The following is a 114,686-nucleotide window of genomic DNA, read 5'->3' on the forward strand; positions in this document are numbered from 1 at the left end:
CATAGGTGATGTCAAAGTATTATTTGGTTTGGGGTATAACACCATGTGTAAAATTATACTTGCTGGTATGTTCTTCTGAAAACTTTTCTTGCTTTTTATTCTACTACTGCAGAGTAGTTTTTTTTTTGTTCGAGATACTTATCAGTTCTAAAAGAAAAAACTGTCCAGCGCGTTTGGTTTCTAGCACTGGGACCGAGCAAAGGCTGCAACAGCCTCGGTGAAAACAGTTTATCGGGCTTGGTAGGCCCTGAACATGTTCTACGCTAATTAGAAATAGGAGTCGACAATGTACAACTTAACACACTTGTGACCTGCGGGATGTTCACTTGAGGGTTTTTTGATGTAATAGATGTTAAATTTGCATCGGGGATAAAGAATATTAATTTTGGTTTTTACCCATACACCAATGTGTGTTAGCACTGTATACTCAGTACTTTCCCGATGGCATGAAAAAATGGTCATCTGACTTTTACTAAAATAGGGCCAGTTTTTCGGGGAGGTGTAGGGTCATATTATTCAAGATTGAGGATCAGACGTTTGCAAATTGACAGACAACAAAAGGGTGTTTTTATTTGGATTGAGAATAACCGATCCACGGGCCTCGATATGAAGGGCGCCCTCAACCGGTACAAGTCAACAGGAGTTTCTGGAGAACAAGGCTTCTGCGTCAACACATCGAGGCTAGAGGCAAAAACAGAGGGGGGGGGGGGGGGCATCCTATTGGAGAACTACTGTCAGAAGAGTGAAGAAAAGCCTACATAGAAAAACAATTAGTGAAAAGTTTGAGATGATGGGTAAAAAAAAGAAAGTGGACAATTCAGGGAAATAAACAGCTTTTGCTTTATCTGATTGTACATGACGAAAAATAGGAAACATTATAGAGGGCGCTCAACACGGTGCCCGCTTGTAGCAGCCACATGAACAAGTATCTGTGCCAAGTTTAGTACCTCCGTTTCCAGAAAGAATGGGGGGGGGGGGGTAACGTTTGAGGGAAGGGACCCTAACAATAAAGTCGAATCTCACGATCACTTTGAAACATTAATTTGTAAGGTGTTGGAAGAGTACGGGGCACTTTGCGCTACAAGGTCGTTCTTGCGGGGAGGCCTACGACGATGTGCATGAAACAAACACCCAGCCGCGTCTAATACCAATGGTGCATAATTCAATTCCATTAATTAAGTACTTATACGGGGTGGGCGGGGTAACGATTGTTTTGTGTTTCAGACGTCACTCATAATGGATGAAAGATCAAACAAAATGAACTTTAGGTTTGGGACAAATTTGCACTTCTAATCCTAATGGGTAGGTATAAATATGAGACCCAGATAATGCAAACGAAATACAACAAGCAGCAGGGGAATGGGTTAATATTGTACGTAACCGTCAACTATGTCAATATTTCAACACTAGTCCATTAATTGCAATCAAACAAAACCGTCCATCATATTCCTGAAACCCATTTCGATCAAAACCAATCAGGCAGGAACGTTTAACAATGATGAATAATCTTATGACTGACTGACTTGTCGAATTGAGTAAGCAACAGAGAGCTTCGTTTCAACCACAATAGATCATTTAGTTGCAGAAAGGCGTTGACGAGTACCACTTTAGGTGTAGGTCGGCAAACCCTGGCAAAACTGTGGGTGCGTTCGTTTAGCACAGGACAAGTGTGTGCAGATAATTACCCACGTTCGTCCTGGTAAAAAAAAAACGCCAAGCAACGTGGTCGACCCAGGGAAGCTAAACGAACGCACCCTGTGAGTGAGGGAACTGATGTGTGGTTGCAACGCCCCTATGGTACGTTGTCAGCACGTAAGCTTATGTCAGTATTTGCTTGGTTAATTTTAGCATGTGTATGCTCAATATTAATTAATTTTGGTGATTTGATTTCATCTACACCATTGACAATAAAATAATAATTGACTGTAATATACATAAGGTATGCCGGCAGAATGTTGCCCTGTCCCCTCCACACCATGCCACTGGAACCCGAGTTGATTGACACCCCCTCTAGGACATGTGGAATGGTCCAGCTTAGGGACGGTGTGGTTAAGACAAGGGAAATATCAATTAAATGCCAACATAATATGCCATTGCAGGGGTTTAATAACGTGTTTGAAGCCAGACGTCAACTTCCAAAACGTTGCGCGCCATTCCTCACTCTATGTGGGAGTTTATACATAATACTTACCTTGTCACTCGTCAAAATAGGAAATTAAAATAATAAGTGCCACCTTTTTTGTTCTTAGCCATTATTTTGTTTGATTACATGCTTAACTTCATGATTCTGCTTACCGCGAAATGTTGTGCTTATAGTGCCTTATTTAAACCACACACTTTTATGGGCTTTAAGCGTGGAATTTTACGGTAAGCAGAGCCATGATATTGGGCCCCGATCTATTATGCCCTTCCTGTGATATTGACCAATCACAGCTGCGGTTGCACAACCCAAAATCTAACAAGAGACTCCATTGGAGATGCTCAAGTGTCACGTGAGTGGTGGGCGGGGTTTCAAGATTATACCTTTTGTGAGAATGACACCTCGGTAACTTTAACACTCAATAAGTTTCACAAGACACAGACACAAATTTCGTGTTTTTTTTTATTCATTTCAATTTACAAATTCTAAAATGTCGTTGTACCTTTTATGACCATTAAATGTCTCTGAATTACAGATACGCAAGGTTGGCTCATAAACCAACAAGTTGCAGTAAATCGTTGCGTAGACTCTTACAATGTGTTTATTCCTAACGTGCCAAATTGTACACTAAAGAAAAATACATCTGAAAATCGTGATTTAGTTTTAAAGGCAGTGGAAACTATTGTTAATTACTCAAAATAATTATCATCCTCAAACCTTTCTTGATACGAGTAATGTGGATAGGTTGGTGGTATAAAACATTGTGAGAAACAGCTCCCTCTGAAGTGACGTAGTTTTCGAGAAAGAAGTAATTTTCCACGAATTTGATTTCGAGACCTCAAGTTTAGAATTTGAGGTCTCGAAATCAAGCATCAGAAAGCACACAACTTCGTGTGACAAGGGTGTTTTTTCTTTCATTATTATCTCGCAAATTCGACGACCGATTGAGCTCAAACTTTCACAGGCTTGTTATTTTATGCATATTATGTTGAGATACACCAAGTAAGAAGACTGGTCTTTGACAATTACCAATAGTGTCCACTGTCTTTAACTGCCCCCATAAGTAAATAACAACCCATTTAAAAAAAGACTGGAAGGGCTCTTTTCTAAATCAAAATATCATTCAACACCAGATTTTTACTAATTAATAAATTTATTTATTTATTGCAACACCTTTGCAATTAATGAAAAGGGTCAGCATTTAATGCACATCTACATCGATTCAAATTACCTTGATTTACATAAAACAAAAAACAACAAAACAACAACTAATGAACAGATGAATGAACAGAATGAACAGAAGTAGATCCCAGAGTGCGCTTTTTATCATTAACTGCAAATTTCAATCTAAAAGTGCAACTATGGCACCTTTATATTCATGTGAAAATATGTCAAACTTGGTAAATAGTGTTTTATTATTCGAAGTCATAATTTTGACAATTCCGAGAAAAATTGCAATTTATACATTGTTCTTGCAATCATATTGACGCGCAAAGTATCGCCTGATAGACTTATCTAGTATGCAGTAAGTTAATTGATTAACTTGATTAAATGGTTAACTACAGGTTAACTGAATAGTTAGCTAGGGAGTTGTACCTGTATTTATACTTTTGGCAATTATTTACATAGAATGCAACATCATTATTCGACTGTGTGCAACAGAGGGCGCTATGCAAAGTCAATCGTGGACACTATACACAATGATTTACGGACAGTCGGGTTTTGGCGGGAAAATCCAGCACCCTGTCAGCCGTAAAAAAGTGCTCTATAAATAAATGCTGCAATGAAAGCTTGGATTTTAATTTGCTGATTTGTGTTTCACGATCCGTGATTGCGTCATAAAAATTCCACCAGGCTCCAATTGTGTTTTTTTTTTACTTGATTGATAGAACAACCAAGTCTTCTCTTGATTGAAATAACAAATCACTATTCATTAAAGGCAGTGGACACTATTGGTAATTACTCAAAATTATTATTAGCACATAACCTTACTTAAAAACGAGTAATGGGGAGAGGTTGATAGTGAAAAACATTGTGAGAAGCGGCCCTCTGACGTGATGTAGATTTCGTAAGAGAAGTATTTTTCCACGAATTCGATTTCGAGACATCAGATTTAGAATTTAAGGTCTCGAAATCAAGCATCTGAAAGCACATAACTACGTGTGACTGGGTTTTTTCTCATTTTTTTCATTGATATCTCGCAACATCGACGACCGATTAAGCTCAAATTTCCACAGGTTTGTAGTATTTTATGCATATGTTGAGATACACCAAGAAGACTGGTCTTTGACAATTACCAATAGTGTCCACTGTCTTTAAGGTTCCATGGTTGGAAAATGTTTTTTTAAATTACTCATCACTATTGAAAACCATAGTGGTATCTTTACAATTCTTATGGCAAAACCGTCTGGGCTGTCGGCATGCCCTAAGAACGTAAAAGCCTGCAATATCCGGGGTGTGGAATCTATTGCTTTCGAAAACACCACAAAGACTGTTGTTGTGACCTAAACTTGTCACAATTTCCCGTTCATTACAAGCCCGTGTTTTAATGATAAAGGAGGCATGATGACTATCCTATAAATCCTTGTTCGCATCATTACCTTATGCGTAACTATTTTCATTAAACTGAAGAATTTGTGAACCATTCTGATGCGTCTTGATACATTTTGTAGATGAAGTTTTTTGCCATGAAATTAATCCTTGCTGAGTGTGAATTATAGTTTTAACCCTGAAGAAGTTTCAGCTTCATAAGTCGTCAAGTTTTTGAGAGAAAAAACGTGAAAACCACAGAGCAATGTTTTCAGGAAAGTTGCGTAAATCTGTTGTACATGCTTATATAATTTTACTCTTTTCTCAAAAAAAACATACAGCACCCCCAGCAAGCAATTTTAATAGAATCTTTCTATCTTCATTGTCTTTAAACCGTGTAAATTGAATGTAGGTGCGGAGGTTTTTGTTTTGTGTCGTACAAAAGTACCCAAACCCTTTAAAATGTGAGCTCCGTCCATCTTTCCATGCACCCTTCGGGTGAACTCGTTCTCTCAATCTTGGTTTCCGTGAGATAGAGGTTAGGAACAACATGACAGACTGCCGACTACAAACACACACTGTTTTCTTGCTGCCGGTAAGAAAGGTGTGACAATAATCACATACTCCGACAGAAGATTGTTGTCTTTCTCAGTTTTTAAACTTATGACGTGTTTAAGGATGACGTTTCAGAAGTCACGTTGGGGTACGGCTCTGTGTATGGTAACTTACATACATGCATGCTGCAACATGACATGTCAATGTTATACATTGTCGTGACGTAATCCAAAATGGTGTCCATGTAGATGACCAATGACGGCAAAAATATACCATTTTTTGTCAAGCACATAATGATTATCCACGGTTTCTTTTCTGAAATGCACCATTCTTTTTTAATAAAGATCCTTGTCAAGATCAAGAAAAAGTTAAAACGTATAAATAACAATATCAAACATTTCCAGTTGCGTCTTTACTCGAGTCTTCCGCAGACTCGTCATCAATGCTTTTCTCAGGGGATCTTTTCAATATTTTCTCGATGGCGGCATTCAATGCTTCTAGCTTCACAGGGCATTTGAGCTCCTCTATTCTCAACCGTTGAGGGCCATCTTCTTCGATTGTCCGAGGTGTGCCCTCGTGCGGTGACCTGCCCTGGGTCGTGTCCTCGTCCACCTCCCTTATCTCGGCGAACGTGACCGGCTGCGTGCGGTACCTCGCGTCGGTTCGAGGCCGTCTGGCGTGACGTGAGCGCGGCAGGGGCTGCGGCCATTCCGTGGTGACATGGAATTTACCCAGAGGTTCCCCGTAAGGTGATTTGGGTTTCATCAGATCGTTCAGGTCGTCCTCCTTGTCTAACAGAGGCTCCATGGCGGTCGCCATTTTACCAAATTGCGTTCCTTTGATAAAAAGCTGAGCTTCAACAGACTATCACGAGATCATACAACACCAGCATGACAACGAGTGACGTCAATTCTATTGACCCTAGTGAGAAAAGCAGAAAAAAAATAAAAGTTGCTTAAAATTCGATGAACTACTTGAGCTTCACGCTAAGAAAGTAAAAAATAAAAAAAAAACAAACAAACACGCTACAAGATTTGTTTTCAAAGCTTCGGGTCGCATAAACAAGGCCAGTCTGCTTTCCACAGATACTCGATTTAGAAAGCATAAATTATGTATATAAACAACTAGGAGAAGGAAGGCCGAGTTACTCGACGAGAAGATGTTACATTTTCAATTCCGAAATATAAAAAATAAAATAAAAACAATTTTGAGGGTTTCGCGTGTAGCCACTTCAGCCTGTTGATAACGCACTCGATATCTCGACCCCGTGACCGAGGTTGCAAAGGAACTACGGCCGCTAGCGCAGTATTTACATCGGCACTATACCTCATCCTTTAATCCAAGCCCTCGGGGGAAATAATTGCTCTGCACGAATTTCGTGTAAATGTCAGGTGCAAATGTAATGACTTGTTGATTACCCCCTGGAAATGTTCCAGGAAATTGCTCTATACAAAACGGCGTGAATATAAGCATTGATTAAAGCAAGATCTTTTTGAAGTTTCCTTTTCCTGTTAATCCAAAGGGGATTAGTGGTATATCTCTTGGGATTTATTAACATCATCATCACACGTTTGGATTACTTATCATCAACATATCATGCACTCAAATAAGCTCGAGGGCTAGGGTGCAATGAGCAGTATTAGCGGATACAGGCCGAAGTATGAACTGTAATCTCAAACATATTTCAAAACACTTCTAACTGTTTTAATCGTTACGTTGTTTTTTTCTCGTTTTTTTTTAGGCAATACACTTTAACCAAAAATTTAACAAAACCAAAAACAAGCAAACAAACGAACGAACGCCCAGATGTGCCACGCTAGACCGGTGCCATGCTAAAGGCCGAACTTGTAAACAGGGCGTATCCTTGGCTAGGTGACATTTCGCAATTTGCACAATTTATAATTATGTAAAATACAACAACTTGGTAACAATCATGAGTCTCTTCTTTCCTTTTTTTACTTCATTAAAAGACATAGAGTTTAGCACAATGGTGCAGAAAGATAAATTTTGTGAAAGTCAATAATATGTGGCGCCAATATGTGGCACCAACTGCGATACAACCTGGCGGTTTCTGTTTTCTGATCCTACACACAATAATTACCCAGCCACTTTGGTTCCATCTGCAACTCTGCTTTATACTCAATTTATCATTTGTTTAAAATACACTTTATGGCTGATAATGCGTATGACGTTCCTTTAAAATGGCGGGTTTGTTAAAAGCCTGCTAACTCTATAACCTTTAGGATTACACGTCTCATCTAAAAAGTGACGCCACAAAGTACCACGTATCACAACAGGTGTAAGGACAATGAGCGTTTCAATCATATCTAAGTCAACGTTCATCGCTCTGTACCAACTGTTCCCCACAGCATTCTAGTATAATAGCCCAGTGCTTCAAAGGTCAATATACATTTTTATTTAACGCACTTATGACATTTCAAGAGAAGTCACTATTTTCACACAGTGCCGTCTGAGTACTTTTGGAAGTGTACCCGCAGCCAAAACACTTCAACGAACATCTGAAAGACTTGGGTTTTCGTTTTATAAACTTCTAATAGAAACCACCAGCTGGGTCCAGCAACATGAAACTGCTTAAAAGCACCGAATAGGTTTGGCGATCGTCAAACACCAGTATTCTCACCTGGTGTATCCCAACATATATACATAAAACAACAAACCTGTGAAAATTTGGGCTTTATTGGTCATCGACTTTGCATTACTTTGTGTGCTTTCAGATGTATACTAAAAGGCTTTTGTTATTTTGGTGAGAATTTATAATCTATTAAAAAAAAAAACTACGTTACTTCCAGAGTGTTTTGTTTCTCACAATGTTTTACAGCTCTCCATTGCTTGTTACCAAGTAAGCTTTTATGCTAACAATTATTTCGAGACCAACTAATGTTCAGTGCCTTTAACTTCTTACAGTCACTTAGCAAAGCCTGCTACGTGGTGACGTGATGGAGGGCTTAGCAACGGGGTAAAATTCAACTACGGAGTCTTTATTCTAAACCAATTGATTCTACATCAAGCACCTGCGTGTGGCGAGAAATAACTTACTCATAGTACGTGGTCGTTAACAAACAATGTGTCAACGCAAGGTTGATGTAATAATAGAAAGAAAACAGCAATTACCGTGGTTGACATTCATGCTAAAGGGGACGAGTAGTCGATTTCGTTCAAACATTAATAAAGGCATATCATTGGATTTCACAAAGAGTTAGGCCAAGATACTCGTCCTAACTCAGTTTTTAATAACCCATTAAGAGTCCTTATAGGAGTAGTCCTAAGTTAGGAATATCGTTGTGGGCACGTTTGGCAATTACTCAAAAAATTAGCAGAACAACTTACTTGGTAACAAGCAATGGAGAGCTGTTGATAGTATAAACATTGTGAGAAACTGCTCCCTCTGAAGCAACGTAGTTTTTGAGAAAGGGGTAATTTCTAACCAAAATAGTTGAAATAGTTTCTCAGGCATCAAAGGTTTTTTTTCGGTTTTTTTTCTTGCAAGTTCGACAACCAACTGAGCAAAACATGTGCACTTTTGGGTTTGTTATTTATTGCACTAGTTTAAAGGCAGTGGACACTGTTGGTAATTGCTAAAAATAGTGATTAGCAATATAAAACCTTACTTGGTAATGAGTAATGGGGAGAGGTTGATAGTATAAAACATTGGGAGAAACGGTTCCCTCTGAAGTAACGTAGTTTTCGAGAAAGAACTAATTTTCCGCGAATTATATTTTGAGACCTCAGATTTAGAATTTGAGGTCTCGAAATAAAGCATCTGAAAGCACAACTTCGTGTGACAAGGGTGGTGTTTTTCCATTATTATCACACATCTTCGACCACCGATTGACCGATCATATGTTGATATACACCAAGTGAGAAGACTGATCTTTGACAATTACCAATAGTATCAAATGTCTTTAAATGAGAGTACACTTCTTTGACAATTATTCAGGGGATAAATAGTAATGGTAGATAAAAAAAATTTTTAAAAATGTACAATTATATGTATCTTTACTGCCTTTACTGTACAATTATATGTATCTTTATCTGCAATGTCTTACAATAACATCGTTAGTTCCTCGTACTTTCTTTTGGATATAAACAAATGCCATCATTCCGACCCTGGACGATAATATTTCACCAACCGTCCCCCGTCGAACACATAATTGTGTAAATATGTATCTGAAGAACAAGAACTCATAAAATTTATTGAATAAATTCCTCTGTCTTAACCCAAGGCCAATCTTGACACATTTGTTGATACATCCTCCTGATCTTATTATAGACAATGTAGTCGCCAGATGTAATCTACAGATCCTCATGGGCATTTAGACCAACTACGCTCCTCCTGACGGGAACAGTTTTCCTCCCAACTCAAAAGGAACTGTGCCAGCGTAGACCGAAGCTTCGGGGTTAGACAGAAGGGTATTAAAGTTACACTAATTTGATTAATGCATAAAACCCCTGGGCCGGGGTCCTTAACAACGTTGGTGAACACATAAGCTGGTTTAGCTGGAGGGTGGAGGAAGGTGGGTCAACTCGAAATCCAGAATGCTTTGGTTTCTTTATTAGATAGAGTGACTCTAAATCGGTCCCCTGTATAAGCAGGTTACTGTTCAATCTAGAGGTATGGCGGTGAAATGTAGGCATTGAATGGATTGCAGTTAATTTCCTTTCCACTCCGATTTATTGGGCCAGTTTGGACTGAACTCAGTAAACAACTTTTTGTAACGGTCCACCATCATCTTTAGACGGTGCTAGCCCGTGTAATTAACTTGGAGCAACTGGGTCCAGTTGCCGTGAATAACCCGATGTCATCAACTACTTAAGATTTCCCTTAACAAGAACAGCTAAGACATTAAAGGGGAGGTATCCGTTTGGTACACTCCTAAAATTAATGGCAATAAAAACAGTTGGTTTGATGCCTATACAGCAGCTTTCGATGGTATTAAGCATTTTTAGAAACATTTTATATTCGATTTAATGTGGTTATGTAAAAAGGTGTCAGTTAGTATATTCCAACATTTTAATCTGAGCAGTAACGCTTCTCAAATTGTGTATTTCTGTATAGGGCTTATTCTTCTTGTGTAGACGTTATTCGCTATGGTTTTTTGGCGATATCTCAAAAACGTGCACGACCACCCTTTGAAACGATGTTTACACCGGTTAGTTTTATGGTATATGTCTATGTTCAGATTAAACATTGTCGACCGATTTCCAAAACCCGAATGTATGCACACTCCCTTTAAGGAAAGCTAAGACACTAACAATCTGTATAAGAAAATGTTGTAGTTCAGTAATTTGAATACTGAACCTTGTAGTGTGGAGTTAAATAATTGTAGAGTTAAATAATTGAAGTTGTATAAACAAACGTTAACACAATATAATTTAACTTAAACACAACAAATTGGTTCAGGAAAAATATTGGCATGAAGTAAACACACTAAGTTAACCACCTCACGGTGACTGTTGAATTATGGATTCTTCTTAGTTCGTGAAATATTCATCTTACTCACTCGATAGTTTGAGAGAGAAATATGAAATTACAAACAACTTTGTTTGTCTGTATGGAGGAGGGAGGGGATGTAATACTCCAAATCTGAACTGTAGGTTTTCTTTTATAGTTTAGGTATAATAGTTAAGAGTTCATATGTAGTCGTGTATGGTAATGTTTGAGGGACACTTCTCATATATTGTATATGCTGTCCAAATGTGGCCTTCTTGTTTCAGTGAATAAAATAATTATATGCCATTTTCTTTTACAACAGACTGTCACCTTATGGTCGCTGGCCTCCTTGTTTTAGTGAGTGATCATGTGCCCTATTGTGCCTTAAAGACACTGGACACTATTGGTATTTGTCAAAGACCAGTCTTCTCACTTGGTTTATCTCAACATAAAATAACAAACCTGTGCAAACTTGAGCTCAATTGGTCGTCGAAGTTGCGAGACAATAATGAAAAATAAATCGCCCTGGTCACACGAAGTTGTGTGCTTTCTCAGATCTGTGGTCTCGAAATCAAATTCGTGGAAAATTACATCTTTCTCGAAAACAACGTCACATCAGAGGGAGCCGTTTCTCACAATGTTTTATTCTATCAACCTCTCCCCATTACTCTTTACCAAGTGAGGTTTTATGGAATAATTATTTTGAGGAATTACCAATAGTGTCCACTGCTTTTAAGTGTCGGGCTTTCACGAGGAAACAGATACACGGTTTTTATTTCATATATTTAATTCTGGTTGTGAAGCCAAATGACTCTCAGAAAAGCAAACTTAATCACTTTACTAGCAAGCGCTAAAAACCCAATGGAGGGAAACAATGAAGAAAGTTTCATTTTTAGATGTGTGAGGAAGACCTAAGAGAATTATTCAAGGAAAATCCCACGCAGTCAGGCAGGGACACAACCCAATCCACATTATACTGCCCGGCGGGATTTGAACCAGGGTTGTCGAGGTAGAATGCAAGGCAAGATACCACTAAGTCAACCTGACTGTTGTTATAGGCATAATAAAAGATTTCGTGTAGTGCATGCAGTGTTGGTAATTCTACAGAGAAGAGCAAGTTTCTCTTTTTTGTTTGCCGTCTATCAAGATGAAATCCCCGGTGCCAATGAGCGAGATCACCCACAGACATTCCCCCGTAACGAGACAGTCACCTATGGTGGCCTCCTGGCTCCACTGAGTGAAATATGTGCCACTATATATTTTACAAGTGTCTGGCTTGCATAAGGAAACATATTACACTCAGGAGGGTTGATGAGCTCATTTGCATTTGAGTCACGTGGCGACTAGACTGCAATCATTCATCGAACCACACAGACGGGAGGGTACAGACCGGATGGCGCTATAATGAAAGGACTACTGCATGTCTAATTGTCTATCCTCATTTTGCGTACAAACTTGAATTAATTGCAATGCCACGTGCTTGCACCTTTCGGCGTAAACAAAATGATTGTGTACACAAGCATTGTAGGACCATGGTTGAAGTTCTTCTCTGAACGTCAACGAGAGTCACAAGAACCAAGAGAGGCATTCATAAGAAAACAAGTGAGGTTTCCGTTGAATGTCAGTCAAACATTATATTTTTACTTAAATCTTTAGACATTTACACAAAGAATACAAGTTGAACAGGGGATGTCAAGAATATACAACAAGGTAAAAACTATCATCGAAAGATGTGTACAACCAGACCCCTGCTGCAACCTTTATGCAAATTAAGACACAAATGAATATCCTGTAATTTGTTTTAATTTTTTATCTGGAACATTTCTTTACTTGTTTGGTCAGGATGGGATTTTTAAAACGGCAAAATGTCTGACGGAAAGTTGACCAAGACTACGTCATTGAGAATATCCATTTTGCAAAATCATTTACGTTTTTTCAAAACCATGATCACAAGTTGCGTTCATAGAGCATTTTATTAGTAATCCCCATCCCCAGCATGTGCAAGAACCAGACAACTTACATGACCGTAAAGTACCTTTTCCGTATTACTTGGCCCGTGGTTACTTGGCCCGTGGTTAAAGGAACACGTTGCCTTGGATAGGACGAGTTGGTCTATAAAAAGCGTTTGAAACCGTTTGTTATGAAATGCATATGGTTGGACAGATGTTTTAAAAGTAGAATATAATGATCCACACAAGTATCACTCAAAATTGCACGGTTTTCATTTTACGTCGCGAACTAACACGGTCGGCCATTTATGGGAGTCAAATTTTTGAATCCCATAAATGGCCGACCGTGTTTGTCGACGAGGTAAAACCAAAAACCACGCAATTTAGAGGCATATTTGTGTGGATCATTATATTCTACTTTTACAACATCTTTCTAACCATACCAATTTTATAACAAACGGTTACAGAACGCTTTTCAAAGACCAACTCGACCGATCCAAGGCAACGTGTTCCTTTAAACGTCGAGCACGATAACAAACTAGCCCAATCAAGTCAAGTGTGATTGGGACAATTCAATTTAAAAGTTTAATTAATAATCCTGTGAATGGACATAAAACAAATCGTGTGTTTACATAGATCAGATCATCATTCTTAAAGTCCTAATATTAATTGCAATTGAACGCTCTATATAAAAGAGCCACTTCTTAAACAAGGCTTAACTGTATCCAGAGGCAAAGCTCGAGTGTGGGGAGGTTTAAAGGTGGATTGGAACTTAAAGTCTTTTAAGAAAATTGGATTTGGTTTTCAATCTTTCAGTGAGTCTTTCATCAGTGAACCTAATGGCCTATACATGTTTCCCTGTTGGGCCTAAATGCTGTCTATAGATTCACGCTGGGGGGTGGGGGCAAAGAAGATCGTGACGTCATCATCAAGGCGATACCAGCCAAAAGGTTCGGGGTGTGGGCTGAATGCATTTTTAACTATAAAGATCAGTAGGCCTACAACCTTGTGTAAAGCGTCATTATGACCAAGGCGCCGGGAAGAAGGGAAATTAATAACGAAAAACATTTACAGATGCTTGGTGATTGAAAGCAGTGATGTATATATATAAGATCAAAGGGGGAGAAAGAACAACTCCTTTCTCTTTGATACGACTAAGAGTACATTAAAGAGAGATTCGCACACTAAACAAAGAAATTGATAAACACTATTATAGAGTCAGTCATTGCCGAACAAAATGTGTTTCAAGCACGCGTTTGAAAATGTCAAGAGATTATGTATAGCTCGAGTGGTAAGGAGTTGTAGAGGTTGGGAGCAGAGACTAAAAAGGCACGATCGCCACATGATATTGTTGCCTTAAGAGAGTTATAGAAGCCGTTTGTTTCTCAATCGAAGATTGCAACTTGGGAGATAACTTGCAAGAAAGGCAATATTATGAGATCGCTTGAACGCAGCACCCCTACGATGCTGCACAAAATTCAATTCTCTATGAGCGTCACTGCATGGCCTCGCGCTGCATGCTTTTCTGTGTTCAAAATGCTGCACTAATTCTTCAGAATTGCTTGGAATGCGCCTGACAAGATGTGCACGTGTGTGAGGTCGATACTCGAGTCACGTTCTATACTCTTCGGTCATCCGATTATCATTGGCACTTGGATGTCTAAAAGTGAGAAAATTATTGTGTCAACGCTGGAGTAAAATTTCAATATCTTCTTACGTTTTAAAGGCATTGGACACTATTGGTAATTACCGGGTACTAAACATATTTATCAGCATACAAACAAATTGGAAACGAGTAATGGAGAGCTGTTGATGGTATAACACATTGTGAGCAACGCCCCCCCCCCCCTGAAGTAACGTACGTTTTTAGAAAGAGGTATTTTCTTACTCGAACATAAAACGACTTCAGGGCTGAAGCCCTTTTTAGCTATCTGTAAGCACACACAATGTGCACCAGGTTTGTTACTTCTTTAATTATTCATTTGCAACTACGATGACCAAAAGTAAAAACACAAATTTAAGAGAGAAGCATTAACGAACTTTCCATAACTGACTCAAAATAGCACAAATCGAGTTACCTTAGAAATGTGATGAATTTGACTGTGGGTAAAAGTACAGTCTTTGCACCAATTGCAAAACAGAAATGCAAACCTTGTGAAATTTTTGCTGGTAATCAGTTCCTGTGATTTGAAAATCAGAATTCTTTAACAGATTAACAGGAATGTTAAAAAGAATCGATTGCAAAATAATTTCAAAGTGTTAAACAAAACTGAACATGTCTCACTCAGCTCAACAACCTTTGCACACATTGTTTATGGAATGGATTGGCCTAATTTAACACTGACGGCCTTCGTACGACTATCATTACAATTCGGTGACACCCTTTTGTGACGTCAGAAGGGCAGCATCGATCGCAGTTTCACATAAAGCTGATTTGCTGCGCGGCATTAAAGGCCCGCATTACCAACACCTTTTCGCTGTGTTTCACTCGTGGGAAAATCCATACAGTCTAGGACAGAAATTCAGTTCCTGATGGATTCATGAACGTGTTTCAAGCCACTAAAGGTTGCACTGTGGTTAAAAACATTGGGCACGTTTGGTATTTACTCAAAATAAATGTCAGCATAAAAACTTACGTGTAATGAGCAACTATTAGCCTTTTTGAGGTTTTGTTGGGTTTAAATAGGCAGATTTTATACCCAAATCGAACTGTGCAATTGTATTGTGTCCACCATATCTCAAAATGGCTTGGAGAGCTGTTTTTTTTTGGTTTTTTTTTGGGGGGAAGGGTAATTTCTCAGTGTCCAGTGCCTTTAAACCATGTGGTTATGTAGGCACCTGCTTTCGTGTGTGGCTGTGTACCCTATAGTCATCATGTTTCACCATATACACTGCTAGGTAACTCATTTAACGTCTGCTTAGCAATTAGACAGACAGGTGAACTGCCGATGCAGGTTAGAAATAATCAGTCAGACTCTGTACTATGTTCCATATCAAAGGCATGGTACTTATACTTTTGGTATTTTGTGAAAGACCAGTACCCTCACTTGGTGTGAACATGTGCACATTCGGGCTCATACATGGTGATCAAAGAAAACAATTAAATTTATTGTTCAATCATTTTCATGCATTTTTATATATAACAACATAAAAAATAAACTGGCAGCACAAAGCTGATTAATTGGGCAATACAATCAGGGGATTAAAGGAACACGTTGCCTTGGATCGGACGAGTTGGTCAATAAAAAGCATTTTGTAACCGTTTTTTATAAAATGCATATGTTGGAAAGATGTTTTAAAAGTAGAATACAATGATCCACACAAATTTGCCTTGAAATTGCGTGGTTCTCCTTTTACTGTGCGAACTAACACGGTCGGCCATTTATGGGAGTCATAAATTTGACTCCCATAAATGGCCGACCGTGTTAGTCGACGAGGTAAAAGGAAAACGGTGCAACTTCGAGGCATGTTTGTGTGAATCATTGTATTTTACTACATCTTACTACCCGTGTGCATTTTATAACAAACGCTTTTCAAAGACCAACTCGACCGATCCAAGGCAACGTGTTCCTTTAATGTATAAAAATTGTGTGTTTTCATATGACTGAGAAAAGACTTCATGCCTGAAGCCCTGATGGTTAACCGCTTCAAAGGGAAGTTATACGTTTTGTAAGGTACTCTAACTTAAAAGTAATGTCAATAAAAACTTGAGGTTATAGAAGCCTACAACAGCTTTCGATAGTGAAAAGCATTTTGAGAAACATTTCACTTCCAAGTAATGTGGTTACGTAAAATGATATCAGTTGTCATGCCCCCAAAAATTGAATCCGAGAAGCGTTACCGTATTCCGTAGACTTGACTCAAGTCCCAATCCCGTGCCACCCCCAGGAAACTACTGTTTTTGTGATGCTCTGCATTCCCCGACCCGCTGTCCATTCTCGGGACCACATTTTTACGGCGAGCGCGCACTCTGTCTTGTTCACTACGGGTTATTTCGTAGTAAGTTAGGGTGATGGCTTTAGGGACCTCTCACATGAGAATGGGACTTGAATAAAGTCTACGTATACCGTAACGCTCTTTAGATTGTATATTGCTATTGGGGATTATTTTTCTACGTGGACACTGCTTTTCGGCGATATCAAAAAACACCACATTTTGAAGAAAGAAAAAAAACATTTCACGGGTTAGTTTTAGTTTCATTGCATGTACATCTACATTCATATAGAATTAAAACAATCGAACGGTAAACAAAGGTACACTTTGCCTTTAAAGGAACATTACAGAAATGGTTTTGCTAGCAAAAAAGTTGCTGGCAGTGTAAGCACTTTATGTAATCCACCATATGCATAAACTGACAAACCTGTAGAAGTTCGAGATCGATCGGCCATCTGGGTCACGAGAGAATAGTCAAAAACCGATTACAACTGTTGCATTGCATCGATGCCAAAACAAAAAATGAATAAAACGCTCACTAAGCGACAAACTCCAAACGCGAAATTAGATCATTTATTTCTCATCAAATATTAAATTTCAGACAGAAATATTTCAAGAGATGTTTTCAACTATCATCATCATTAGACCGTGTAAGTTTTATGTAAATCTGTGATCTTCACGTTTTCTGTTTCTTATTGATTCGGTAACGTTCCTTTAAGGTTAAGTGTGAGCTGAATACGTTTCCTGTTCTACGCCTCGGCCCCGACTCGTGCAACCAACGGTAGACGTCTCAGGCGAGATCTAACAAACCGTATTGCGTCCGTCTCCAACCCTTGCATTATTATTTTGCATCCCCATTGCAAGTTAATTCAGTTCTGCCATTTTTGTAAGCCCATATTCAGTCAATAATTTAATAACTGCAACATTTTACCACTGTATCATGCAAAATATTTCGAGCTATCATTTATAGGATAGTGTTTCAGATAACCAAGAAACTAATATTACTGTGTATACTATTACAACAAATTATATTTCATGTGGATTTTTTCTACGCTTGTTAATTTGAACCCACTGTTTGTTTCAATCGATTACGCTTTGTGCAATCCATTTATATTTCCCTTTAAATAAATGCGTTTTGTTATACTTTGTTTCTCTAAACACTGGGTAAAGATCCGGTTTGGACATATATCATAAAGCTAATGCCGTACCCTCCACAGACTAACCGTAATTTATACTTTAATGCTAAGCTACGAGGGAGTAACTGATAGTGGCATGGACAACTTCAAGGTGTAATTGAATCACGTGCCACTTTCGTGCTCTTCAGTGAAAACTCATGCACTGTTTTAGTCAAACGTTACCCGTTCAATTGAGATAAACATTGAAGTAGCCTTATTACAAGTCGCCAATCTGGTTTTCTTTACCAATCATATTTTGGGGGGATCGAGGAAACTGAAGTTGCTTTGTGAAGTTGTGTTTAGGTGCAACAAATAATTTCAAATGATTTCATAACTCTACCTTATGCGGAATTATAAAGACTGGATTAATCAACAAGGATATTATTTCGTACAAAGTCTCCGGAAAACTGTTTAGTGCAGGGATAAAGACAAAATAATGCTCCAAAGGAGAAAGTGTGACTCTGTGTACATTCATTTGTTCTGTAAACAATGAAATTTGTCTGTACACTGTAAACAATACTGTCCGGATGTGTATTAAGTCCACATAGTGTTTCAAGTCCCTACAGTGGAACTCTTTTGTTGTCAGGTCCACACATCGTATGTAGCGTTAAAGGAGTTTGATACCTGGCTGTATTGTCATCACATAGTCAAATAAAGTTAGCGAAATTACTCCAGATCTTATGGTAACAGATTAACATAATATAATTTGTATATGGCCAGAGTGCCTGTATTAGTATTTTAAATTGGTTCTTGTAAGATAACAAGTTTTTATGTTGAGATGGCCAAACCGCGCCCCAAAATTTAAGCTTTTGCCAATGGCATAATTCCATACTCACAGTGAATGAAGATGTATGTTATAAACTGTAGAAATTTAAGCCTCATTCAGTTATCAAGTTTTTGAGAAAACAGGTGAACATCACATATTCAGGGACAGTCGCGTTAATTACGTCTAATAAAACATTTGGTGTGAAATTGATTTAACTATTTCTTAAAAAAAAAACAGCAACCCAGCAAGTATAATTTCAAGACAAGCTGTATATTATCGTCACCTTGAAACAGTGTTTAAGTTTAATTCAAATCTGTGGACGTTTTTGTTTTGTGTCTTACAAAAAGTACCCAGACCCTTTAAAACACACTCAGTGCAAACATTGGCTGAAAGGGTAGTGTTTCCCCACAAGTTGATGTCAATACACGTTTCTTAGAATCTCGATAGCTCGAACAAATAAATACAGCGCGTGTGGAGTGTTAACAAATAAATTTCAAACATGACTTAAAGGTAGACGACCAAACCGTGCAGAACAATGACCGCATAGGCCTCGTTTATAGTATTATAGCATAATAATTTTAATGTATGTGTGAAGCTCTTCCTTTCATAGTTTTTTTTTTAGAACAACAAACAAATTCCCATAATAAAATTATCCAAGGGCAACCTCGTTCCCAGGTTATGGAAAAGCAGTTTGTTGTTTTTTATTGGGCTTAAAATGGTTGCAGTTCTGATCGCCATAGCAACGGGTGGAGAAAATTGCTTGATTAATTGTATGCAAGGATACATCAATTGTTCGTACGTGGATATTTCCATAGTATTTCATGCTCAGAAAGACACTATGATTTACAAAGATTCTACACTTGTTATCATAATTTATGTGTCAAATAAATAAACCAAAAGGGGAACTGACTGGGTAAATTTTAAATGATTTGGGAATGAATGAACTAAGACAAAGTTACTGAAGCGGGATTTGAACCAAATACCTCCGGATTAACGTGCTCTTTGTTCAACCCCGAATCAATTATTTATGTTGTATGGTCATAGGTTATTTGTAATGCTGAGTTATGGACCAAATTATCAAAAAATATACAATAAAAGTCATGTGAAAGTTTCAGCTGAACACGTCTGATTGTTGAGAAAACAACAACACAACTGTTTGGTATTTTCATCAAAACGTTGAATCCATCCACATTTAGCGAGGTGACAGCGGGTACCAACCGCATCTCTGGCCGCAGTACTGATAAACGGACACCACGGAAATTTGAATCTCTGTGGCAAACTTTGACGAGTCAAAGGCCTATAGCTCCTTTTGGTTTACATCTATATCAACTGGCCACTTTAGACTAAATATGATGCTTACTACAATCATAATCATTTTATAACTTGAATCCGAAAAATGGTTTCAGTTCTCAGGCATCTGGAAGAGTGGAATCCCTATGCAACAAGGGCGTTTTATCATTGATGCTATAAATAGTTTTCACATGTTTATTTTTTTATGCATATATTGGGATACACTAAGAATGTTGGTCTTTAGTAATTACCATAATTATACTTTGCTAAAGTAGTTATGATCTATTATTGGTTATATCTAACAGATTCCCGGATTAATGTTCCTCTTCAGGTATGTTTGTCTTAGGTTTTTTTAAGTATAACTATCGTCAACAATAACACCATTGTTCACGTCTGAATCAGGCTACAATTAATGATGTACATTGCACTAATATTTTGATTCCAAAAAGTGGCATAATTAAACACAATTATGCGTCACTGTATAACTAAAAATGAAAGTCATTGTGTATAGATCTAGATGAAAAGAACCAAAGTTTGCAAACATCCACTCTCTTCCACATCGACTCCTACCCCCCTTTAAATCTCTTCATACATTACCTTTAATCATATTGTTATGAAACTATCTGTCATGTCACTTTTAAAGAAAATCAAACTGAGAAAAGTTACTTATTCAAGGAAATTAACTCACACTCCAAATTATTAGCAAATATTGATAGCAGCACGTACGCGTGATTCAAAAATCCCTCGTCTCACATTCGCGTCTTTATATAAAACAAATTACTAAAATGGTAAATATTATTCCAACCTGATTCGTATAAAAAAAAAATACGCGTCTTATTAGCTTCTTGATTCCTCGGGTTATATGGAAAGTAAACACGAGTTACTAGACCTCCAATGACGTAGCCTTAAACAGCCAGCTTTACTTTACCCCAAATGTCAAGGGACATGGCGAATAAGACGATGCCTCTGAATTAATCTACGCACCTCGTTTGAAAGGGCAAGGGACAGTCACTTGTGCTGTGTACGTGCAACGAGAACTCCAGTAGATAGAAAGTCGTCTAGGAGTCAATTCGCAGCCAATTTTCTGTGTTACTTTGGAGTGATTTTATTATTATAGTGTTCTGCTTGATGTGTTTAAGCTTGAATCTGTATACTGCAGCTTTTTTTTCTCCTTTTTTCTGCCTTACTTCAAGGATACTCTTTATGATATGATTTCCAAAGGCCGTGTTGTACGTTGTCACTTTCCGGTGTATTAAGTTACAACTTCAACACAGACAAGTCTGTAATTTTGTTATATTATCATGTAGTGACTCGGGCGATATGATTTTAAAGACGATGAATAGTTCAGTAGTTTTAATTATATAACAAAGCTAAAAGAGTATTAATATTTTGTTTAATAGATGGGAAATTGCCTTGGTTTAACCTTTATACAACAATGTGTGTCAGCACTGTATATTTTCAGTACTTTCCAGAGGTCTGTGAATTGAATAATAATAATATTTTGTTTCAATCTGAAAGCTCATTCATTACAAAGTCCATACCTTCCCTAGCCCCAAAACACAACCCTGTTTCCTTTGAAATATTGTCAAAGATGGGGATATGGCATAAAGTTGCCTAAAGCATTTCGACTGCTGCCATATATAACTGTGTTATTGTCTTTATTTATTCATTATTTCATACTCTGCCCCTAGTCATCTTTTTATACATAAATAATTATCATAATTAGCATTTCTTCAATCGGGTGATTCAGCTCAATGCATCATACTATTGAGGGAGGAACCATTACATAAAATCACCTTACAAAGCAAGCAATTTTTTTTGTGGACGATAAACTTAAATAAATGACATGCAATAAATTATCATCGGCTACAACATTGTGTAATGTTGGATCCAATTTTGTTGTTTTCCTCTATCGGTCTTGCCTGTTGAGAGAGCGTTACGTCATTAGTTTAAAGGCACAGGAAACCTGTGGTAATTATAAAATACCAGTTTTCTAACTTAGTGATCCCAACATAAGCATAAAATAACAAATTCGTGAAAATTTGGACTCAATTGATGATTGAAGTTGCAAGAGAATTGTGAACGAAAAACACCCTTGTTGCACAAATTTGTTTGCTTTCAGATGCCTAAAAAGGCTCCAAGCCTGAATTTTTCTAATAATTATTTGAGTGATAAATTACCTTTATCTCAAAAGCTACGTTCCTTCAGAGGGATGCCGTTTCTCACAGTGTTTTATACTGTCAACATCTCTCCATTACTCGTTACCAAGTAAGTTTTTATGCTAACAATTATTTTGAGCAAATTACCAATAGTGTCCAGTGCCTTTAAAGGGTATTGAATTTCTCTTGCCTCATCATCAGTTTGTTGAGTACACGGGGAGCAAACGAAGTTCAAGATGTGGACCTACCGGTCATCCGTTATCTCTAGCTCTGGAGTCTGTTATGGTTTCTTGTGTACGTAGGTCGCTTCCCGGAGTTATTTGACAACATCAAATGTTCGGTTCAACTTCACCATGCGTTATGACAATACATCATCTGCGTAAGGCACTTGCTGAGCGATTGGGAGGAGATATCGATTATGCGTGGATGACGATGAAGAACGGGGATGGAGCGAATAGTGGCGTATGATTTCAGCGCCCCGGGTGCCCCATTCGAAATCTGGACACTAACAACTCGATGGTAGTATCCGAAAACAACCGGTTATAAACAGAGCTCCAGCTGGTCATTATTAACCGTTTAAACACCCCACGTGACGCGCTCTCCACCAATAGGAATAGCGAAACTGTCTGAGGTATTTATGAATATATAATTAAAAACATGTTGTTTTTTATTTCCACACATGCAATTTTTATCTACACACATACAATTTGTATCTTTATAAAAAACAAAAGTAAATGTCATTATTTAATTACAAATCCGCAACTATTCTTTCATTTCATTCGCTCTGGTTGTGCGTGCAGAAAACAAATCTCAGAAAAGCGAAAACCCCTGTCTAGCCAATAACAGAGAAAACAAAACCAGGAAATTGCAGAGAACTATTTCAGGCAAAACACACGTAGTCAAATAAGAACTGAAAACCCAATGTACTCAAAGTGCCCTCGGTGTGGTCCGAACCGGGGTCCTAGATGTGGAATGCAAGCTATGGCAAGGAAAGATACCACTATACGCCAACCGATAACACGATTCTATTTCTTCCTCCATGATACAACCATAACTCCCCAAAATGAGATACACATTGTCTTTCCCTTTATGAACGCAGTGTATGCATGTCTGAATAGACTTGTGGACAAGTCGTTAAATGTCTGTCGCGGTGATAGCGTTTCAACTTTCCCCGCGATTCCCGCGGTATTCTACTACTGCTGTCACGACTAGATGGTGGAATGGTGAGTAGAAGTCGGCAACCAGCAGTTCGCGATCTCGTCATACACCGCCACATTTCGACTATCTCACCGCGTGGGACAATTAACGACTTGTCCACAAGTCTAATGTCTGGAAAGCTCAATAATAAACACAATGATTTCAAGGTGATAGTCATTTGGTTCGACGCCATTGAACTTTTAGCACGAAAAATTTTTCATACAGTGGCGATCTTCAAATAATGTATAAACAATGGATTGTGCACTTGGGCGTTATGTTATTTATAGGTCAATACTTTGTGTTCACGACTGGCGCTTGTTGCTTTTGTGTTGTGGTATCTCGACCTTCTGCAGCATCGAGAGAGCCTTGATGCAAGGCGAAGGTCTATAATCAAAGGCACTGGAAACGTTTGGTATTGTCAAAGACCGGTACTATCACTTGGTGTACCGTACCCCAACATTATGCATGAAATAATAAATCATTTTGGGCTCAATTGGTCATCGAAGTTGCAAGAGAATAATTTAAGAAAAACACCCTTGTTGCACAAATATGGGTGCTTTCAGATGCATAATCAAAAAGGCTTCAGACCTGAAGTTGTTTATTATTTGAGTGAAAAAATTACATCTTTCTAAAAACTACGTTACTTTATAGAGGGAGCAGTTTCTCACAATGTTTTAAACTATCAATAGTTCTCCATTGCACGTTACCAACTTAGCTTGTATGCTCATTAATTTGAGTAATTACCAGTAGAGTGTATTGCCTTTACAGCAATACTGATGACCATGAATACATTAGGAGTTTTCTGAGCCGCGGTGCTTTTAGTTTCGTAGAAAATTAATCTATGCGGCACATTAGTATAATTACATTTTTATTGAGGATGACCACAAAGATACATGTGTTTCCATCGAGGTTTTATGGTTTTTAAAAGCCTATGCGTAAAAACGAATAAACTTATCATTTTCCCCTCGTTAATAATGTTCTTCTTTGTTGTTGTTGTTGTTGTTGTTGTTGTTTTTTTTTGGGGGGGGGGGATTGCCAATTCGAATAAAAAAATACTTATAGCGGTACGGATTCCTATCACATGGCAGTGTTGCAAACAGAAATGTTGAATAGCAAAAATGATATCAAAGACGAACAATGTTTGTCTCGGGGACAAAGAATATTAATTTTGGTTTTACCTATGTCACTTGATAACGCACAAATACAGACACAAAAGTAGTCTTTGAGATTAAAAATATGTCTTTAATGTTGTGTTTTATAGTTCATGTATTGCACCTTACAATTAACACGAAGTACCTTTCACATAATAATGGTAAGAAACAGAACAAAGAAACGAGCAAACACCCCAGAAGCAACAAACAGACACGATAATAAGTAATTTAGGTATACAGTATGAGTGACAGGTCAACTTGCATAATACTATGTGCACACTGTAATTACAATGCAGGACATGGGGGTGCATTTAATATTCATTGGTTTAACCGACCTCCATATTTTCATAAAATATAGCAGACAAATTTGATAGAGTGTATTCCCATTAAGCAAATTAAATATACCTGGTAATTTTTTTTTTATTATCATCTTTGTTCTACGTATTTTTGTTTTAAGAAGCAAGCTGATTACGACCCTGCTGTAATACACAAAGGGTGTTTTCTATTCGAGTTGACCAAAATTACATTTTTAGTTTAGATCTCTGAAATCTTGGTTTGTGTAAAATGCCTAATAGTGACAATAAAAAAAACTACTTTTACAGAGTCTATACACTTTAAAGAGACAACACTAAATGTTAAATGTAAAGGTAAAGTCTTGCAGGCAAGGTATACCTTTGGCTTTCTCAACTGCTCAATTGTTTTAATGATATGAATGTTAGATACTATCAAACTCACGTGTGAAATATTTGCGTGTAGCGTTTTTCATAAACGCCGAAAATCTGGAGCGGTTATTTTATGTCAACACAGGAAGAATAATCCGTAATTTGAACAAACAATCTGAGAAACGTTTCTCGGATTGAATATTCTTTCCTTAGAAGGGAATCTTTTCTCAAAATGTTTACCAACAGCTGCAGTGCTTCTTACCAAGTAAGACTTTACGGTCATTAATTTGTGGAATAATTACCAACCCTCCCTTTAATTAGTTTAGCAGCGCTTCCGTTTTGTTTCATCCCTGCATGCTGCACAGTATAATGATAGACGCCATGTCAACGGGATCAGTACTGTAAGATGCTATACTCTAAAGTTCCATACACATTTCTATCATCGAGATAGTTCATCAACTCTCAGTGCTTTCTACTCAAGACAAGAGCGAGAGAGAGAGAGATGGGGGGGGAGAGAGAGAGCGAGCCAAGGAGTTTCTAAGAACCTATACGTGACATCTTCACAGCAATAAGGCGCTCAGAAATCCCCCCGTCTGTGTTGTTAAACAATCTCAACTCGGCCCTGCGTGTCTTGACTCGTGAAGGAATGTCTACAATAAGTCACAGATAAAAAATGGCAGAGTAGCAGTCTAATGTTTATCTTCGGTGTAAGGATAACGAAGATTAGTGGAGGTCGGTGCGGACATTATTTTTAGTTTTCGGTTTCGATATTTGATATGTTTAATAAAGAGAACATTCATGACAAATTGTGATTGATATTTCAATATGGAAAATGAGAGTTGAGTTCACTGTTAAAAGCTCCCTCATTATCAATATCATACAAGAATCAATCCTGCAGAGAAATGGGTCCAAATATGAACGTCAAACAAAATATTTTTAAAGAACCGATTTTGCCGTTTCTTATTTTGATCGCCATCATCGAAATAAACCAAATTATGAGCGTGCAACTTTTTGTTAATGTTTGGTTCTTTTGTCCGGTAAAAACATGACCTGTGAGTTTGATGGCTCTTTTAAAATGGTTCCGTTGTGTGTTTATCAAGCTGGGGATGGAAGGTTATTTTACTCTTCCATAAACCAGTCAATGCAGGCCCTACTGTTTGTTCCTTTAAGATAGGCATGCTTATTTTTCCAATGATTGATCTTTTTCATAATTTTCACATACACTGCAGTATCTTTCTCATAATATTTAAATATTTGAGTGAGAAATTACCTCTTTCTCTAAAAATACGTTACTTCAGAGGGAGCCGTTTCTCACAATGATTTATACTTATCAACAGCTCTCCGTTGTTCGTTTACAAAGCTAGTTTTCATGCTAATACTTTGAGTGACATTACCAAACGCGTCACTAGGGTGGATTTCGCAAAGACTTAAGACTAGTTTTATCTCGACTAAGGTCGACTTACTCGTCCTAACTTATACTAGCCTTAAGTTTTGAATAACCCCTAAAGAGTTTTTAGGACTATCTTTGAGAAATCGACCCAGTGCCTTTAAAGCCATTGGACACTTTCGGGAAACAGTATTGTCCAAGGCCCACACTTTGTGTACCACAACTTATATATAAAAAATAACAAACCTGTGAAAATTTAGGCTCAATCGGTCATCAGAGTCGGGAGAAAATAACGGGAAAACCCACCCTTGTTTCCCCACGTTTCACCGTGTCATGACATGTGTTTAAAATAAATCCGTAATTCTCTCTATCGAGAATTAATATTGTTTTAATGATTTCTCAAAAAGTAAAGCATTTCATGGAATAATATTTCAAGATAAGTCTTTCACCATTACCTTCTGTAAACACTGTGAATTATTTGTAAATCTGAGAACTTTTAATTTTTTGTCTGTACCGTAAGTGTATAATGGCTTTAATATGTGTCTGTGTAAGTGTTGGCCTCAATGCGATCCATCCACAAGGATGTCAGGTTGAAGACATGGGGAGAATTCACACCACAAAGTGCATTAATCACGTGCATCAATCATACACAGTCATCTACCCAGTGCTAAATACCAAGGGAGTAGCGAGCATGGGCACAGCGTTAAAATGGCCGGGGTGATGTGACGAATGATGGGGGGAAACGTACATTATGGTTGGATCTACCCATGCACGGTCACCTCCGCCTTATACCAATAATGGGTTATATCATAAAATTGCTCAGAAGACAAAAACTGCCCAGCAAATTCTAAGCAAATTGTGGTAACTGCGAATAAGTATAGAGGGGAACCATTTGAACTGATACATTACTCATGTTACCCTTCATAACATATAGTAAATGAACATGATTTAAATATGTATCAAGTTATATGAATCAAGTAATAAACCAAAAGGAAACTTAATGTGGAAATGTTAATTAATTTAGTGTTGAACACCGACAAATTGACTAGAGCGGGATTTGAGCCAACGACCACAGGATAAACGTACCGGCACTCTACCACAGGCCTATCCAGCCCACTCCCGACAGTTACCCTATTTTGTTTCAATATTTTTTGTTCAGGGTGCCAGTCAAAAGCGAATAATATAATATAGGGCCCCAAATTTAAACCAGTTAACTGTTTGGGCGTACCCTGGCCAAAGTACACGACACTATACAACGAAGAAATGCACACCCATTGTGTCCCTCAAATATTTTAACCTAGTTTTGGCGCTGCAAGTGCACGTGAATGGATATTTTCGCCGAAATGTGTACTTGTGAGTTTATATGATGTTGAAACTAAGCTATCTTGTTGAGTCCAAGTCTCGAATGTAAATTAGCGAAGATATGAACACCATTAGACTATGGATTGAAAATGTCGAGTGTCAACTCAAAGCCCTATTTTAAAGGCAGTGGACACTGTTGGTAATTACTCAAAATAATTATTAGCATAAAACCTTTCTTGGTGACGAGTAATGGGGAGAGGTTGATGGTATAAAGCATTGTGAGAAACGGCACCCTCTGAAGTGCTACAGTATTCGAGAAAGAAGTAATTTTCCACGAATTTGATTTCGAGACCTCAGATTTAGAACTTGAGGTCCCGAAATCAACCATCTAAACGCACACAACTTCGTGTGATAAGGGTGGTTTTTTCTTTCATTATTATCTCGCAAGTTCGATGACCGATTGAGCTCAAATTTTCACAGGTTTGTTATTTTATGCTTATGTTGAGATACACCAACTGTGAAGGCTAGTCTTTGACAATTCCCAATAGTGTCCACTGCTTTTAAGCATAAGATTAAAAAGACTGGCGCCTATTAAAGGCACTGAACACACACCTTGGTACTTGTCAAAGACAGTATTCTTACTTGGTGTATCCCAGCAATTGTATAAAATAACAAATCTGTAAAAGTTTGGACTCAATTTTTCATCGAAGTTGCACGGGAATAGTGGAATAAGAACCACCCTTGTGTGCTTTCAGATGCCTAAAAAGGTTTCAGGCCTGAAGTCTTTTTGAGTGTGAAATTCCCTCTTCTAAAAAATATTGGATACGTTACTTCAGAGGGAGCCGGTTCCCACAATGTTTTATACTATCAACAGTTCTACATTGCTCATTACCAAATATGTTTGTATACTAACATTTATTTTGAGTAATTACCAAAATCTAATGGCCAGTTCCTTTAAGCATAAGAAATAAAAAGACTGGCGCCTAAGTGTTGCTCACTACGCAGTACATCTTCTCATTGCACTTTGTAGCTAATCAGCCTGCCACCAGACCACACAACACATAGCAGACTAAGTAAACACTTTTCAGGCATGACTTAAAATCACATCATAGACTAGACTGGAGTAGGGCTTAAACAGGGACGGGCACCAATTCAAAACTCGTGATTATATTTTTTTTCCGGAAATAAAATGTTAGAGTCGCTCTCTTTACGTCTAGGCCTAATTGAAGCACGCACCAATCAGTCGTTCACCGAACTGTGTTTTATGCCACACAGTACGTAAAAGCCTCTAAAAACGCCTCCAACAAAAACCCAAAAAAATGGTCTGCAAATAAAATAATTTCAAGCCAAATAATATTAAGATTTTTGTTTCACTGGGGTGGTAAATCTTTCATGGGGTTTAAAACAAGACGTTCACATTTTTTAAATCATTAATATTTTTCTTGATGTGACATCCTCTTTAAGGTTAACAAGCAAGGGGCAGAATGTTTCAGGATCCAAATACAGTAAAGACACTCTCAATATTTTCGGGTCAGAATTTATCCATATTCCAGGTCCAATGGGTCACGCTGACCTTTTCAGAATCAGAATGACATGGAGAGTGGTCAACATATATATGCGTCAGTTTGAGCTATTTCCGGGTCATTTTTGACACATCCCCCGGGTCATACTGACACAGAAAATGTATCAGGCTCCACGTGACCCGGGTCCGGGTCAAAATGTGACCCTGGACTTTTAAGAGTGTCGCGGCTAACAAAACAAGCAGACTTTGAACTTTACCCCTCTCTTAAAAAGAATCACGTATCACTGTTGTCTTTGTCGCTGATAATGAACATCCGTCATGAACTGGAACCACGTGCTCATATCTCGCATTTCAAACCAGAGAGGAGATTTACAACCAGCGAGCGATGAAGAAGGGAAACAAACTCTGAACATCCAGATTTCTCAAATTACTGTCCAAATTGAATCAAATCGCCTGAGTGTATTGTGTTACCACAAATTTATAATGAAACCAAACTTGGCATTTCTAGGGCACTCTTCTCTATCTGTGAAATTATATCATTGTGTTTCTGACGTCACTATATGGGACCCAATTTCACGGCTCTGTTTTACCGCGGAATTCTACGCTTAACATTCATGGGCTTTACGAGGCAACTTTAAGCGCTAGATTTGCGCAGTAAGCGGAGCCCTGACTTTGGGCCTGGGACTCGGGTGATGTACAACTCAGGGCCCAATTCATAGAGCTGCTGAAGGACACAAAATAGCTAAGCACAATAGCATTTTGCTTACCAGAATAAGATTACCAGTCAAACTACATGTCATAATAAATGTACAGTTTGTGAATGGTATCTGCTCATTTCTGCTTAGCAGAACATTTTTAAGCAATGTTTCCTGAAATTGAGCTTTCTGATATTGAGCCTTGGGCAAAAACTGATATGGCCGCTGTGCAGCTGATTTTGTTCTTCTTTTTACAAAACTAGTCTAACGAATAAATGTCTTTCAGTCCGATTCCACGCACTGGCACTGGTGGTGATGGTGGGGTGGGGGGGGGGGGGGGCTCGTACCACTATGATTGTGTAAAGTGGCCTACAGAGTAACAAACTAAACGAGGAAATAAGATCCAGGTGCACTTCAAAGAATCGTACTTGCAATGGGCATTAAAGGTTGACGATACCAACAATGTATTGTACATTTTGAATAGTTTATACCAATCATTGTGCCTATTGTTATTCATAATATATTATAAATTAATGCACAGCCCAAGCGACAAGGGTGCCGGTTGACTATGAAGTAGTGGACAGTGACCACCTATCCCCTCCAAAAGTTTCACTGTCTTTTTCAATGCAGCTGTGTTTATTTATTTATTTGTTGATAACATATCCGACAGAATAATTATCGCCAGTAACTGGATGAACAGAAAACAAGAAAAAATAAAGTACAATTTTTAGATGTGGGAGAAAAACCCCATTGAGGTGAGAACACACGCAATCGGGTAGGGACTGAAACCCAATTTGCATTCGAGTCTCAGGTGGCACTTGAACCGGGGTCCACAGAGGTGAGATGCAGGGAAAGAAACCATTGAGCCAACCTGGTCCACAGACAACTACACCAACCCATTATCAAAGGCAACAGCAAATACAATCTTGGTAGAAATTACCAAATATCCATTCCCCGTATAGCTGACACACATCATGGAGGAGATCAATGGAAACTATGTCGCAATGTCAAACGCATGACTGAAGCCATTCAAGTCAATCAAAAGCCAAACCTGTTTAGTTTTACTCCGTCAAAACGAAAAAAAAGAAAAAAGAAATTCTGGTTTTAAATTATGCAGTGCGTCTGCACAATCCTTTTAATTACTAATACTAACATTATTAAAATAATTAGTACATGTTTCTGCTCATGCAACAAAGTATATCTCATACCAGTGAGCTTATAACACTGTAGCTCGAGATATTTCTACCTCAATGGCCTGAGGAAACCTTCAAACAAAAGCGATTGCTGTGTGAACCAGAAAACCCCCAGAAACTAAATTCTAAGGGATGTGAAGGGATTCATAGAAACCATTATTACAGAATAATACAATTATTAATGCAAATTAAGTTATCTTTTATAGAGATATCAGACTTTGACTGTTCATAAAATAATAAATGCAAAGTCTACAAGAACATCAATGAACGTTACACGACCATAAACTATAGCATGACGGCAAATAATCAATAAATACACAACACACTGGCTCACCTTGGCAGTTCCTCTATCGTTGTTACTGCTGGGAAAACTCACGTACTGTCAACTACACAAAAGCAGAGCAGAACTAGTATAGCATGAGAATCCAGTTTACTTCACACTTGGCACGTAGACATCCCATTGAAGAAATAACAGAAAACTAGAACCAGTCAACGTTGAAGCAGGAATTGATGACAGTCACCAACGCGAAATAACGCCCATGAAAAATCAGCACGTTTAATTTCGGTCGATGTTTTTTACTAACTAGCGTGGAGTCGGCGGCCGAGTTCTGTTTTTCAATGTTTTCGGTACAGTGTGTTGACGAAAGATGATGCGAAATGACCTGGTATAGTGCCTAATGCCGTGTGAGATCGCGACAAAAAACAAATTAGGTGGCACGTTGTGATGATGATGGCATAGCGATTATGATATCGTTAGATGGCGACTACATGTATTCATCAGTGCGCGCCAAAAGAGGCAAAACAAAAAGTGAATGTCGTCTGCGCACAAACGGATCCGCGCCTTGAGATGCGCATCCGCCTTACCAATGGTACGAACATCGTCGCCTCTTATTTATTTATTTTTCTGTTATAAAAAATAATGTGTGAAGGGTGCCACTGTCAACAGCAATTTTGTTTCCGTATTTCAAAGGAGTTTGTCAGAATTCCAGCTGGAAACAATTACAAAGCAATTTGCCCAGGTGGCCTCGTCAATTCACAACATAAATTAAAGTTTAATATTGTATAAAGTGTGGCCCAAACGCCACATCTAGACACAGTTATCAGTATAGTGTGTGGAATGAGGTGGTACTAGCCAGACCAAATATTAATAATTAATTGATATAGAGTTGATCGCTATTACACAGCTTTGTCACATGCATTAATCATTCACTGTCAGCAGTCTGAGATGAGCGAGTTCATTAAATCCTGGCGCATAGAAAGCAAATGTTACGTTTAAATAAACCGAGGCGAACATTTTTTAAATTAAATCTTAGGAAGTAACATTCATCAAAACAGCGGGACTGTGACATATTGCACATACAATAATAGTTAGTAGCCAAATAACGTTTCGACCCTAACAGAGACTTGCTCGAATGCTAAACTGGATATTATAAAAGCAAACATTGTACACGTAGGCCTACGTCAGATGTATTGATAATGATGAACCTACAGGCTGGTGTGTATTCTGCTTAAAGTTTTCTTTTAAATTTGGATAATTTTTTATCCTTCAGCGATCAGCCCACATGACTCCCATCTCTACATTTTGGCTTACCTAAGATCTTAAACCAAAACTACCATTAAAGGCAGTGGACACTATTGGTAATTGTCAAAGACTAGCCTTCACAGTCGGTGAATCTCAACATAAGCAAAGAATAACAAACCTGTGAAAATTTTGAGCTCAAACGGTCATCGAACTTGCGAGATAATAATGAAAGAAAAAAACACCCTTGTCACACGAAGTTGTGTGCGTTTAGATGGTTGATTTCGGGACCTCAAGTTCTAAATCTGAGGTCTCGAAATCAAATTCGTGGAAAATTACTTCTTTCTCGAAAACTGTAGCACTTCAGAGGGTGCCGTTTCTCACAATGTTTTATACCATCAACCTCTCCCCATTGCTAGTCACCAAGAAAGGTTTTATGCTAGGAATTATTTTGAGTAATTACCAACAGTGTCCACTGACTTTAAATGCACTGGACACTATTGATAATTTAAAAAAAAAATCATTTAATGTATTGTTAGTATACTTGGTAATGAGCAATGGGGCTGATGATAGTATAATGTAAAAACAAAGGTAACTTTTAACTTAAATAATAAGTATTTTGGGCCAAAAGCTTTCTTAGGCATCTGAAAGCACACCAAAGTTATGCAAACTTCATTGACCAAATGAGTCAAAAGGTTTGTGCAATATATGTTGGATTGGGAACACCAAGTGAGAATGTTCTTTAAAAATTACCAAAAAGGGTGTTAGATACAGGTCTAAGTTGTGTTTTGGAAGACTAGTAGCCGTGTCTGAATGGGCTACTACTGCTATGACTATACGGCTGTATCGTAACGTCATCATGCGTTTTATTTGCACTTCTTAATCTGCTTGTGAAGTCAAAGACTCTTAAAAAAGGAACTTCATTGTATAGACCTTATGCACATGACGTCATTTCAGTAGGGTGCCCTCACCTAGAGGTCAAAAGGAGGTTGTTCATTGGCCAATCCTGTGCGCCGCGCTTACAAATCTGTGCGTTTCGATGGTTTCGTCACCGTTTTTCCACTAAGATGGCCGCTGGATGACGTCAATGCATAAGGTCTATAGCCAATAACCCAAATGGAGAGAAGACAAGACAAGAAGTTTCTGCTTCTTATGTGAGAGAGGAAAACCCCAGAGATTATTATTCTGGGAAAAATCCACGCAAGCATGAATGGGCTTGAAAACCCAATACACGATGGTGCCCCTGGCGTGATTGGTACCGGGGTCTAGAGGTGGCAGGTGAGGAAAGATACCATTGCGCCAACCCGACCACCACAATATTCGGCCCCTTGTACGGTCGGCCATATTGCATAAAAGTAGAGCCTCGAATATGGGACAGCAGTGAATAGAAGTTTTGTACAACTATGTATTGCCACGGTTTTATTGTAAATGGCAATTTCATCCAAACAGATTAATATTACACAACATAACACAAAAGAATTAAGCATAACAGTTGAGGCTACGCGCACGTGGCGGACGTGCGACTTATGATGATGTCCGACCTTGCAACACACTGATGCAACATCAAATCATTTTTTTAATCAATAATCCCAACCAAACCAGCTGTATGTGTTTGAACAACAATATTTTCAGGTTGAATGGAGTTTAGGGTGTGTCCACCCTCTTCTTTTCTTCGTCCAGCATTTTATAGTTGTCGGCCTAATTCTTTTGAAATTAGCCTTTGCTTTTTAGCCCAAGTAAACACAAACAAATCACGAAACATTGTTAACAAACTGAAACAGGTCTACGGAATTTACAAGATGATTGTCACAAACGGTGGTGAAAAAAACTGATGAGTATTTGCCCAATGTCGGAAACAAGCATAATGCCAACGCCGATCAAAGCGATGTAATGCCAGTGTGGGGCAAACGTTGCCGACCAGAAACCACAGCATTGGCCCTATGATTATGAGTACTATCTGGGTAGTGTTTAACACTTTTTTTGAGTCCTGACTATAACGGCTTGTACTTTCGCAAAATACACCCGCCCCAACCTGTCGGAGTGACCTTGGTATGGCACTCTTTAACTGTTGTTGTGACAGAAAACAAACGTCTTCAGGAGGAAAGCCTATAGTCTCGAGAGTGATATTTTTAAAATATAACCATGGAGGAAAATAGAATAATATTACCAACTTTCTACATTTCCAAAATATTGAAGGGCGCCCTCTGTTGAAAAAGCGGGCCATTTTTACTAATGTTGAAGGGTGCCCTTTGTTGAAAATGCGGATTTTTTTCAAATACTGAAGGGCGCCCTCTATTGAAAAGCAGATTTTTTGCAGGGCGCCCTCTCATAGAAAAGCAGAACAATTTTACAAAATGTTGAAGGGCGCCCTCTCGATGTCAAGATCAGGACTTTACAAAATGGCAGCCGCCATGTACCGGCATTTGATGTGTGGTCGATGCTTTCATCGCCACAGTTTCATGGTTTTACCGACATCATCATTCCTTGGAAATGTGTCGAGCAGAAAGGCGAGTCATTATGGGTCTATTGTGTCAACTTCCCTACCAGATGTCGATTCAGAAATAGAACGTACGCATGTTTGTTTTATTAATTTTTTTATTTACTAAAAACTCAAGCAAGATGAGTCTCTACGGCTACGGTGTACCTAGCATTTTAAACTTAAAAAAAATAAACAAAGCTAGTTAATTTCTTAACAACAAGGGCCGGGGCAAGGCAGGCAAGGCAAGCAACAACATACACTGACTCACTGATGAATTACAATCTACATACTTTAAGACAATCGGAGTTGACCGATGGACTGAACTGAATGGTCTAAAAACTAACTAAATAAACATAAATCTGGAGCAGAGCCAATCTTCTATCTTGCCTAATTTTGTTGATATTATTGAAACAATAAAATAAAAACTGTCTTAACTAACATGAGTTTAAATAAGTTGAGCGGATGAATCTATACTATATATTACTAACCATGCTAGCTAGCTAATTAAGGCATAAGATTTTCCACCATGTTCATTCCTAAAAAAAATTCCATACAAAGATTGCTCGGTATTAAAGTGCAACTGTAAGTGTAATCCTGTACTGTATATCCTGTTTTGTTGTATGTAGACAGTTTGTATGCAAAAGTTTGTATTTCTCCTTTCTTACAGGAGTATCTAAGCACTCTATGCGGGGTAAAGCCATGCGTTTAATGCAGGACAAACTTAGACGACGAGAGCCAGTAAGTTTGTGAACATTGATAACAATAAATATAAGATTACACTTAAAGCTGGACCTGTCAGCATATTCAGTTTCTGACCAATAATTGAGAAAGTAGAGACTGTTTGTGCAATTTATGTTTTGCTTACTGTTGTATGGCTTCTGACTGGCCCCTCAAACAAATATATCGACACGATAAGGAGACCCCCAACATAGGGCTAGATAGCTCTGTTGGTAGAGCCCCGGCAACTTAATTCGGAGGCAACTATTCAAATTCTGCTTTATAGTTAATTTTTCTTTGTTTAACCATGGTTTAACACCAAAACAGTTTATAGATGGTGTATATCGGAGAGTTCTTTCACATTTCTTAGTCTAGATTAGCAAAGGTCTTGGGTTCGAATCCACCTGAGTATTATGCCTGTGACAGAATTTGGAGAAGTTACCGAGGATACAGTGTTAACACACATTAATGTATGGGTTATAAGCCTTGAATTACATGATCCCTTTTCTTTGTAATGAAGTTACCGCAACCAAGAGAGTCAAGAATGCAAGAAGACCAGGACTGGAGCAATGTGTATCCCACTGCTGCACCCTTCAAGTGGTCAGCAGTCCCTCTACCAATCAGGATGGGCTACCCAGTCAAGAGAGGAATCCCACCTCATAAATACGGCAATGCTGAACTACTCAAGGTAAAAGGACTGAGTAAAGTCTACATGATGTGATGTTGTCTGCAAAAAATAGTTGACGGAGATCGGAGAATGTCTATCACTGAGGCACCTTCTGCTTGGTGTGTGATTAATTCGATATTCCGACAAAAAATAAAGAGGTGTTGTAAACTGTCAAAGACCAGTCTTCTCACTTGGTGTATCTCAACATATGCATAAAATAACAAACCTGTGAAAATTTGAGCTTGATCGGTCGTCGGAGTTGCGAGATAACTATGAAAGAAAAAAACACCCTTGTCACACGAAGTTGTGTGCTTTCAGATGCTTGATTTCGAGACCTCAAATTTTAAATCTGAGGTCTTTAAATCAAATTCGTGGAAAATTACTTCTTTCTCAAAAGCTATGTTACCTCAACCTCTCCCCATTACTCGCTACCAACTAAGGTTTTATGGCAATACTTATTTCGAGTAATTACCAATAGTGTACACTGCCTTTAAAGGATGTTTGATATAAATGCCAAAAAAAAAAGATAATGGTCTGACGTTTACGACCCTAGCAGAGTCTTTCTCGAAAGCTAAATGACAACACAACACACATAGACAGGTGTACTGATGTAACACTAACAGAAGCAGTCAAGTGGAAATACTCCTGTAGAGAGAGAGAGAGAGAGTCGGAAAGCACACAGCAAAAGGCCAGGGGTTTGAGGGAAGAAGATGACCACAAGAAGATGGCAACACAAAGGACATGTAGGTCTTGTCGGACAGATCTTGTGTGGCATTTGTTTTAGTTCGGTAGCAAACATGTACACTTACAATCGCCAATGAACGAAATATTTTCTTTGGGCTAGCACATTATCCCTATGCAAAACTCTAACCCTAGATTTCATTTCTTTGTTTGCTAGATTCCCAACTTTCTACATTTGACACCACCTGCGATCAAGAAACACTGTGCAGAACTTAAAGGTTTGTTACTTCAGCAACATCTTCAAAGAAAAAGTTGTACTTTTGTTTACTGCCATTTCTTTGTGTATCTCGCAGTGTCTAAGTTTGGGTTTGGATTCGGATATATAAGAGCCAATCGAGGAGAGAGGAGAGACAATGCACAATGGTGTTTATGCTTCTGGTAGATGTAGTGTCTCAAGACAAAACCTGAACAATCTTGGGTGCTTTAGCTCATAGTTTTGTTGAATACTTGGTGAGGATGTCTGACAATAGAAACTTGTAATATTGAATCGTTTTCTTTTATGTTTTTTTTTCAAATGCTCTCAAACGTACTCACGTACTAACCTCATATTTAGTCATATTTTTGGGGGTTCATTTATACCCAAGTTGCATAAATTCATCTTTAAAAAAAAACATAGTAGAGTTTTTTTGAAATAATAATAGATAAATGCTTTGGTGTTCTTAGAATTGTGCACCGAGTGGCCAGAGGGTCTTGAGACCCATGCAGATTGTCAGAGACATTTCCCTGTCGAGGTCGAGACGTCGGATTATGTATTCAGCGGACTGTCTCTTAGACATCCTGATGCAAGAGTTGTCACATTGAAGGTAAGGAAAGCCTGGAATTACATCTCTGAAAGGGCAAGGCCATTTTTATTTTGCAAAGGGCACTTCCCTTGAAGGGGCACCAAGGCCAAGAGCAAGGGCAACGATACTACGTAAATAAATTTAAATAACAAATAAGCATAGGGTATGTGTTGCTTCTAGCGTTTGTTGTCTGGACTTACCAGTCCTTCTGAATCTGTTATTTTGGCGATTGGATATCAAAGGATTTGGGACTCGAAGGGGTTAACTTAACTTAGCTTAATTGCATTTATAAAGCGCTTTAACACTGTTTCAAAGCGCTGTACAGTCAAAGAAACATTAAAATGCAGATTAAAAACCATAGCAAAAAAAGCAATATGATTTAAAAAATACACAGCAGTTTAAAAAAAAATTCTTAAAGGACAACACAAAGCCAGGCTCAGACCGGTTTTATTTCTTCCTTAGAATTGAGATAATCAAATAATTTCATTCTTTGTAGGTTAAACTGGCAGACTTGCCGTTAGACAAACACGCTCGCTGGAAGTTGATACAACTAGCTGGAACAAAATACAACAAGAAGACCAAAACACTGACGTTGGTGACAGATAGGTGAGTACAAAGACCAATTTTTTACAAGGTTCAACAAGTCAAAGAAAACCCACCATATTCAGCAGCTTTAATAGGGGCGTCGGCATCATTCTTGTTTTTCAAAGATCATCAGATGAAATTACTTAGGATGATTTTTTGAAGGTCAAACTTCAAATCTCATTTGTTAAAAAAAAATTGTGCATTTCAGAAATGATGTGTATGTTAAAATGAGATGTGCAAAGCTCTCACAAGACCTATGTCAGTTGTCAGGTAATTGCTTCACTTTGGGCAAAATACACAGATCTAAGGTTGGAACTTTTAACAACCAAAACTTTTTTAAGTCTGTCCCTAACATTAATCTCCACTTGTCTTTTTTCTCCTTAAAAATAGATGTCCAGTTAAGAAGCAGAACTACGACTATGCAATGTACCTGTTCACTGTTTTATTCCATGAAGCTTGGGTAAGCAGTGCATTCAATCAGCTTTTAGGAAGACTTATGTATGGAGAAAAGGAAAGCATCCAAGATACGTCACATAATTGGAATCTCCTTGTCACATGTTTTGTTTTGTTATAGCTTCAACCCTCCTACTATCTGACCATTCAATATCATCCATTATGGATTTGAATGGTAAACAAATGTATGCCACCCTACAATATGATAACATTTGAATGCATGTGGGGAATACAAAGTTCAAGGTTAACCCTCCTACTGTCTGACTACTCAATATCATGAACTGTGTGGTAATGAATTGATAGATAAACTTTGCCAGCCTGTATTATGAAACCATGGGGTTAATACACTATACAGTACACAGTCAACCCTCCTACTGTCTGACCCTTCAATATCGTCCAGTGGTTTTGAATGAAAAATAAACTATGCCAGCCTGCAATGTGATATCATGTGGTGAATGCATCTACACAGTACACAGTCAACCCTCCTACTGTTTGACCATTCAATATCGTCCACAGTGGTTTTGAATTATAGATAAACTATGTCAGCCTGCAATACAATATCATGTGGAGAATGCATCTACACAGTACACAGTCAACCCTCCTACTGTTTGACCATTCAATATCGTCCACAGTGGTTTTGAATTATAGATAAACTATGCCAGCCTGCAATACAATATCATGTGGAGAATGCATCTACACAGTACACAGTCAACCCTCCTACTGTTTGACCATTCAATATCGTCCACAGTGGTTTTGAATTATAGATAAACTATGCCAGCCTGCAATACAATATCATGTGGAGAATGCATCTACACAGTACACAGTCAACCCTCCTACTGTTTGACCATTCAATATCGTCCACAGCGGTTTTGAATTATAGATTAACTATGCCAGCCTGCAATACAATATCTTGTGGAGAATGCATCTACACAGTACACAGTCAACCCTCCTACTGTTTGACCATTCAATATCGTCCACAGTGGTTTTGAATTATAGATAAACTATGCCAGCCTGCAATACAATATCATGTGGAGAATGCATCTACACAGTACAGACATCTACATGTACAGTGAACAATGAGTGCTGTGCATAGTTGTGCCACGCTACACAACCTACCTGTGCAGTTGATTGATTTCAATTGGATTTTCAGTTTGCGGGAATTATGTTTAATGAATCCAAGGACAATCCTGTTAATTTGTATTAGTAATATCTTGAATTTGATTGGTTGACTGCAGATAACAGAGCCATGGGAGACTGATATTACAGAGGACGACATGGAGGAATATGTCTGGGATCTCAGCCAATCACGACGCTCGGCCATTACCACTCTTGCAAGAATAGAGAATAAGGTATGTTTATGTGTATGTATAGTTAACAGCTGGCACACATGTCTGCTCGTCAGCAATTTTTACTTCACAGTTTTTTTTTCACAGCGAATGTTTCGCAGAAGTTGAGCACAGTTCAACAGTTGCGCATTAGCTTACGTACATGTCTGCTCATCAGCATGACTTTCGTCGGCACAGGGCTGTTTTCGCAGCAAATCTTTTGCCATAGTTGAGCATAGCTCAACTGTTGCCGAATATTCGTTGCGAATTTGTGGTGTCAAAATCCATACCACATTCACATTCACAGGAAGCATGAACGAGGCGGTAACTACAATGTAGTTTCCAGCTTTTAATCATCTTTTCTCTTTTTTTTTTTGACAGAATAATTTGGCTGGAGACGTAAGCCCAGAGGAAGAACTAAAGTACCTGAAATCACCGGAGATCTCAAGGTATCGAGATGCTGTGACCACTCTCAAGAACACCAAGGAGACTCACAATACCCTCGAGGAATACAAAGCATCTGTTATGAACTTATTCAAGATGACTCAAGAAGTCAACGTGGACACAGCATCGTGATTACAGACACCAAAACAACGGTTTTGTCGGCCATAATACTTGTTTTGATTTTTACAATGATGATGAATGACACAATTTGCATATGACATCGCAAGCTCGTATAGCGCCCTCGTTGAGTGTAAAGGAAAAATACTCTTTGGCGAACTTTTGAACTGTTTGACCTCATCAAAGGCAGCCTATGTAAAAGCTATCTGAACGCGTCGTTTGGTCTTACTCAATCGTATAGCTTTAGCCTATGTAAAGGCTGTCTAAACTCATCCATAAAAAAATCTTAAAACGGGTTTTGTCTTACTTGATCGTGTAGCTTTGTCCTTAAAATGCCTTAAATGCGAAGAGCACTTCCTTAGTATGATCCAAGTGCGGCAATTCTGCTCATAGTACGTCCTCATTGTAAGGACGGGATAATCACCCATTTTGACCCCAGAGCAGCACACAATGAACTACAATGGCAAACAATGGTGAAATTGTTGTACTCTTTTCGGAAAACCTACAGCACCTTCATTATGGTTAAACTTTGCAAGTTTAATGTAGTTCTGTGAACCTTGGTATTGTCTGTCCTACAAGAAGTACCAAAACCTTATAAGAAAAGACAAGAAATCGAAAGGTAGACTTTTCAATTTGATAAAGCGGATAACACACAAAGTTTGTAATCTAAATTGATTTGTTTGTTAGGCTAAGGTCAATCCTCAGCTCTATAGACGATGTGACCTAAGTTTACATTCAAACCGCCCTCTGTTGAAAAAACACTGTATACGTCATGTTTCGCCGGGCAAAAAGACACGTAGTCATGGTAAGATTGCATACACTTTCTAGCTGGCTGCCAAAACATAAAGGTTTTGGCCGGCGGTATGCGCGCAAATCATGTTATGGTTTTCGTGTGTCGTCAGAGGTCACATCGTCTATACAGCCATAACCGGTCAGAATTTTAGTAGCATACAATGTAGGCAGGATAAAACATTGACAATAAAAATACAATAATATAAACTTGTATGCTCATTGCATGGTTTTATTTTGTTGTCAACTATAATTATCAATAAGTTGTTAGTAATACCTGATAAATCAATAAGAGTATTTCAATAATCAATAACAAATATCCAATAATGGAAACCCCTACCCTCTTCTAGTTTGTCATGCTTTATTTCATGCACTTAAATTCCGCGAGTCGAGTTTAAGTTAGATATTGTACTCTTTTTTGTTTTCAACGAAAGCTCTTCCTTCACCCCCCTGGCCCACCCCTACTTCCCACTCCAGGGGAAACCAAACTCTTCAAAGGGATGTTTGACTCAGGATAGTTGATGAGAATTACATCTCTGGAAGTCTTCAACTTTTTCATGTGCCGACTGGTCGCAAGTGACCAGTTTAAAATTCCTTCAGAAAATAGTTGTAGAACGAAAAATTGAAATTGCAAGACCAGAAAGGTGACTCTTGAGGGTGCTACAATGGGTGCGTTCGATTAGCGACCCTGCGGTGCTCACTCGAGTGAGCCCCCGACAAGAGCTAATGGAACGATCACTCACCCTCTCGTGGTGACGTCATGCACCTGGGGCCAGCCCACAAGTGACCCACTCCACAAGCAGGGCACTTGGGGCTGACCCGGGTGAGCCCCTGGAATGACGTCAAAGCTATTCAAACATAACGGGTGCAGACCGGGGTTGACCCAGGGAAGCTAATTGAATGCACCCATTGTGACCTGTTTTGGGGTTGGTTGCCATTTGCAAAACAGAACAGAAAAAACATTTAATGTGTTCATATAATCACTTTATCACCAAAATAAATTGTGCATGAAAGGGTTAGTACAGGGTTAGTACAGGGTTAATCCCAACTTCAAAAGACAATAGTTCCAAGAAAATGTTAACACAATTATTTATTCTCTAGCTGGGAATAGACTTTCAATTAAAACACTGATGACCCAAAATCATCATCATATTCCAAAAGTTATCTGACTTTGTGGGAATGGGTACTGCAGGCCTGAATAAGAACTGCTTGGATTAACAAGTCGCGAGTAGTCTACAAACTTCAATGATTCCCAGGGTGGCATACTATCAATACGCTTGAAATGGCCAAACACAGTATGTTTTGTTTCATTTGTATTTTGCAAAAAGTTTCACTTCAGAACAAAGTGATTTCTTTGCATATCACCAATGTATCGCAAAGCGTTGTACGCTTGATACTGTTTTTATGGTTTTGCTCAAAGGGGAAAAAAGGGCAAAGTCTGCCTCATCCAGTCGTGGTCTCTTAACATCGTTGATAAAAATAATGGAAATGCAGCAATGGCTATTTGATTATCATGCTAATAAATGTAAACCTATATTAGAGAAATGTTTTGGCACAGCAAGTTGGTCAAAGCTCAACTAGCACTAGGTTAATACTATTATGTTACTGCATCTCGAATAAAGGATTTCATTGCAATAACAAACACTAAATATATTGTCTTGTAAAACTAACAAAAATCAAGTAATAAAGTCAGTCAAATTTGGTTTTTATTTGACAGACACTAAGAGAAATAACACCTCAAAAGCAAAATCACAAACTTCAGTTTAACAAAAGAGGAATGTTTTCACGTTCATGTTTGATGACCTTCAAGAAAAGTCAAATCTGAGATGTTCATTTTTTTTCTGGAATGATTATAATTAAAGTTGACTACTTAGAAAAATATACGGTAAAGCATAATTCATCACAAAATATATATTGATCATTAATCAGCTGCATTGATTAACAGTGAAATAATCAATCATTTGTTGCCGACATTCTGTCTGCCCAATGAGAAACATTACACCCCCCCCCCCCGAAAAAAAATAAATAAAAAAAATTGGATAAAACAAAAAAGATGTTGGCAAAATAAGGCATCTCAAAATATTTCAAATTTACGTCGTTTCTACCAGGACATTGAAGCTGTGATTGGATGCGTTAAGGGAACAATCTCATTGGGTCGCTCTATTGTTTACAGAGCTCATATATGCAGCTAGGTCAAAGGTTTGAGGTGACAAATTGTTTTGGGTTAATCGACAGGTGAATATTCACCTTTAAATAAAGTGATATTTTTTTCTCTGAATGGAATGTATCATTTAGGTAAATTTTCTCCTTTTTTACTCACATGGAGATAATAAGTGAAAAGTTCATGGCTTTTGTTATTTAGTCTTTTAATATTTTAGTTGAAAACAAAGAAAAATTTACTAAATCAGGGTTTGAACCTAAGACCTCTTGTTCAACGTGCCGGCTATCTACCAACTGAGCTATCAAGCTATCATGTTGGCTGTCTCCATATAGTGTGGATAGCTTTGTTCGGGAGTGCCAGTCAGAAGCCATTCAATGTCTAAATGCTGTATAGTCAGGATCACACCAAAGTTTATGATACAACCTGATAACTGCAGCAGAGAAATCGCATTATGGGGATGTAAACTTGTATTTCCTCTTTTTCTGATGATAGAAAATAAAACATTCCGCAGACAAACCTTTTACTTATATAGTGCTATATGAAATGAAAATTGGAAACAAAACAAACAATTAAAAGGTAAGTCCCTTATCCCACATTGAATCTGAATTACTTTTCTTCAGAAAACAACATAATTAGGCAAACCTTTGCTTCAAGGTAACTAAAAAAGCTTGAAAGAAGAGTTTGCAGAAACGCCTTGGTCGAATCTCTTAGAGCCATTGGACACTTTCGGTACAGAAAAAGAAGATTAAAAGTTCACAGATTTACAATTAACTTGCAGGGTTTACAGAAGTTAATGGCGAAAGACTCCTCTTGAAACATTGTTCCATGAAATGCTTTATTTTTTGAGAAAACATTAAAACAATATCAATTCTCAATATCGAGAATTACGGATTTATTTTAAAAACATGTCGTGACACGGCGAAAAGTGCGGAAACAAGGGTGGGTTTTCCCGTTATTTTCTCCCGACTCCCATGACCGATTGAGCCTAAATTTTCACAGGTTTGTTATTTTATGTATAAGTTGTGATATACTAAGTGTGGGCCTTGGACAATACTGTTTACCGAAAGTGTCCAATGGCTTTAAAAAAAGTGGAGGCTTATAACATGTCATGTAGTGATCATTATTAGGGGGGGGGGGGACTATTATGAGAGAAGTCAACTCGATTTTGTTGACGAAAAGAAAAAAATGAATTAACCAAACTCCCGAGAGGACCCTTGTCCTAAAATGTAGACTAGCTCTAAAGAAATAGTCCTTGAACCTAACGCTTCTTCTCTCCAACGTCATTACAAGTAAGAACTTAGAAATAGCGGTTGCATACTGCTTACCAAACAAAAGGATCTATGGTATAAATAAAGACGAAAAAAAAAGTAAGTGGCCTGACGTTTTGACCGAAGCAGTTTGGAGTTTTTCTCCAAGTAAAAAAAAAAAAAATAAAATAAAAGAACAATAACGTCAAAACAATATAATAAAAAATAAATAAGGCACCCAACTTTGATCAGCATCACTTTTTTTTCCCCATCCGACCCTGCCATCTCACTTTCTTCTTCCCTTTGTTCCGACCTCCCTTGGTGTTTCTTGGTTGCTCTGCAACAGGTAGGATTTTATCCTCATCGGCCGCCTCTTCCTCCTCGAGTGCGATGTCTGCTTCCAACGCCTCGTCTGAAAAGACAATGGTTCAAAGATAATAAAACTACAAAAACAATCACTAACCCTTTCTAAGTTTTTTTCTTTTGCTAATTATTTTTAGTCATAATTTCAAAGTCAACAATACTACAATATTTTAATAATGATAATAATAATATAAATAGAACTTAAAAAGCGCCTTACATCTAAAACATTAGGCCTTATCCAAACGCCCTTGAATTAAATTATAGAGGATTAAACACATTTTCAAATGAACTAAATTTACAAGATAAGAGGAGTACTATGTTAATATGAAATAAACTTAGGTACACAGCTGAAGAAAAATGAAAACAGCGAAACGTTCACATACACTTTTGAATGTTTAGAAAACTAGCAAAGTATAGAACAGAAACACATTACAACAAGGTTTTAAAATTTGTACTTAAAATATAAAGGCATGTTGGAAGAAAAGTTCACAGTTAACATTTTTATGAAAACAAGAAAAAATAAATTGTTGCAAACTGCTAACAATCAAAATGACCTGGGCAATAAAAGATAAACAATATCGTCAATGCCTTCATGTCATGACCCTTGCAAAGTCTTTCTCAAACGTTAAATCACAACACAAAACAAACATACAAGTATATCATTCAATCAAAAATTTGTCACAACACAGCTTGACATTCTTTGTCCCACAGTGTGCACGAAAAAACCTTAAAAAACATAAGTTTACACAAAAGCAATCATATAGGTATTACAATAATAGAGGCAGTCAGGTGAAAAAGGAGGGAACAGAAAGGAGCAATTAAAATGCAGTCAGAATAAGCAGGAGAAGAACAAAGAATAGCAAAATTGAGTGGGGCACCAGCCATAATGTGCAAACTGAATGTAACTTTGGCTGGTAACCTGTTTTTTTGCTAAGCAAAACTACTCTATGCTTAGCAAGTTTTTGTGCCTACAGGCTTAAAGAAAATGGGCCCAGGAATTTGCTTTACTATAAATAATAGTAAAAATAAAGACTTGTAATATGCGCACATATCCACCCTGCTGGGTGTCAAGTCGCATTAAATCCTGAAACATAACAAAAGAAAACATTTGATAACCACTGCTTACCTGCTGTTATTATAATTCCCTCGTTTTCCTCTGCTGCCCTCAGTGATTCCTGTGTGCGTTTCTTGTATCTTTTTTCAGCTTTGGAGAACTCTTTCGTCAGCAATGCCATTCCATGTCGCAGCTCCTGCAGTTGTTCAAACGCTCGCTTCTTCTGAAGCTCCGCCATTTTGTTTTTGAGATCCGTTAGAAGTCTGTTGAGACTCTGTAATGCAGGGTGAATTTAAAAAATAAAAGGTCAAAATAATCGAGGAGTTTATCAGAAACAAAAATGAAAGTTTCAGACCATCTTCAGTGAAAATTTCTGCATGCAACAGCAAGACAAAGAAAGAACGATACGATACATTCAATGCTAATCACATTGTAATCTCTTCTATTTTCCTCCCGTTCAACTTACAGTAACCAAACAGAGACTTGATTCAAAAAGTCAAAATAGTCTGGCTCCTTGTTAGTTTATTGAGAATCAGTAGTTATTGTTGCACTTGAACGAAGGGAACAAGACAAAGATAAAGCTCCATTACTACTACCACTAATACCTCTTCGAAGTACTGCAGGTCTGTATGTACGACTGCTGGTTCTGTAGCTCCAGCTTGAAGGGAGGGGAATTTGAGCTCAGCCAATAAACCCTCCGCCTCTGCAATGGAGAAAAATTAAAGAATAAAATGAGTATCAAAATGGAATATTTATAAGCAATATGTAATACTGATAACAACAAATGCATCACTCATTTTGGTTTGTAAAACATACTTTGAAAGTCCTACCATCCTAAGATAGGCCTATCAACTGGTACACTGCTGTTCAGAGTAGAAAGTAAAGTTCCTAGTTCTACACCAAGTAATAATAATAATGCATTTATAATGCGCCATCTATCTAGTGTACAAGACCCTATTCCGAGGCGCAGAACAAAAAACAAAACATAAATACAAAAGAAAAATATAGAATTCATTAACAATTTACATTGAAGTACACGCGGAAAGAATACAAATTATATAACCATGCAGAGGTTTAACTATACAAGAAATACACAAAATACAAGAATCATGTAAAAACAAGCACATTTTAACTCAAATACATACACACATGTAGACAAATGAATTTTAAAGAGTGACACCTCGCAGGGCTTGAAAGGAAGCCCTACAAACTAAAGAAACGTACTCGCCACATTATCTTACAAGGCCTTACAACGCAGACCAAATTAAAACAGTGGCTGTAATATCAAAAATAGTAACCAGTTCTTTTATACTTGTAGAGCATTTTTCGATAACGGTATCAATGCGCTTTACATGAGTCATTGGGACAATAACATTCCTTTAATCTTTCTCAGCTCCTTGGGGACTGTACAGCCCGAGCTGCTGAACGCTCAGAAGGCTTGTTCAGGGTAGAAAGTGAAGTTCCTATAATGTGTACACCATTTATACGCAGAAAGAATACAAATGGAATAACTGTGTACATGTTTATCTATATACAAGAAATACATATAAAATAAATTTAATACAAGACTATAAAAAAAAAGCACACATAAACTCAAATACATGGAGAAAATAAATTTCCACAGAGACAACTGGCAAGGCTTTAAAGGGAGCCCTACAAAGTAAAAAAACCTACTTGTAACCTGGACTCAGTTTCATAAAGCTGTTTAGCAGAAAAATACTGCTTGACAAATTTCTTTGCTAAGCACAAAATTGAGTGGGGCAACAGTCACAACAATGTAAACTTAGTGTACTTTTGGCTGGTTACCCATTTCTGTTAAGCAGTACTTTTCACTGCTTAGCAAGTTTTTGTGCTTACAGGCGATATGAAAATGGGCCCAGATCTCAACGATCTACACCACATATAAAATTAAAACAAAGGTCGTACTTGCGAGTAAAGGATAAACCTCCTCCGTGAGCATCACACCGTACTTAAGAAAGTGACTGTATGTTTCTTGATGAAGAAGGCTTGCCTCGTGCTCCTCTTTAGTGGGGAAGTCTGCCGAGGCGTCAGCATCCACCTCAGGGGAAATCTCTTCTTTTGGCTCTGGAGTTGATCTTCCATCTGTAAATGGTAAAAAAATCAATAATGACATATGATTTCTTACAAAATGAAAATCCATGGCTACTTGAAATTGTGCTTTTCAAACACAACAAACTTGGATTTTGTTCAGAAAACTCGGAAAGTACCGAGTATACAATTGTGACAAAAGATTTCCGGCCAAATGAAAACCCATGGCTACTTGAATTGTGCTTTTCAAATATGACAAACTTATTTTTTTTCAACATAACTCGAAAGTACTGAGTATACAGTCCTTAATACACATCCGTGCAATGGTAAAAAATAATTACATAACATACTTGTTCAACGAAATAACCACGTAATTTACTCAGCAAAATATCAAACTAATATTTTTGAGCCCACTTACCTTTCAAGTCATCATGTTCTCGTTCGTCCAACATCTCAGCTTGAGCACCAAACTCGGGTTTTGTCTCCGCAACCCTCCTCAGGCTTACGTTACAGATTGTGCACAGCGCTGGGCTAACTCGTAGCGCGCTGAACTCAATAAGTTGTTTCGAGACCCACTCTTTGGCTTTTTCCTCTTGTCCAGACTGAACCGCATCTACTATCTTGATCTTACACCAGCCGCGTTGTCTCAAGATGGAGGCGAGAAGCAGCAATTTGCGCCGCCTGAAGAAGGAGACGATGATCTTACTGGCTTTTTCCTTCTGTAGTTTCTCCTGATCCCGCTGTACCTTGGCTGCTTCCTCTACAGACACCTCTAAGCCCATCCCCAGATCTTCCTGGAGTGCTGCCTCAGAGGACCCATCTTCTCCCCTCTCAACCCTCTTACCCTCAAGAACAAAGACTGTTGGATCTTCATCAGGAAGTGAAGCAAAGTATACATTCTCAAAAACCTGGATATTGATCTTCTTGAAATCTAAACCTACAGCTCCACGAGGTGGCATACTTGTAGACCACACACATTCTCTCAGATACTCTTTTTCTCGTGCTTCTAACAGCTCTTCTAAAACACAAAGTGCATCACGACGGCTCTGGGCTGCCTGGATGCTTCGTAAAGCAGTAGCAACTCTCTCTGGGTGATGTTCTGATGGGGCAATCGCCTGAAGAGCACAACGAATGTCCCAGGCTACCTGAATGGGTAGCGCTAACCCAGCATTACACAGCATCACCAGAACGAGAACTAGAGTACGTTCAGCCTCGCCAGACATGATGAAGTCGAGATAAGTGAAGGCATCACCCAAGGTGTTCACATATCTACCGTACTTTCCTGACCCACAAATCAGGTCAACCAAAGCCCTTACATGGTAAATGGGCAGCCTGTTGAACGAGGCGACACTGTTAACAGCATTGTACATGACATGCCCCTGGCGTGGGCAACAAAGGGCATCCAAAAATGTAGCCTGTGAAAGGTAACTGGCTGGAATAGCAATGGAGCAGTGATTGCATTTGGCCCCGATGGCCAAAACCATTGTTATATTTGCCTCTATCATTGCGACTGTGTTACTTATTGACGGCATGATGGGGTCGACAGCTTTATAAGCAATTGTCCCAAAGAATCCAAAGATGGCCTTCAACGACTCCCGAGCGTCACGTTTAGAGTAAAGAAAATCAAGAGAATCCAAGTGACGTCTCTTGTAGCTCATGTGTCTTCCTCTGCGATCACGAGGGTTGATCGGATGCATTCCCATCGGGAAATATTTTACACCTCCTTTGTTTTGCCATTTCACATAGTCGCTCTCTTCTTGAACCACCCAGTCATCCATGACCTTTGTTCCCCCGCCGATCAGTTGGTAGACTCCAAGACACATGCGGTACAAGTCAGTATCTGCTCTTTTGTGCAAGGCGTCAACCCTCTTCCGTTCCTCTTCAGTGAATGCCTTCATCTGCTTTTTAATCACCGGACGTTGAACCAGATTGAGAAATTCCGGCAATAATTTGAAAGAATCCCCGATGATTCTCGGGTGACCGTGCTCTGGAAAGAACACCTCATATAGATCGTGGCACAGCTTGAATCTTGACCGGTCTCGCTGTTGGATCTCGGTTGTGAGCCTCTCCGCAGACGGGAATTTGGAAAGTCTGGACGCCTTCTCCATGATGTCCTCAATTTCAATGGAATAGACAAGGCACTTGACGAGATCTAAGAGTTTATGGTGTGTGTACGGCTCGTGGAGCTTAACACACATTCCGCGTGGCTTTGTGCATGGCAACCCAATGATGTATTTCTGACACTGTCTGAGTTTCTTCCGCTCTACATGCAAGATATTCCGCATCCATCTCACCCAATCCAAGGCTCGTGGAATGAGGCAGTGCTTGGCGATGACCTCGTGAGCTCTGACGGGATCCACGTCTCCTGTTTTTGACAGCAGCTTCTTCCCGAGATAGGCTTCGATTCTGGCTCCCTCACAGCTTTGGATATGAAGCTGTCCGTCCACCCCAGGTACAAGGCCGAAGAATTCCTGACATCGAAGTCTCTGTCTCTCCTCTTCTGCCGTCTTGCATTCAAAAAGAGCGCAGATAAGTTGAAGGAGATTCTGTAGAGGAGTGAAGAGTCGACTCTTAACTTGGAACGCGTTAGGCGGATCTAGCTCCAAAATGAAACTGACGCATGCACATTCCCCGGCAGTGTGTGACACTTTGTTGAAATACAGTTGTGCCCCGCGAACCTTTCCCACGTCCTTCTTGAGGTGACCCAGAACAAGTTGCGTCTCTGCTCTCCTAACAGACTCAACCTTACATCTAAGATACAGCTCGTCTGCCTTAGTCAGGAGGTTGATAACAGCTTTGTTTCGCTCATCGGTTTCTGGCTCCAACAGGAGCTTCTTAGCCTGACCCAGTCGACAGTCAGCAACAAACTCTGGATAGTCTGAAGACTCCAGGATGCTACAGGCTTCCTCAAGCTTGCCCTACAATAACAAAGGACAATGTGGAAAACAAATTAATACAACAAGGCCTTCAGCAAGATCATTAACAAAAACTTCGCCACAGAAACACAAAATTGAGTAGAGATGTTTCTTTTAATGATTTCAAATATGAATGATTTCAGTTAATTTCACATGTAAAAGCTACAAAGCTGAGTGTTTATAAAGAGTATAAATAAGGTGTACATGCACAGGATGTTACACTCAACCACTGAAAGTTAACATGGACAGCTTATCAACTCCTTTTCAAACTGAAACTCATCCGAAGTGAACAAGAACTTTTACTTTCCTAATCAACCTCACCTGCTCTTTCAGCATCTTTGCGGCTTCCAATTCACGGCCGGCTTCCTTCAGCATTGTCACAGCCTCATCGAATCGACCTCTTTTACGCAGGAAATCAACTCTCTGCTCAAACTGACCCAAGTGATCCAGTGCGTCCAGCATCTGACCAACATTTCCCTGCCTGTGGTGGTAGTCTGCCGACTTGTAGATCATTTCATCTAAGGAGTGCGTCGCCCTAAAAATGTACAAGAAGGATTTACATAAAAGCAATGGACACGTTCTGTAATTATTGTCATAGACCAGTCTTCTCACTTGGTGTATCTCAACATATGCACAAAATAACAAACCTTTGAAAATTTCAACTCAATTGGTCGAAGTTGCAAGATAATAATGGAAGAAAAAACACCCTTGTCACACTGCTTTCGTGTGCTTTCAGATGCTTGATTTTGAGATCTCAAAATCTGCTACAGTCTAACATTCGGTGGTTCCATTGAAGTCAACATTTATTTCATACAACTCTTCTCAAAATATAAAGTTTACAAAATATTACATAAATAAGCAAAATAATATGCAGAGAAGATGGAGGAAAACTAGTTTATGTATGTAAACCAAACTAAAGTGAGTATGAGGCTGTCTGATAAAGTCAAGGCTTGTAGAAGACGGCCTAGTCAGACAAACTACACACAAGGGGATAAGAAAGACAGGTAACAAGAAAACATTTGGGCAATTCCAGGGTCAGTCGCATTACACTTTTCTGTGTCATTTCTTGATCTCGGTGCTAGAAGCTCTATGTGAGATATTCTTTCCACTAAGTTTATAGACTGGTTTGTACTTGACACCCAAGGCTTTGAATTGATATTAGAAATGTTTAGGGCTTTGTACTCTGGATGTTATACATGTAACATTGTTAAAAGCAGTATTATAGTCCCATTACACAAAAAGGACATGGTAAAAAACACACTAGTCACACTTAAAAAGTTTCCTCAAACTATACAACTTTTGAAAGTTTTACTACATGTAACACACAAGTCTTATACATGAGTCTCCAACAGGATACTTGGCCAGCAGCTTGTAGGTACATGTATACATGGCAAAACCATGGTCAGTTGCATTACAGTCAGTCGCATTACAGTTTTTCCAGTCAATTTAGCCAATCCTACATACAGAGCCCATATCGAGTCCTTATTTGGCAAAATTGGGTTCATTTCTTTGTCAACCACTTAAATAAGATGATTTCATATGTTAGCTATAACTTCTTAGTGGAAGGAAAGTTGTAAAATAAATTTTATTTTGTTTTACCCTGGTGGCTTGATATGTTTCGGCTTGGTTGATCCCAGTTTTAAGTGCTCCTGCTTTAGGACTTTGTAGCGATCGACAACATCTAGTGCCTTGGAATGGAAGCCTTTGCTGCACAGAAGGTCCAAGGCCTTGGCGTAGTCACCCATCAGTTCTAGACAACGGCAGGCATCGCTAATACGGTTCAGACGCTTCTCATAAACCTTGGCTGCATTGGAGAACTTTAAAAGGAGTAACACAAATAAATATTTTAAAAAGTAGGAGTTTCTTTTAAGAAATAGCATGCTCTTAGAAACTATGTATGCATTCTCTTTTAATAGAAGTTGACATGCTTTGAGATAGTCTGTAAGCTTTGAGGAAGTTGACAAGTCCTTAGAAAATTGCAAAATTTGAGGAAGTTGAGGAAGTTGGCATAACCTTTGTAGACTTTGCATGCTTTGAAGAAGTTGACATATTCTTGGGAAGTTGACATGCTTTGAAGAAGTTGACATATTCTTGGGAAGTTGGCATGCTCTGAAGAAGTTGACATATTCTTGGGAAGTTGGCATGCTTTAGAAAAAGTTGACATATTCTTGGGAAGTTGCATGCTTTGAAGAAGTTGACATATTCTTGGGAAGTTGGCATGCTCTGAAGAAGTTGACATATTCTTGGGAAGTTGGCATGCTTTGAAGAAGTTGACATATTCTTGGGAAGTTGGCATGCTCTGAAGAAGTTGACATATTCTTGGGAAGTTGGCATGCTTTAAAGAAGTTGACATATTCTTGGGAAGTTGGCATGCTTTGAAGAAGTTGACATATTCTTGGGAAGTTGGCATGCTTTGAAGAAGTTGACATATTCTTGGGAAGTTGCCTGCTTTGAAGAAGTTGACATATTCTTGGGAAGTTGACATGCTTTGAAGAAGTTGACATATTCTTGGGAAGTTGGCATGCTTTGAAGAAGTTGACATATTCTTGGGAAGTTGGCATGCTTTGAAGAAGTTGACATATTCTTGGGAAGTTGGCATGCTTTGAAGAAGTTCACATGCTTCGAGAAAGTCTGATTAGGACAAGTCCCAGTAAAACTGAGACATAGATTAAACTTTAAAAATGTTGTTACCATTGCTAGTGATTAACTATTATAACTTTACAAATTAAATTCTACACAAAGTTTATATCTTTTTTATGTCAAAAAATCATGCCTCGTGCCAAAGGCTTTGTGTAAGAACCATGGCACTACATGTAGTTAAAGCAATAAGCATCTGCCTACTAAAAAGCCTCAAATCACATTATAAAATTAGGATATCAATGAAAACCCAAAAATATTAGTCCAAACATACCTCTCCAAGCTTCTCCAAGAGCTTGGCCAGGAGTCCAAACTCCTTGGCATTGTACAGACAGTTGACTGCCATCTTATGGCTGTCACATTGCAGAAAGAGGGTAGCAGACACCAAGAACTCCTCTCGCATCTTGTGGGGGACTTCACGCAGACGTTCGGCTTCGATGGCTTGGTGGTGTGCCCGGGCAAGAAACTCTTTCTTTTCTGCTCATGGACAGAAAGAGGGATTCGGTTACTAAACTTAGAAAGTTTGATAACAATTCAAAGTTTGTGGAACGAAACGAAACATTTTCTTTGATAGAATTATCCCAAAGACATTTTGTCCCATTCCCATGCGCAATGTAAACCTTCCTATGATGACTAATGAATGGCAGAAAAACGATCAAACTTTCACTTTGAGTTTTTTTTGGCACAATAATTGCTTTACGCCCTTTCTTTGGTAAATTTTCTTCAAACTAAATGACGAAACGCTTACCGTCATTAGCGCGCTGGTAGCACTTGGCAGCAACGAGCCAGAGCTTGTTCTTAAGGAAGTAGTCTCCACGCTTGATCCACTCCGCGTTCGTTGACTGCTCAACAAACATGGCGTCCAACTCTACAAATGGTAATAATGATAATAAAATTGGTAGTAAATCAGCATCGATATAGCTCTTTATGCATTACAGATAATAATAAATAATAGTTATAATACTAAAAATTGATATAGCGCAAAATCAATCGAAAACAATGCTCCATGGCGCTTACAGAGAAACATTTTAAAACAAAATCCCTGTAGAAAAACACAAAGTCATTATACAATAAGGTATAAAAATAAGTTTAAAATCAGCAAAAAATTACAAGCGAAAAATGACAAGCAATTATTAGATACTGTATACACAATATACAGTAGAATATCAATGGAAATATACAATCGATCCCTCGATGTACTTCAAAACAGTTAACAAAAACAAAGATACACTAAAGACAACAGACCAGCTGTATACAAATATTTAACATATAAAACACTTTCAACGACTAGGAAAAACACAGGACTTCAAAATAAGCAGGCCCCCAGCCGCATAAGTTAAAAAACATGGCAATAGTTATAAATACAAGGCAATCTTATAAAATACATGACACAATAATATACCAAATGACCAGAAAAAGTTACAAAGCAAGAAATTCAATATACACATGAGTCGATTTAAAACTACTTGACATAAAAATTAGCATTTTACATGAAACTAAGTTCATAAACACATCAGTAATGACTTAAAACAAAAGATAAGCTGTATACAATTTAAAACAAGTATTATATCATTTTTTATTCTTACAACTTACCACTGACGCCCGCTTTGTTCACAATCTCAGGCTGAATCACTTTAACCAATGACAAGCACCGAAAATACTCGAACATGGGTTTTCTTTTGACTTCATCTTCGTCAAAGATCCAAACGTTGACCCTTGCCCTCGTAATGGCCGTGTATAAATACTTCAGCTCAGAGTTCAGTACCTGTGAGAGAAGAATCACCAAATCAGGAAACTGTTCGTGATGAAGAATCTGTTCTTCTTGATGTTAAGTTTGTCAGTAAGAGGATGGGCAACCATTATTTATGATTGAAAAAAAGAACACAAAATATGGAAAGTTAGACAAATTAATATTTGTACCAACAAATTAAAGGAAGGCCTAAAGAAAATATTGATTATGACATGTGCAATAAACTTGTAATAATTGTAAAAAGAATTACTGTGGAGAATCATTAACACAAAATAACTTGCTTTTCTTTCAAAATGTTTTCTCCGATTACACAGTTTACAGACTTAGGGCCTTTCTCAAACCACGGCTTGGGCTCCAGCTCAGGCTTACGCTCCGCATGCTGCTTAGGCTCCGCATGCTGTGTACGCAGCTTGCATTTAACCTGCATTTTGGAGCAGCGCATATTGCAGGGATATCAGCACGCGGAGCCTGAGCCGGAGCCCAAGCCGTGATTTGAGAAAGGCCCCTAGTATTCAGATTAAGTATGGGAGATCTTGCACAGAATCTTCTTTACAATTTTGAAATTTAAACTCAGTAGTACAATTTGGCCTGTATCAATACATAACTCTGTAAGAATACAATTTTATGATTTTGCTGAGACAAAGTAATTTTCGTAGTTTTATGAACAGTAAAATGACAGCAGTGAAATACAAGCAAATGTAAATATCATAATAAAACATATCAGAAAAAAATTAAATAAAGCAGTCACATCATAAAAGCATCAAGTACAAATTAAAATATAAATCTTCAAAATTTCATCAACAAAGTACCCGGTAGATACGTTTTGATGCCTTCTTACACCTAGAAACCTCTAAACAAGCAGAACAAAGCATAAATCAAGAAGTAAATTACAGGGTGCGTTCAGACACGGTACTAAAGTTGGTTTAACTCATGGTTCAACTCGATCGAGTTCAACTCAGTGTGTCTGAACGGATCTAAAGTTAGTCCGAATTGAGTTTAACCCACAAAAGATAAACTGTCCAGGGAGGGGGTGTATCTTCGGGTTTATCTTTTAAAACTGTGTGTGGACAGAATAAAGAAGACCACATCGGGTTTAACTCACAACAGGCGACCCATTGACCTCCGTAATCATTACGTAAACACACGGGGACCAATGAACAGGACAATAAATAGGATGTTAGAGTAATGGGGTCACGTTTTCTTTGACCTGTTAAAATCAAAGAAAAACCAGATCGGGTTTAACTCAGTGCTGTCTAAATGCAAAGGGGTTTTATTTTTACGATCACCCCCTGCTGCTCGTTGAAGTTAAACCGGTTCGGGTCTAACTTAGTACGCTCTCTGAACATACCCACAGAAAGAAAAATTGCCTGGAAATGCAATAAAATTTAAAGACAAAATAATAACAATGGACACTTTGAAAACACGGGTATCTGCCGCAAGTGGCACTCATGGCACTGCTCTGCAAAATAACCACCAAGAACAACAAAGGAGGTAGCATCACATAAGTAGAAAATATAGTTAACAAATGCTTCTTTAAACAGATAGAATTTTAAACTGTTCTTGAATATGACAAGTGAATTTGACAGTTTCACAGTTTCAGGTAGGAAGCTCCAAAAGCGATTCTAAAAGAAAATAATGCATTGAAAAAAGCCCTGCATTGTTAGGGTATTAGAAACACACACCTTGTAATTGTCTGGGTTGAATTTGGGAGGGCGGGATCAAGATAAAAATATTGCATTGATAAGAAGCTAGAAATACACACACCTTATGCTCGTCTGGGTGGAACCTCAGAAGACGGGGTCCAGATGAACAAACGCATCAGTATAATGTTAAAAATGCCCTTCTGTTCATCAGGAAAAATTTCAGAGGGCGGCGGGGTCAAGATGAAAAGAATAAATTGATAAGAAGTTAGAAATACACAGACCTTATGATCGTCTGGGTTGAACTTTAGAGGGCGTGGTCGAGAGGATGAGCTAAGATTATCCAGATCAATAGTCCGCAAGGCTTCAGACGGCTCATCTGGCAGGTTCTGATGATCTGCAATCAGGTCGTTCAGGTACTCGGTGATCACTCGCCATTCTTTGTCCGCCTGTTTGAAAAGAATTGATCATGTAAAAGTCATCAATGTTTTGTTTGCGTTTAGAAGAGCAAGATTTACCGATATTTTCCAAGTTGTTTTCACCTCAATAAGAGTGTTCTTAACATGTTAATAGTCAGCAATATGTATACAAATGTGAATTTTTAGCAAAATAGCACGATTAGATGCATATACAACTTCGTAGTTGCAAAATAAGATGAAAATACTCAAGACACAATACTTGGTGTAACTTTTAAAACATTTTTATAACACTTTTAAAAAAAACACTTTGAAAAGAGAAAATCATCTCCCACTACCAATCTCTCATTGGTATTGCCAAGTTTCAAAATGATTTTCATTTCAGCAGCTTTTAGACAACAGTTTACTGTGTTAATTTTGATGACAACTATTTTACTGTTTTAAGATTAACAGGGCCCAATAGAGATGGCAGTTGGAAAACTGATAAGGCTACCCATGCTAAATAAACTAATAAATAAAACAATTCAACTTGATTGCTCCCCCACTGTCTTCTTACCGGGGAATCTTTGAAGAAGTTGTAGAGAAGAACGTCGTCAAACTCTAATCCCTTAGCTTCAAAGATGGTCATGACTAGTCCTACTTGTAGTTCAGCGGGTAACTTCTCAATTGCATCCTCATTAGCAACCAAGATCACCTACGGAAAGTCAAAATTCAAGAAACAAAATAATGCATAAATGTGGTAACTCAAAACTTCAACCTAATCTTCAAAAGGGATGGTATAGCATTGGTAATTACTCCAAAACTAAATGACCACAAAAACTTACTTGGTAAGAAACGCAGCAGCTATTGATGATACTTATAACATTTTGAGAAACAATTACCTTCAAAGGAATGTGTTGTTTAGTAGAGGGATTCAAAAGCATTCCAATTTGAGAAACGTTACTGTCCGAAAAATTTCTCAATTTGTCTATTCCAATTTTGAATTATTCTTCCTGCCTGGACTAAACCACTCTGGATTTTTAGCAATATCTCAAAAATGCTACCATCTTTTGAAATCAAATTTACACGATAGTTTTGTTGTACATATATGTATCTACATTTATAAAGGATTAACATAATTGAACAGTCCCTAACACCAAAGGTATACTTTGTATTAAATTAGAAACACTTGTTTAGAATATTAGGACTGAAAGGAAGGATTTGAACAAACAATTTGTCATCTATTTTTTGTCTGCGTACTAAATTTTATACACTATCTCCGTACTCTGTACACAAAATACAGATTTCCAGTAATTTTATTGTAAATTCAGCCACAAATTTATTTCAAGAAATAATTTTGTCAAGAGAAAAAATTAAAACGAACCATCACACATCGGGGATTCCCTATCACTTAAGAAAAAGGTGTGTGTTTCCTTAAAGTGCTAAGAAATTTCCTCATGAAACAGTGAGGAGGATTTCTCATCTTACCTGATGGGCACCGAATTCTATTTCTGATGTTTTCCTCTTGTTTCCGCAGAGCAGCATTGCTAGATCACTGAAGCTGCAGGATTCCAGCAGGACTGGGGAGGGTCCGTTAAACAGTCCCTGGTCCCGCTCCAATCGATCGAAGGAATTAGGGAAGAAGTGGGTCATGAGATCAACGATACTGGATGCCAGGTTTAGGATTCCTAAGGATAAAACAATAAAAATGGTTAGGTATCATCTCAAACGCCAAATGGTAGGAACATTCTGATTGGATAAGTATTCATGTTTGTTGCTTTGTTATTTAGCCTTTGAGAAAGACTCTGCTGGGGTTGGCACTTTAGGCCATTACCTACATGTATTTTGTTTGCATTTATACCAAAGGTCCTTTTGGTTGGTAAGCAGTTTACAACAGCTAATTTAATGTTCTTTATTCCCGATGCAAACTTCCATCTGTTAAATTGTTGCGGTACCTGCTGCTAACAAAATAGGATTTGAATTGCCTCTAGCTACAGAGCACTCTCGGTGGTCTAGTTGGTAAGACACTGTTTTAGAATTGCAAAGGTCGTGGGTTTGAATCCCACCCGAGTAATATGCCTGTGATTTTGTTCACAGAGCTCAGGAAAGTACCGAGTATACAGTGCTAACACACATCAGTGTATATGGGTAAAACCAAAAGTTAATATTCTTTATCCCCGATGCAAATTTCCATCTATTTATTTGATTTTCTTGTATATTTATTGAGGTACAAATGAGATTGGTCATCTACTAGATAAAACACCTAAGAACCATCAAAATATTCTCCAAGTGGCATGTCTGTCTAGATGCAGTATTGTAAAGTTTCCCTGTTTAAATGTGGATGAATTAAGCATTGAATATAACAATGCCTCTTACCAGCATGTGACCGGTAGTTGTGAGTTAGCTGATAAACTCTCTTCGGAACGGACACTGCCGAGTGTTTCCCAAGGGCCTTGACCGATTTACTGGCGTAGTGAAAGAGGGATTTCAGATCATCAAATCGGAAGGAAACCCCTCGCATGATGCTCTGAGCAGTGTCTCCTATGGGTAACGAAACAACAACAATATTTTCAAATCAAAAACAGGATGCTTTAAGTTGAAGTTGACACAGGTACAATTCAATTCAATACAACATTTATTTCCAATATTGTCCAAAACATAGAGAAGTGAAGAAAACTAATTAAGCAAACATAAAAGAAAGCAGTCATTATGTGACCAGGCACTTTAAGTGACTGCCCCCTCTTAAGTTAACTAATGGTTGACTTAGCAGCAGCCCACCTGCTGAGGGTCTTATTTCCCAGGGTATGGTCAGTGTGGTCAGCCCCAGCTCTACCCCAGGTATAGTGTAGCTATTGTGCAACTAAGTCATTCCATTGCAAGTTATCATCGTGTGAACAAGTCATTTTCCAAGAGTCTCAGAGCTATTCCAGTTTTCAGAGTTATTCCCATCCTTGTTATGTAAGTACCAAATCTTTCTTTGTTTCTTATTACTGCTAGACTACAATCCATATTTGTGTTTATTATTATTGCCATTTCTAAGGAGATTCCTTGTATTTTAAGTGAATTGGATAAGTTTCCTTTGTCTATACAATTGTAGTTCTTTGCACTTGTTGTTACTTTTGTTTTAGTTTGGAAGCACTAATTAAGCCAGTGTTTTGCCCAAACTTGTCCTTTTTTGATTGTCTTTACTCTGTTTATATTTGAAACAGTTGAGGATAATGTTTCCTTGGATTAATTTACCTTGCTATATGGAGGAAGGAAAAGAGTTCTTTTACAAGTTTCCTTGGGAAATAGTTTGGTTTATTATAATTAACTTTACATTTCATTGAAGATGGAGTGTATAGTTATTTGTTGTTTTAGACTCTTCCATGTCCATACTTTTATTGTTCATGTCACAGAGAAGTTTAAACTAGTTGTATGGATTTCATTTCATTATTGGTTTTTCTTGTTATTTGATTTACCTAGTTCATTGCAAAGTTCTTGCTAGGATAACTTTGATTGAGTCACTTTTGATAATTGTTATTGTTCCTTATTTTGCTCATTTTGCCATTAAGGTCTTTCAGTTATGATTAAGTTATTGTTTCTTTTGTACATTAGATTTCTGTGTTTCTATTCCATGAAACTTCAGAGATTTACAGTTCTTGTGTAAGGTTCTAGCATAGACCCCACATGAGATTCCTAGTGCTGTATGCTATGGGTTGTTTATTGCAGAGATGTAGAGATTAAGTAATTGAGTACACCAGCTGTGGAATGTCTTAGGAACTTCCAAGGTTCATGGCTGTGTGTTTGGTTTATTGACATAGGTTTAGCTACATCACACAACTCTGTGCTGTGTGTGTGAGGGCATGGTATAGCTAATTGCTATGTGATCACTGCACAGGTGGCTTACATCCAGAACCACTATCTAGATTGTTTATGTTACAGCCATGTTGCTAGCTCATTAGTATGTATTTGTCTTTCTGGACAGCAGTGTCTATTGTGTATAGCAGTGTTAAAACTTAGTTTTCTTTAGTGGACTCTAGAGTTTTCGTGAATATTTAATAAGGTGGACTGAGGAACTATTTTATCTTTGGCTAAAGGGTATAATACTAAATGTGTTTCTCTATTGTAAAAGTTTATCCTCTTAAGCTTGAGACATTTTCTCTTTGCCATAGAACTTAATGTTTCAGGTTTACTTTGGTTATTTTGATTTAATGTTTGTATTTTAGACATTTCTATTGTATAATCTTATGTTTGCTTATAATCTTTTTTCTTTTCTGTTCTTTTGTAGACTTACGCATCAACCCTTTTTTTTGTTTTAATCTTTTGTGCTTGTGAATAAAATACTTGTATAAAGAACCAATCTTGTCGGGTCACAGGCGTCGTAGACAGGATACAAGTAAGCAAGCACAAAAAAAGGGTTGGTGGTGTGACGCAACAAGGATGGAGACGCTGCAAGATCAAGTGAAGATGTTGACAGCGACGCTGGAGGAGCTGAAGTTAGCGAAGGCCGTGACACCCAAGATTGTTGTCATGCCACGGGACCGAGGAACGAAGCTGTCCGGAAAGCCAACAAGTGACAGAGATCCGGAAGTCCGTGAGTGGGCGGAAGACATGCTCCGTTTGACAAAGGACATGTCTGATGAAGAGGGCGCCCAGATAGTCCTGGATCATCTCGCCGGCAGTGCCCGAGCTGAGGTACGTCTCTGCCCCCCTTTGGTGAGAAGTACCCCCACACGCATCATAGAGCACATTATGCTGACATATGCATGCCACGAGACGCCATCCACACGGTGGGAGGAGTTCTACGGCAGACGTCAGCGTAGAGGGGAGAGCATCCAAGAATTCTCCCTCAATCTCCTGAAGTTACTCCGTAAGGTGGAGACCGCCACTTCAGAGGACAGCCCCCTACTGGAGAACAAAAACGCCATCTTGATAGAGAGATTTTCATCAGGGCTGGCAGATGCGTCTCTACGGCGTGAGGTGAGACGGTACACGCAAGAGAAGGAGGACATAGAATTTGCCGACCTCCGGAACACTGTTCTGTCGTGGGAGAGCACCCCACCACCACCTGTTGCAGAGGCCCGCGCAACTAGGGCGAAGACGGACGAGGTAGACAGCAGCCTCCAGAAGCAGCTGGACCATCAGGCAACTCAGCTGAAGGCCACTCAGGATGCCTTGAGCCAGCTTTGCGGACAGGTGTCACTACTCCTGTCCCGCCAGAAGACCCCCAGCCCCATGGCAGTCAACAGAGGCCCGCGGACCTGCTATAACTGTGGCGAAGTAGGCCACATCGCCAGATTTTGTCGCAGACCCAGAAGAGACCCGAGAGGAACACCCCCTGCAGCAACCCACACTTCCCACCATACCTGGACTGAGGCCATGCCCTTCAACCCGCCCCAACCAAGAGATTCCCCAAACGCCTACCCTCCACAGTAAAGAGCCAGGCGCTGGAGGGAGAGAGAGCTGGCTCAGCGAATTGGAGCAGAGAGGAAGTCTTTGGTAGAGCGGTGACGAAGAGCCCGGAAGTGATTGTTGAGGTGATGGGTCGGCAGGTCCGGTTCATCATCGATACAGGAAGTGAAGTCACCATTCTACCAGAGACTACTTTTAAGCAGTTGACACCCCAGCAGCCCAGAGTTCAGGATGTTTCGAACTGGCTGCGAGTCCAGGCTGCCAATGGAACGGAGCTGCCGTATGTCGGATACACTGAGCTCGACATGGACGTCTGCGGAGTCAAACTTGGCGGTGTTGGTGTACTCATATCGAAGGAGTCTGGAAAGATGGACCCACCTACTGGTCTTCTTGGCTGCAACGTGATAAGTGAGGTGAGGGCAGCACTGGAGGAGAAGCACGGGAGGAACTACCTAAAGACAGCACAGGGGAACGTAAACCACTGTTGGGCCGAGGCGCTACTAGCGTTCGAGCTAGGTGAACAACAGTCACCCAAGCTAGAATTTGCCAGGTTAAAGGGGAGAAAGCCGATCTGCATGCCAGCCCGTAGCAGCATGGTCATAACTTGTACGACACGACAACTTCGACATAGCCCGGCGGTTCTGATCCAGGCCGTACAGGGAAACCATGGCAACCTCCCAAGAAATGTGGCAGTCATAGACACTTGTTCCATCCCCATCAACGGATCCGTGTCAGCAAAGATGGTGAACCTAGGCGAAGAGGATGTGTGGCTACAGCCTAGGAGCAGGATTGGCATCGTTTCCCCCATTCGAGTGCTTAAATCCAGTACTGATGCGACCCCGGCGACAAGCAACGGTATCCATCTAGATGTGACAGAAGTAGAGTCCAATCGTCTTTCCACAACGGAGCCACCGATGCAAGAACACCTGCCCTTCGAAATCGACCTGGAAGATACAGAACTAAACAGTGACGAACAGCGGAAGCTGATGGAGCTCTTGGGTAGATACAAAGATGTTTTCTCCCAAGGAGCAGATGACCTGGGGTTCACTACAACCGTTACCCACAAGATCCCCGTGACCACTGACCAACCTGTCCGTGTGCCCCACAGAAGAGTACCCCCACACCAGATGGCAGATGTTAAGGCTCATCTACAACAATTGCTGGACCAGAAGATTATTAGACCCTCTACCAGCCCGTATGCTGCACCTATTGTCATCGTGCGCAAGAAGGATGGTAGCATACGCCTCTGCGTAGACTATCGGGCACTAAACGAACAGACCAGGAAGGACGCTTACCCCATCCCAAGAATTGACGAGGCCCTGGATTCCCTAGGTGGTGCGAGAATGTTCTCCTCATTGGATCTCGTGCAGGGGTACCACCAGGTAGCTGTTGCCGAAGAGGACATCCCAAAGACAGCCTTCCGTGCAGGCACCGGTGGTCTCTACGAATATGCTCGCATGCCATTCGGACTCAGTAACAGCCCAGCGACTTTCCAGAGGCTGATGGAGGTTGTTCTTGGAGATCTAAATTATGGGAGTCTTCTTCTATATCTCGACGACATCCTGGTGTTTTCCAGCTCCTTCCAGGAACACCTAGCGAGACTGGAGGTAGTGTTCAAACGACTTAGACAGCATGGCCTGAAGCTGAAACCCAAGAAGTGCTACTTTTTCCGAAAGGAGTGCAAGTATTTGGGCCATGTTGTCTCTGCGAAAGGTATCGCTACTGATCCTGCCAAGACCGCAGCCATTGGTGGATGGAAGCAACCCCAAACAGAGAAGCAACTGCGAGCTTTCCTCGGAATTGCTGGCTACTACCGGAAGTTTGTGAAACGGTTTAGTCAAATTGCAGCACCTCTCCATGCACTTCTCACTAAACATGGGTGTAAGAAGGGAGCTGCCTGGAGACGTCCTTCGTCAGGTCAACAGCAGGATTTTCAACAAAGGTGGAACGTAGACTGCACCAAGGCCTTCGAGGAGCTGAAAGCGCGACTGACGTCCCCTCCTATCCTGGGTTATCCTGATTTCAGCCTGCCTTTCATCGTCGAGACTGATGCCTCCTTTGATGGTTTGGGAGCTGTCTTGTCCCAAGAGCAGAAGCACGGCAAGGTGGTTCTCTGCTATGCCAGTAGAAGTCTCCGTCCACCCGAAAAGAATATGTCGAACTACAGTTCGATGAAGCTGGAGTTGCTTGGTCTCAAATGGGCCATAACGGAGAAGTTTCGGGACTATCTTCTGGGAGGAGAGTTTACGGTTTATACGGACAACAACCCCTTGTCCTATCTTAAATCGGCCAAGCTTGCTGCAGCGGAGATGAGATGGGTGAGCCAGCTTGCCCAATTTAACTTCAACATCAAGTATCGTTCTGGCAGGTCCAACGCGAACGCTGATGCTCTAAGTCGCCAGACAGCTCATGCCGAAGAGACCCTGCCAGAGGTAACCCACTCTACATCACTACAGGAGATTTCTGACGCAGCACCCAAGGTAAACCGAGTAAGCGTCCGCTCAGCCATTGCTGTAGAGGCTACCCCAGCAACGACTACCCTCCCAGGGTACACTCCTGAAGAATTGGCCAGACTGCAGAGTGAGGACCCAGTTATCTCCAGACTTTTTGTGTTCTGGAAGCATGGAGCCAAACCAGACTTGACCCAACTGAGACGAGAGACGACAGCCACGAGAAATCTCATACGGAAATGGGATAGAATCCGAGAGAAGGATGGTGTTTTCTATCTTCATTCCCAAGATCCGTTGGAAGGTGATCGTACTCAGTTAATTCTGCCCACCAAGCTACAGCCAGTGGCACTAACGGCTCTTCACAACCAAGCTGGACACCAGGGACAGGAGCGCACCCTTGCATTGGTAAGACAGAGGTTCTACTGGCCAGGCATTGCTGCAGACGTAGAGAGGTGGTGTAAGAAGTGTGAGCGATGTACTGTTGCAAAGGCACCAGTTCCAAACATCAGACCCACCATGGGAACCCTTCTTGCTGAACATCCCCTTGACGTCCTTGCGATCGACTTCACTCTGATGGAGAAATCTTCAGATGGCAAAGAAAACGTTCTGGTCATGACTGATGTTTTCAGCAAATTCTCCATCGCGGTACCTTGCCGGGACCAGAAGGCATCAACCGTCGCGAAGGTACTTGCCAAGGAATGGTTTCAAAAGTACGGTGTACCAAGGAGAATTCACAGCGACCAAGGGAGGAACTTCGAGTCGGCGCTGGTGAGAGACCTTTGCTCTGTGTATGGGATTACCAAAAGCCGGACCACTGCCTACCACCCGCAAGGAAATGGGCAGTGCGAACGTTTCAACCGGACACTTCATAATCTCCTTCGTACCCTACCCTCAGAGCAGAAGAAGCGGTGGGCTGAGCACCTGCAAGAGCTGGTTTTCATGTATAACTGTACGCCACATTCATCCACGGGTTTGTCACCATTCTTTGTGTACATGGGCCGAGAGCCAACCCTACCGATTGATCTGATGTTTGGCTTAGCAGAGACGGTGACCACTTCACCACCAGATCTAGACGCGTGGGTGAAACAACACCAACAGAAGTTGAAAGATGCTGCTGCATTGGCCAGAGGAAAGATGCAACAGAAGGCAGAGAGTAGGTCTAAACGCAATGACGTCAGGGTTAACGACAGGGGAATACCCATCGGGACAAGAGTTCTTCTTCGAAGTCACCCCCTTGGAAGGAACAAGATCGCCGACCACTGGAAGGCAACCCCCTATGTTGTTGTTTCTCAACCTCAGCAGAATGTTTATGAAATTCAACTGGCTGACGGCACTGGGCCACTGAAGCGCGTTACAAGGACGGAGATCCTTAACACTAAAGAAGTTGTCCCCAGCGAGGAAGACCAACAAGAGGAAGCGACCCCCATGTCATCAGTTGTCAATTCAGCGATGCCTGAAACCAAAGACCAGGACGACAACACGACCAGCTTGGACGGGTCCACTCTTGTAATGAAGATTACCTACCCTGTGTCCCAACCCCCAAACCCAGTACTTAGTTCATCTTCGCCTGTGTTAAACATTCAGCCCCAAGGAACGGACATAGCAGCGGAGCCTGCAGTGGATGCAGTCTCCTTCGATTCTCCTTCGGAACCTAAGACGTCAAAGGCTGATATTCATCCTGAGAGTACGCACATAGCAGCAGAGCCTGCTATGGTAGCAGTCTCCGTCGATCCAGTCGTATCCAACGTCGATCCAGTCGTATCCAACGTCGATCCAGTAGTATCTAACGTCGATCCCATCGTTAACACCGCAGATGACACTCAACAGTCTACTTCGACTCCAGACGAACCTGTGAGCAAGCCGTTGAGGCAATCCACTCGCCAAGGAGCCGGTAAACACTCCAATCCTTTCAACCTTCCCAGGACCACCAGTCATCGACTTAAGTCTACTTCATGTATATCAGCAAACTCTACTCTTCGGAGCGATCGTTTAGAGGGATGGATCGATGGTTTTCTACAACAGGCGGTTACTCTTACTACTCCACTCCAGACGTCAGAGCTATGAAGACGGCTATTAGAACTCTTCCTCTTAGGGACTGTAGTTTTGCTATGTATTTTATTAATTTTTGGTTTTGCATTATTCGGCACTTCTGGTGAATGGAATCCATTAATCAGGAGTAGTATCCAAATTTGTTTAAAAGTTTCCTTGTGAAACATTTTTTCTTTTGGACTTTGTTTTTGCTTTTCATTTATGCGCAAAAATGCACAAATTGGCGTTGTACCGCAAAATGGTAGTTTCATATCAACTCAGTTTTTAAAAGGTTGTTGTTGAGTTTCAAGATTAATATTTTGCGTTTTTTTGTCATTTTACTGTTAAATATTGGTGTGGAACCCAATAGGTTAGCAGAGGAGATTGTGACCAGGCACTTTAAGTGACTGCCCCCTCTTAAGTTAACTAATGGTTGACTTAGCAGCAGCCCACCTGCTGAGGGTCTTATTTCCCAGGGTATGGTCAGTGTGGTCAGCCCCAGCTCTACCCCAGGTATAGTGTAGCTATTGTGCAACTAAGTCATTCCATTGCAAGTTATCATCGTGTGAACAAGTCATTTTCCAAGAGTCTCAGAGCTATTCCAGTTTTCAGAGTTATTCCCATCCTTGTTATGTAAGTACCAAATCTTTCTTTGTTTCTTATTACTGCTAGACTACAATCCATATTTGTGTTTATTATTATTGCCATTTCTAAGGAGATTCCTTGTATTTTAAGTGAATTGGATAAGTTTCCTTTGTCTATACAATTGTAGTTCTTTGCACTTGTTGTTACTTTTGTTTTAGTTTGGAAGCACTAATTAAGCCAGTGTTTTGCCCAAACTTGTCCTTTTTTGATTGTCTTTACTCTGTTTATATTTGAAACAGTTGAGGATAATGTTTCCTTGGATTAATTTACCTTGCTATATGGAGGAAGGAAAAGAGTTCTTTTACAAGTTTCCTTGGGAAATAGTTTGGTTTATTATAATTAACTTTACATTTCATTGAAGATGGAGTGTATAGTTATTTGTTGTTTTAGACTCTTCCATGTCCATACTTTTATTGTTCATGTCACAGAGAAGTTTAAACTAGTTGTATGGATTTCATTTCATTATTGGTTTTTCTTGTTATTTGATTTACCTAGTTCATTGCAAAGTTCTTGCTAGGATAACTTTGATTGAGTCACTTTTGATAATTGTTATTGTTCCTTATTTTGCTCATTTTGCCATTAAGGTCTTTCAGTTATGATTAAGTTATTGTTTCTTTTGTACATTAGATTTCTGTGTTTCTATTCCATGAAACTTCAGAGATTTACAGTTCTTGTGTAAGGTTCTAGCATAGACCCCACATGAGATTCCTAGTGCTGTATGCTATGGGTTGTGTATTGCAGAGATGTAGAGATTAAGTAATTGAGTACACCAGCTGTGGAATGTCTTAGGAACTTCCAAGGTTCATGGCTGTGTGTTTGGTTTATTGACATAGGTTTAGCTACATCACACAACTCTGTGCTGTGTGTGTGAGGGCATGGTATAGCTAATTGCTATGTGATCACTGCACAGGTGGCTTACATCCAGAACCACTATCTAGATTGTTTATGTTACAGCCATGTTGCTAGCTCATTAGTATGTATTTGTCTTTCTGGACAGCAGTGTCTATTGTGTATAGCAGTGTTAAAACTTAGTTTTCTTTAGTGGACTCTAGAGTTTTCGTGAATATTTAATAAGGTGGACTGAGGAACTATTTTATCTTTGGCTAAAGGGTATAATAATAAATGTGTTTCTCTATTGTAAAAGTTTATCCTCTTAAGCTTGAGACATTTTCTCTTTGCCATAGAACTTAATGTTTCAGGTTTACTTTGGTTATTTTGATTTAATGTTTGTATTTTAGACATTTCTATTGTATAATCTTATGTTTGCTTATAATCTTTTTTCTTTTCTGTTCTTTTGTAGACTTACGCATCAACCCTTTTTTTTTGTTTTAATCTTTTGTGCTTGTGAATAAAATACTTGTATAAAGAACCAATCTTGTCGGGTCACAATTATATGAAAACTGGAATACGAAACAATCACATAGGAGGGGGGGGACAAAAATGAAAGGCTTGTGGCAATGTACAAACAACATACCAGAATAATGGTTGAATTAGTTAAATAAAAGAAGGGACATATCAAATTCATTAAAAACAATCAAAAATCTTACTAGAGTAGAAGGTAAGTAAAATGCACCTCCTATACAGTGCTTAAAGACACTGGACACTATTGTTATGTACTAAAAATAATTGTTAGCATAAAAACTTACTTGGTAGCGAGCAATGGAGAGCTGTTGATAGTAAGCTTGGGCGATATCGATTTATTTTATTCACGATATATCGCCGACAATACATCGCGATATTCGATATAATCGCGATTAATGAAATTTGACATCATCAGTCTTAAAACTCCAAGTGAAAGTTGTAGAAGAGACATTCCTAGTATAAGAGAGGTGTTCTAATGACATATTCTTCTGGTTTTACTCCAAATCTATGGGGTATCAGCTAGCAAATACATCGCGATATTTAATCGTTAATCGATATATCGCAATTATCGCAATATATCGCGATATATCGCGATATATCGCGATATATCGATATTTCGATTAAAACCAAATCCATCCGATATCGAAATCGTGTCTAAATTAATATCGCGATATTTGATAATATTGTGATATCGCCCAAGCTTAGTTGATAGTATAGAACAGAAACGGCTCCCTCTGAAGTAACGTAGTTTTTTAGAAAGAAGTTATTTCTCACTGAAATATATTTGAATTGAATTCGTGACCTCAGCTGAGGTCTCATATTTAAGGCATCTGAAGGCACACAACTTGTGCGACAAGGTTGTTTTTTCTTCAATTATTCTCTCGCAACCTCGACGACCAATTGAGTCCACATTTTCACAATTTTTTTATTTCTTGCATAATGTTAAGAATACTGGTTTGACAACTACCAAAGATGTCCAGTGCCTTTAATACACACTGGTTTTGTACGTTGGTAAAACCAAATAATTTGATAACGTCACTGTAAAAACACCTGGATCCCTTTTATTGGAGTTTGTGGTCCAACAAGAACCCACCCACACACACAAATGAGAAATAGGAGAGAGCGGTTTTATACATACCTGTCAGAAACAGTGCATTGGGGTCATGTGAGCATCGAATGAACAGCGATAACTCGGCTTGAGTGAAGTCCTGAGTTTCATCCACGTAGATTTCATGGATGACCCAGTCCATGGTCTTGATGTCTCGGAGACGGCTGTAAAGATGAAACACCAGGTCACCTTCATCAAAGTAGCTCTTCTGGTTCTTCTCGTGCTACATGGAAAACAATAGAATAGAAACCTTTTGTATTTTTGCAAAAAAAAAGTTAATGGCCTGCAGCCGATTTCATGAAACGCTAGGATTAATCCTATCTTGAGTTAGGACGAGTAACCCCTCCTAACTTAGGATGGGTTCAATGCATCCTAAGGTCTATGGATACGGAACTTAACTCGTCCTAAGTCCCAAGATTAATCCTAAGTTAGAAATAGTTTGGTAAAATTGACGGCTGATGTTTTAACCCGAGAAGAGTCTCTCTCAATATGCTCAAGGCTAAATGACAACACAACAGACATGAGCAGTAGGCCTGGGCGAATAATTCGTATATACGGTTAATGGCAAATAGGTTTTTCTATCCGTAACCGCGAATGCCTTTTTTTCTTAACCGGATATCCGCAAGGGGCGCGAATACCTATTAATAAACCGGATAGTCCTGTAATTACAACCAAGTAACCGGATATTCCTATTATTTGCGATCATCGGGGCAACAACTGATAGGAATGTTTTGTCTGAATCCTTATGAAACTTCTATTAAGACAGCATAAAACAACATAAATTAAGTATTTATCTATGCTCACCTCCGTGAAGAGTTAAAACAATGACATTTCTGACGTAATTTGTTCAAAGATTACAAAAGTTTTCCTTCACGTACAGTCAATCGAAAAAAAAGAAAAACAAATCGCAATATTTAAATTAGATCCGGTTATTTTTATGATTGAACCGAGTCACACTGTCTAAAACTTATATCAATCCGCCCATAAGATCTCATTCACAAACGAACAGCGCCCTCTAGCCCTCTTTTTTTTTTCTTTTTAATAGCACGCTCTAACGGCGGGAAAAAAATATTCAAATATCCAGTTGATTTCGGATAGTTGGCCAGCGGTTAACCAAATTTCACTATTCGCCCCAGCACTTATGAGCAGGTATTATATAAGTGTAACATAAGCAGTGAAGTGGAAACACATTCATAGATAGAGATAGAGAGTCAGAAAGCACAAAGCAACTTTTGTTATTTTTGATACAATACACAACTAAATTGGACACAAGGATACAACTTTTTGTTGTGCAGCATTCTCTCTTTAACAGTGGTTCGTCGGCCAATTAGCTAGTTACAACACCTGAGGACCAATCAAAAACCTCTCCAGGTTGTCCTGCAGACTAGTTCAGTGTTTATAAGCATCCCTATTTAACATGTAATATAACATATTAAGAGTGAAAAGCTGGTGGCCAGGTGAAACGACAAGTCCAATGATTGGCTAGCAAAACCTGTTAAGCTATACCAGCACTCCAAAGCACTATGATGCCATCAGTTTTGTTTAAAATACCCTACTGTCAGACAACCACTTCGCCCCTCAATTATTGCATCAACATGCCAGACGGTGACTGCGCTATATATTCCGACATACCTATGTTCCGACAAACCTATATTGCGAAAAAAACCTTGAAGTTTACATACTAGGGTTAATGTTATGGTTAATATTATGGTTATGGTTATGGTTATGGTTATGGTTATGGTTAGGAAACGGAAAACGCACTAGGTATGTCAGAACATTGGGGTGTCGGAGCATAGGTTTGTAACTTGCCAGTAGTACCAGCAGTCAGTACACGGAGTAATCATAAAGCTTGGAGATGATCATTCACGTATGTTGACACATATTGGCCGAGATCTGGGTACTGATCTTCCTTAGGCTTTTCATCTTGCTCTAAAAGGAAGTAAACCACCCATTTTGTATAAAAGTAAAAATCTGTTGAAGACAATTTTATTTGTGAACTATTTCCTTACAAAATTAAATAAAAATATAAAAAAATATCCAAACGAACCTCGTATTTCTTGAAGAGCAGGTATATCTCCTCTCGGTCAGCAGTGAAGTTTGGCGCCCTCTTGCGACCGAGATCCTTGTAGCTCTCCAGTGATAGATGACCTTGGTCAGTGTGTAGAGCTTCAACTGAACCTGCAAGTACAGAACAAAACAACTTATTAAACGCAGTGGACACTATTGGTAATTGTCAAAGACTAGCCTTCACAGTTGGTGTATCTCAACATACGCACCAAATAACAAACCTGTGGAAATTTGAGCTCAATCGGTCATCGAAGTTGCGAGATAATGATGAAAAAAAAATAACCCTTGTCACATAAAGTTGTGTGCGTTTAGATGGTTGATTTCGAGACCTCAAGTTCTAAATCTGAGGTCTCAAAATCAAATTCGTGGAAAATTACTTCTTTCTCGAAAACTATGGCACTTCAGAGGGAGCCATTTCTCAAGAAAGCGTGAACTTTTTCTCAACCCCTACCTTTGATGAAAGAAACGATTTCCATCCAAATCAGCGTGGGATGATAAGACAACTTCTTCTTGTTGATCTTAGGCCACATCTCGTCGGCAAACACTTCGTAAGTGACCTCCCGTCTGGGGTCATACTTTGCCCTCCGATCTCCACCTCCTTGGTTGTCATGACGACCACCCTGGGCAGCGGCCCCGATGTTGTGAATGTCACTGTCATCGTCATCGTCTGGGGTACCCTCTTTCGAAGGGTCGTCCTCCTGAGTTCTTTCTGGGTCCTCCTCGTTTTCAAAGTCCTCATCGTCCAGGAGGGGTATAAAGGTCAACGGCCCATCCTCTGCAGGATAACAAAAACAGAATGGCATCACATCTAAGAATTCTAGAACTGGCATTATGGACCGAAGGAAGAAAACAACAGCTTTTAAGGAGTCTTGTCAAAAGTAATTCAAGGTCAAAGTTTTGTCTAACTGTAGTAGAGACATGTTTTGGGGGACTTTTTGTTATTCATAATCAAAATTGTACAACAAAATTGTCAGGGTTTGCCTAAAAAAATATTGACCAGAGCTGGATTTGAACCAACAACTCTGGATTAACTTGCCAGCGCTCTACCAACTAAGCTATCTAGCCCTATGTTTGCCGTCTCCTCATTTTCTCAGTATTTTTTCAGTCAATTCATGTGATTAACATCACAGTTTGAGGCAAACAGGCTAAATTGGATGTGATTTACAATCAGTAATTAGCATTTAGGCCTAACAGTAAAACCAGTAAGAAATATTATTGTTAAAATTTGTTTAAAAAAACACACATTGAGTACAGGACTGGATGTGGAAAACAAACAAAAAGAACTACTAAATACTGTCTAGATGTACATTTATTTGACTTTCTGACCATGACCTCTCACCTTCTCCCCACCCTCTGATCTTTCTCTTCATCGATCCATCAGCAGCCCGTGGGAAATAAGGGCGTGGCAGCGATGCGTCAAGGAGCAGCATAAACTGACGCGAGCTCAGGAACAACGGGTACCGAGCCTGAGGAGCGTCCTGGAACCGTTGAGGGATCGGGGTATCCTGAAGGCGTTGGGGCTCCGTCGCGCACTCGCAGGCGTGGGTCATGTCGCAGAAGTTGCGCTGGACTTCACTGCACAGCACGGCGTTCTTTGTGATGAAGATTTGATGGAGATGATCCATCATGGTCGGGACTGCTTCGTCGTTGTTGTCTGCAGTGTCATCTGCTGATGGGGCGCCCTCAATGCAAGCAGTCTTGGCATCGAGGCGTCCTCTGGTCTCATTATGAAAATCGTCAGCTTTAGCATCTCCCTCTGCTGACACATCCTCATCTAAAATGACAAAAAAAGTATCAGATAACTTTGTCCTTTTACTCCTTCAATGCCAAGTTTTTTCAATTTTTTAAAAATTTTGTAAAAAAGAAAACCTATTTTACTGACCAAAGAAAGTGTATCTCGCTGGTTTGTTGTCTTGGTACATCCCAAATCAAAAGTAATTCTTTACAGAGTGATAGGTTATAAAGTAAAGGGTCCTTTTTCCATTGTTTCAAAGTGTGATTAAAAACAAGCAGACCCATGGTGGTATCGATCGTAGCTGAAAAAAAATATGCAAAATATTCTTGCAAGAACCCAAGGTTGTACATGTACAAAATTGTATAATAGGTTAGGGTAATAATGCCCTCTCGTGATAACATGTAGATTTAGACGGCCACTTCAAATTAATGTTTGACTGATGGCACTTTTTGAGTACATTAAATAGATTGTGTATGTACGATATTGCCACTTTTGGAATACACAAATTAGATCGTACATGTAAAACCTTGGCACTAATAAACAAGTTAAAAACAATTAACTCTAAAATATAAACCTCCAATATCTTCCACAGGTCTTATCCTCTGTATAAATAAGACAATTGTGACAATTTCTCAAGGACTCCTGAATGTCTTACCAGCATCCTCTTGTGTCTTATCTTGATGAACAAACGCTATGTCTCTTGGCAGCCATGGCTCACCAATCTCCGAGGCCCTCTGCCAATACTTGAAGAACTTTGTCCACATTCGGTACAAGCAACAGGTTGTCTTTCCTATATTAATCAAAAGTAATCCAAACTTTGTTTACAAATAAAACAGCAAACAAGTTTGTTTTTTTGCAATCATGTTATGACAGAGCGGGAAGATGAATTAAACTTTAATTGTTTAAAGGCAGTGGACACTATTGGTAATTACTCTTAATAATTATTAGCATAAAACCTTTCTTGGTGACAAGTAATGGGGAGAGGTTGATGGTATAAAACATTGTGAGAAACGGCTCCCTCTGAAGTGAAGTAGTTTTCGAGAAAGAAGTAATTTTTCGCGAATTTGATTTCGAGACATCAAATTTAGAATTTGAGGTCTCAAAATCAAGCATGTGTAAGCACACAAATTCGCGTGACAAGGATGCTTTTTTTTCCCATCATTATCTCGCAACTTCGACAACCAATGCAGCTCAAATTTTCACAGGTTTGTTATTTTATGCATATGTTGAGATACACCAAGTGAGAAGACTGGTCTTTGGCAATTACCAATAGTGTCCACTGTCTTTAAAGGCACTGGACATCTTTGGTAATTGTCAAAGACCAATATTCTCACTCGGTGTATCCCAACATAAGCATAAAATAACAAATCTATGAAAATTTTGGCTCAATTGGTCGTTGAAGTTGCAAGAGAACAATGAGAGAAAAGGCACCCTTGTTGCACAAATTTGTGTCCCTTCAGATGACAAAGCAGATTCAAAAACTTCAATGCGAAATTACCTTTTGTCTCAAAAACTACTTTATTTCAGAGGGAGTCATTTCTCACCATATTTTATACCATCAACAGCTCTCCTTTAATCGTTACCAAGTAAGTTTTTATGCTAATATATATTTTGAGTAATTACCAACCATGTCCAGTGCCTTTAAAAACTAAAACAACAATTTTTACCGCAAACAAACTGAGGAGTTTCATTAAAAATAAATATTCTTTCTATCAACTTTTAAAACAAAAAAAACTAACTACTTTTATGAAACACAAAGAAGAGACATTGATTATTAATTTGTTCTTCATTCTTCACCTGTTCCACTTCTGCCGAGCAATAAGAGAGACGAGGGCGGTTTCATCTGCAGATTGATAATCGAATGCTCGAGTTCCGTCACACGGAACGGGAAATCCACCTTCACATTACTGTCATTCAGCACGGCATTTACGAGCGTGGAGGTTACGGAGTAGAACTTCATGATGTGGTACTCGTTCTCTCTGGAGCTGGCGGGAGGGAAGAATGGTTGAGGGGGCTTCTTGGCATTGTCCTGGAAGGATCGCCCTTTCCGCTCTGGGGAGCTTCCGGTGATCTCCCTGAACAACGTTGGTAACCGTTGCTGAGTTTTACCTCCTTAGGAAAAAGCAAAACATAGTCGTAGAGCCGTGTCACACGAGACAACTTTTAGAGGCATCTTGGAGGCAACCAACTGCAGTGCATGCTACAGGACCACTCCGGTAGCATACAAGTAACAACGTCTTACGATAACAAAATATGTGAAAAATCAACTGTGAATGCTTCTCTTCTTTGAGATTGGCTGGAACTGGTCGCCTGTAAACTACCTGTAAATTGCCTGCGACACGACCCATAAAATATTGACGCAATACAAACGTTGCATTGTATAATACATTTATTCTGCTACTGTTATTCACAAATCTGGGTCATGACCCTTGTGCCCTTGAGCAAGGCACAAAACCCTAAGTAATTATTGCTTGGTAAAGAGTTGGGAAGGTATGTAGTGTATTTTGCTCTACCATGTCTACCAGCCATGCTTCTAGTTTATGATAACCATGCCTACATCCTTATTGACTGTAATAATAATAATATAAAAATTTACATTTATAAATTAAGGGGTTACCCCGTTTCAGCCCCAGGAGTAGGGGGCAACCTGCCCCTGGAGACAGTTGATTTTGGTCATTTGCCCAAAATAGCTAAGTGTAGCCCCTCTCCTTGAAGTGGCCGTACACCTTGTGGCCGTAGACCTTGTGATAATAAGCGATATATCATAAAATATAAAATCTTAAAAACTTACCAGTTGGGACTTTGTTACTCATTCCAATCAGATTCTTACGGATGATACATTCTTCGCCTCTCTCCACCGACTTGACAATGACCTCGATGGCATGTGACACTTTGTCATGGTCAAGGACAATTTCCCATATACGGATGACCTCTGAATAGACTCTGCCCCCTGCTACAGCCATGCCTTCAGAAGAACTGTCCTCTGCAATTGGAATAATTGATTATAAGAATAAAGATAGGCAAATGCAGCTTAAGTTACCAATGTTAAAAATGGACTGTCAAAACATTGGTAATACACAAAAGAGAATAGCATAACTAAAAAGCGGCTAAATGACTCGGTCATAAAAACAGAACTCAGAAAATGTTTTCTGTGCACATCTGGCAAAATTTTCCCTCTACCATTGTTTTGGTTGATCTGTTTAATATTTCCATGAAGACATATCACATGAAATGTCCGCAGTCGACATAGAGGGCGTGCACCGCATACACAGACGACAATTGAGCTCAGCATTTCCCAAGTACTACTTCAATGTCCAGAGTTTTCCTTCAATAAATCAAAATTTTTGCTCAAAATTTTCTTTTAAAATTTCTGACAGTCTAGACTTTTATCTCTGCTTTTCAAATTCAAAACCGAGGTAATAACTAGTTCTTATGTATGGCATTTTACAACACTGTATCAATGCGCTTTACATTAGTGCTCTGGTCATTGGGCCCAAAACATTCCTTTCACGTTTCTCAGCTCCCTGGGGAGTATACAGCCCGCGCCGCCGTATGCTCATAAGGTTTTTACAAACACAATACCAACTTCTACCCTCACAGGTACCCATTTTATATCCCTGTGTGGAGAGAAGAAATTATAGTAAAGCGTCTAGCTCAAGGACACACAAGTCACAACTTGGATTCGAACCCACACTGCGATGACTTAACAACCAGAACTTAAATTTGGTGCTCTTAACCGCTCGGCCATGACACCCCATACACGACACCAAGGCTGAGCTATCTCACCTGAGGCAAGTCTTTTATCACACTCGTCGCTACATCTTGGTGAGAAGGCTATCGCCAGCTCCCACAGGATGCGACTCCCTCTGTTCAGTCTAGCCTCGTAAAGCTTCATGTTGTGCTGCTTCGGTAGTCCCTCAAGGGGCTTACAGAGACGCCCTCGCCAGGTCCCGTTACCAAGCATCTGAATCTTGCGGATTGACGTCTCCTTCAAGCTGTGTAGGACTTGCTTGTCACGTAAGAACTTCCAAACCTTTCATGAGGACACAGGATTTTGTTTAATAAGACCAACTTTATTTTCAAAAACTCACAAGCTGTTCCTTAGTGTAAGATTTTACACTTTGCATGGTGGAAAAACGATATGGAAAGGTTTGGGGTAACACCAAGTAATGACTATCTCTAAATGAGTTGGGGTGGTTCTGAAAAGATCCGTTGGTTTCAACTCGATGTTTCGATCAGTAAGCTCGACAGAAGACGATCAGAGCATACTGATCGAAAAACGTTGAGTTGAAACCAACGGCCACCCCAACTCATTCAGAGATAGTCATTACATGGTGTTACCGCAAACCTTTCTATAAGCTGTTTCTTATTTGTTCATTGTTTGAGTCTGCTTTTATATCTTTATACTTTACACATGATTTAAAAAAAACCTATACTAAACCATTTCATATAGGATTTGAAACTTTGCATGGTTGGTAAGCCTAATGGTGGAAGCATAATCAGCTGAGGGTTTGTGACAGCACGTGTAAATCACTTTTTAGAAGTGCTGCTTCTGAGAAGAACCAGTGGTCGACAACTCAAGGTTTCGATCAGTATTCTCTGATCGTCTTCAAGAGAATGCTGGAATCTGTTGCTGGATGTTGCTTAGGCACTGGATATAAACTGGTCTTCTAGTTGGTCTTCCAGCAACAGAGTAAAGCATCTTTCTACAGACGATCAGAGCACACTGATCGAAAACGTTGAGCTGCTAACCAACACTACTCAAAAGAGATTTATGGATGATGCTCCTGCAACTTCAACTTACAGATGGGTTCCACAAGGCGTCATCGGCCGCCATATTTGATGTATTAACACTGGAAAAGTTCATGTGTAAACGTGCTGCGCGTGACTCTCAGCTAATAGTAGCTCTTCACGCATGCACAATTCATCGAATATGGCGGCCGATGACGCGCATTGCAATCCATCTATTAAACCATTTGAAAGCATGTTCTTACATACATGAGCAATGTCAGCTTTATAAAATAAAATACATTTTTTTGAAAGCCTAAGTGTTTTCAATAATTTTGTCTTTATAACCACAATCCCACTGAATTCACACAAACCTTGGCAGTGCATTCCACTTCCCAGGTGAGATCGTCGAAGATGCTGGCGTTGATTATGATTTCCTCATCCTCATCCTCATCTTCATCTGGGTGTTGGGGAAAACAAGTTATGTTCATAATTAATATGGTCACCATTAGGCCTGGGCGAATTATTCGAATATCCGGTTAATGGCGAATAGGTTTTCCTATCCGTAACCGTGAATGCCTTTTTTGTCTTAACCGGATATCCGCATAGGGCGCAAATACCTCTATACAAACCGGATAATTCTGTAATAACAACCGAGTAACCGGATATTCTTTAACTATCCGAATATCCGCGGACGTCGGGCGACAACGGATATAAATGTTTCGTCTGAATCCTTATGAAACTTCTGTTAAGACAGCATAAAACAGTATAAATTAAGTATTTAACTATGCTCACCTCCGTGAAGAGTTAAAACAATGACATTTCTGACGTAATTTGTCCAAAGATTACACAAGTTTTCCTTCACGTAGAGTCAATTACGATCAAAAGAAAAAGCAAATCGCCATCTTTAAATTAGATCCGGTCATTTTTATGAATGAACCGAGTGACACTGTCTAAAACTAATATCAATCCGCCCATAAGATCTCATTCACAAACGAACAGCGCCCTCTATTGGCAAAGAAAAATATTTTTTTTAATATTTTTTTTTTAAATAGCGCCCTCTCGTGGCGAAAAAATTATTCGAGTATCCGGTTAATTTCGGATAGTTGGCCAGCGGTATCCGAATAACAAAATTTCACTATTCGCCCAGCACTAGTCACCATGGTTCAGTGGTTAGACTGCAGAACTTTCAATCACAAAGTTGTGGGTTCAAATCCCACCAAGCTAACTGTAATCTTGTAACTGAATCACAGTTTATTGATTTGTGCATGTCACAATTATAGATGTTAAACCAATGACCGTATGTATGAGAGAGATTGGCTGTTGCCAGCTTGGTGTTGATACTCCCTTAAAATAAAGTGTGTGCACTTAAAGGAAAAAAAGAAGTGACTAGCATATTGAGCTTTAAAAGTCATTATATTTTTAGGAATCAAGTAGTAAACATCAAGGGAAACCAAATTGGTAAAATTTCAATAAATTTTTGCTTGCTCGTTATCACTTGTTCACCCCCGTTTTTTGTATAGATACTATTAATAAAGTCTGGTTCCCAACCTTCATTGTCAAGAACCTCCCTAAACTCATCGTCCACTTCATCTTCATCATCAATAGTCGGGTTGCCAAGCTCTCCGTTTCGTTGGGGAGATATCGCAGTCTTTGGCTTTCTCGTTGTCACTTCCTCTAGGCCTGGTTGCTTAGGAACATAAGCAGGCATCAGATAGAGCAAGGACTCAACCTCTTGCTTGAGGCGTTCCTTCCGAGGGACATGCTCGGCGGGTTGTTGGGAGGAGTGCTGTCCATCACGACTGTGGGGCTTGACTCCATCGTAGTTTTCCCATTCCTCAGAATAATCTTCAGATGATGCAGTATCACCTTGAAAATCACATCAATAAATAAAATATAAAATACGGTTCAAGATTGTGCAGGTCACTTTGTTGCCTTCTTAAAGACACTGGACACCATTGGTAATTGTCAAAGACCAGTCTTCTCACTTGGTGTATCCATGTGTATCTCAACATATGCATAAAATAACAAACCTGTGAAAATTTGAGCTCAATTGGTCGTCAAAGTTGGGAGATAATACTGAAAGAAAAAATACTTTTGTTACATGAAGTTGTGTGCCTTCAGATGCTTGATTTCGAGACCTCAAAATTTAATTCTGAGGTCTCAAACTCAAATTCGTTGAAAATTACTTCTTTTTCGAAAACTACGTTACTTCAGAGAAAGTCGTTTCTCACAATGTTTTATACTATCAACCTCTCCCCATTACTTGTTACCAAGTAAAGTTTTATTTTATGCTAATAATTATTTTGAGTAATTACCGATAGTGTCCACTGCCTTTAAGATTGTGCAGGGCATTTTGTTCTCTTCTTAAACTATTGAATTAAATAACTTAACCCATTCTGTAAAATCTTTGTGAAAAATGTTGACTGTGAATGTGTTGACTATCTTTCAATTCTCTTTTGAGAGCGTCGAAGTACATTGCGCATAAACACAAATGAAAAAGATTTTCTCTGAGTGCTTGTTCAACTCATTTTGATTCTGGTCTAGTAAAAACAAATCTGGTCCAGTAAACATATTGAGCTGTAAGCCATGTAACCTTGTGGATTCATCCAAATGTTAGCCCTGTTCGGGAACTTTGACTGATTGTAAAAACATTATTCGGTCAGTTTCTACATCTTGACTAGCTGGACGAAAAGAACCAGTTAAAGATAAATTTCATTTCCCTATCTACTAGGATGAGAACATCACTACAACCTCCGACTACCTGTACCCTATAAATTGAACAACATCTCTTCACACTCTTCAGTCTCCTGACGATGACTAGAACAAGCTAATCAAAAACTTGAGACCAAACTTGAGACCAAAAAACTCACTCCGCGGCAGTGGAATGAGTAACGAAAAGTCCCTTCGATCCACTAAAGAGAAAGTAGTAGTCCTGCCCGGTTTCCTACCTTCCACCCAGGTAGTAGTTAAAAAGCAGGACAGAACTGAAAAGTTTCCCGAATAAGAAAAGTCTACTCTGCAGTAGTGGAGAAGTCTCCCGAATTCCCCCCAAATCTACTCCGCTGTAGTACAATATAAAGCAAGACAACTTTTCAAAAGAATATAATCTACCTGGCAAGTAGATACACACGGTGGGTATCGCAAACCAAATATACATGTATATCACTTACTTGTTTTGCCTGTTTTGCTCATCATGTCCCTCTTATCGTCACTGTAGTACTTGGCAGCATCAGCAAGAAACATGTAGCGTCGGTCGGTGTTCTTGATCATATCGAGGGGTACCTTCCCTCCGTGGTTCCTAAGCCTAGGATTCACCTTGTGTGAGCTGAGTAGCTTGACAACGCTGGTCGATTGAGTCTTGGTGCCCTTGCTGAGGGCCAAGTGGAACAGGGTGTTGCCGCTGCGGTCCCTGGCGTTCTTGTCAAGGTACGAGACGGAGGTCTCATCAGAAGAATACGTAGTCAGGAGTAACTCCAACATGGAAAACTTGCGGTCTACAAAACAAACAATTAAGACGGCGTAACACTTGTGTCTTTGAGCAAGGCACGTTATCATAATTGCTTCTCACCATCAAGGATTACAAATGGGTACCGGCGAGAGCTGGGGAGTAATCTATGATGGACTGCCATCCTGTCCAGTGGGAAGGAAACTGGATAAAAATACCAGCTTGATGATTCATATTGGCTCGGGACAATCTTTACTTTACAACGACGTTCATCTAGAAAAAAATGTTAAATTGAACCCAACATAAAACAGGACAACTAGTCTCCTTACCATCTTGTAAAATTCCAATTTTCAGCGCAGCATGTAAAGGAGTGTCACCCACATCAACGACCAACTGCGAGGGCGCCGCTCCGTATTTCAAGAGAAGGTTTACGAGAGAATAGTAGTTATTCTGGAGGCAGTAAAGCAGTGGAGTCACGTGGTCATCCAGAAGACCGTTAGGTTTAGCCTTATTCTGGGGAAGCAAAAATAGATTGAATCTTTGAAACTCTGTTTGTTAAACTTATATTACAAAATGATTAGTTAAGAGACGAGGCTTAGTTATACAGGATGAAACATTACAGAATCTCTAAAGAATCTTTAAAAAAAACGGATGTTGACAAATTTTCCTACACCTCTCCTTTATTTCAGGTCCTTTGTCATCCAAAATACCTCAAATTAGAAGTCAACAACCCGAGGTCACAATTTAGGAAAATTATTTTCTTTTCTTGGGCTCGCAAATCTGTCTAGAATAGATTATTTTGAGGGCCTACAAAATATTAATGAGGCTGATGCTCCGTTTTTCCTTATAAAGTGGGGAGCACCCTCCAGTGACAACAAACCACATATAAACTGATGTAACAAAAGCAGTCAATGAAATAAAGATAATTACAGGAGAAATCTTTGACCATTCACAGGCCGGGCAGCTAACCTGTAACAAAGCTTCAACCATCGGAAGCCTCCCTGGTGCTTTAGTCAGAGACTCCCACGCCAACAGGAACGCTAAGATGGACACGCACGACGCATCACACCCATACGCTACTCCCTTGCTGTTCTGGTGTGCACTGCTACTCCCTCCGACAAACAACATAAACAAACTCCACCATTTGTGTTCCTTGGCCAACTCTTTCACCGCCTCATTCCAGAAGGTTGGTGGGGCAGCACACTTTGTTGTTGGGCGGATTTCTGTAAAAGAAAATTAAAGAAGATTCCTTTAAAATAAAGTTTCATTTTAATTAGGTATATCCTTTACCATAAACAACTTCAGTTTTAAATCATCTTTGTAAATCTTGTTTTTGAATATTTGTGTTTCATATGCGATCGATTTCTTGTACTCTAACTCTTTGTAATTTGTCTATTTAAACTCTTTGTAATTTTTCCATTTAATCTCTATGTAATTTGACTGCAATTCAGCCTTTGTCTGCGATGGTCTTTGTTTATTAACAAACATTTAAAATCAAATCAAATGACTAAAATTGGTCTAGCTGCAAAAATGTTCCCGGTATTTTACTTCATTAATCTCGTTGTAATCTTTACCTTGAACCTCTTCCAGGGAAAGCAAAAGTGCTTTCAGGCAGCGGTTAACATCCCGATACAAGAATGTATGTTCATGGTGAAGGCCGATAAACTCCAGAAACAGATCCACTGCCTCGTCATGTTTGCCTTGTTCTTGACATTTCAATCCTTTCTTGTAAGCGTCAAGTCTGGACTCCTCCTCTATTCATAAAGAAGAAGGAAAAAAAACAGATTTGGTTTAAACTCTATAGTGTAGACGAATTTCACCTCTCTAAATGTTTTCTATGAAAAAGAATTAAAGGCAGTGGACACTATTGGTAATTACTCAAAATAATTATTGCCATAAAACCTTTCTCTGTGACGAGTAATAGGGAGAGGTTGATGGTATAAAACATTGTGAGAAACGGCTCCCTCTGAAGTGACATAGTTTTCGAGAAAGAAGTAATTTTCCACGAATTTGATTTCGAGACCTCAGATTTAGAACTTGAGGTCTCGAAATCAACCATCTAAACGCACACAACTTTGTGTGACAAGGGTTATTCTTCTTGCATTATTATCTCGCAACTTCGATGACCGATTGAGCTCAAATTTTCACAGGTTTGTTATTTTATGCATATGTTGAGATACACCAACTGTGAAGGCTAGTCTTTGACAATTACCAATAGTGTCCACTGCCTTTAAACAAACACACATCAAAATCAACTTGCTTCAATAATGAATGTTAGGTGAGGTAGCACCATGTGTATGTCCCTTTTGAGTAATGGTGCTGAGAAGAGTCGGTGGTTGACAACTCAACATTTCGATCATTATGCTCTGATTGTCTTCAGCAGTTGATCAGCAGAGCATACTGACCAAAACGTTGAGCTGTCAACAATTGGTTCTTTTCCAAGCCAAACACTACTCAAAAGAGACTTAAACATGGTGCTACTGCAAACATCACCTTATTATACTCCCACCATGCAAAGTTTCAAATCCTGCTTAACAATAAATGAATGTTTAACCTGCTTACTGCGAGATAAACTGAATTGAACACCACTTGCAGCTGTACCTTTCTTTTGCTGCAGCTCTCTCTTCTCTTTCCGTTTTAAATTTTCCTTTCTCTTCTTCTCCTCTTGCTTTCGTCGTATCTTCTGCTGACGTGCACTTTCTTTCTTCTTCCTCTCTACCTCTCGTTGCCTCTCGTCTTCTATCTTTTGTCGTCTTTTGCGTTCCTCTTCTAGTCGTTCCTGCTCCTCCTCAAACAATTTCACCTGTCTCACTCTCTCAATCTCCTCAAACATTTCTTCCCTCTTTCTCTTTTTTTCTTCTTCTCGCCGTTTTTCTTCGGCCGCCTCTTGTTGCTTTCTCAGCGCGTCTTGTCTTCTCTTTTGGGCCTGCCTCTGTTCCCATTCTGATTCTGTCTCAGTTATCTGCTCACGTTGCCAAGGTGGCTTCTACAGATACAAAATGAGTTTTTTTCATGAGATATGGCCTAACACCTCAAGGCCCGAGGGCCACTTCAAGGAGAGTACAACATTTCACTTATTTAGGGCTGTCAACCCAAATTAAATGTTAACGGGCACATTGCAACCTACTCCTGGAGCTGAAACAGCTCCCCCACACCCCTTCACAGTCTGTAAGGATACAGGCATGAGTATCATCCACTAGGAGCAGAATGCACTACCTTCCCAAATTTGTATGATACAATTATGTTTTAAGACACTGGACACTTTTGGTAATTGTCAAAGACCAGTCTTTTCATTTGGTGTACTTTTCATCTCAACATATGCATAAAATAACAAACCTGGGAAAAGTTTAGTTCAATTCGTCGTCAAAGTTTCGAGACAACAATGAAAGAAAAAAACAACCTGTCACACGAAGACCTCAAAATCTAATTCTGAGGTCTCAAAATCAAATCCGTGGAAAATTACTTCTTTTTCAAAAACTACGTTACTTCAGAGGAAGCCGTTTCTCACAAAGTTTTATATTATCAACAGCTACCCATTACTCTCGTTAACAAGTGAGGTTTCATGCCAATAGTTATTTTGAGTAATTACAAATAGTGCCTTTAAGTGCCTGCTCATGTATAGTCTTTTATCCCTTTAGCACTCATGCACTATTCAACATAGCGTCAATCACTCCTCACAATAAGAGTAAATATTAATAGTAAACTTGCGGGTACAACCATGAGTAAAATCTCTTTTGAAGGAGTGGTGGCTCACAAGAATTCACAAGAATTTTGGCCGTGCCAGGGAAACCCTCAGATAACTTTCATTAAGATTAATTTCTTTGAGATCAACTTTTTGAATGGATAAATTAAAATAACAATAGACTCACCTTATCGCCAAATATTCTGCCAGCATCAAAAAACGGTGCTGGTTGCTGAAGATAAGAAATTTCATACAAAATTATTTTTCAGGAGAAAGTACAGTATCGTTAAGTGTGAATTATTTGTCATCTCTATACATTTGGTTTGCGATAACACCATGTGTGTATCTACTTGCCAGGTAGAGTTTGTTCTTTGAGAACCGTCTTCTTTATTCTACTACCACAAAGTAGATTTATCGGATGTTCATGAGACTTCTCAGTTCTGAAAAGAAACGTCCTGCTTTTTAACTACTACCCGGGCGGAAAGTATAGAAAATTGGCTGGGACTACTACTTTAGCTTATAGGATCATAATTAACTCTACTACTGCGGAGTCAGTTCCTACGTTGTAAATTAGTCTCAAGGTTTTGATTAGCTTGCTCTAGTCATTGTCTGGAGACTACCGCAAACCAAAAAGATATTGATAACTCACCGTGCAATGTCACAAATCATATAGTTGTAATCTCACAAGCATTTTAAGTATAGGCGTGCAAGTCTTGCGCTCTTCAAATTTTTTTGTTTTGAAAACATGGGTTCCAACTAACATGTATGTATGTCATTTCATGACTTAGCAGCCTAGTGCAATAAGTTCACCAGGGTGTGGGTTCGAATCCTGGGCATGACAATTTAACCACAATTGCTTCTCTTCGTGGCGACAGACATATTGGCAGCAGGGAGCTGAGATGGGTCAATGAATTGACCAAAGTACTATTGAAACATGCACGTGTGAAAGTCTACCATTGGCTGAGAGTCGTGCGCAGCGCCCACACATTTCCATTGTTTTACATCAAAGATGGCGTCAAGTGCAATCCATCTCTTGGGCGAGACTTGCGAAGTCTAACACTGCACCAAATCTGGTGGTCAAGTTTTAGGACAAAAAACAGTGTTTTGCATGGGCTTACTTTGATTGCAGCTAGGTGATTTGTAAAAAGTTTTAAAAGAGGATTTTTCTTTCATCAATCAAAACCTCAGACAGAAATGTTTTCAATTGAGAATAATAAAACAATAATAACAGATTCTTATACAGCGCATTTCACAATAAACCGTATCAATGCGCTTTACAATTGTCCCCTGGTCATTGGGCAAATAACATCCCTTTAAAGCCATTGGACCCTTTCGGTAAACAGTGTTGTCCAAGGCCCACACTTTGTGAACCACAATTTCTATATTAAATAACAAACCTGTGTAAAATTTAGGCTAAATCGGTCATCAGAGTCGGGAGAAAACAACGGAAAAACCCACCCTTGTTTCCGCGCGTTTCGCCGTGTCATGACGTGTGTGTTTAAAATAAATCCGTAATTCTCGTTAACGAGAATTTATATTGTGTCACTGTTTTCTCAAAAAATAAAGGATTTCATGGAATAATATTTCAAGAGAAGTATTTCACCACTACCTTTTGTAAACCCCGAAAGTTATTTGTAAATCTGTGAACTTTAAATTTTTTTCTGAACCCAAAGGGTACAATGGCTTTAATCTTTCTCAGCTCCCATTAGGGAGTATACAGCCCCGAGCTGCCGTGGCGCTCCAGTGGCTTTTCATTCACAACATCAACCTCTACCCTCGCAGGTATCCTTTTATACCCCTGGGTGAATAGAAGTAATTATAGTTAAGTATTTTGCTCAAGGACTCAAGTCTCACGTCAGGTATTCGAACTCACACTCCGGTGACTTATCCACCTGAACTTGAATTCAATGCTCTTAACCACTTGGCTACGACACTCTACAATTGGCAGCAATATGAGTCTTTACTTTAAAACTAACCCGTGGTTGGTTTAGGCGAGGTTGGTTTAGGCGAGGTTGGTTGGATGAAAACATTTTCTTTGGATCAAAGAATGGCTGTTCAGGACTTGGTGGACGAGTTGGGAACCTGGGACGAGGGTATTGCTGGTGCTGAACCTTCAAATTATAAAAATAAAGAGAGTTAAAAAAGGGTGTATATTTACATCGATTAAAGGCAGTGGACACTATTTGTAATTACTCAAAATAGTTGTAAGCATAAAAACTAACTTGGTAACAAGAAATGGAGAGCTGTTGATGGTATAAAACATTGTGAGAAACAGCTCCCTCTGAAGTAACATAGCTTTAGAGAAAAAATTAATTTTCCGTAAAAATATTTGAATTTGATTTTGAGACCTCCGATTTAAAATTTAAGGTCCCGAAGTCAAGCATCTGAACTCACACAACTGTGTGTGACAAGCGTGTTTTTCCTTCCATTATTATCTTGCAACTTCGGCGACCAATTGAGTTCACATTTTCACAGGTTTGTTATTTTGTGCATTTGTTGAGATACACCAAGTGAGAAGACTGGTCTTTGACAATTACCAATAGTGTCCATTGTCTTTACATCGTTCCAGTACCCCCTGCTAAAACATAAGATTCGAACTGCCTCTAGTCACCGGGCAATCTCGGTGGTCTAGTTGGTATGACACTAGTCTAGAATTGCAAAGGTCGTGGGTTTGAATCCCACCCAAGTAATATGCCTGTGATTTGTTTTCACAGCACTCAGGAAAGTTCGGAGTAGACCTGTACAGTGCTAACACCCAAATAAGAGTTTATACACAAAGAACAATTTACAGCAATATTTGGGAAATATTACATTTTTGCCACAAAAAAAAAGACAAAAGGGGAGCACATAGACTGAATTGCTTTTATAATATATTTAATGGGCATCTTGATGGTAGCTACCTGACATATACCATCCCCAAACCCGACAGATGCAGACGAGGGCACTCAAACCAATTTAACATTTTGGCTCCCAGCTCACATATTTATGGCAAAGCTTTTTTCCCCTGAACCAAGAAGTCTTGGAACAACCTGAAGCTGTCAACCATTGCTCAATCGTGTCTAACAACATTTAAAGCTGCTGTTCTCAATGCCCCAGTCCTCCCTCCGCCACAAACAGTCAAAACTTTGTCATGGGAGTATTTTGGAGGAAAACCAGCCAAGAAACAAGAACAAACTCAAAGGCATCTTGAATAGCTGATTGGCTTAGAGGTGATCCATTCACCTTGGTCACTTCTTTCTGATTGGTTAAGGAAACGCATTTTTTTTACTGGTGACAGTGACTGTTAATATTTGTTTGCTTAATTGTTATGCATTTCTTTCCTCCGAGAGGGAGGGAGATGGTCATTAAAATGAGATTTAGAAAACTTTCTCAAACAATTTCACTTCAAATTAAAGTTGCTTACATTTCCTGGGTTGTATGGGAATCGTGGCTGTCCCCTCTGTTGTTGCTGTGGTGGTGGGCTATACTGCTGCTGCTGCTGCTGTTGCTGTTGTTCTTGCCAATTAGACGTTAATCTCTCCCACTCCATAACAGTAGCCCGCAGTAAGCTATACACCTCACTGTGAGCCCTTACAGCAACATCCAAAGGCTTCTGATCATGTCTGTCCGTTCTGGTTGGATCAATGCAATACTTCTTGAGGATGATTACAACGACTTGAGTATATTGAAACGGACATGCCGTCTTGGCGACGACGTGAAACAGAGAATAGCCGAACCGATCCGTGGGGTTCCTCTCGGCGCTGGTTTTGTAGACATGCTGGAAGAGATACTCCAGAAGGTCAACCCAACCTACGAGTAAAAAATAGCGTTGCATCAGTGAAAAAAACATTGTATCACGATGCTCTGCGCAAAAAACATTGGGCAATGTTGTTACTTGCACAAAACTCTGTGCAAAACGTTGTTGCTAGAATTTAAAACGCCACATCTTGCATGAAAATGCTCTATACAAAAACTTTGTATCACGATTGTGGAACATTGTAACTCAAACAAAATTGCTCTACAAAAACATTGTATCTAGATTGTCAACCTCAAAGCAACCATGAAAATGCTCAGTGCAAAAGCATTGTATCTCAATGCGCCTTATTTTAGACCGCGCGAGGGCGCTATACATAGTATTTTTATCACTTCCGCGAGTATACGCGCTTCACCCTGCACAGATTAATAGGCAATCTGTCACTTCTGTTGCCATAGTTTCAATTTGCTTAAGAGATGGATTTCAACAGCTCCTTTCAAAATCTTACTGGGTATAAAACCTTACTGGGTAACGAGTAATGGGGAGAGGTTGGTAATATAAAACATTGTGAGAAACGGCTCCCTCTGAAGTAGAGTAGTTTTTGAGAAAGAAGTAATTTTCCACGAATTTGATTTCGAGACCTCAGATTTAGAACTTGAGGCCTCGAAATCAAGCATCTGAAAGCACACAAGTTCGTGTAACATTGGTGTTTTTTCTTTTATTAAAATATCCCAACTTTGACGACCGATTGAGCTCAAATTTTCACAGGTTTGTTACTTTATGCATATGTTGAGATACACCAAGTGAGAAGACTGGTCTTTGACAATATCCAGTAGTGTCCAATGTCTTTAGTAATTGTTTTGGGTACGAATGAATATACCCCCGGAAGTAATTGAGAGCGCCCTCACGCGGTAAAAATATGTCCCATTGTTCTACCTCATATCAGAGATGAAAATGCTCTGCGCAAACATTGTTTCTTGATTTTGCAACATGGTATCTCACACAAAATTACTCTATGCAAAACTCGATTGTGCAACATCATATCAGGCCCCAAAAATGCTCCATACAAAAAATTTGAATATCAATTGTGCAAATTCATATCATGCAAGAAAATGCTTTGTTTAAAAACATTGTAACTTGACACGTATTTGTTTGTGTGCACATCTGGGTTATTTGTAGCAGATTTTATTTTTTAAGCAAGAAACTTTCAGACTCACATGCAAAGTGAATGCGATTTTAGGAGATGCAGAGTTTTTGCAGACACAAATAGAAACTAAATAGTATCAAATAAAATGACAATGACAAACACATATAAGTTTCTGGTTTATACAAAATCTTTTGGGAATACAACAGAAAGTAAAAATCCAACTTAACTGACCAGTTTTCAAGGTGTTTTCTACGGCAAAGTGAAGAGGCGTATCACCTTCCTTCTGGGAAAGACCTTCGACCTTTGACCCATGTTTGATGAGCGCAAGCAGAAGATGCATACCCCATTCCTTGTGTTTAATCATAACGTATCTATGGGAAAGAAGTAGCTTTGTTTATATGTAGGAAACAAAATTACTCTAATAGATGTTAATTTACTATTAACTTGAATTTTTTAATTTCGGATTACAAAAGGTGGACACATCTTTAACCACAAAACAGCTTTTTCTTTTTCAGTGTCGTAGCCGAGCGGTTAAGCACATAAATTCAAGCTCCAGTGGTTGAGTCTTTGGGGTGTGGGTTCGAATCCCAGTCATGACACTTGTGTCCTTGCGCAAGATGCATTCCTATCATTTCTTTTCTTCACCAATGGGTATAAATAATCAAGAACAGTATTTTCCACTGTTCATTTATCTCAGCCACAGCTCATGATTTAAGAAGTATCAACTGTCACAGAGAAAGAACAAAGGCCAATCAACTTTTTGCATGGCCAGATATAACATGACCAGTTTGGGAACCTGGCATCACGCCTACCTGGAGCTTGCACTTCAGCAACGATGACCCCAAAATTAGACATAAACAATTTTGTAGTTCCGCTCGCCTTTGGTTTTTTAGCCCGCCACTAACTTTGGTCTAGTTACGTACAACCCTGCTCAGGAACTGTTCAGGTCAACATCCAAAACCTCTGGGGAAGCAAATATCAACTGCCAACCCTCTATTATGTTATACTTGTAAATCGTTACTTCATTTAAAGACAGTGGACACTATTGGTAATTGTCAAAGACCTGTCTTCTCACTTAGTGAATCTCAACATATGCATAAAATAACAAACCTGTGAAAATTTGTGCTCAATGGGTCGTCGAAGTTTGGAGTGAATAATGAAAGAAAAAAAAACACCCGTCACCCAAAGTTGTGTGCTTTCAGATGCTTGATTTCGAGACCTCAAATTCTAAATCTGAGGTCTCAAAATCAAATTCATGGAAAATTACTTCTTTCTCGAAAACTACGTTACTTCAGAGGGAGCCGTTTCTCACAATGTCTATCAACAGCTCTCCATTGCTTTTTACCAAGTAAGTTTTATGTTAAAATAGTTTTTTGAGTAATTACCAACAATGTCCACTGCCTTTAAATAAACATCACAAATTAAGTACAGTAGCTAGGGCCTATTAAATAAACCTGCCTTGTCAATGGTTTCAGTTCTATTGATGCTGTGTTGCAACCTGTAGCCACACCACCGTGTCCGACATCATAGGATTTGCCTGACTGTATCCCACCCCGGAGAAACAACAAGCGTAGTTCCTAACAGGAGGGGAAAGCAAACAATAATAAAACAAATTAATAATTTATTCATTTATAATGCACCCATTCCATAAAATGTACACATACGCATAACAAAATAATTCAGGCATTCAACTGCCCGTTGAAAAAAAAAAGAGGACAATTTTCAAAGGCACAACGCACAAGTGCGGAGCGAGGCAGCCGAAACGCCACGGGACATGATACCCACAATGATACCCTAGAAAATGTTGAGGTTTATTATGCTTTTAGGTGCATTGTTAGCATGTACTAGGCTTATTTCACATGATTGTAGTTGTACATTGATGTTGCCAGGCATATATTAGGCTATGAAAAAAAATCCGGAAAAAAAAACAGGGACAAAAAATAATAATAAAGTTTTTTGTTAGTTTTTCGGTTTTTTTAATCATTTTTTTACATTTTTTTTTTTTTTTTCACGTTAAAAAAACAAAAACATGGAATTATTTTAAGTAATAATCAATAGTGTCCACTGCGTTTCATGAACCAATTCCAGGGATTTTGAGTGACCAAGACATACTGGGTAAAAATCACACAGCAAGATCAATCACCCCGTGGAACGAGGCTGATACAAAAGCCCTTCGCTCGGCCCAAGTGCCTTACCTTAACCAAGAGTGCTGGGATGGGCAAACTTCTAAGCACACTCATAGGTTAAGGCATGGCGCTGGGGCCGCGCAAACAAGAATCTGTGCAAGCTGAGTACACCATCCAAGCGGTTCTGGATAGAGCTGACTGCTGGGGCCAAGCGAACAAAAGCCCTTGGTTTAAGCTTGGGCGATACCACGATATTATCGAATATCGCGATATTAATTTGGACACGATTTCGATATCGGATGGATTTGGTTTTAATCGAAATATTGATATATCGCGATATATCATCGCAATAATTGCGATATATCGATATATCGATTAAATATCGCGATGTATTTGCTAGCTGATACCCCATAGATTTGGAGTAAAACGAGAAGAATAGGTCATTAGAACACCTCTCTTATACTAGGACTGTCTCTTCTACAACTTTCACTTGGAGTTTTAAGACTGATGATGTCAAACTTCATTAATCGCGATTATATCTAATAAAATATAATAAATATTTTATTATATCAAATAAAATATAATAAATATAATAAAATAAATCGATATCGCCCAAGCTTACCTTGGTTTAATGATGGGGTTGTCAGTCGAAACAAAACAAGGAAGGATTTACAATGGTTTATTAAATGGTTTATTCAAGAGAGTGCATGTACTTACATCACAGCTATTTTTCTTGGCTAGCTTTTGGACAACTTGGGTCCATACTGATAGGCTGGCACTAAACGACCTGAACAGATATTGACTTTTCGGCCAGCGATCTAACAATTGGAAACGCAAACATATCAAAATTAACAATCAAACTAATTTGTGAAATGGTTGTTTTTCACAAATTGCGGTTTGTATTTTACAAAACAGATTAAAAAGGTAGGCTACGATCTTGGGGAATTTTTTTTTATCACATTATTTATTATCGATTAGGAATTTTTCCGCCCATTTAGAAATTCTAGGCCAAACTTTATCATACCCATTACAATAACATAAACCTGCCACAAAAAACATGTTTCCTGAGTCAGTTTATTTATTTATTTATTTATTTTTTTTGGGGGGGGAGGATGATGAGAAACAATGAATGCCAGATGTTCATGGTTTGCTGGGTTTTCACAAAAGCTTCGAATTACCAAATGGCCTGATACAACCTTGAACATCCTGTGTATTATTATTATGTCTGACCTCACCAACCAGGATACATTGTAGATTGATTGCAACATTTTAAGAGCCATATTTCCTGCATGTGACAACATTGTACAACAAAACAGTGTACTGGCGTGTCGTGGACAAGCGAAACCGAACTCAAGCTCTGATGTTTGTGACCAGCAGAAAGTGGTTTCAACCCTTGTGTCCTTTAACCCTTTTTTGGTGCACAAAAAACATGTCAAATTAGACTTTTATAAACAGTCATAACTTAAAAACTCCAACCCCCAAATAAACCGCCCTCATTCAATTGTTTAGAGTGAGTGTTGAGTTTTCGTTTGGTGTAATGTTCAACAGGGGGTACTATTGACAATTTTGAGACGAAAACACGGTTGAACATTGTCTTTTTTTAAACTAATCTGTGCACCAAAGGGTTAAAAGCATTGACACTTTTAACCATTATTGCTTCGTCCTTTGGATGGGAGATAAAGCAGTAGGCACCGTGTAGTGAAAGCACGCAAAAGAACCCGGAACACGTATCCAGCGCTCCTGGTTTGATTGGTGCAAATTGCGCCACAGCAACTTGTAAACCATGGTGCTATAAAGGAATTATAAAAGGGTTTTTTAAAAAAACAGAGTTGCTGTGACAAACACACTCACCCCACAGCTTGACTGCAAGGACTGTGATTTCAGACGCAAACTCAACCCGATTAGAGAACGAGCCATGATCACTGCCGATGATCTTGGTGTATCCATCGATCAGGGCCTCCATTGCTTCATCCTCACGGTGCAAGTGTTTCATCACGGTAGCAACTCGATAGTAACCCTATGTGAAAAGAACCAACAAGTAAAACCAGTAAGAACACGGTCTCACATACATAATAATAATAATAATAATAATAATAATAATAATAATAATAATAATAATAATAATAATAATAATAATAATAATAATAATAATAATAATAATAATAATAATAATAATAATAATAATAATAGACTTTGAGTTTGGTGCTCTTAATCGCTAGGCCACGACACATTTATGTCGTGTTTATGTGTTGTGCGATCATACATGATTTGATAAACTTCAGTGCAAATTTGGGCTTAATCCATTGTTGGAGTCGGGAGGGAAAAAAAGCTTTTTTAAAAACACTTTTTTTTCCTCTTAATCTTTGTTGTAACAAACATTTTTTTACGTTTTTTTCAAATATGACTAAATTTCACACACAAAATTCTAATTCAATTCAATTCAATTCAAAAATTCTTCATTAAAAATGTCTCGCAGTTAAAAACTGAACTGCACATGCCAACACCAAATAATATGTTAAAAAAAATACATCAAATAGAAAAATATAATAAGGATAGTAAACAAAAAAATTCATTATTATACCTCAAGTCCAAAAAACATTGGTAAAAACCCAGGCACAATTATTCAATCAATTTGAGCTTTGAAACCAGTGCGCTTTCAGACCACCATTAAACAATGTTTTTTATCCTGTATTTATACCATTAATTAAATGGCTGCAGTCTACGATCTTACCTTTGCAAAGCTAGGATCAATTTTGACACAAGCAATAGCATCTTTAAACGCATTGGGAAAATCTTGACAATTGATGAACGCCAAACAACGATTGCTATGAAGTAAGCAAATCTCATAATTGTTCAGGAGATTAATGCCGGACTCTTCACAGTTGCCACAAATGTTCAAAGCCTGGGTGTACACATACACGGCATGTTGCGGATTTGAGTTGATAACGCTGTTCCCAAGTTGTTTCAGACCTTCCACTTCATGGCGTAATTCTTCTGTAGTGTAAAAACAATATGATGTCTGAAGCTTTATTTTAGATAGTAACTATTAGCGAGGGGGGGGGGGCACTCTCTGTTAAGTCCAGCCCCAGTTTTGTTCGTGTGGCCAACTCCAAATCCTTGAGTAGGCCACACCAAGGCCACACAAGTGAAACTCTGGATATCTTTCCGTATGGTGCCACCACTTGTTCACTCCTTTTTACAAAAAGGGATAATGAAAAAGTGGTGGCGCCATACAGAAACTTTTCCATAAAATTAAAGGCCAGGACAAAATTAATTACATTGTTGTTTTTAAAGGAACACGTTGCCTTGGATCGGTCGAGTTGGTCTCTGAAAAGCGTTTGTAACCGTTTTTTATAAAATGCATATGGGTAGAAAGATGTTGTAAAAGTAGAATACAATGATCCACACAAACATGCCTCGAAATTGCGTGGTTTATCCTTTTACCTCGTCGACTAACACGTCGGCCATTTATGGGGGTCAAAATTTTGACTCCCATAAATGGCCGACCATGTTACTTCGCACAGTAGAAGGAAAACCACGCAATTTTGAGGCAAACTTGTGTGGATCATTGTATTCTACTTTTAAAACATCTTTCCAACCATATGCATTTCATAAAAAACGGTTACAAACGCTTTTGTTTTGACCAACTCGTCCGATCCAAGGCAATGTGTTCCTTTAACTCTACTTTCAGATGGCAATCGACATAAAACTTAGCAATACGTGCCCATGGTGAGTGCTTGTTGTAGGCCAGAGTATTAGTTACTAAAAGGGAGTCTGGCGAAATGTACCGTTTTTCACAAATCCCCAAGGCCCAACAAGTTTTATTGGTATTATTGGAAAGCTGACAAAATTGTACATCATGTACTTTGGTTTCTTGCATTATCTTGAAAAAAAGAGCACCCTCCAGGGTTCTTAAGAATATACATATCTGGTCCCGAAGAAAATGCGAAAGTAAACTTAATTTTTCAAAATTTTACTCCAGCTTTTTCCAAGATATATTTTTTTCTATGGATTTATTAATCTTTATTCTTCTGGAAAACTAAATACTTGTTTGATTTGGACAAGGTTAACGTTATCAAATGGTGAGTTATTCACAGCTATCTTTCCACACACTAACGTTTTACAAAACTGCCATTTTGACGGACTCGCTAGCTAAATAGCTAGGGAGTCGCTCTACTCCTAGAACTATCTATGCGGTTTCGTTCCGCTATCGTCTCCCGTAACGGAAGACGATAGCGGAACGCGTAGTAAAGTTCTAGGAGTAGAGTCCCCCCACCTATGTGTGGTCAACTCTCTGACTTGACAGTTGACCACGCAGCTAGTTGGCGCTAAACCATTGAGCATGTTGAGCAATGACCTGTGTATAACACTGTGTGTGTATCGTCGTGTGTGTAATGTTTAGTGTAGCGTACCTGGGTGTACAGGCGACGGCCATCCTGGTGGGTTTTTGTGGTGGGAATGGCGTGGCAAATCACCCGGTGCAGGCCTTCGTCTAGCATTCATCTTGTTCTGTATTGGTCTCTGAACTCCTTCGAATAGAACGTTTAACTCCTAAGTCCTACGTTCATCTTCAATACGTTTTAGTTCTGTAAAAAACTGCGCCATGTTCTAACTGTCACTCTGTTTATTACTGCTGTTTATTGCGTTGAATTTGTTAGAAATGGGGAAATCCCGGCTGCTTGCACACCACCACCACGCGCAGCATGCAGTGTGCACACACACGTGGGTGACATCACTTCATACATGAAACTGCTAACTGGTACCCGGTCCAAGTCCGTTGTGTGTTTTTACCAGACGAGCGGCTGCCCCCCCCCACCCCCCCCCCCCTTTTCGAAGAACAAAATTCATGAGGGGAAGGAAAAGAAAGGAACGTTGTTAAGAAACTAAGAATACAACTTTTCGAAAGAAGACTGGGGAACAAGAAAGGGAGAAGGGAAAATATACATGGAATCACATATAGGTTTTTTTCTGGGCCAAGTAGCTAGCTATAGACTATGGCTATAGACCAAACAGTTTTACGAAGTTTTTTAAGGAGGGTAGTTCGAACGTTTTGAAGTAGTTTGGTACCCAGCATTTCGAAATTAATCACGTGTCAGGCGCCACGGTGTCGGCCTATTTATAATTAAAACGGAACAAAGTGGCACTTAGTGATATAATATTGTGTTCTAAAAGCACTAAACGATGCAGTGCCCTCCAAAGAATTAATTATTATTAATTAATTAATTAAGAACCAGATAACATCCACATCTCTCCATTACATTCTTGTTATCGGGTAAGTTTTGATGCTAACAATTATTTTGAGCCAGTTACGGTGTCCACTGCCTTTCATCGATGCATTATTAAACTTTTAATGGACGGCTCTCCAAAAATGACCACCGAGACGTATTGTTTAAGCGCAAATTGTTCTTATCAATACTTAATTGTGTTATGCCTTGAACCGAAGCAACCTTTTCAACTGAGTGTAGTATCATGGCTCTCCTTTCACCGCCGAATGATAATTTCGCCCCCATGCATTATAACCTCGTAGGAACACGTCCTCTTGGATTGTGCGCTGGACTAAAGTATTAAATAAATAGGCCAATGGTCGTACAGATGTTTTAAAGTAGAAACTTAATTCAAACAAAATATCCTTCGAAATTGCGTGGTTTTCATTTATTCCGTGAACTAACAGGTCCGCCATTTTGTGGAGTAAAACGGTTTGGTGATGTACAAAAATGGCGCAACGTGTGAAGTAAAAGTAAAATCACACGTACAATGTCGAGAGAGATCATTGTAAACCATTTTATTGACGTGTATACACCTTTTCTAACCACTTCAGTTCACACAAACGCTTTTATGGCCCCAAATCCAAGGCGACCATAACATGTCCCTTTTTAACGGCAGCTTTATATAACTACCCCTTGAATTATGCATTAGCGGCATTAACTAGCTTTCCATTTCAAGGTTTGTTAATGCTATCTTAGGAACTAGAAGCTCAGTAATTATTAATAATAAAAAAAACAATATTATGAACTATCGTATGCAAAGCCAATGGCTATTCAAAAGCTGACCCATCACCGTGCATGAACCGTGTATACCTTGGCTAAGTTGTTCTAAAGTCAACTTAAAAAAAAAATCTGTTTGTATTTAATGGAGAACCTGTTGATACACAGACCATTCAATCTCATGGTGTGATTAACGTCCAAGAAGGAATTATGCCGAACGGAAGAACCTTTTGTTTTTGCCTTCTCCTTTTCCCTGCAGAAATCCCCCTTTTAGCCTGCCTCTTTCACTATTTATTAGTTTTTCTCCCTTTTTACATCTTATGTTGTCCTTCAACTCCCATCTTCTTAAGGTCAAAATCCCTTCCCCCTACCCCAAGGGAACTTTAAAACCAACGGTTCTTTCCAGAACCACCCAACTCATTTAAAGACAATGGACACCATTGGTTTGTCAAAAACCAGTCTTTTCACTTGATGTATCTCAAGTATAAAATAACTAACCTGTGAAAACTTACTCAATTGGTTGTCGAAGTAGCGAAATAAAGAAAACTCACCCCTGTCACACGACGTTGTGTTCTTTCAGATGCTCGATTTCGAGACCTCAAAATCTAATTTTGAGGTCTCGAAATCAAATTCGTGGAAAGTTACTTCTTGCTCGAAAACTACGTCACTTCAGAGGGAGCTGTTTCTCACAATGTTTTATCCTATCAACCTTTCCTCATAACTCGTTTTCAGGGAGGTTTAATGCTAATCATTGCTTTGAGTAATTACCAATAGTTTTGCATGGTGTTATCGCAAACCTTCATAAATTTATATTTCCAATACATCATTTGCATTTTCTGTGTTCTTTCTGATGCCCCTCCCCTTCTCCCATTTCCTTGTATTTCCACTTCACTGCTTATGTTACACTATACATGTGCCAGTTCATGCGTGTTGTCAAGGTCAATTAGCCTTCCGAGAAAGACTCTGCTATAGTGTTGAAAGGTCAGCCCGTTAACATTTTTTTTCTGGGGGGGGGGCATTTTTAAACCAAAAAACATTCCAGTCTCCTCATCACAAACCGAAGTTGCTGAAAAATTACATTTTGAACAGTAAATCAACAGAATTATTGCTCAAAAGATAAATAAGGCTGACTGTTTTTCATACTACTCGGCTTTTTCAGTAAATTAACAGTAATGATTGAATAATATAGCGTCATTAAAATGGAAGGGCGTTTTGATATCATTAAAGGCACCTGGAAATAGGATTTTCTTTCTTTTAAACATAAGAGTATATGTTTATTAACAATAAAACAATTTTTTGAGTAATTGTTTGTCACGATTTATATGTTAAAAAAATTAATTAAGTGCTTGGGGGTTGACTCCGCCTACCCCTTTTGTGACGTAGGAAAAGGAAGACTTTGCCTCGATCAAACATAGACCCCCCCTCGATGCGTAGATAAACACACGTGCAAAAGTACATGTAATTCTAAGACGTGAGTTTGTACGCTGCGAAAAAGTTTTTTTTCTGGCATTTTTCCGGCAATGCCGACCAGGTGTATTGCTGCTGGATGCAGCAAAACAACTAAAGATGGGGTCAGTCATCATCTGTTTCCTGCAGATCCCAAGTATAGGTGGTTTTTGGCTGCGAAAGTCAGATTAACTAGAGCAAAGTGGTCCGGTCCGACGTCTTTTTCAGCGCTGCAGCGAACACTTAGAGCCGTCGTGCTTCGAATCCGGGATACACAACTCATTTTTGACATGACGAGAAGAGCCATTCTTAAACACGACGCCGTCCCAACAATTTTTCTAGCTGGTGGGAAGTCGGAGAATGTATCTGAAAGACGTGACGAACTCAGAGGAGCATTTGCTAAACGTGAACAAACTCGGGTAAGTTTGAACTTTGAGGGTATGTTTTTTAGCTTTTGCCAAGTGACACGATTTTTTGTTGGTACCGCATGCGATTCACCGTGCGTGCAGGTCCTATGTGACCGTCCGCCCATTATACAGCAGCCATAGTGCGTGCGTGCGGTCTGCTCCGTGGCCGTATTTCTATAATAATACGTAGGCAGACCCACATCTTACAACCCATTTGGTCACTAAAAAGTCGCATAGTTAAATAAAAATAGCAGCAATAGCTTTTGTAAAAACCACTAGGCGTTCAACATGTTCAAGTTTCAATGTACGTATGTGTGTAAAATCGTGTCTAAATTTGTTTTGATGTGCCATGTTCCCAGACGTAATGTACGGGGGCCCGACTACAAATTTTCTCTCCAAATATCGCGCCTTGAAATACGTCACGAACAGCGCCCTCTCGGGTCGGGGCCTACTCGTAAATTTGTAAATACAATCAAAACTAAGATTTTTAAACCTTAGTTAACTTTTTATTCACATTCCTCTCTTAAAAACACATATTTTAGTGACAAAAGCTTTATTTAAAAAAAATACCACTTCCAGGTGACTTTAAAATTAATAGCAATTAATTGGGTTGAACGCCGCTTTGGGGTAAATAGAGCATTTTGAGAATAATTTCACTTCAAGGTATACACCATGTGACCTTTGTTTACAATAAGTGTGACCTTGTACGTTCTTTGGCTGTTCTGGCGGGAAAGATGTCATATGGGAAAGTTGACATGTTGTATCATATTGCCACATAAATCAAAGAGTTATGAAATTAAAAGCTGGAAAAAGTTTTGAGATTTACCCCCCTTTTATCATATCAAAAGTTGACATACAAATTAGACTGTGCATCTTCATAAAATATAAGATGTTTTCTTCAATATTGAGCTGTGAACAAATCATGCCTGCAGGAAGTCCAGGCTTGGTGGCTCTTTTGTTAACATGTGATGTCACAGGTCACATCGTATATACCTGGAGTAAAAAGATATTCGTTTCTCACACGATTGTGTACTCCAATTAAGGATCATTCTTACATGAATCACTACAAGTTTTCGGTGATACCTAAAAAATAAAATGCGACCACCTTTTGAAGCGAATTCTCAGAGCTGTTATTTTATATCTACAATTATTACCAAAAAACATCAAATTAAAACAATATTGTTCCCCCAAAAATAAAATGTATAGACGATGTGACCTCTGACGTCACACGAAAACCATAACATGATTCGCGCGCATACCGCCGGGCAAAACCTTTGTGTTTTGGCAGCCAGCTAGAAAGTGTACGCAATCTTACTATGACTACACAACTCAGTGCCCGGCGAAACATGACGTATATAGTGTTTTGTCAACAGAGGGCGGTTTGAATGTAAACATAGGTCACATCGTATATACTTTGCCTTTATGTTCTCAAAGTAGCAACTCACGTAATACATTATCGCTAATTATCTCTCAGTGATAGCTAATAAATCATACGTGTATACTTTGTATAAGGTTGAACTAAATAATGGCCAATGTCACAGGTCTTAACCTGGCATCAACATTTTATATTGATTTACCACCGAGACAATACTTTTATTTTTTTGTAAAGTCCCATGGTCAAACAAAATAAATAATTAGCTCAATTTTTATACAAAATGATAAATGATTGTTTTTCAACCTGGCGTCAAATTTCCTTTTGGTTTATTACCAAGTCTGTATTTGTTGTCATCTCCTATGAAACAAAATTGCTATCAATTTTATTAAATGATAAACGCTTTTCCTTCAATTGACTTGAATGCGTTCTTTCTTTAAAGCAGTCGCACAACATCGGTAAACAGTATTGTCCATAGGCCCACACTTCGTGTTTCACAACTTATATATATAAAATAACAAACCAGTGAAAAATTTAGGCTCAATCGGACATCGGAGTCGGGAGAAAATAACGGGAAAACCCACTCCTGTTTTCGCGCGTTTCGCCGTGTCATGACATATGTTTATAACAAATCCGTTATTCTCGATATCGAGAATTGATAATTGTTTTAATGTTTTCTCAAAAAGTAAAGCATTTCATGGAATAATATTTCAAGGGAAGTCTTTCACTATAACCTTCTGTAAACCCTGTAAGTTATTTGTAAATCTGTGAACTTTAAATTTTTGTTCTGTTCAGAAAGTCTCCAATGGCGTTAACACTGGTCGACACCTTTTTGGTAATGTCAAAGACCAGTATTCTCACTATAGTGTTTCCCAACATGGATAAAATCTGACAAATCTGTGAAAATTTTGACTCAGTTGATCATCGACAATAGAATAATGGAAGAAAAAACAACCGTTTTTGCACAATTTTAATTATGTGCTTTCAGATTCCTAAAAAAGGCTCCAGGCCTGTCTTTGAGTGAGAAAAAAAAAAAAATTACTTTTTCTCAAAAATTATGTTTTATGTTACTTCAGAGGGAGCCGTTTCTCACAATGTGTTATACTACCAACAGCTCTCCATTGCTCGTTACCAAGTAAGTTTATATGCTAACAATTGTTTTGAGTAATTATATTACCAATGGTGTCCAGTGCCTTTAAAACGCCAAGCCAACTGGGGCCTCGGTACAAAGGGGTTACGCTGCTATAAGATCAAGTGCAGAAATACACATGACCATCCATCGTTTGCATGCTATGAATAATTAAAGTCACCTGGAAGTGGTATTTTTTCAAAATAAAGCTTTTGTCACTAATATATGTGTTTTGATGAGTGGAATGTGAATAAACAGTTAGCTAAGGTTTTAAAAAATCAGTTCTTATGTTATTTACAAATTTAAGAGTAGACCCCGACCCGAGAGGGTGCTGTTCGTGACGTCAATCGAGGCAGACTTTGCCTGTTATGCGTAAAGTAAACACAATTGCAAAGTACATGTACGGACCAAATTGTGAGTTTGTACATTTAAAAAAAAAAAAATGTTTTTTTTTCCGGCAATGCCGACCAGGTGTATTGCTGCTGAATGCAGAAAAACACTTTTTGAAATGTACCAACTCACGACTTGGACGTACATGTACTTTGCATGTGTGTTTATTTTACGCATTGCAGGCAAAGTCTGCCTCGATTGACGTCACAAAAGGGGTAGGCGGAGTCAGCCCCCCAAACAACTTTATATATTTTTTAAACATATAAATCGTGACAAACAATTACTAAAAAAATTGTTTTATTGTTCGTAAGCATATACTCTTATGTTTGAAAGAAAGAAAAATTCTATTTCCAGGTGACTTTAACAATAACAATTGTAATACCTAGTTCTTATAGAGCGTATTAATACAATAACGAATCAATGCGCTAGTCATTAGTGCCCTGGTCATGGTCATTCGGCCAATAAAATTCCTGTAACTTTTCTTAGCTCTCCGGGGAATATACAACCCCGGGCTGCCATAGCGCTCCAAAGGCTTTTACAAACACAATATCAACCTCTACCCTCGCAGGTACCTGTTTATACACCTGGTGAATAAAACCAATAATTAAATTAAAGCATCTTGCTAACGGACAAAAGTGTCACGACCAGGATTTGAACCCACATCCCAATGACTAAAACCACCAGAACTTGTATTCGATGCTCTTAACAGCTCGGCCATGACATCATGAAAACAACATCAGTTTACTTTCTTCGGGTCGCCAACCCCCCCCCCCCCCCCTGTCCCCGAGGTAAAATGTTCATCCGTAAACCTGATGAGTACATTGTTGTCAGTATACAGTGAGCACATTATGCAGAAAGAATTGATTATCCTGTTAACGTTGTCGTAACAATGCTCCTGTAAAATGATAATGGAAAGTGGTTGTTTATTAATAACAATTAAAGGAACACGTTGCCTTGGATCGGACGAGTTGGTCTATAAAAAGCGTTTAAACCGTTTTTTATAAAATGCATATGGTTGGAAAGATGTTTTAAAAGTAGAATACAATGATCCACACAAGTTTGCCTCGAAATTGCGTGGTTTTCCTTTTACTTTGCGAACTAACACGGTCGGCCATTTATGGGAGTCAAAAATTTGACTCCCATAAATGGCCGACCGTGTTAGTCGACGAGGTAACGGAAAACCGTGCAATTTCGAGGCATGTTTGTGTGGATCATTGTATTCTACTTTTACAACATCTTTCTACCTATATGCATTTTATAAAAAACGATTACAAACGCTTTTCAAAGACCAACTCGACCGATCCAAGGCAACGTGTTCCTTTAAGATGAACGTATGGAGAGTCCTTGAGAGTAGAACAGCCCTCTGCCTGCCAAGTGAACTAGTCCGATCCAGTTCAGCGAAGTGTTAACACGGGAGTGGCAGTGCGCAAATGAAGCAGCAGTGTTTTGCTTTAAGAGGGTACTTGGTTGAGCAAAACAATGTGTTCGAAACTGTAAATTCTGAATCGGCAATGTGAAAAGGGAACACTCTTACACCAATCAACTGTGTGCTTGTGGTTCCAGCTTCATATAGGTAAAAACCCAAAATAATACTTCATTTACTTGTGTCTTTATATACCGTTTCAAATGAACAAGGAAACGGGTTACTGGTAACAATATTCGCAACTTCATCTAACAAATGAGAATGGTTTAAATTGATAACATTTCAAACTGTTTCAACTGAAAAAGGAGCCAAGTTTATTGATACTTCAAACTGTTTCTTTCAACTGAAAAAGGAGCCAAGTTATTGATACTTCAAACTGTTTCAACTGAAAAAGGAGCCCGGTCACTGGTACTTTAAACTGTTTCAACTGAAAAAAGGAGCAATATTAGTTACTGCAACATTTTAAACTGTTATCAACCATGTGGGATGTGGGCATGGTTGTACGCTTAGTATTGTGCTTATTCGTGACCTTACCGGGATTGCTGGTCGATGGCAAGCAGACGGATTGGGGGCACCGCGACTTCAAAACAAGGTGTGACTCCGGGGCCCGTCTGACGGGCCACACCCTGCAGGTCTTGGATAAGATCAAGTCTAAAACTCGATGTCTGACCCGATGTTTTGCTCATCCCGAATGCCAGTCCATCAACTACCTCTCGGGGATGCAGGAATGCTATCTTAACAACGCCTTCTCATCAGTGGACTTGACTGAAGATGAGAAGTTCGTCTACTGTGGGAAAGATGACGGAGAAGTATGGGAGGTGAGTTTTACAAGATTTTAGTATTTTTTTTAAAAAGTTTTTTTTACACAAAACACAAATCTCCACAGATTACGGGTTTGAAGTTAAGAATTGTAGAGTTCCTAAAAAATATTTGCTGAGGTGATGCAGTTTTTAGAATTGGGTAAAACAATTTTCCGAAAATTTTCGTCTCAGTTTTTTTTTAATAAATTAAATTACGGATGTAGGCTTACGCGACTCTTTAATATGTTAGTATGGTGATTATGAAAATAATGTTCTACAATCTATGATAATTATTTTCATTTCAAAAAGTTTGTTGGGGTATCGGAAGAGACAAAAATATAGGCTACCTGATCGAAAATGTTTATTTTATGTAGAAACGGGTGATTTTTGACTGAGGCCCGAAAGTCGAAGCTCTGATGAGGTCGAACGGACAGTGTGCGACCGGCATGAAAGGTGTGAGGCCAATCAGGGTCAAAAAATAAGGGGGGGGGGCTATTTATCGACCCATTCATTTTTTCAATTTTCCGGTCTCGTTGGGGCAAAGAAGGGGTCAAATGTTTTCAACGGGGAGGGGTCTTCTGTCCCTGCCCACCCCCCCCCCCCCCCCCCCGTTATGCCACTGCCCACTCTTACTCCCTAATTTTAAAAAGAACAACTTTCACAACAATAACTGCATCGCAACTGTTTAACAGCTACAGGCAGCTTCAAAATTAGGGTGGTTTGGGCTAGTGGTATAATATGTCACCCACCTTCCACCTCTATGGTGCCCTGATTCGAATCACGCCAGGGCATTGTGAGGATTAGGTTTCCAGTCCCTTCTGCGTGGGTCCCCCCCCCCCCCCCCCCCGAATAACTATCTGGAGCTTTCCTCCTTTCTAAAACTGAAACTCCCATAATGTCTCTTCTCTCCTTTGGGTGTTTGGCGTGTACCATAACAGGTAACTCCTTACTTACCCAGAAGGAAAAAAAGGAAAAATTCAACGGGGACAGGTCATTTACTCAAGCTGAACCGACACTTTGGAATGGTTTACCATCAGACATTCAATTAACTGTTGGTTTCTAAGGCTAAGCTTAAAGGCAGTGGACACTATTGGTAATTGTCAAAGACTAACCTTCACAGTTGGTGTATTTCAACATATGCATAAAATAACAAACCTGTGAAAATTTGAGCTCAATCGGTCATCAAAGTTGCGAGATAATAATGAAAGAAGAAAACACCCTTGTCACACGAAATTGTGTGCGTTTAGATGGTTGATTTCGAAACCTCAAGTTCTGAACTTGAGGTCTCAAAATCAAATTCGTGGAAAATTACTTCTTTCTCCAAAACTATGGCACTTCAGAGGGAGCTGTTCCTCACAATGTTTTATACCACCAACCTCTCCCCATTACTTGTCACCAAGAAAGGTTTTATGCTAATAATTATTTTGAGTAAACACCAATAGTGTCCACTGCCTTTAAGACTTTTCTTTATAAGCAAACTTTTGTCTATAATTTGTTATTGTTATGTAACACTGTTATTTTTACTCTTTGCTGTTCTTTTTTTCTCGATTGTGCTGATTTTTATTCTGTTTAAACATTTGATGGTGAAATGAGCACATTTATTATTGGTATTCCCAGTGTCTTAAAATTAAAAGGTAACTCGGAAATGCACGCCGCAGTTTTGATGTTGCTTCATCGTTCCTATATTCATTTAGTTCAATCTTCATATATGTACAGTTTGTCTATAATAGGGGAATCCTATTGCCTTTCAAGGAAGGTTTAACAATTGTAAATTGACCACAAAAATACAACCATCTTGCCGTGTTTTCTAAAGAAAACAAAAGGTCATAAGTTTCAATGAAAAAACACAGTGAAGAGTCACAGTAATCACATTCTGATACTTTATTAATTTACTTTCTTACACAAGAACAATATATGTCTAAGCAGACATTCAAAAGTAAACATACAATATCTCGTTTGTGTTTCGTTTCAGAGGACTGCACAGACCAAACTAATCCCAGGTAAGAATTTTACAAAACAAAGTACGTTTTGTTTTATATAATGAAATGGTCGTTCAATAGAGCTAGTCAGTATTGATGACGTTACCTTTGTTTTATAACATGAAAGTCGTCATTCAATAGAGCTAGTCAATATTGATGATGTTCCACTGAAAGACCAGTGTTTAAGATATTGATAATAATAATTTTAATTAAAATTTTAATTAACATTGCTCATGTTAAATGTCTTGCACTTTAATTAAGGGCACTGGACACTATTGGTAATTGTCAAAGACCAGTCTTCTCACTTGGTGTAAATCTCAACATATGCACATGAAATAACAAACCTATGCAAATTTGAGCTCAATTTGTTGTCGAAGTTGCGAGATAACAATGAAAGAAAAAACACCATTGTCACACAAAGCTGTGTGCTCTCAGATGCTTGATTTCGTGTTCAAAATCTAATTCTGGGGTGTCGAAATCAAATTCGTGCATGGACAATTATTTCTTGCTCGAAAACTACGTTACTTCAGAGGGAGCCGTTTCTCGCAATGTTTATACTATCAACAGCTCCGTAAGGTTTTATGCTAATAATAATTGTTTGAGTAATTACCAATAATGTCCCCTGCCTTTAATACACCCCAGGTGCATATCAGTGCCCTCACGATAGCAGTCTGAGCAGGTAATGTTTATAATCAATCTTTTTTTTTCCGCCAAAAATAAATGACTCAATACAGGCTATTTATGTTCAGCTATGTAACATTAAAGTTCATAATAAATAAATGAGTTGTATACCGCATGAGAGCTAAGGGTTTGACTTAGTTTCTTAAGGGAGGGTATACTTTGTTTACATTTCTCCAAAAAATAAGTGACCGTAAACATTTGCTTAGTAAGAAACACTGCAGCTGTACGTAATGTATACAACCTTGCGAAACGATTCCCTTTAAAGGAATGTGGTTTGTAGATGGGAATTAAACAAATCGCAATCTCAGAAACATTTCTGCATGAAACGTTTCTCATATTATGTATTCCAGTTATCGACTTTTTTCTCCCTGTATGCGTGGAGCCACCGCTCCAGTTTTTTGGCGGTATCTCAGAACTCATCACTCAAAATGTCAATGAGGAAATCCCACCAGACAGCATACAGGCTGTGCTGTTAATAATACAGCCAGCAAACGACCTTGCCCTGAACACTCGATCTTTAAATTGTGGTTCTCCGGCACTTTTGGATTTTAACTAAATTCACATGCAAAGTAATTGTTTAAAGGCAGTGGACACTATTGGTAATTACTCAAAATAATTATCACCATAAAACCTCATTAAGTAACGAGTAATTGGGAGAGGTTGATGGTATAAAACATTGTGAGAAACGGCTCCCTCTGAAGTGGAGCAGTTTTCGAGAAAGAAGTAATTTTCCACGAATTTGATTTCGAGACTTCAAGTTTAGAATTTGAGGTCTCGAAATCAACCATCTAAACGCACACAACTTCGTGTGACAAGGGTGTTTTTTTCTTTCATAATTATCTCGCAACTCCGATGACCAATCGAGCTCAAATTTTCACAGGTTTGTTATGTTATGCATATGTTGAGGTACACCAAGTGAGAAGACTGGTCTTTTACATTTACCAATAGTGTCCACTGCCTTTAAAACAAATAAATTATACAACAAAACTATTTAAAAAAAAAATAAGCCAGTAGCTGTAGCTGGCAGTAAGCGGGTTTATTGAGTTAAATATTTGTCTTATTTGTTGGTTGTATTTCACAGTTTTTTCTTTCTTTCTCTCATTGCCTTCTCTCCATATATAATAACCAATTTGTTTCTCCCATTTCCTTTTTGACTATGTTCAATTACTAAATTTACTATATTTCTCCACAGGTTTCTTCATTTGTTTGCTTGTTTTTCTTTGTGGCAGGTTGCTTGAACTTTTGTTTCAGCACTTTTGTTTTCCTGTTTGTTTCCCTACTTGTTTCATCATGTCCTTTTTTTTCCCTTCATGAGTTCTTCCCCCGTGTATAATTAACCACAGTTTTCCTCCCCTTGCAGGTTTACTCTACACACCCTGCATTTTCACTAAAATCTGTTTCCTTTTTAGTGCACTTCCCTTTTGTATATTAATGTTGTTTTCCTTCCCCCAGTTTATTTATGTCTTTGTCAACTTAACATTTTTTTCCAATTGAAACCAAAGGTTCTTCTCAGAACCACCCCTACTCCTCTTTAGATTATCATCCCCTGGTGTTACCGCCAGCCTCAGTTTATTAACATTTGTTTAGTGCTTTTCTCAACAGATTTGTTCCTGTTTGTTTTCTTTTTCACCATGTCTAACCAAAGTTGCGTTTGCTTGTTTCAGGAACTTAGGAAACTAAAAGAGAAAGCACTACGTTATTCGTATCATCGAGACAACTACAGGTTCTACACACTAACCCGTTTCATTCCCACAGGTTTACAGGTGAAATTTGACCCAGCCCTTGGGTCTTTGTGTACCTCACTCCGCAGACAGTGGAACAACACACTCCATAGTACTTCACTTAGTCTCATTCGTATTCTAACAGAACACTGTGATGTTTGTCTCAACAGCTTCAACCGAGATATATCCTATCTTGAAGCGGAACTTAGGTCCATCTGCTCAAGTGCCCGTTTTGAGCAATTCACCAGTGAGATCGATGCTGGTTTAACTAAACTTGAATTTTTTCTTATTTCTAGGAGAAATGGCAAGATTGGTCGTCTTGTCTCCAAACAGCAGCATCACAGACGGAGACGTTTCAAACGCAATGTACCCACTGAAGCTGAACCGTCGGCCCCTCAATCCACAGTTATTAACCTCTCATCATGTACCCTTTCAGATGCAGAAAATGACCTTCTCTCCAAGGGACTCAACTTCTGCCCCACTCCTCCCACAGTTAATCAGGCTGAGCTTAGTCAGGACCTTACTGACTACTACCGTAGAATTCGACTCCGTGAATTCTTCCTCGACTCACCACCCATGGATCCTGAGCCATTTTACTGTAAGAGTAAATGGGTACCACCTAAGAACCGCGTTCCTTCCCTTGAAACTTACGTGCAGGTTGTTAGTTCACAAATTAACTCGAATGATCATTCTACCCACAGGACTCATGACAACCTCCCTAGAGAAGAGCGTGAGGCCCTTAAGACTCTACGAGCACGGAAAGACATCATCATCAAGCCAGCCGACAAGGGCTCTGCTGTTGTTGTCATGGGCCGCCAGCAATACATCGATGAAGCCATGAGACAACTGAACAACCAAACTAATTATAAACCACTTGACACTGATCCAACAGGCACCTTCTCAAAGGAGATTCAACAAACACTGGACGAAATGCATGACCGTGACAACCTCTCCAAGAAAGCTCACAAGTTTCTTTCCCCGGTCGACTGTAGAACAGTCAGGTTTTACCTCCTTCCAAAGGTACATAAACCAGACAACCCAGGAAGACCCATCATATCTGGCAATGGTTCCCCCACTGAGAACATTTCGCTTTTTGTTGACAGTTTTCTCAAGCCGTTAATGCCGCAGATTCCATCATACATTCATGACACTCCAGATTTCCTCCGCAAAATCGCAGGTATTCAGAAGCAGGTCCCTAACACAGCCATCATCGGTACTTTTGATGTAACCTCTCTATACACCAACATTCCCCAAGATGAAGGGATTGCTGCCTGCTCTTCAGCTCTGGCTAAGAGTGGTCACACATCACCGCCCATTTCAGACATTGTATCCCTCATGCAACATGTTCTAACAAAAAACAACTTTTCTTTCATGGGTAAGAATTTCCTACAGGTACAGGGCACTGCAATGGGCACACGTATGGCACCATCAATGGCGTGCCTTTTCATGAGCCATCTTGAACAGCGCATGTTGGCATCAGCCCCTTGCCGTCCCTGGGTCTGGTGGCGCTATATCGATGACATCTTTTTCATCTGGACAAGCGATGAAGCAAGCCTCAAAGCTTTCATTAATCACATAAATTCCTTCCACAGGACCATCAAATTCACGAGCGAATACTCAACCAAGGATACACACTTTCTGGATGTCAAGGTTCTCAAGACGGATGAAGGCTTAACCACAGATCTCTTTGTTAAACCCACAGATAAACACCAATACCTACATTCCACTAGCTGTCACCCCCGACACTGCAAAACCAGCATAGCCTACAGTCAGGCCCTCAGACTCCGTCGAATCTGTTCTAATGATTCTGATTTTATCCACCACTCACAGGAACTTAAGAAACACCTTGTTTCCAGGGGTCATAGCTCTCTAGCAGTCCATCGAGCTATCCAGAAAGTCAAGGCTCGTTCTAGGGAGTCAGTACTTTCCAAAGGACCCAAGAAACAACAGAGTCCTACGGGGAAAGTTCCTTTTGTTGTCACTTTCCACCCCTCACTTCCTCCCATTCGTAAAATAACCAGTTCTAACCATCATATTCTTCACACATCAGATCGACTTCAACGTGCTGTTCAGGAAGAACCCATAGTTGCCTTCAGACGCCCACCAAGTCTCAGGGATCTCATTGTCCGAGCAGAAGTCCCTCCCATTAATGATGATGTTAATCCCCCTCTACCACAGGGAACTTTTAGGTGTTCCAACATCTCCAAATGCATCGTCTGTAGACAACACATCAGGGAATCGGACTCCTTCACCAGTAACACCGGCGGTACCACCCATAAGACAAGGGGTCATGTCACCTGCACCACCACTAATCTCATTTATCTCATATCTTGCAGAGTCTGTGGTGTTCAATATATAGGTGAAACAAGAACTACACTCAAGAGGCGTTTCTACGGCCACAGATCTACAGTCAAGACCCAAAAGCTAGATACACCTGTAGGTCATCACTTCAATCTTCCTAATCACTCAATTTCTGACATGATCTTACAGGGCATAGAGGCACTAGGCAACCACAGAGAGACTGTGCGTTTGAGTAGGGAGAAACTCTGGATTAGACGCCTCCAGACTATTCAACCCCATGGTCTGAACATCCAAGAAGGAAACGACTAATAAACCTTTTGTTTTGCCGTCTCCTTTTTTCCCCATAGCCTTTTGGCCTGAGCCTCATTCACTAATAAATTACTGTTTACCCAACCTCACCACCCTTGATGTTGTCCTTTGTGTTTCCATCCTCTTGCTTGTGGTCAAGCCAGTCCCTTCCCTTCAACCCCCCTTTTTTTTGTCCCCCTATTCATTGTTTACCCCCTATTCATTGTTTTATGTATGCTTTCTAACCCCATTCATGTATTTCCACTTCACTGCTTATGTTTCACTTAGTTACCTGTTCATGTTTGTTGTGTTGTCATTTAGCCTTCGAGAAAGACTCTGCTAGGGTCGAAACGTCAGGCCATTAACTATTTTTTGAGTTAAATTTTAATCTGAAAATTGTTAAATTATTCACAATGTTTTCAAGGATCCATCAATTAGTCGGGAGAAAAAATGTGAAGAAAAAAAAACAAGGATGACAGAGAATGAAAAACCATGAAGTACCCTAAAAATGGATCCCTGCTACTAGGCTAGTGACCGTGAAGCCCATTGGAGATAAGACCAAAGTATATTTAAAGGTTTGTGGTAACACAATGTAATGGTCTCTAAATGAGTTAGGGTGGTTCTGAAAAGAACCATTGGTTTCAACTTGACCTTTTTGAAGCTTTCTTTTGAAGACGATCGGAGCATACTGCGGGCCCAATTTCATGGCTCTGCTTACCGTTAGCGCAGAATCGGCGCTTACGGAAGCATGGAATTCTGTGCTTACGGCAAGCGTATTTCACGGGTTAGCGGCGAATTTTGGGCTTCTGCGCGTGCGTACTTCACGTTTACTTGGCATTCTACGCTTACAAGGCTAGCGCAGAAATTCTGCGCTTGCACGTAAGCGGGGAATCGCGATCGTAAGCGCAGAATTCGGCGGTAAGCAGAGCCATGAAATTGGGCCCAAATCTAAACGTCGAGTTGAAACCAACGGTTCTTTTCAGAACCACCCCAACTCATTTAGAGATAGTCATTACATGGTGTTACCGCAAGCCTTTCAAGTTAATATTTCCGCAATACAAAAGTTTTAAATCCTACTGAGTAGATTTACGATCAAAGCCATTATTATACGAATATTGAATTGTTATGAGAATATTTTCATGAGTTTATTTTTTATTTTTTTTTAACGAAGCATAGCCGAGTTGAATAGACCATTCCATTGTTCAACAAATTAATGTTCCGTTTTT

At 39.2% G+C, this 114,686-nt stretch overlaps 5 protein-coding genes across 5 annotated transcripts; 3 read left to right on the forward strand and 2 right to left on the reverse strand.

Annotated features, from left to right (window-relative positions):
- Positions 1-2,600: 2,600 nt before the first annotated feature.
- LOC139940092 (uncharacterized) lies at positions 2,601-31,713 on the reverse strand. The gene is made up of 2 exons (XM_071936332.1): positions 31,392-31,713; positions 2,601-6,145 (listed from the first exon to the last, which is right to left on the reverse strand). Exon 2 carries the CDS (start codon positions 6,041-6,043, stop codon positions 5,615-5,617), a length of 429 nt encoding a protein of 142 aa, XP_071792433.1. The 5' UTR covers positions 6,044-6,145; positions 31,392-31,713; the 3' UTR covers positions 2,601-5,614.
- A 3,238-nt stretch (positions 31,714-34,951) lies between these two features.
- On the forward strand, positions 34,952-41,857 carry LOC139939369 (small ribosomal subunit protein mS35-like). The gene is made up of 9 exons (XM_071935190.1): positions 34,952-35,144; positions 35,723-35,793; positions 36,293-36,460; positions 37,338-37,398; positions 37,844-37,983; positions 38,459-38,568; positions 38,938-39,007; positions 40,236-40,349; positions 40,707-41,857. The coding sequence occupies exons 1-9, from the start codon at positions 34,952-34,954 to the stop codon at positions 40,899-40,901; spliced, it is 1,122 nt and encodes a 373-aa protein (XP_071791291.1). The 3' UTR covers positions 40,902-41,857.
- Positions 41,858-41,938: 81 nt separating this feature from the next.
- LOC139939368 (TPR and ankyrin repeat-containing protein 1-like) lies at positions 41,939-98,166 on the reverse strand. The gene is made up of 38 exons (XM_071935189.1): positions 97,952-98,166; positions 96,271-96,533; positions 95,391-95,556; positions 94,257-94,357; positions 92,872-92,990; positions 91,645-91,784; positions 89,937-90,322; positions 88,510-88,644; positions 86,721-86,765; positions 85,453-85,837; positions 84,426-84,605; positions 83,821-84,074; positions 83,181-83,364; positions 82,577-82,900; positions 80,955-81,272; positions 79,778-79,863; positions 78,462-78,708; positions 77,467-77,658; positions 76,473-76,787; positions 75,331-75,465; positions 74,280-74,714; positions 73,392-73,715; positions 72,921-73,051; positions 70,904-71,096; positions 60,263-60,427; positions 59,375-59,574; positions 58,464-58,601; positions 57,776-57,940; positions 55,695-55,866; positions 54,850-54,969; positions 54,376-54,578; positions 53,064-53,281; positions 51,786-51,999; positions 48,968-51,467; positions 48,427-48,603; positions 47,106-47,203; positions 46,573-46,774; positions 41,939-45,495 (listed from the first exon to the last, which is right to left on the reverse strand). The coding sequence occupies exons 1-38, from the start codon at positions 98,040-98,042 to the stop codon at positions 45,338-45,340; spliced, it is 9,879 nt and encodes a 3,292-aa protein (XP_071791290.1). The 5' UTR covers positions 98,043-98,166; the 3' UTR covers positions 41,939-45,337.
- Positions 60,603-63,445, forward strand: LOC139939855 (uncharacterized). The gene is made up of 2 exons (XM_071936006.1): positions 60,603-60,844; positions 62,157-63,445. The coding sequence occupies exon 2, from the start codon at positions 62,309-62,311 to the stop codon at positions 63,302-63,304; it is 996 nt and encodes a 331-aa protein (XP_071792107.1). The 5' UTR covers positions 60,603-60,844; positions 62,157-62,308; the 3' UTR covers positions 63,305-63,445.
- A 13,478-nt stretch (positions 98,167-111,644) lies between the features above and the next one.
- LOC139939841 (uncharacterized) lies at positions 111,645-113,652 on the forward strand. Its single transcript, XM_071935985.1, has one exon. The coding sequence runs from the start codon at positions 111,679-111,681 to the stop codon at positions 113,479-113,481; it is 1,803 nt and encodes a 600-aa protein (XP_071792086.1). The 5' UTR covers positions 111,645-111,678; the 3' UTR covers positions 113,482-113,652.
- Positions 113,653-114,686: the final 1,034 nt, after the last annotated feature.

This window comes from Asterias amurensis, chromosome 7, assembly GCF_032118995.1.
Source record: "Asterias amurensis chromosome 7, ASM3211899v1".
Lineage (NCBI taxonomy): Eukaryota > Metazoa > Echinodermata > Asteroidea > Forcipulatida > Asteriidae > Asterias > Asterias amurensis.

What these genes read in the sequence shown, in the direction of transcription:
- LOC139940092 (XM_071936332.1), bottom strand. Translation starts at nt 6,043, where the DNA reads ATGGCGACCGCCATGGAGCCTCTGTTAGACAAGGAGGACGACCTGAAC.
- LOC139939369 (XM_071935190.1), top strand. Translation starts at nt 34,952, where the DNA reads ATGTCAAGATCAGGACTTTACAAAATGGCAGCCGCCATGTACCGGCAT. An exon ending in ACACTGTGCAGAACTTAAAG is followed by an intron (nt 37,399 to 37,843) that starts GTTTGTTACTTC and finishes TGGTGTTCTTAG; the next exon opens with AATTGTGCACCGAGTGGCCA. An exon ending in CAAGAGTTGTCACATTGAAG is followed by an intron (nt 37,984 to 38,458) that starts GTAAGGAAAGCC and finishes CATTCTTTGTAG; the next exon opens with GTTAAACTGGCAGACTTGCC.
- LOC139939855 (XM_071936006.1), top strand. Translation starts at nt 62,309, where the DNA reads ATGGAGACGCTGCAAGATCAAGTGAAGATGTTGACAGCGACGCTGGAG.
- LOC139939368 (XM_071935189.1), bottom strand. Translation starts at nt 98,042, where the DNA reads ATGAATGCTAGACGAAGGCCTGCACCGGGTGATTTGCCACGCCATTCC. An exon ending in AATTGGAATTTTACAAGATG is followed by an intron (nt 82,901 to 83,180) that starts GTAAGGAGACTA and finishes TTTGTTTTGTAG; the next exon opens with ACCGCAAGTTTTCCATGTTG. An exon ending in GAGTAACAAAGTCCCAACTG is followed by an intron (nt 76,788 to 77,466) that starts GTAAGTTTTTAA and finishes CTTTTTCCTAAG; the next exon opens with GAGGTAAAACTCAGCAACGG.
- LOC139939841 (XM_071935985.1), top strand. Translation starts at nt 111,679, where the DNA reads ATGGGCCGCCAGCAATACATCGATGAAGCCATGAGACAACTGAACAAC.